This window comes from Lutra lutra, chromosome 8 (genome assembly GCF_902655055.1).
Source record: "Lutra lutra chromosome 8, mLutLut1.2, whole genome shotgun sequence".
In the NCBI taxonomy this organism is placed as follows: Eukaryota; Metazoa; Chordata; class Mammalia; order Carnivora; family Mustelidae; genus Lutra; species Lutra lutra.
In genome coordinates, this window is record NC_062285.1 from 140,219,451 (window position 1) to 140,361,237 (window position 141,787).

At 56.7% G+C, this 141,787-nt stretch overlaps 1 protein-coding gene and 1 long non-coding RNA gene across 2 annotated transcripts; one reads left to right on the forward strand and one right to left on the reverse strand.

The window, feature by feature from the left end:
• Positions 1-4,072: 4,072 nt before the first annotated feature.
• On the reverse strand, positions 4,073-90,250 carry PHF21B (PHD finger protein 21B). The gene is made up of 13 exons (XM_047742572.1): positions 89,767-90,250; positions 88,801-88,866; positions 27,738-27,830; positions 25,110-25,460; positions 22,912-23,052; positions 15,525-15,576; positions 14,310-14,386; positions 12,910-12,964; positions 12,141-12,163; positions 9,958-10,116; positions 8,464-8,539; positions 8,023-8,126; positions 4,073-5,355 (listed from the first exon to the last, which is right to left on the reverse strand). Exons 1-13 carry the CDS (start codon positions 89,818-89,820, stop codon positions 5,137-5,139), a joined length of 1,470 nt encoding a protein of 489 aa, XP_047598528.1. The 5' UTR covers positions 89,821-90,250; the 3' UTR covers positions 4,073-5,136.
• Positions 90,251-120,165: 29,915 nt separating this feature from the next.
• LOC125106025 (uncharacterized) lies at positions 120,166-125,958 on the forward strand. The gene is made up of 3 exons (XR_007129208.1): positions 120,166-120,229; positions 121,830-121,921; positions 125,540-125,958. It is a non-coding gene; the product is annotated as an uncharacterized LOC125106025 (long non-coding RNA).
• The last annotated feature ends 15,829 nt before the right edge of the window (positions 125,959-141,787 follow it).

The following is a 141,787-nucleotide window of genomic DNA, read 5'->3' on the forward strand; positions in this document are numbered from 1 at the left end:
CTGGGAGCGCGGGCACAGAGCCACAGACCATGCTGAAGCCACCTGCCGGCTGTGTGACCTTAAGCGCCATTCCAGGTCTCGGTGCCTCAGTGCCCGATGAGGGGCTGAGACATGTACCAGAGGGTCCAAGGAGGAAGCCAGGCAGGGCGGGGTGGGCCCAGAGCAGGCGGGCCAGGGAGGGGGCTATGCAGTGGGCCGGCTCCATGGTGTTCCCAGCCCGTGGACTGTGTCGGGGCAGAGGAGGCAAAGGGGGTGGCACTGAGCGTCCCGAGGGCGGGGCACATGCCAGAAGGAAGCAGCTTTCAGACACAACCCGCAGAAAGGCGTCCCTTTCGGGCTGAATCGCGTTCTACAAAAAGAGGTCGGAGTCCTAACCCCCAGGACCTGTGAACGGGACCTTATTTGGAAGCAGGATGACTAACTTTACGTGAAATCATGAGGGTGGCCTTAGTGTGTGTCCTTGCCCTTGTGAAGGAAGGAACTCTGCCTGAGACACACCACGGGGGGTGGTACAGGAAGAGGAGGCAGAGATGGGGCGATGGGTCTGCAGGCTGGAGAGCGCCACAGGTCGCCAGCAAGCTGCACGGACAGAAAGCAAGAGGACACGGGGAGAAGGGCCACCCCCACGCCAAGGCGTGCCTGAGTGGCTCCAGCCCCCGGCGGGGGACCGGCCCAGCTCATGCCTTGAACTGGCAGAAAAGTCCTTTTTGTGGTTTAAACCCATGGTCTGTGGTGCTTTGTTACAGCAGCTTCTGGAAGCTAAGTGCCCCCGGGGGAGCGCTCTGGGAAGTGGCGACTCCCCATCACCATAACCTTGGGGAGCAGAGGCCACCCAGGGGATGGCCATCTTGACTGCTGGCGCCCGCCGGGGAGTCACCCACCCCTGAGTTTGCTTGGGGTGCACTGCAGAGCTCTGATGGGCCCTGCTCCCCAGGGCCGGGTCAGATGGAGCCGGGGAATTGGAAGTTGCTGGAGACCCCATGGAACCCTGGGTTTCCCGGTACGTGGGCAAGGGTCCCCGGGGCGCTGGTGGTGGTGGTGGAGGGACAGGAGGGACCGCAGCTGTGCGCACACTCTGGGGCCCCTTTCTAATGGCGGCGCTCACCCTGGAGGGGCTTCCCCAGGAGGGAGGGAGCTCTCAGCGCGGATCAGGGGTCGTGGGGGCCCATCCGGACTTGTAGGGAACTCCTGCCCTGTTTTGGGGCGCTGGAGCCCCCCAGGCCCCCGCCTCTCTTGTCGGGAGCCAGGTGGGCTGTCCTGGAACCTCCGTAGGATTGGAGGACAAGGACCTCACAGAGTCTGGGTTCACCTCTGCAACTGCAGGTCCCTGGCGATCCCGCCCCTCCCCCAGCCTCAGCTTCCTCCTCCCCAGCCCCCACCCTCCCTGGACAAGTGGACCTGCAGCTGGACTGGGAGCAGGGCCCATGGGGGCAGGACCCTGAGCTGGGATGGAGGCAGCCCAGAGGCCCAGCAGCTCTGTCTCTCAAAAGCCTCCTTCCTTTATTCCATGACTCTTCACTGAGCCCCTGTGTCCTGGGTGCCAGGCCCTCTGCTGGATGCTGGGAACTGGTGAGTAAAACTGACCAGCTTCCCCGCCTCCGTGAAGCAGGGAGAAGCAAAAAGGTGAGTCACAGAAAGTTGTCAGTCTGAAGAATCAAACAAGAGGGGAGGAGAGGAAATGCTGTCCTCATGAGGGGGGCTGGGGACAGCTGCACCTCAAAGGGACTATGGTCCAGTTCCCAAGCAAGCGGGGAAGCCAGTCTAAGAGACGATGGGACACGCCTGGTGCAGACATGGCACATGCAAAGGCCCTGTGACAGGAGCATGCCCAAGTGGGCTCCAGCTAGAGCAGGGAGGCCATGTGGCTGGAACAGAGCGAGGAGAGTGGAGAGAGGCAGGAAGGGAAGCCAAAGGGCCAGAGAATGCGGTGACTGCGGCCTTGGAGGACCTGCTGCTGAGCAAGATGGGCAGGGACAGCAGGGGTCGGCAAAGGCATTGTCATGCTGGCACTGCTGGGCTGAGAACTGAGGTGGAGCACATGTTACGCCCACGGCTGCGCTGGCGGGCTGAGACCACAGTGATGTTGGTGTGGGCGGTGACACATGGCCACCACCCCTTATATTCCGAGCACAGTGCTAACGGCCAGGTGTCCGGGGTGAAACCACTGGGCTGCTGGCTCGTGTATTAGGAAGATGGAATCTTCTGGAAATGGGACAGGGGCAGGAGGGTGGGCCTGGCAGAGACAGATGCTTCCTGATGCCCAACGGGCAGGGGTGTGAGGCAGAGGCCCCGCCTGGAGATAACAGCCGGGAGCAGTCAGCTCAGAGACAGAGAAGAGACAAACTGGAAAAACCAGGTGTGGGGGTCCTGGAAGTCTCCTTCAGCGGGAGGCCATGGTCAGCACGTCCCCCACTAGATCTGGCCACAGGGAGGTCACGACTGACCTAGAATTGGGCAGCCCCAAGGGAATCCTGGGGCAAGGGACACCAAAGGGTGGGAAGAAAACAGGAGACTGAGAACAATGGGAACCATGAGTCCCCAGGATGGGGGGAGGGGCTCCTCATGGGCCCCAGGGGCTGAGACTGGGCCGGCTCTCAGGGAGGCAGTGGGGCACTGGGGTCAGGCAGAGGCGCCTTGAACTCTAGGCCCCACCCAAACTATGTGATTCTGGACCAGCTTGGAAACAGGACAGGACTGTCAGAGACCGCCGCAGGCTGGGCCCCGCAGCCCCGCCCACCCCTGCAGCCCTGCCCGTCCCTTCGTATTTGATCCCACCCTAGGCCACATCTGGTTGTCCAGAGGTGGGCTCCTCACCTGACTAGGCCAACTGGAGACCTTTGAAGGGCCTGGGGTCAGGATGCAGGGGTCTGGGCCCCCAGTTGGGCTGGTCTCTTGGAAGGCCAAGGACAAAGCCCCTGAGTGATTGTAGGGGCTCATGTGCAACAGAAAAAAGTGGGTGCTGTCGAGGGGCTACGACGAGGGAGAGGGAGGGAGCAGTGTCCACACCGCATAGCACTCGGCTGGGTGGTTTTCTGTTGCTTGTGACCACCACCAGGTCCCAACAGGTGCACCTGCCACCGGGAGGGGGAGGGGGGCGTGGGATCAGCACACAGAGGGTGCCCACGAGCTCTCTCATCCGTCCCTGCCTCCCATCAGGGCAGGACCCTGACTTTCCACCTCTCCAACGCCCCCCACCTCCGCCCCTCGTGCTCCTGGAGGTCTCTCTGCTGAAGACAAAGCAAACCACGCGGCTTTGAAATCATCAGTTGAGTTTAATACGTCGTACAGAAGGAAAACTACATCGGCATATTTAAGACAAACACTTTTTCTCTACCCTCACTATCCACTGGACGGTCCTCCTTGGTCCAAAAACACTAAGTCTCAAGACACGTTGGCAGCTACCCCTCCCGGGTCCAACCTTCCACATCCTCCCGTTACATTTTTTTTTTTTAATTTAATTCAATTCAATCCATCCAAGAAGAAAAACAAACCAACAAAAAGGATTCTGAAGACATTTACATCGCAAGCCACATGGGAATGCGTAATTGGCATCTAGAGTAACCAATATAGAAGACATGTGTCTCACAGTTCACTTTGTTCATCAATAAAAGAATATAAAAATCTTGTTCAACCCAGTGTTAAGTGTATTAAAATAGATCTGTATCGTACAGCACAGTTTCTCCCGGAGTCGAGAAAATGACGGGAGGGACCATGGCAGTCTGTGGGATCCCGGCCAGCCTCCCCACTCTGCACCTGTCGGCGTGCACATGTGCGTGTGTGTCTGGGGCTGTGTGTGCACACGCACACGTGTGTTCAATGCAATTGGGCACCGTGTGATATGCTGGGGTGGGAGCCCGGTGGCTTCCGGATGCTTATCCTGTTGTGCTATGTCCCTCAGGACTGGAGAAGCTGGGGGTGGACTCCCACCTTGGGAGGCGGGAGCCCTTCTATGACGCGCGTGCCCTCAGCTCTCAGGATCATGAGGAGACAGCAAGAAGAGGGACTCTTGCGTCTCCGAAGGCCAAACCCTCCCGAGGCCACTGCCCCCCTCCCTCCCTCCCCACCCTCGCCCTCCCCCCCCTTCTGAGAGGACCCTCCAGATCTCTCCGGTTGGGCCGTCCCCCAGGAGGGGTTTCCGCATTCACACCTTGCAGCAGAGACCACTGGAAGCAGGAAAAGAAGTCAGCAAGCGTCCCCCCTTCACATTAAATATCTTACAATAAAAACGCCATACAAAAATGTAAAGTTATTTTTTGGCATAAATGTCTGTACTGGCAAGAAAAGAGGAATGGAACACTTTATCGGCTCTTCGAAAGGAGAAAAGAAAAGGCTTCAGTCGTAAGTGGAGGGTTCAACCCCGGATAGAAAACCCGCCACAGGCCTCCCCTGCAGCCTGCAGCTCCGTCTTGCCCAGAAACTCCATGAGAAAAAGACCTCGATGGCAAAAGGAGTCCAGAAGCTCAGCAGAGGGCAGGAGGTGTACAGCGCGGGCGCTCCGGAGACCCGGGGTGCGGAGGCCCTGGTAGGTGGAGACCGCAGAGTCCCTCCCCAGAGGGACCCACCTCATAGTCTCTTTCAAGTTCGACAGCTGTGACTCTGAACGCTAATAATACTGACAGAGCGGGGCCCGCGTTCCAGGAAGGCGCTGGGGCGCCCCGGCCTCGAGCCCCGAGCCCCTGAGTGGGAGGGGCGCGGAGTCCTACCTAGATTCGCTACCCACTGCTCGTCCCAACTACTGCTACTACTTAGCTAGGTCTTCGGGTTCCTGGCTCCCCTCCTGACCTCTGCCCTTCTCTCTCCCGGGGGGCAGCCCGAAGCCGAGGAGACAGCTGTGCCTGGAAGCCAGAGGCCTGGGCAGCCCCCAAAGGGCTGGGGGCTGACTGCGTCCCCGGCCGTCCCGTGCCCACCTGGCTTCCTTGGCGTCCTGTCCGAACGCGGACAGGAGGGCTCCATCCCCTCCGGTCCTGGCTCTAGGACTTCCACCCGGTTCCTTCTCCCTTCTTTTCTCTCTCTCTCGGTTGGGTTTTATTTTCATCTGAAATTCATAGTGTTTATGAATTAAGGCGGACAGAAACCTCAGGTCTGCTGAGCGGGGTCCCAGGAACCTTCTGTGGGTGTGAAGCCGGTCCCGCGGGGTCAGTTGTGCCCCTGGGGGTGCTGGAGGGCAGAGTGCATGGCTGCGGCTGGGGGCTTGGTCCAGGGCCCGGCCAGCATCGGGGCAGGGCTGGTGGTTGCCATGGTGACCTGCAGCCTCTGCCCACCCTGTATCAGTCTCAGGAGGGCCCGCAGGCGGTCCAAGGACAACTGGGTGCCCCTCTGCTGGGCCAGCAGGCTCGTCTTAAGCTCTAGGCATTTCTGTCAGGGAGAGAAAAGGATTGGGGGGCGGTGTCTCAGAATCCCACCGTGCAGGCCACCTGGGGCTGCCACACTCTCAGCCCCTCTCCCACCGCTCCTCCCCTCTTGCGGCCAGAGACTGAAAGAAACCAGCCCGAGGGCCTTCCACAAACCAGGCAGCCGTGAGGAATGGAATTGCAGCCAGACACCCAGGAGAAGTTTGTTTCAGAGTTCAGGGCTAGAAATAGTGTGCCTGTGTGGGAGCGTGGAACGTTCTTCCTCCTGACTGTGATGCTACCTTGCTGACCAGGTCATTTCTCCTCCTGCTGAGGAAGCTGGGAGCCACTTCTGGCTCAACCACAGCAGTGGCAGGAGATCTGTAGATGGCCAGCCCACTCTCTGCTCTGCTCTGCTGCCTGCCGGGCTCTCGTCTTTTAGTTGGCTTTATATGTATCATGGCAGCGCAGACAGCAGCTGGGACAGGGCCCCAAGCTGGAGTGTAAGCTACTTGTTCCTCAGGGAAATCACTTCTACTCCCTGAGAGTGCACCCAAACTCTGAGACAGGAATAATCACAGAGCCTCCCCTTGGGTTATTCAGATTAAGTGAGACTAGGACCTGGCATTGCCCTTGGCATCATCATTACAACCACCATCACTACCATTATCACCATCACTACCATCACCACCAACATCATCATCACCATCACCACCATCATCACTATCATCACAACCATCATAACCATCACCACCACCACCACCACCATCATCATCAACCATTATCACCATCACCATCGTCACTACTACCATCACCATTACCCCTCAACACTATCATCATGACCATCACCATCACTACCATCACCACTGCCATCATCACTATCACTATCATCACTATCATCACCACCATAATCACCACCATTTTAATCACTACAATCATGACCATCACAACAATCATCACCATCATCACCATCATCAACCATTATTATCATCACCATCATCACCATCATCATCAACCATTATCACCATCACCATCGTCACTACTACCATCACCATTACCCCTCAACACTATCATCATGACCATCACCATCACTACCATCACCACTGCCATCATCACTATCACTATCATCACTATCATCACCACCATAATCACCACCATTTTAATCACTACAATCATGACCATCACAACAATCATCACCATCATCACCATCATCAACCATTATTATCATCACCATCATCACCACCCCATCATCACCATCATCACCACCATTATCACCATCATCAACCATTATTATCATCACCATCATTACCACCCCATCATCACTATCACCACCTCAACACTATTATGACCATCACCGTCACTACTGTCACCACTGCCATCATCACCATCACTATCATTACCACCACCACCAACCACCACCACTATTATCACAACCATCATGACCATCACCACTATCATCACTGACATCACTATTACCACCACTGTCACCATCACCATCACCACCATCATCACCATCATCACTACCATCACTATCATCACATCACCATCACCACTATCATCACAACCATCATAACCATCACTGTCATCATCATCATCAACCATTATCACCATCACCACCTCAACACTGTCATCATGACCATCACCACTGCCATCATCACTATCACTATCATCACCATCACCAACATCACCACCATTATAATCACTACAATCATGACCATCACAACCATCACCATCATCACCATCATACCATTATCACAACCACCATGACCATCACTACCATCATCACCAACACCATCATCACCACCATCATCACCATCATCATCATCACTATCATCACATCACCACCACTACCACTATCATCACAACCATAACCATCACCATCATCACCATCATCAACCATTATTACCATCACTGCCACCATCATCACCATCACCACCTCAACACTATCATCATGACCAATACCATCACTACCATCACCACTGCCATCATCACTATCACTACCACCATCATCACCACCATCACCATCATCACCATTATCACAACTATTATGACCATCACAACCATCATCACCATTATCACCATCAACCATTATTACCATCACCATCACCACCATCATCACTATTACCACCTCAACACTATCATCATGACCATCACCATCACTACCATCACCACTGCCATCATCACCATCATTAGCATTACCATCACCGCCAACCACCACCACTATTATCACAACCATTATGACCATCACCACTATCACCACTGACATCACTATTACCACCACCGTCACCATCACCATCACGACTATCATCACTATCATCATGACCATCATGACCATCACCATCATCAACCATCATCACCATCACCATCATCACCGCCCTCACCACCGTCTTGTTGACCACCACACTACAGAAGGGAAGTCATTATGTTCACTTTATGCAAGAAGAAACTGAGGTTCAGAGATGGGGCTTTGCCACCGACGAAGAGCTAGGTGGGAGCAGAGCTGGAGAGCCTCAGCTGTTTGACAGCTCTCTGCTGAGCAGGTCACAGAGCCGCACTGTCTACCTCCTGGCTTGCTGAGTGATGCTGGGGAGGCTGTCTTCTCCCGGGGCCTCAATAACAGAACAGCGAAGCTCTGGACTTAAATCTTGGGGCCCTAAGGTCCCCCGGCCTCCTGCCCCCTCGCCCAGCGAACCTTCACGGCCGCGGCCAGGCGCCGGTCCCGTTCCTCCAGCTGCTGGTGCTCGCTCTGTAGCTCACTGCCTCTCTGTAGCAGCTTCTGCTTCTCTTCTTCCTTGACTGGCGAAGAGAAGGCCAGGTGAGGACACAAGCCAGGTGAGCCAGAAGGCTGGGCCACGGGTGAGTGGGAAAAGCAGTAAGAACCCGAGGTCTACACCTCCAGGCCATTCTGCCATATCCTCCTGCAGAAGCCAGGGGCCTCGGCTGCACGCCCAGGGGCTGGGAGCACCATTCCCCACACGGGAGCTGCCCGGCACCCAGGACCACTCCCGGGGTCCCTCTTTGTGGGGCTCTGGCTCGGAACAGTTCGGATGGGCCCAGAGTGAGTCCAGAGGATGGGGCTGGGATTGGAGAGAAGGGAGGCGGTGCCCTTCTCCACTCCCCGAGGCCGTCTTACCCGTCTTGTGGGTGACGTAGGAGTGCACAATGGCCAGCATCCCGGTCCAGGGCACACCGTCGTCTTTCTTTAAGGCCTAGAGAGCAGACGGGGAGATGAGCAAGTGGACGGGCCAGAACCTGCCGCAGCCTGGCCGTGCCCCACTGGGGGAGCAGGGGTGCGGAACAACTCTCTGAGCAGCAGTTCCTCAACCATGTTGGGACGGGGCCGCCCTGCCTCATGGTCGGCTCACAGGGCTCCTCGAGGGCAGGAACCTGCCTCTTGCCAGGGCCCCCATGGCGCTGGAACGGAGGCCCCAATTCTTCCTGACCGAATGCATCCACGAATGGCCGCCTGCCTTCTTCCTATGTCCTGGGGACCTGAGAGCAGCCCCAGGCAAATGGGGGACACCTCGAGGGCCCAGTGAGGCCCCACCACCATGTCCAGGTGGGGAAGATAATCTTGTGTCCCTCAAAGAGCTGTGAGCCCCCAGGCAGTCACGACGCAGGGGCTGGTGGTCCCCACGGGAGACAGTGACATAGGCCCCACTGTACCCACCCTCTAAGTCCCCAGGGATGATGGGAACCCATAAGAATCAGTGTTTTCAGAAATAAAGGTGATTCCCCTATGATTTTGCAAGTAACACATCACACAAAAGCACAGGAAAGTTCCCACGTGCCTGTAACACTCGGAAGGCTGCACTCCCCCGTGTCTCATTCTACCTGCAGCTTTCTCGGGGAGGTGACAGAGCTAAGGAACCACTATAAAGCCTGGCACCTTCTTTCTTTAAAACTTAGGTCCACATAGAGAACATGCCTCAAAGGATCACAAACTCTTTATAACGACCATCTCCAGTGACTGTGTAACATGGCCCTGAGCGCACCTGCTGGAATGAAGTTCACTGTCTCCTAGTGCTGCGAGGCAGCTGTATCTCTTCCTTTATAGACAAGGGGCGAGGGGTTTCTTCGTGCACAGAATTTTATCTGTATTTGGATTCCTTCCTGGGACTACATTCCCCAAAGCTAGATTCTGCATTTAAAAGATATATATACATTTTTAAGGTTCTTGATAAAAGAGTGTCTACCTCCCCGCATCAGCACCAGAAGGGAGTGTTACTGTTTTTTCGAACCTGCTAGGTTTTCCTAAGTGTGGCAGCAGGGAGATGGAACGCGTTAAGTTAGCTAGCTCTGTTTTGCAGTTTGTGATGCTAGTTCAGGTTCTCTGTCAGGGGGAATCTGGAGCTCAGAGCTGGAGTCATTGGGTCAGATCGCTGCAGAGGGACACCTCTGCTCAGCCGTCCCCAGTGGGCCTCTGCTGGCAATGTCTGAGATGGCCACTATGGGGGTGTACTGGCATCTAGCAGGCAGAGCCTGGGGTCACTGAGACCCTACAGTGCACGGGCCAGCCCCACAGATTCCCCAGCCTCAGATGCTGTGCTGGGGGAGGGTCCTTTGGTGCAGGGAGAGTCGGTGGGGGGCGGGAGGGCCCACTGCCCAGCAGCACAGTCTCCCGTACCTTCTGCTGGCACTTGGGGCACCGCCACACGCCCTTGGGCGCTGTCTTGAGGGGCGGGTCCAGGCAGCTGAGGTGGTAGGCCCCCGGGCAGGTGCCGCAGGGCTGCAGGTCGGCCCCTCGCTTGCAGGCGGCACAGTGCTCATCACGGACGACCTCACTCTGGAAGAGAAGGGAGGGCAGGAGGCGGGTCGGTGGGGCTGGGAGAGAGCTGGGGGGGCCCCGGGCAGCTGCCACCCTGACCTGCTTGGGACCCAGTGTTTCTCAGCAGCTCTGGGAGAAAGACGAGCCCAGGAACTGGGAGGACAAGTGGCTGCCGGCGCGTGGACTCCAGGGCACCACCTGGGCCACGTTTCCTAGGGACACGGCCACTGAGTCAGAGTCAGTCAGGGTGTGGCACCCTAGCACCCTGATTCAGCCCAGCTGAAACCCGGACGCCAGGCATGGGTAGCAGGGCAGGTGATCCTGCTGGGGCTTAGGACACAGTCCGCCTGGGCCCCTAATGTCCCACTGTCCCATATCCTGGAGTAGGGGGGGCAGGCCAGTGCTCACAAAGCCTCCCTCCTGCCCACCGCCTTGGGGGATCTGCGGTCACAGCTTTCCAGTCCTTTTGATAGCACCTTGGTCTAACCTGGCATCTCCCAAAATCCCATATGGGTTCCTGCACTCCTCTGTGCCCACCTCTGTAACAGGGGCTAGTGCCACCTGCCCCACAGGATGCTGGGAAGACCCAACAGGACACACGGAACACACTCCACATAGGAGCCTGGTAAGGGGCAGCTTCCTCTTTCCCTGGGCTAAAGGAACTTCAGACATCCCTTCAGAGTCGTCAGCCTTGGTTGTTGGCCTCTGCTTACACACCTACAGGGACGGGGAGCTCACTATCTTACCAGCCAGCTCGTTGCACTGTGGACAGAGAGAGGAGCCTCTCATCACCCCGTGCCTCCCGTGACCTGCAGAGTCTGAACAATTTCCCACCACCCACTAGAAAACCTTCTCCATGCATGGGAGGTCTGCTCTCTGCCCGTCTGGCTGCAGCGCCTTCTGACTTCACGGTTGCAAAGGACCAGAGGGCTCTCATGGGGGTGACCCACACCACGAGGACCCTGGACCCCAGGCTGTCCTTGATGGAGGGAGCAGCAGACAGAGATGAGGCCTCGGAGGTCTGTTGCCAGCACTCACGTCAGTGCAGGAGCCCCGGGCCAGTGAGCCATGTGCCCAAGATTGCTCAGTGAGCCGGAGGTGGATGCCAGACCAGTGGCGGGGTCCCCTGCCCCGAAGCCACAGCCCCTCCAGGCCTGGGGGAGGCAGGGCTCAGGCTCGAGGCCCATCCTGTTCCCCTGCTGTTGGGCACAGGTGTCTGTGGACGAGCACGACAGGCCACCAGCACCAGTCTGTGACATTACACGGTTCTGCTGGCGAAAAGGCCAGGATCACCAGAGTTTAAGCCTGTCGCCTGCTGCTGCTCAGTAGCCTGACCGTTATAGGCATGTGGGGACTACCAATTCTTTTAGGATTTGATCCAAAACTTATTTAGAAAATGAGGTCACAGGGCGCCTGGGCAGCTCAGTGGGTAGAGCATCTGACTTTGGCTCAGGTCATGATCTCAGGGTCTTGGGATCAAGCCTTGCGTCGGGCTCCCTGCTCAGTGCTGAGTCTGCTTCTCCCTCTCTCTCTACTACTGCCCCTGTTTGTGCTCTCTCTCTCTCAGATAAATAAAATCTCAAAAAAAAAAAAAATGAGGTCACAACCAGCTTGTGTCCTGAGAAGCAGGGACACCAGTGTGCGTGGAGAGTCGGGGTCTCACAGGATCACTGAAACGGATTCCTGAGGGGTGACACCCTGAGGATTACGGGGTCTAGACCCTCGTGAGGTGGGCAATGATGACCCGAGAGAGCCAGCTCCCCCTGAGGTCACACAGCAGGGCCAAGCAGAGCCAGGTAGAGCCTGGCCGGCCCTGGCGTCAGCGGCCGCCTCCTGGGCCTTCTTGGCCCCCAGGGTCCCTGCGTCCTCAGCAGCGGGTGGAGAGAGGTCGTGTTCGAGCCGCCTGTGGGCTGACCCGGGTGGTCTTGCAAAGCTCTCGGTAGGGAGGACTGAGCCCAAAGGCCCTCCCCTCGGCTCACCCCTGCCAGGAGCGCCCCGCCTGTACCCGCCCCACCCCGACCTGCCATCGAGGGGACACCTACCTTCCAGCAGGGGTCCTCATTGGCTAGCACAGGGAAGAAGGGCGGAGAACACGTTAGCGGGCACTGGAGGGGCACCAACTGGGACCGGAGGCCACGAGGCCCGGTGAGGCAGGGCTTCCCACCTGGGGCAAGGCGGGAGCATTCCAGGCTCTGGTCCTCACCTGGGGTGGGACGGGAGCATCACGGGGCCCTGGGACACCCAGTTCTCACCTGGGGCATGGCGGAAGTCAGGGTCTCTGCCCTGGTTGTGGCCAGGACCCACCCTGGGACAGGCACCAGGCTGCCCTGCAGGCAAGCCATCCTTCCAGGGACCTCTCACAGGGACTCATTTTCAACTGTGTGTGTGGTTTTTTTGGTCCATAACCCACTCTCCTTCTAGTAAGTGAGGCCAAACCACATATTTAATGATCACAAAACATGGTTTTTCTCAGTTGCTGGCTCAGAGCCGTCCGCAGAGGACACTGTCCAGTGGGGAGCAGAGCTTCTGTGTGTAAGGAATATTCTACCGTTTACCACTGTCACATCCAGCCCTCACGTCATCATCCCGGCTCGGGGCCCCGGCTCTGGCATAGGCTCCGCCGGCCCTCCTCCTCCCCACAGAAGATGTCGGGGCAAAGGAGGCCACAGCAAGGAGGGCCCAGGAGCTAGAAAGCACCATGCACTGGAAAGCAGCTCTGTCCCCACACAGGCCTGGAGTCGGGGGTCACCCACGCCGCCTTGGCCCCGGGCCCGGGGCAGCCCTGGGGAGCCGCGGTCCGCGGGCACCTACCTCTTGCTGTGAGGAACAGGGGGGTGTTGAGATAGTTGGACGCCAGCCGTTTCCTCTGTAGGGGACGGAAAACAAAACAAAGGCATCTCACATGGAGCCCTCCTCGGGGACACGGCTCCTGCCCAGGACACATCCGGGACAGGCTCCCACCCACGGCTCCAGAGGTCACAACTAGGATGGACATGGGGCAGCAGGGTGGGGGAGTGGCGGGTGAGCCGGCTATGCCCCGTGGGAGGCACGGAATCTCCCCTGTTCCCTGGGATACAACCACCTCGCTCAGGAAGGACGCCCTAGAGACCCCACATCGGGTTTCTGGCACAATCCAAAAGGGGGCTTCAGCCACGGGCCAAGCCTGTTCAGACCCTGGTTTGGGGTGGCTTTGCTGTGGAGGGGAGATGGGTAAGTGGCGTCACTCCCTCCTCTCTCGATGTGGTCGGGCTGTGCTCACAGCTAAGGGCGAGGCCCGTGGAGGGCCGCTCCCGGAGCTACGGTGGGTCCTGGGCTCAAGGGTCAAAGCGTCGAGCTGACTCCTGACTTGCTAATCAGGTGGTTTCCCACCAGCCACCACAGACTTGGGACACGACGTATGGCTGGGCCGGCAGAGCGGTGGATGGCTTCATCGGTGAGCACAGCAGAGGGGACAGGGTCCTCGTCATACAGAGGGCACACGGCTTCCTCGAGTGCTGGTCAAGAAACAGCTCAGCGACAATCTTTCAGAAGGGGCCCAGTGCTTAGGACACCATCTCAGGGACAAAGCACACTCAGGAAAAGAGCGGGGAAGTGAGCGGTATGAAGACGGGCGTGTTCTCTATGCAGAAGCCGGGAGGACAGAAGCAGAGGCCAGGGGCAGGTGGGCTCCCCTGACTTGGGCAACCATCGCTCTGGCCAAGACCCCTGCCCCCTCCCCACCAAGTTCCAAGTCATTGACAGGGACTCAGGACAGCAGCCTGGACTGACCAACACCCTGGGGAGGTGAGAACAGCAGGACCTCGACCCTCCCACAGGCCCTCCTGGGACCTGTCCCCCTGGCAGGGACAGCCCGAGTCTGGAAGGTGCCGGGCGCCGGCCTCTGGGGACCTCGCTCGGCTTCAGAGAGCTGTCGCGACTGCCGGACCTCAGGCCCCAAGGAAACGGCTTCCCCGTTAGGGAGTGATTCTGAGGCTGCTCCCCGGGGCCTTGACAGGGCTCCACACCTGATCATTGGGGTGAAGAACCAGGAAACCTTGTAACCTGCACCCAAGCCACGCTCCCCAGTGCAGCCCGAGTGAGGACCCCGCTGTTCTGATCTCCTGCGCCTGTTTCTCAACAGATTCTGAGCTCAGGAGGGGAGGGACATCATTCATGGTCATGCCCCAAACGCAAGTCCCCGGAGGGGCAGGTGAGGGAGTGTAGGGCCTCACCTCTGTCTCCAGGAGGCCACTGTAAGCGGGATTTGCTGTGCTTCTTCTCTTCCGCTCTTGGCGTTTGCTCTGGATTTCTGGAAAGGCACAGACACAGCGGTTACTGGATCCTTCCTGACCTGGGAACCCCGAACTCTTTCTCTGCAAACCCCGGGCGTCCCGGTCCCCTCCCCTGCTCTGCAGCCTATCTGCCCAGCGTCCCTGCCCCAGAGTGGCTTCCGAATCACTCACTCTGGGGCAGACGGGTGGGCAGGTGCGCTCTCGGCGCGGGAACCCCCATGTGCCATCATCCAGCCCGGGGGCGTCTCTCGGGGGATGTCTGCCCGCCAGGCTAGTGCCTGCTCAGCTGCACAGGGAGGTTCAGGGCAGCCCCAGGAACCAGGTGCCCATGTGAAGCCTCCCACACGAATCCTTCCGAGAGGGCCCCTGGTGCGGTGTTTCCCGCAGTGACGGTGACCACCCCACACACATGGTCCCCCACTTTCCCGCCTTCTGCTTTGCCTGCCACATGGAACCTGGGATCGGTTTCTCTGAAAACAGCTGTTTTGACATGTTTTTCTAACTTGTCTTTTGGACTCAGTTTTTCCTTCTAAATCTTTGCAGTATCATTCATGTGTTTCTTGTAAGACACCCCAGACCAGGCTCCAAATAAATAAATACTTAGGGTCTCATGGGTGGGGAGAGAAGTTTTACGAGGAGAGCTACTTATAAAAAGCATAACCACAGTCAGGAGGTTTCAGGAAAGCTTTTTCATCCCGACCTCACGACGACACTGTAATATTTCAAGGTGCAGGCTTCCTCGTGTTGCGGGAAGAGGAGGCGGAGGTTCTGAGTGGAGGGAGCTTGCCCACGGTCCCCCAGGTCAAAGCAGCACGAGCAGGACTCAAACGCAGACCTTCGGACGTGACTGGAAGGGCCCAAGCCCGAGTGGCTAGCAAGTGGCAGGGCCAGGCGGTCGGGCTCCAGCGACCACCTCCTTGGGCTGCGTGCAACGGGGGAGCACGGGACGAGCACGGGACCCACACGGTCCCTTTGCCAAAACCAGGAGGCGGGCTCTGTGCAGACAGCCACGGAACTGGGGGGAGCAGGAAGGCTTTCTTGGTCTTTGCGCTGACGACCCTGGCACTTGGGACAGACCTCCCAGGAGGCGGGTCACTGGTGGGCACTGCCTTCCCACCAGCCAGCAGCCCAGCCTGCCGCCGCAGAGAGCCTTACCTTCCAAGTGCTCCGTTGTGACCAGGCCCAGAGCTACCATGAAGGCGATTTTCTGAGGGAAGGAAACAGAGAAACGTTAACACGGTCTCCAGTGTCCGTTGACTTAGTGAACACTGCGGAGCGCCTCCTTACGGGACTGGCTTCTGTTTCGGGTTTCCTTTGTTTTCACCTACTGTCCGTCCCAGGACCCCACCCACGACCCCACGCTGCGTTTGTTTGCTGTGTCCCCTTAGCTCCTCTGGGCTGTGCCAGATTCTCAGGTTGTCCTGGTCATTAGTGACCTTGACTTCTTAGAGCTTGGGCTGGGCAGGAAGGACGCCCCTCAGCTGGGACAGGTCTGATGGTTTCTCATGATGACACTGGGTTATGGGCTTGGGGGCGGGAGACCACAGAGGTGAACCCCTTCCCAGCCCACTGTATCTGGGAACGTGTCAGCCACGTGACTCCTCTGTCGCACGCTGCCCTTGATCATGGGGCTGGGGCGTCGCCTTCTCCATGACACATCCCCTCTCTGTCCCCCGTCCACACTGTCCTCGTTGGGAGGATCTGGCTGTGCACCACTCCTGTGCACCAGGAGGTGGGAACAGTGCTTTTTCTGGCCACGTAGATGGAAAAACTTGGGTGTAGTGGAATTTACCAGTATTCTCTTTTTCACTGTCTGGTTTTTTGAATCTTACGTACAGACTCGGGTTACAAAACAAGCTGCCTGTGTTTTATTGTAGTTATCTGTAACTTCACTGTTTACATTTATTTCATTATTACTATTTGTAAGTAGGCTCCCCGCCCAATGCGGGACTCAGACTCACGACCCTGAGACTGAGAGTCCCATGGCCACCAACCGAGTCTGCTGGAGGCCCTCATGGTTCACATTCAAATTTTTTGATCCGTTTGGAGTTGACCCTGGTGTCGACCGTGTGAAGGATGGATTCCTTTCATTCCATCGGCATTGGTTTTTTCCAATCCCACTTACTGAAAATTGCATCACCCCACTATTTGCTGGTTTAAGGAGCCCTTTTAAATCATATACTGAATTATCTCGAGTCTCTGTGGTGTCTTTCCGTGCCTCCTCTCCCGTTCCTAGCTATGCGGGAGCGACGGTGACACCTTTGGTTCCCAGGCGTCACGGGGTTCTGGCAGAATTCGAACCCCTCCCCTGTTCTTCCTGTTCAGCATTTCCTTGGGTCTTCTTTTGTATGTTTTCATGTGAAACTCAGAAACCATGAAGGACACTGAGGTGTGTTTACTGGGATGATGTGAAAATGATAATACATTAACTCGGGTCATGACGATAATTTTCGGACGTAAAATTCTCCTTCCCAGAACCACGATGCACCTCTCTGTTCTTCTGCCTTTGGGGGTTTCAAACATACCCTCCAGTGGCTGTCCACTGTTGTTAGTGTGTTGATTTTTTTAAAGATTTTTTTAGTTATTCATTTGAGAGAAAGAGAGAGTGAGAGCAGGGGGGAGGGGTAGAGGGAGGGGAGAAGCAGACTCAATGCTGAGCAGGGAGCCTGATGTAGGGCTGGATCCCAGGACCCCGGGATCATGACCTGAGCTGAAGGCAGATGCTCAACCCACTGAGCCACCCAGGCACCCCTAGAGTTTTTTTTTTTTCCTTTTCTTAAGGAAGGGAGAGAGAGAGATACCTCTAGAGAGAGGGGCAGAGGGAGAGGGAGAGAGAATCTCAAGGACCTCCCTGCTGAGCACAGAGCCAGACGTGGGGCTCGATCTCTTGACCTCGAGATCATGATCTGACCCGAAATCTAGAGTCTGGGTGTTCAACCAAATGAGCCCCCCAGATGCCCCAATCCCAGGTATTTCATCTTGTTGCTGCTAAGGCAAGGAGAGGGTACCTGTGAGGCTTCTAACACACTACTCTGCGTGTCTGTGACAATTATCGTTGGTTTGCATTAATAGTAACCCTGCCGTGCCCGATTCTGTTTGGAGTAGTTTTGTTTTTGTTTTTTAATTGATTCTCTCGGGTTTTCTATACCATTTCAAATAGTGACTGTCCACTGTTCCTTTGCCTTTTTTTTTTTTTTTCCCCACTTCTATGCTGTTGAAAATAGTTCTACTCCTCAATCTGTCTGCTTTCTGTGTTGGACGTTGCTGGAAGAACGTAGGATCTACACTCAGAATTTCAGCTCCACTCGGCTCCCCGAGGCAGGGTCCAGCGTGCTCCCTGCCTCTTGGATCGTAGCCAGGCCCACGGAGTCACATCTGAGTTCCTGGGCAGATTTAAACCCTGGCATGCCCAGCCTGTCAGCTGGAAGGCCAGCCGGGCTGGACATAAAGGCTCTCCTTTCTTCCTTCAGGAAGGGGTAGACACTGCTCTACCATAGTCTGGGCTTGAATGCTGCCAGCATTCTTCCCTGCAGAGTGACATGATCACTTTTGCCTGGATGCCTTCCAGAGGCTTCTGTGCTGGGTGACGGGGCAGTGTGGACCTTTCTCCCTTGGCGCACGCGTTCATTTTCCCTGGTGCCCAGTACCGGGGACAGAGTCCGTTAACACGTACATAGTCTTTCTTCTTTGATTTTCGTCAACTTTTCTTAAATAAGGTTAAAAAAATCGGGACGCACCACCACACCATGGAAAGGGGGGCCTGTAAATTCCCGGCAGGTGTGTGCTCACACGAATGCAAGACTAACAAAATTATTAATGTTTTTGCGGCCACAGGGCAGATTCTGGGCTCCAGCAGATTCGGCCGATGGCAGTCTGAGCTGCCATTTGGGGCCACCTGGCTTCAGTGCGGTTTCTGGGCCCCGGGGCTGACCACACGGTGGCAGGGACTCTAGGGGAGCCCTCCAGTACCGGTGCCTGCCTCGCTGACCCCACCAGGAAAGACTGGACTGAGCAAAGACCAGCAATGTGGAGACCATGCTCCCCGCTCCCGTCACCCCATCCTCCACAGGAGGTCACTTGAGTCCACACTGACTGGAGGACAGGAAATGGGAGAAAACTGCCTCCATGGAGAGAGCCAACCCCACGTCCCTGTGGGTGGTGGGAAGCGCCACTTTATCTCCTCCGCTCCGTAATTCTGGGCTCTGGTTCGGAAGCCTCCACTTATACGTCAGCTGGGTCCTCTTGGCTTAACTTCGTAGGGATCACTCTTGACTATTTAAAAACTCCTTCTTCCTTTTCTATTGTGTGTACTTTGCTCACTTGCTTCTGCCTCCTTCTTCCCTCACTGTGTCTTCTGCTGTGTCCAGGGACCCCTGAGCTTATCCACTCAGATTTATTTCCATGCATAATTCCAGCTCACACTTCATTCTCTCTGGTACGGTGACCACTCAGCCTTCTCCTCCTCGAACTCAGCCTTGTAACTTCTTCATTAGTGGTGATTCTTTTCTGTTCTCTTTCTTTGAATACACAGTAAGGTGTTGATTTTTTTTTTTTAATCTAACAAGTATCCTTTATCTTATGGTAAAAATGCTCTCTTTCCCCTATTTTTTCCTTCAAATGGCTTTGCAATGATGCTTTGCCCCATGCTTCCTTTTGTTAAAGGTCACTGAAGGAGGTGACGGTCCCTGGATCCGCTCTGAGCAGGGGACGGCGGGAAGCAATTTAAAAGCTCCTTCGAGTGAACTGACTTCATTTCATGTTTATTTCAAATTATCGCTTCTTTCTCTGTATCTCTGTGCTGTATCTGTGGTGGTGTATTCTTTTGCTTATTTGTTTTTTGTTTTTTTTGTAGGGTGGGTAGAACAGAGGAAGAGGGAAAGAGAAAATCTTAAGCAGGCTCCATGTCTAGCTCACAGCCTGATGTGGGACTCGATCTCACGACCGTGAGATCATGACCTGAGCTGAAATCAAGAGCTGGACGCTGAACCGACTGAGCCCCCCAGGTGCCCCTAAAGCACCCGTTATCCCTGTTCACTCTGTCCGTACCTTTTTAAATTTCAACGAATTACGTTTTTCCTTCTCAGATTTTTCAAGCCATTTTTATATTCACCCGATCTTACTTTGTTTTTCATGGTATTTTTTTTGCTTCATTATTCCTTACTGAATTCAAGTGCACACTATTCCTTTCTGAGAAAAATCTGCGTGAGTACCCTAAGAGTGCTTCTGTGTCAGGGGTTGCTAGAGTAGGCCGCAGACTGACTTCCTCCTGGATGAACTCAGGCTCCATACGCGGACTGTGCCTGCCGTCCTTGGCAGGGGTTGCTGCCCAGATTCCAGAATTTTGTCCACAGGGTCATTTTGGGTACAACTCCTTTTTCTCTTTCTTCTGCATTTCTGTCTTCTCTGCCTCTTGCTCACCCATCCCTTTGGGCAGGACTGCCGTCCCCCCTGGCCTTGCCTCCCTCCCCAGGGGCAGCTGTGGCCTCCGGCTCAGGTTGGCTCCTTTCTTTCTTGGAGAACTTTTGCGAACCTCTGTCCTGGTCACTCTCACCCAGCGGTGGCCCCGGACCCCGGGGGCCTGGCGTCGGTCCTGCTCACTGCTTGGGTTTCTGGGAAACAGCCATATACAGCTGCCTTTATGGGGTATCTTCCTGTCACCAGCCAGACCCCGCGATCTGACCTTGAATCCACCCACTTGTACTCGATAACCTCTCTTCTTCCCCAAGCTCTTCTTTTGGGATTACCTCTTAACTCTGGCAAATATGACCCGAAACTGCTCCTTGGTGGGATGGCCACTGCCCTGGACCATCTGAACCAAACTTGGCCCATGCTCACCCAGATGGGCCGTGGAGCGACAGTGCTCCATGAGAGAACCCAAACCATTACAGAGCTGACTGACATCTCTGCTCACGGAGGAGCCCCAGCCGCACGTACATAACATACAACGTACGTACAGACGTGTTCCTTCAACACGCGTGCATGACCTCATGTGCGCCTCTACAAACGATGACAAGGCTTCCCCATCTAAATATTCATCCTAACCCTAAACGAAAGGTACCCATTCACCCTGTCTTAGGGAGTCACTGCACTGGAAGTGACTCCCTGTGACCTCCTTATTTGCTACAAATAAAGTTGACTTTGTGCGATTACTCCGCCTGGCGTAGCTAATTTGTACATTCTAACATTTTATCTGCTGTTGCTGTCGTGTGCAGCGGAGTGCTATGTCAGGAGCCCGAGCCCCCCTTGATGGGTTTTAAGAAGGGAAGGGTGACTCGGTTATTTCTGAATTTTAGGAAAATCTTTCTAGCTGCCTGGAGAATACATGGGGGGGCGACCCCATCCGGGGGCAGGAACGGGGACTGTGGTAACAGGGATGGCGTGGCGGGAAGGAGCATGTGTGTGCACACGTCTTGCCCGGGGAGGTGGCTGGGCCCTTGTTCTGGCTGTCCCCCTGCACGGCACATGCCGGTCTGAGGGTGGCCACAGTCTCAGTCGGATGCTGCCTGAGGCCAGGATAAGGGGTGGCACAGAGAAGGCCGCATTTCTGTCCTAAAGGCCATGGACCTTGAAACAGGGAAGTGGGCAGAGCCTTGGCGCTGTCCTGGGCGCTGGTAAGCTTGAGGTTCCTTTCCACACCAGGCTGGCCTGCCACGGGCTTGCTCACACAGCCCCGGAAGCCACCGATGGTCACCAGCTACCTCAGGGCTCCGAGGGCTCCTCTGAGGAAGTTTCTGCGGCAGCTGCCGCTCGGGCCTCAAGGGCTCCTGACTTGGGCTCTTCATGAACAGGTTTCAAAGACGCCACCAAGCTCCGCGTCAGCACCACACAATGCTCCCAGACCTCTTTAAAAAGAAAGTTTAATAAGGATTTTTACGCCAGGACATGTTGTAATTACAAGTTCTATGTAAGTCATTACATGTATTTACACTAATTATGTTGTTAAATATAATTATGCTAATTGTATAAACGCACCATAGCTGGATTCCATGTACTTTGGGAGAGCGCAGAGGATCCACCCAGAAAACCTTCGACAGTGCAGTGGGCGCGAGGCAGCCCCGCGGGAGGACGGAGGGGGGCGCGGGGGAGCTTCGGGCTGCGAGCCGGCCCGGGGCTCACCGTGTAGATGACAGGTGCTCCCACGGCACCAAGGGATGGAACTGAGTGCCTTTGGAGATAAACGGGGCTGGGGCCGCAGACCAAACTTAGTTGCATCTCAGCCTCAGCGAGTGGTGGGCTCTGACTCCCTGCAGGCTTTTTGGACACTCTCCTGCTCCAAGACATTCCGTGGCTCCCCAGTGCCCAGGGACTAAAGTTGCACCTTGGCAGCCTGCATGCGGGTCCTCCAGGATGAGGCTCCGGCACCCCTCAAGCCGGTACTCAGAATTTCTCATGCGTTCGTGCTGCCTGGGCTCCGAGTAGACCAGCCGACTCCCCTGAGCCTGCCAAGGGCCTTCCCACCTTCCATGTGACCGCCTGGGGAGCGCCCTCTGCACCACACACCATCCCCCACGCCTCTGGCCCCTCTGTTGAAGCCCCACCTGCTCCCTGGGTCCTGCCGATCCTGCCTCTCCTCTGCAAAGCCTTCGCCAGTCCTCCCAGCTGCAAACACACTCCCCTTCTCCCTGCCCCTCCTCCCCCAGCTCTGGATTTGCAATTCTCTGAGGACACTTGAGTTTTTTTAGCCAAAGTTGAACTCCTAGTGGTCATACCAGGAGCAGCGAGGTTCCCTAGGGCCAGGACTCCATCCACCCCAGCTCAGCATCCCAACCCTCAGCACAGAACCTGGCACCCAGACAACCCTAGGACGTGTCTGATGAATGATGAAGGGATGAAAGACTGACTTCTTCTGATACCGACAGCATATTGATAAAAAGAATTCTTAGGAGCTCTAGGATCCCTGTGGGGCCTCTTCTGCCCACTGAGGAGAGGTGGTCAGGGAAGGCTGCCTGGAGGAGAGGACATCTGAAGTGAATCTTATAGGATGAATGAGAATTGGGTAGGGAAAGAAGGGGAGGGTCCAGGTGAGGCCAAATGCATGGAAAAAGGCCCAAAGCATTGACTGTGACCCAGTAGGACAGAGGATACAAGAGGAACATGAGAGGGGTCACCTGCTGGGACCAGAAGTTACCAAAGAGCTACTGGCCTCTTACACCCCCACAGAGCAGGGGCTTCTGTGCTAACCATGGATTAGGACAGCACCATGAGGGCCCACGTATCCCTCCTCCCTCTGGGGGTAGGTGGGGAGATGGCACTAATGCACAATTTCTGGAAAGTTCTACAGGTACTTTCAGGAGTCAGCTGCCTCTCCCGCGCCAGCCCTGGCTGCAGCTGACTTCCAAAGCATCTGCGGTCTCGCTCTGCCAGCCCTCAGATGCTCAAGAGTGGCCACAGGCAGGGAAAAGAGGCGGGGTCATGGCAGCGCCACGTGGTGTGAAGAGCCCTGCCTCCTGCCAGAGGAGACCCTGAGCCATGGATCCTCCCAGCTGTGCCCTGCCCTGTGTCCCTGCCTCCCACGGCGACACCCAGAGCCCAGCCACCCTACCTCGGGGTTCTCCTGGCTTGGGGGCCGGTCCTCCTCCTTCTTTTTGGTCGCCTGAGCTCCCTGAGATGGCTCCTCTGTGGGCGGCCGCGGCTCCGCCGTGCTCTCGGGCTGCGTCTGCACCTGAGGCTGGATGATGATGACCTGGAAGGCGGGGCAGGGGTGCGGGGTGAGGGGGGCAGCCACGGAGGGAGAGGGGAGCCGGGAGGGCCGGAGTGGCGCACCAGGTGGGTGCCTCCGGACAGCCCTTCACACAGCGAGGAGGGTCTGCCTGAGAACAGGCCTGGTTGCCTAGAACCCCGAGGGGACTGGGTTCAGTCCTGTGCTACTGCGTCACAGCTGTGTGACCTTGGGGAGGTCACTTTGCCTCTCTGAGCCTCAGCTTCCTTGCAACCCTCCCTCCAGGGCGGTGGTGAAGATTCAGGAAGCAAAGACTCAGAAGAGCTTGGTTTCTTCATTCCCAGCTCAAGTGCAGGGAAACTGAGGCCAAGAGGGTTCAGCTCTGCCACCTGAGGTCATCAGGGGTCTGTCCGAGTGCACTGCCCAGTCTGTCCCCTCCCCAGCCTGCCCTGTGTCTGAGGCTTTCAAACATGGCCTGGGGGGTAGGGATGGGGAAGGGGGAGGTGGGCTCCAGATCCTGCTCAGCACGGCCCAGAGTGGCCCTACGTTGTCAGCTGTCATCAGGGTTCACGGCCATAGTCTGGTTTGATGGAAGGTCTGAGGCTGAGAACCTGAAAACAACTTACACAGCCCAGCCGCTCCCTGCGGCAGATGCCCCTCCATGTGGGGCTCGGCGACTTTATTCATCTTTTGGACGGGAAACTGGGAAGGAACCATAATCTCTCATGGATCCAGGGGAAGGAATTCAACAGGAACAGTCAACCAGGGTCTCACCCAAGCCAAGAATAACCTGAATTTGTATTTTTTTCCCCTAAGAATGTGACCATCTTGTAAATTTGAGGCTTCTAATCAGGAAGGAAAAAAGGCACCCATTTTTCTGCTGGCTTACGGGAGACCCTTTGTTCTCCTTTTTATCACAATTTTAAATCCCTAGAATTCTCTGGATGGAAAAAAAAATGTCCCTCTTTATATTCATAGGAAGAAAACCATTAAGATCCCCAGTAGAAAATGGCAAAAAATATTCTCAAACGTGTCACCCAGAAGGAGACAGAATTCTTGAAAAGTATGGGGGAAACATCTGAGCTTCCTAATAACCCAAGGAATTCAACTTTGAACAGCAAGCATCTGTTTGCACCAATTAAATGAGCAAAATGTGTTTAAAATGACAGCACGGAATGCTGGTGAGCTTGCAGTGAAAAGGGCACATGCATCCCACAAAAGGCACCCCACAGACACCTGCTAAGTGCCCCCTGGGGACCAGGTATGGTCCCGAGGAGAGCACCTCCCCATCCTGTGATGACTGAGAATCCCCAGGGCTCCCGTCCATGGGTGGGAGGACCCAGAAGCATAGTGCACCCAGACACACACCGTGTGCCGTAAAATCCAGGCGCTCAGAAGTGGAGCACCAGCTTTCAGGCTGGGAATTAGGAAGGACACTGGCCCCAGACAAGAAGAGGGGGGCAGCCTGGCAGGCCCCAAACTGGGCACAGAGGAAAGGAGGCTAAAGAGAAGTGGTACCTTTCTCGCAGCCCCACAGCCCCGAAGGCCTGACCTTACAACCTCCATGGAGCTCAGGGGGGACAGGGAGAGGACCTCAGTTTCCTTTTAAATCTCGGCAAGAAATCACAGACTTTCCATTCGGGCCTGGGCTTCCCCCAAAGTCCTTGGCTACCTGACTACACTGGCCAGAGGCCCAGCACCAGCACAGGCTTCGTCCGGCCACATTTCCTACTGGTTAACTCATGATTCCAAAGAGGGAAGTAATTCACTCACGGACCAGTCCTTCTTTTCCCACCGGTGTTCACCATCCAGCCGTGTGTTCCCTCAATGACACGCATACTCACCTGCATTGTGGCACACACGTGACCCATTCCCTTCCCCACCTGCTCACACCACCCTCCGACCGCCAGGTCGCTCGCTCGCTCCATCACTCCTCCGCAGCCCAGCCCCGCCAGCGCGGACACCCTCGCGGGACTGCCCACTCACACCCCATTCATTCCAGGGCCTTCTGGGTCCTTCTGCCAACCACCCACTTGCTCTGCTCGGGCAGCCGCCTCCCGCGTGAGCGGGCACACACCCACCTTCTTGTCAGCGCTGATGAGGAGGGGCTGGACCTTGACGCTGTCGCTGACCACAGACACCGCGGTGCTGGGGGCAATGGCGGCGGCATTGCTGGGGGCGGTGGAGATGATGGCGTAAGCCACCCCGGCACTGCTCAGGGGAGAGGCGACGGCGGCGGGCTCAGCGAGGGCCTGGGGCTGGCTGCCGGGTGCTGGCACATGGCTCACGGTGTTGTTGGCGGTGGGGAGGGCTGGGCTGGGGTTCTTGATACTGACCACGGTGGCCTTCTGGAACGTCGGGGGCTGCTTGGGTGGCCGGTCCCGGCATGGGGTGATGGGGAGGCTGTCTGGAATCAGAGTCTTTGGCCTAACCTGGGGAGGGAGGGACAGGTGCACGGTCACAGACACACAAGCAGGCAGAGGGGGCGGCCCTGAACAGACCTGTCACTTGGGACAGATGCCCCCTCCCCGGGCACTGACACGGCCAGGCTCAGAGACCTCCCATGTTAGAGGGGAGGGAACAGCAGCGGAGAGCCCCTTCAGCTCAACTCAGACAAGACAGTGAAGAACAGGGGAGGGGGGATGGGAAAGCTGCCCATGGACCGGTCAGGGGCCCTCTGACTTCAGCTGCAAAGCAGCGAGCTCCCTCTGACGCCAGAAGCCCAGAGCGCTGTTGCTGGGATGGTGACCAGGAGGGGCCATGGGGGCTCCTGGCCCCGCTCGGTGGGCTCCTTGGTCTGGGTGAGGCATGCAGTGAGTTAAAGCCAGTGCAGGAGGCTAGGACGTGGTTAGGCCAGGGCTCCGGATGGCTCGATCTGGGCCGATTCCCCCTCCAGCGCCTGTGGTGTCGGGCATGCACCTCCTATGTGCGCCGGGGGGTTGGGGGAGCACACACAAAGTGTTGTGTGCGTCCCAGCATTCCTGCGACCAGAAATGAGCCTCACGCCGACCCCGTGAGATCTGTGCCAGGGCCACCTTCTTGGGGACGAGCAGGCCGAAGAGGACTTGCCCTGTCTTGCCTCATGTGAGCCCAGCTGTGACCGCACTGCCAAGCTGCCAGATGGCCTATTCTACAGATGAGCAAATGGAGGCCTGGAGAGGAAGTGACTTAGCCCCGGAGAAAAACGATGCCCCAGGCATCACTGTTGGGGTAGCGGGATGCGCACTCAGGACCTCCACAGGCCTGCCTTGTGTCCACAAGGGCTGGCAGTGTGCAATGTCGGCCACACCCATCACCCTCACCCATCACCAGTGACCTCCGTGGAGGGAGGGGTCAGGGTGGCTCCCCCGGGGCTCTCTGACCTGGCATAGGTCATGTCAGGTGCCCTGTGCCCCTCAGTCAAGTCAGCATCTGCCTGCTCCTCTCCAGGGTCCGCTGCAGAGCCGGCCTCGATGCAAGGGTTCCTCCCTTCCCCCTCCAGGTGGGGTCTCCACCACAAGGGCCTCCCACTATCAGGGGACCCGCCAAGTCGTATGATCCTGTCCTGCTCTGTCCTTGGTCTGTGGGGTCGGGATCAGAGCCTGACACCAACACTAATACAAACATGGGAACCTTGGACGCTGCCAGCTTGGGGACAGCTGTGCTGACTCTGCTGGGGACAGGTGGGGCAGATGGGAAGAGAGGTGGTTAAGGAGGATCACCCGCTGTGAGGTCAAGGGAGGCCGTTCTGTGCTGTCAGTCCCTCCTACCCCAGTCACTCCGGGTTCAACACCACGTGACCCCAACTCTGCATGTCGGGGAGCCGTGCCCAGGCTGCAGGGGCTGGGCTCCGAGCACGGGGGCCTCCAACCCAAAGAAAACCTATTCAGGGGACCCCAGAGCTCATGACTTTCAGCTGGTGCCACTTGGAGACGAGCTGGGTGCAGACTCAGGCCGGGCCTCCTCCCACGGGGGCCCCTGGGGGGGCCTTCCTTGCCCTCCATGCTCTCTTCCTTCTCTGGTCAGCACAGGTGGGTTCCTGGGAAAGGCTGCCCCTCGGACAAGAGCTGCCATGCATCACCCCCGAGCGTGGGGCGTCCATCAGGAACTGTCCTCACCTCCGAGCCGCCAGCGTATAGAGTACACAGCACGTGCTCAACAAGGCTGAGTGGGGGTTAACCGCCAGCAGGCGTGGTCGTACGGGCACCGGGCCACCTGATTCGGCTTCGTGGCCACCAAGGAGGCCCCTGTACCAGCCCCTCTGCAGGAGGGGAGACTCAGCCCAGGAAGGTTAAGAGGCCAGGAGACTTGGCCGAAGCGTGGACCCTGGTCAAGGATGCTGTGGACGGGACCCAGGGCGCCTGGCTCAGCATCTCGCTGCCTCCCCAGATGAACCATCTTGTGCAGGGTTTCCTGCACTGTCTAACCCCACTGAAGGTGCATCTTGATATTTTCTGTCGTACTCTAGTCTGGCTTTGTTTATTCCATTAAAGGAAAAAAAAAAATCCTGGGTCCTGACCCACTGAAATGATTTTGCAATTCCTCATGATAAAAACCGGGTTTCCCCGGAACGTGTCTCCTCCTCTGACGGGCCGATGAGGCAGGACGGTGAAGGGACACGCCCAAGCAGGTCCTTGCCCAGCGCAGTGGCCACCTCAAACCTCCGTGCTGGGAGGCTGGGGACAGACAGACAGACCACCCCCCCCGGGGCCCTCCCGTGAGCTGCTTACCTGAGGTAGCACCGCCGCTCCTTGCCCGGCCAGCCTCTGCAAGGAGCTGACCTGAGGACCCGTGACAGGCACTGCAGTGATGGCTCCCAAAGCCTGCAAGACAGGAGGGGGCACTGAGCCGGGACCGGGGACACTGTGCTGAGGCCACGGGGGCTGTCCGGCAGGTGCGTGACTCCCACCACCTGTCTATATGGGGGACAGCACCCCGGAGGCATAAACTGGGCTACATCAGGAGTTCACAACCACGGAAGTATGTTTTTGTCACACAGGACATTCTGGAACCAGAAAAAGAAACAGGATGGCACCGTCCCAAAGACACTTGGCCCTTGGCTTCCTTTTTACAAGTAAGGTTTTTTTATGTCAATACCTGGATACTAAAAACCAATGAAAATTAACATTAACCCATACCTTGCTCCATTATTTTTAAAAACAACAAAATGGAACAGAGACCTAAAGGTAGAACCTAGAAAACTAGAAAAATGACAAAACTAGAAAAAAGACACAGAAGAAAAATCCGTGGGAGTCTAGGTTAGGCAGAGAGTCTTAGCTGTGACCCCAATACCCAGACCATAGAAGACAAATCAACGACCTGGACGACAGGAGAATTTAGAAGCTCCTGAAGCTTACGTGTGAACAGAGTGAAAAGCCCCAGACGGGGAACACACACTTGCCAGTCACGTGTCTGATAGAGACTGGCACCTGGTCTGTACAGAGGAGCTCTCCAAATGCCATCCTCACAGGGGCGCCTGGGGGCTCAGTCTTTAAGCGTCTGCCTTCAGCTCAGGTCATGATCCCGGGGCCCTGGGATTGAGCCTCACGTTGGGCTCCCCGCTCTGCAGGAAGCCTGCTTCCTCTCCCTCTGCCCCTCCCTCCAGTTGTGCTCCCTCCCCACACCTCAAATGAATGCATTAAAAACAAAAACACAATCTTCAAAGAACAACCCGATTAAAACAACGAACACGAGATCTGAGCAGATACTTCATGAAGGAAGATGCGCACATGGTAAATGAGCACATGACAAGATGCCAAACAGCGTGAGTTATTAGGGAAACGCGAGTTAAAACCAGGGCGAGGGCCCACGACCGCCTCCTCGCCTCCTGGATGGCCGTATTCGGAAAGACGGCCGAATCAGAAGTTGGCGATCACGTGCGGCAGCTCGTCCACTGCTCTTGGGAACAGAGAATGGTACAACAATGCGGCAGAACAGCTCGGCCGTTTCTCATAAAATTCAACATATGTATACTGCTATGGGCTGAATGTTTGTATTTCCCCCTCAAAAATTCCTGTGCTGAAATTCTAAGGCCCCTGGGGGTGATGGATGTGGACAAGGAGCCTTGAGAGGGGATGGGTCATGCAGACTTGCTCCCCGCCCCCCTCTCTCTCTCTCTGGGCAGCGGGGAGATGGATCAAGGACTAGAGCACCTGCTATGCTCTCCGTGGGGGGTACAGGATGGGGCTTAAGCCAGGAGGGTGGAGTCTTACAAACGGAAGGGGATCAATGTCTTGTAAAAACAAGGCTCCAGGGGGACCAGGAGCCCCTGGCCCCATGCAGGGACGCGGTGAGAAGTCTGCAGCGCGAAGAGGGCCCTTGCCCGAGCACAGGTCTGGGCCCTGCAGCCTCCAGAACCGTGAGCTCCGAGCGTCCGTGGGGGACGTGCCATAGCAGACGGGCCCGCAGCCCGACAGCCAGTGCCATCTGCAGAGGACTGTCACTGGGCGACCCAAAGGAAGGAGCTGCTGATACCCCAGCCGCAAGGAGGAACCTCGGAATGATCCGGCTGGAGGGAAGGAGCGAGGCACGAAATTTTAAAAAAAAGGACAGGCTACAGGATGCCGTTTCTATACAATTCCAGAAGCAGCAAACGGATCTCTAGGACCCGGGAGACGGGTCAGGGGTTATGTGGAGGGGGGGATGGGAGGAACAGATGACGGAAGACCCTGGGCACCTGTTCACCATCTTGACCCCGGTGCCGGTTTCGTCCGTCCCCGGAGGACACGGCAGCGCGGCCACGAACCACGGGGCTGCTTCTCCGATTGTGGGACGGCGCCTCCCGCCTCTCGAATTGGCCACCTGCCCCACGGGGGCTCACGTCCTCCAAGCCCGCTGCCCGCCTCACCGCGCGGGGCCAAACCCCCACGAGTCACTGGGAATCGGCTGCGGACGTTTGTCAGAACAGAGCTTCACGTGCAAGGCGGAGAGCACTGAAGCAGACGTGGTCCCTCCGCGAGGACGCCTCTCGCTCCATCACGCTGTCCTCCGACGCTCGCCCACAGGGTCTGTGAAACGTGCTGGGAGAACATCCCAAGCGTGGCCCGATGCCCACATTTTTAAAGATTCTGCTCCACTTCGGCCAGGGGGCGAGTGTAGAAGGTTCTGCCGTCCCCAGAGCCCACCCAGGTGTGCCCGGGTGGAGGAGCCTCATCTGATTCCCAAGCTTCCAGGGCCTTCTGCCAACCTGGGCACCACAGGCTGAGAGGAAGCCGGCCTGTCCCCTCTTGCAGGTTCTGCATCAGAGTCCCACACGGGGTGCTAGATGTCACCAGGGAAAAATGCTGTATGGTCCCCGGGGAGCAAGGGACGCCTGCATAGATGGGGGCTGGACAGAAGATCCTGGGTGGCAGAACTAGGCAAACACACGTCCATCACCGACAGAAACCAGAGAACGGGCGCCCATCGACTTTCCCTGGGAATTCCGCCGGCTTGAATGTCCCCCCAAACAAGTCCCCCAGATGCCGCCTGCCTCTGAGGGGCGGGGCAGCCCTTGCAGATGACTGCTGAGCGCCACGTGTGTCTCTTCTGGGGGTGTCCCTGTGCACAGCCCTTCATTCTTCTGGGTGTCCACTCTGGTGCACATGTCTCTCTTCTGGGCACTCTTCCGGCTCTCTGCCCACACGCCCTGGGCTCCAAGCCTTCATTCCTGGTTGCCACTCAGCTCTCTCTCCGGTGCTGGGGACTTCCATCCGCGTGTGCCTTAGGAATTTACCATCAGGGAGCAGAAGGACGGGGACCCAGAGATACTCGAGTGGATGGAAGCTGCTGGATGGAGGCAGAGGCCCTGAGGTCGGGATGGGTAGGGACAGGGAGGGAAGGACAGGGGGAACTTTGCTGAACTCATTCTCCACACTCAGTTACCGAGAGACACAACGTGCCATGGACACCTGGGGGCCACCCACAGAACAAACGGCCTTCACCTGCGGACCCCATCAGTGTAAACACCGTCGGACTCCACTGCAACCTAGCCTGACGGCGGCAGGCATACCGCTGCTGGGGCCGAGCTGGGGTGCCTGACCATGCGATGGTATGTTGGGGTCCCTCTGTGCCAGGGCATCGGGAGGGGCCCTGAAGACGGGATGGCTCCCGGGTCGAAGCCCGAAGTCCCGGGCTCTTAGGAGGAGTCTGCTAACCGAGCAGGGTCCCTCCACTCCCCGCTTCCGGCAACGGCGGGTTTCATCTGGCAACACCGGAGTCACCTGCCGCCCGCCACCCCGCCCGAGGCAGGCTTTGGGGCCCCCTCTCGGTCCCACCTACTCGCTTCTCTCTGAGGTCTGGCCCCGGAGTGCGGTCTTCCACGTCCTTACAAAGCTTTAATTAACGAGCTGAAAGGACATTTTATCTGGCAGGGGCTGACCTTTCTGCTCCGCGTCTGAATTTATCGATACCAGCAGAAACAATCATCTCAGCGGCTCCTTCACGAGCCTCACGCAGTTTATGGCCACACTCGCGTCAAGATAAACGAGTTCCGATCACTACACTTACCGCTCTAAGCATCTTAATAGGAGAAAAAAGGGCCATAAAAGTCAAAGATAACTTCAAATTTCTCCTGCATCAGTGGAGTCCCTGGGGCAGCCTCGAAGAAGCTCCGACGCGGCCAGACAGGTATCGGGTGTCACCGCTGCCTGTCCGTGTGCTGGGGACAGGCCGGCTCTGACACCAACGGCATGTGGCCCCCAGGATCTCGTGGTCCCGGGAACTGAGTGGTGGGCCCAGCCTCGCAACGGCTGCTCCTGTCCCAGCCCCAGACCTGAAGGATCAGAACCGGCTTGTACCTCTCGGCTTCCCCGCGGCGATGGCAGCTTCTGGCAGGCCCAGAGCCCAGGTTCTGGCCCAAGCAGGAGCGTGGTGAAGGTGTGTGAGGTCTGTCATCAGACAGGGAGGGTCTCAGGCCTCCAGGGCCCAACCCGGTGACCCTGCCAGCCGCGCTCAGGTAGCTGCGCAGGGACGGGGCCTCTTCTTCACACCTGCAATCACGGCCACCCAGAGTCTCACTGACACAGTGGGCCTGCCACCCAGCACCCCCATGGGCAGCAGACCTGAGCCCACTCTCCATACACATGCAAACTTCTCCCTGCCCTCCAGGCCTTGGTTGTGGTTCCTGTGCCCAAAACGACTCCAGGCCTCACAGAGCTGCCCTCTCAGTGGGACCAACGGGGTTTCTGAGGTCACCCCGTCCCCGCCATGTAAATGTGTTCCCGAAGGAGACAGAAATTCAGCCGTGGGGGCTGCCCCACCTCCAGGACAGAAGAGGACAACCCACGTAGCTCCTCGAGCCAGGAATGGTGCAGGGGGCACGGGCACGGGGTCCCAGGGAGCCTCTTCCCCCACACCACTTCAGGGACAGGAGGGACAGGGAGGAGGAGGGACAACCAGCACAAGTACTGGCCAGGTGGCACGGCTGTGTGTGTACGGTGTGGCCAGTGACCAGAACGGAAAGTGACCCTGTGAAAGGGACCGAGACAAGGCCAGGTCACAGGTTGACCCTTAAGGGCCTCGGAATTCATCACAGGAGCAATGGCCTCGTGGAAGGAGGGTACATGGCCCAGAGACGGGCGTTTGTCAAGTGCGTGACTTGAACCTTATCTGAACTGATGTGTTCCAAAGGAGGAAACAGGCCCAGTGGGGCTATGGTTTGCTGGGCACCCGGGTCAGTGAACGGCAGAGCCAGGGTCCGGGTGGGGCCACCCCCACAGCCCTCTGCCCAGTGGTGGCTGGGATCCGGCCAGCACTGTGGACCCGGGGGTAGGAGCTGCCCCGGGGCCCCCCTGCCTGTGTCCACGCATGTCCCCTGTGACCTCCACTCACCTCAGCTGGGAGGGCACTGTCCAGGAGGGGACACAGGTCTGGAACACCCCATGCTGTGTCCTCAGACATAGCTCTGAGGACAGCAGGAGGGCATGCTCCTGCTTCCTGTACCCCACATGGCTCCCACCTCCCACAGCTGGGTGACAAAGTGGGGTGGTGGCCCTGGGCCTACAGAGTCACCCAAAAGCCCCCCAGAAAGTGGCCTGGACCCCCATCCCTCCACGCGAGCTGCGTGGTTGTGTCTTCTCTGGTTGTGATTTTCCTCTCTGTGATTTTCCTCCCATCTTCCGAGAGTGGCCGCGATGTGGGGCAAACAAAACAATGGACCGCCAATGTCGGGAAGCGCCAATACATACAAATACGACAGAGGCACCACTTTCACTGTGGGGGGAAAGCGGTTTATTACTCTCCAGCGAAATCTGCCGGCTGCCTTTACTGCTGCGGGGAAGGACTCGGGGAACTCCGCGTGCGGCGGGTGTGCCCCCGCTCAGTCTGGCTGTGACCACCCTCCCAGCCTGATGCCCCCATGCCAGCTCCCGCTGACCCCAAGCCTGTCCATGTGGGACCCTCAGGGGCCATGGGGGTTCATGTGAAAGCCCAGGGAAATGCACACCTCTTTTCGCTGCCCCATCCTGGGAGTCCCTGCTCCTCCCAGACCTCGTCGTCTGGGTCTACACCTGGGACTGGACATGCACCCTGGAGCCATGGGCACCCATCGGGGCCAGCCAGCCTGCATGCAAATTTCATTCCCCTGCTGGCCTGGGTGCTAACAAGTGTCCCTCTCGCCTCCTGTCTGAAGCAAGGGGAACGGGAGGAGGCTTGAATCATTCCAATGACTCCTCCGTTCACAGATGTGCACCAAGGGCCCCACTGAGGCAAGGAAGGAGAGGGAGAGGCTGGCGTGCAGACAGTGGCAGCGGGATTGCCTGATGATGGGAAGACATGCATGCCCAGCTCTGCAGTTCCCCTTCCAGACACACACCCCAGGGCTACGTGTGCCCATGTGCCAGGGACACAGATGGGAGTGGCTTCAGGACAGCATCTGCCTCGGGGAGAAAATGGACTGTCCATTGGCAGGGGATGGAGCAGCTCCGATGTCCTCATGGTGGAGAACATTCTCGGCTCCCAGCAACCAGAGAGATAAGCCAGAAGTATGCATGTCACCACAGAGCCTGGGGACATGCCCCGGGTGATACCCACAAGGGCTCCCCACCACCTCACACCATTCACGTCTAGCAAGCCCCACCCGACTGTGAGGTTTGCTGATAAACAGTAAACGCACAAAACCAATTCACGATCGATCGTAGCTGCCCTTGCCTGGGGGGGCGGTGGAGGGGGTGCGGGGAGGACACCTACTCCTTCTGTGTGTTTCACCTCTTCACAAAACGATCAGAGCAAACGTGACAAGATACCTGTTTATTCATTTGGGCAGAGACCATATGGAAATTCACTGCAGTTCCCCTTTGTGTATCCATAGTTTAAAAATAAGCATAGGGGCGCCTGGGTGGCTCAGTGGGTTGAGCCGCTGCCTTCGGCTCAGGTCATGATCTCGGAGTCCTGGGATCGAGTCCCGCATCAGGCTCTCTGCTCAGCAGGGAGCCTGCTTCCTCCTGTCTCTCTGCCTGCCTCTCTGCCTGCTTGTGATCTCTCTCTGTCAAATAAATAAATAAAATCTTTAAAAAAAAAAAAAAAAAGCATAAACAGGGGCGCCTGGGTGGCTCAGTGGGTTAAGCCGCTGCCTTCGGCTCAGGTCATGATCTCAGGGTCCTGGGATCGAGTCCCACATCGGGCTCTCTGCTCAGCAAGAAGCCTGCTTCCCTCTCTCTCTCTCTCTGCCTGCCTCTCCGTCTACTTGTGATCTCTGTCAAATAAATAAATAAAAAATCTTAAAAAAAAAAAATAAGCATAAACGGAGGCAGAGAGCGCTCTGCAGAGGGAAGTGGGAAGCCTTCCTAGAAGGTCTTAGCTGGGCCTTGAAGGATGGACCAGAATGTTCAGGTGGGCAGCCAGGTAAGTGTGTGGTAATCAGGAGGGACAGGTAGGTGGTAGGAGGGTGAGGGCACCAGAAGCAGGGGCATCGAGGGGCTCTAAGCACAGGGGGCTGGACCACAAAGCCAAAGGTGGGTAGTGAAGGAGTAGAGGGCCAGGCGGGGCCTTGAATGCCACACGCAGGAGCTCGGCCATCCCCAATGGGTGCCTGGGAGCCACTGGCCATTGTAGGCTCTTGGATGGTGTAGCCAGGGCAGGACGGGGACTTCTGGGTGGAGGTCAGACCGGAGGCCAGCTGGTAAGGTGCAGACCATAAGCCATGGCAGAGTCCTATGGGGAAGACAGGATGTGGTTCTCCTCTCTTCTCACGTGACGGATTGCTGGCGGGCCAAGCTTCCGAGCAGCTCAGAGCGGTGCAGAGGCCTGCCTAGCTCTCCCCCAGGACTGGCCGTGTTGGCAGGTTCTTGCCCAGGGGCACCCACACCTGCCACCCCTGCCCTGGGCATTCTGTTCTCTCCTGGGTTCTGGGAGGGGTCCATCCCCAATGCACAGCAGCTCCCGGGAGATGGGAGCTCTGCCCAATGGGGCTCTCGGGAGACTGAAACGCTGGGTCATTAAAACAAGAAAGCTCTTCCAAAACTGGCTTCTCCGCCCCCCACAGGGAGACATTTTCCGGAGCTCAGACCCAGAGATGTTGCACACAATGCCCCTCCGAGCAAACCCATTTACTGAGTGCGCCGTGGGGGAACCCGTAAGGCCCCACACGGGCGGCTCCCGCCTGGCTGGGTCCCGGTGGCCCTGACCGAGCCGGCTAGCTGCGGCAGGCTGCCCAGGGCCACTTAACCAATGCAGAGGTCCTTCCTGGGGAGGCCGTTCTTAATCGGAAAGTACCAGAAAACTCGAGCGGCTACTTGGCGCTGACATTTAAAACCCCCTCTCAGCAGTCTGCATTGCAAAGTGGTTTCATTAACTTGAAAGGGTGTAATTTTATGCTATTTAGTAGGGAATACACACTCTAAATGGCATCGTGGACTGATGACTGGGGGCTGTGATCTGGAGGGGAAGCCAAAAAAAGCCGGCCACCAGTCCCTGGCAACCACAGGTGGGGGTGGGGGTGGGGGCCGGGGTAGGGGACGTGCTGGAAACTTCCCCACGGCTGGCAGCCTCCAGAAGCCACGCCCATTGCTCCGCATGGGGGTTTCCATGGGACCAACCAAAGCAGCCGCATCACATCCCCCAAACTGGGAAAGAAATGCCATTTCTTACAGAGCACTGGACTCAGAGCAAAAGCCGATCAGGTCCAGGGGGCTGGTCCAGGGCCCCCGCTTGGCCCGCCAGGAAGCCCTGTTCCCTGAAGGGGGCTTGCCGGGATGGTAGCCCGGGATGGAAGGCCCCCAGAGCAGGCTGCCCCCCTCCCACTGCAGGGGTCCCCTCAGGGAGGAGCCCGGCCCCAGTGAAGATGTAGCCTCACAGACCTGGAGAGGGCCGGGGGAGGCCTGTGGCACAGGGGACCAAGGGACAGCGGCTGGAGCCTCGCACCTCCGGGAAGAGTCCAGGGCTCCTTCTCCTTCCTCTGTCCCCCAGACCCTGCCATGATGAAGACGGTGGAGAACATGCAGGAGGGAAGGCAGGGGCTGGGGTAGGGGCTTGTCTCCGAGGCTGCCAGGAGAGGGGCACAGGAGCCCAAGGCCAGAAGGAAACACGGAATGGGTGGTGCCTGCCCTGCCCCGGGCCTTGGTTCCCACAGACCGCCTGTCCCCGGCCTCAGGGCCCCGCCATCTGGGATGTGGAGTATTTGTATCTGCTCCTTGGCAGTGGGCCTGGGAGCAGCAGCCTGGACCCTCCCATCCAAAGGCCACCGTGTCCTCCAGCAAATCCCAGTGAACGCAGAATGCAGTCCACGGGGGTGCTTCCAATGGGGAACGCTCTCCCCACCGGCCTGCAGACCTCGGGGAAAATACACAGTTGGTCAGGAAATCTAATTTCCACATGTGATCAGGGAACACGTGCTCCCGCTGGCCTCAGCCTCCTCATCCCGCCACCTCCAATGCCCCAGAGTCTAATTTAAAAGACGCACATCGGCCCGGAGCCCCAGGAAGCACCCCCCATCCTTCTGGGAGCCTCCCCCGGCACTGGCCCAGACACTCTTGGCTTCCAAAAGGGGGCCCCAGTGCATCAAACAGAGATCCAGTCTACTCATGGGGATGGGTGCAGAGCTCAGCGCGCAACCTGAAGGACTGGGACAAACGTCTACACCCAAGTAACCGCCACCCAGACCGAGATACGGAACATTCCAGCAAGCCAGGGGCTCCTGAGAGACCCTCAAAGCAGGGCCATGCATTCCCACAAGTTGGGGGAGCAGTGTCCCATGTGGTCGGATATAAGCAAGACAAGGTTCCCATCCAGCATGTCGGGGTACAGGCCCTAAGCAAATGCTGGGTCAGGATGTGAATTCAGATCTGGAGGTCCCGGTCAGCGAGCCCGTCCCCACTCGGCCCCGACTCGGCCAGCACAGATGGCGGTGGGAAGGGTGTGGGGTGTGGTTTGATGTGGATACAGTAACTGTGTCTAGCTGGTCTCCACAATTCTGGGAGCTGAGTATCAGGACCCAGATGGAGGTGGGGACAATGAAAACATAAGGGGGTGAAGTGACCCTGCCCCAGGTGGCTGGTGAGAGATGGTTGGGCGGGGACTCTGGCCTTCAGGCTTCAAGTTCACAGTCCTCTTACCACCTGGTCCCTACCTCTCTCTTCCTCCTGACCCTGTCCTGCAGTATGACAACAGGCTGTGGGTGGGAGGGGGAGGAGTGGGTGGGAGAGGGAGGGAGGGTAGCTTCCCCAAGGGCTCAGTATGGCCATCTTGGACACATAGGAGGGGACTGGGGAAGACAGAGGAACACAGGGCCTGGAACCCAGGAGATGCTTAATAAGGCATAAGCCAAACGCCTTCCCCCTCAGAGGTATGTCCCAGCACCAGCCTGTCCAGGGCAGGGCAGAGGGGGAACTGTGACACTTGGTGGCCACGCTTGGGAACCTGGGAGGTGGCGGCCATGGTGGGGATTCTAGCACATGGCCCTGAGTAGCAGGAGGGGAAGGGTCCCAGGGTCTCTTGTACCAAATGGAAACAATCTCAGTGCTGCCTCCACCTCAGAGTAACCCGTGAGACCACTGCCTCCTCTCCTGACTCAGTTTCCCCATCTCCAGGATGGGGTCACCAGCGTCTATAGAGATGCTCAGGTAGAGCCCTAGAAGATCTCTTCTGAACTTGACATTGATGAGTCCAGCCTTGGGCAGGGCACACGTGCGTGCGAGAGGTGACAGTCTGGCCACAGAGCATTCCATGTGCCAGGACAGCCCCTGCGGCTCTGTGGCAAGGCCGCCCCTGGGCCAGCACATTCATTTTGCAGGAAAGAACCCCCCCCCCCATGTGATTCGCACTCCCAGAGGGGTCTCTGGATGCCAGACCCACTGGACGCTGACAGGCTCTACAAGGTCACGTCTGGGCAAGGTAAGGGCAAGTGCGCGGGAGGACGGCCGGCTGCAGCCCTCTCCGGCCTCCCCACCTGCCCAGAATGAAGCATCGGCTTAGGGGATGGGGTGGGTTTGTCAGGGGCCCCAGGCACGGGGCCACACAGACTCAGCACGGCTGTCCCCCCTCTCTGCAGGCTCAGGGGCCGAGGCTCTCTTACACCATTCCCTCTGGCTACCGCCCAGCCCCAGGAACTTTTCTCAGGAGCACGAGCACCCCCTGCGACGCTGCAGCCAACACAAGGGGCAAAGGCATCTCCGGGCACTTCTGTGCCACGCAGACGTGTAACCGCACCTCACACGACAGAGGCCTGGCAGCAGCTCTGACTTCGCTGGGCACATGCCTCAGACAAGAGGCTTTTCTGATACAAGAGTGAGAACCAACAGGGGTGCTCCGTGTCCCAGTGGGTGAAGCGGACTGTGACCCGATTTCAGCTCAGGTCATGATCTCAGGGTCGTGAGTTGGAGTCCCACGGTGGGGAGGGGGTCCGCGCTGGCCGTGGAGCCTGCTTGAGAGTCCCAGTCCCCCCGCCCCTCCCCTGCTGGCGCGTGCACACTCTCGCTCGCTCTCGCTCAAATACCAAAAATCTTAAAACGAAAACAAAAACCCAACCCAGGAGCCAGCCGTCGCGGAGCGTCTTCAGCCGGTCCCGCCGCACAGAACCGCTTCACACTTCCCGTTTCACACGCGGGGCGGCCGGGCACTGGAGGAAGTCGGTCTGGCGGCCCGTAGGAGCGAGAAGGGGCCACTGCGAACGCGTGCGGTCTCCAAGGCGCAGCCGACCCGCCCCGCCCCGCCCCGCTCGCTGCAGGAGGCCGCCGGCCCCGGCGTCTCACATCCGCCGTCTGGCTCCTGTGGACCGTCCTGGAGACGACGACGAGGCCAGAGACCCCGACCCCGACCCCGGAGGAGAGCTCCCGTCCGCGAGCGATCCCCGCAGCGCCCGCCCCCACCCGGGTCCCCAGGGAGTCTGCGTCGGACAGACCGGGGCATGCGCCAGCGGCCTGGGGACACGCCTCGAGCCTCCACGCCTTTGCACGCCCCAGTGTCGGCGCGCGCGCACACGCACGCACACACTGTGCCCCTGCCTGGAAGGCCCTTCCCAAGTCCCCTGCCAGGCCCTCAGCCCGTCTTCACCCGCACTCAAAGACGGTGGGTGACGCGACCCGCAGCCCCCGCGGCACAAGGAAGCCCACGACCCCCAAGGAACGCACTGCGTGGGTGGCGGGCTGGGACACATGACTCAACCTGGCCAATCACAGCCCTGGACTATCTGGGAATTATTATTGGTTAAGAGGGTGGGCACGTGACCCAGCAGACCAATCAGAGCCCTTTCCTGGGACCGCTTCTCTGACAAGGGAAGAGCACTGTCCGGTCCCTCGCTCTCGGACAGCAGGTCAGTACCTGCCCCCATAACCCTGGGCTGCCGGAGCATCACCGCTGGGCTGGCTCACGTTGCCACCTCGGGCTGTCACGCTCACCTCGTGAGTCGGGAGAGCACCGCCTGGGACGACGCAGCCTTACGCTGCGGACGTGAGGGCAGTGCCCGCTCCGCTTGGGCAAACTCCTGGGGTCTCGGACATCTGGTCCGGGTCACACACACACTCCGCACAACACGCCTGCTCCTCCTCTTCCAGAAATGCCGCGCCAACCTACTGTCCACACGTGTAAGCTGCCGGGGGTGGTCCCGAGGGGTCGTGGTGACCAGTCCCGCTGTCACTCCTGCCCCAGTCCCTGCTGCCCCCCACGCTCCCTGGTGCCTTCCCGGGAGCTGCAGAAAAGCCCAGAGACCTGGACTCAGATCCCAGCCCTGCCCCCCAACCAGCCGTAACCCCTGCAGAACTCACGCAAACTCCCTGGGCCTCCTTTTCTTGTAAAATAGGGACCCTTAACTGGTCCACACTGGTCTGCTCAGATAGTCCAAAGAGAAGCATACCCAGAGCCCAGGATCCCTGAGAAAAAGGGAGCTACCGCAGGAGGGAAGAAAACATGGCCTCAGGCAGCTGTGACTTTGGGGAGGCCACCCCAGCCTCAGCTGCTCGGCACACGGGGAGGCTGATACCCACAATATCCCACGGAAAGGTGAGACCAGGAACACAGGATGCTCCTCTCTAGAAGGGGAGTCTCTGCCCTCCGCGCGTCACCCAGGCCTCAAGCAGAGCCTGCTCTGAGCTGGACCCAGTGACATGCGGGGCTGTGTCTGGCCATGGTGTGACCATGGCCCGCGGCCCCCCGGAGACACTCAGCATTCTGTTCCCTCTGCTCCAGTATTTTTAGAAGAAATGGCATGTCTGGCTGGAAATGAATACTATGTTGAAAATAAGTTTTAGATTTTGAGTTAAATGTACTAAGGGAGGGGAGACAAATCCTTACATGCTAAATATAAGGGAGGACACCTCTCCGGAGTAAAGAAGCTTGCTGCCGTCTTCACTGCTGGGATGCATGAGCCAAAGTCTCCATTGGCACTCCCATCCCTCGTGCCCCTGGAGGGCTCCTAACCCTGCAGAGTCCCCGCTGGGAGCAGGGGCATTGCTGGGCTCTGGGGACAGGGAAGGTGCTAGCTGCCATCCTGGTCCAGGGCTGCTCCTTGCAGAGACCTCTGCTGTGCCCACCATACTCCAGGCCATGGCACCCCGCTTCTCAATACTCGGAGGGTCCCTTCTCCCCACACAACCCTTCCACCCAAGGTCCCTGACACATCCTGCCAAGAGGTAAGCCCCAAGAGGAGCAACGTTGGGGAGAAGCTCCACAGGCACGTCTTGTCCACCACAATCTAGAGCTGAATCCCATCTCACAGATGAGGAAACCAAGGCACGCAGAGGCCGAGTGGCTTGTTCAAATCACACAGCGAGGCAGAGGCAGAGCTGGGATCTGGACTCAGCTCTCCACAGCTCCAAAGCCACCTCCGAGTGCTGGACCGCCAGCCACCTGTTGCTGGTAAGCACGTGAAATGTGGCTGGTGTCACTGAAATCCACGTCTATGTAAAATACCCATGGGATTTCAAAGACTTGGGATGAAAAAGGTAAAACATCTCACTGATATTTGAAAAAATTAGTTACATGTCAAACAGTCATGTTTTAGATATCCTGGTTACTGGGCTTCTAGAAGATATGCGATCTCACCCATGTGGCTCCCATTATACTTCTAGTGGATAGAGGTGTTCTATGGGATCACTGAAGACAAAAGCCATGGATGTCCACTTCTAACAAGGAAGGGTGAATGACCTTGTGCTCCATGGTAACAAGACAACACACTCAGAATAAAAACCATACTTTTCCATGGGACTAGAGACAAGTGGTAGATACAGGAGAACCTTGAAAGACCAAGTTCCAGGATGGAAGGATGTGCATCGAGGGGAACTTCTGCACCTGCGGTGGGTGCCTGGTCTGAGCACAGGTGCACAGAGGGGCAAGGCTGCCAAGGACCAAGGCACGGAAGCACGGAGCTGGGAAGTCAGCTGAGCATGCCGGAGCAGCTGGGGAGTGGGAAGGGGGCGACCTACCCCTCCCCAGGGAAAGAGTTTGGTGATTTCTTAAGAAATTAAACACATCTGTGCCCTCGATGCTGGCAATTTCACTCCTAGGTATGGACACAAGAAATGAAACGTGCCCTCAGAACAACGTGCACACAAAGCTCACAGCAGCTTTGTTCATAATTGCCGGAACATGGGACCAACTCACATGTCCCTCAACTGGTGAATGGGCAAACCGGGGGCGGCAGACCCACATCATACGGGTCGTCACTCAGCCACGCCTGGGAGTCAAGGGCAGGTATACCTGCAGCGTGGAGGGCGCTTGAGCTGAGCGAACGGAGCAAGACCGGAGGGCCACTTACTGAACGGACACGATGCTTGGGAACGGGCAGACGCTCGGCGGGCAGGTACACGAGGGAACTTTCCGAGGTGCAGGGAATGTTGTGGATCTCGGGGTGTGAGTCACTCAGGTGGACCACTGTCAAAACTCGTGGCACAGCACAATTAAGGTTTGCATTTCAGTGTGTGTACATTATATTTCAAAGGAGAAAGCTGTATGCCTAAAACAGGGCATGGACTGCAGCTCCGACCCCCAAGACAGCAAAGAAAATGGGCGCAGCTGGGATGCTGGACCCCCCACCCCCCAACTCTGGAGGCTTCACAGCTGCGCTTGGAGAGGAATCCATGTTTGTGTTACGTCGGTGAGAGCCTAAAAAGCAAGGTGCTGTCTCAAGGAAGGAACCGCCCTAGGAATGGGATCAGTGGGACTAGGGTCGGAGGGAATCTCTAGGAGCCATTCACATAGATAAAATGCACACTGGCCTCACTGAGTACCGACAGGGCTTTGAAGACTTCTGATCCCACGTCTCTGATCATCGTGGGAAGCACCTGAAGCTGCAGAGACCAGGGGCTTCCCCCGACCCCACGTGGCTCTGGGCTGGGTGCACATGGCCCCTGCAGGAAGCAGACCCATAGGCCGGGCCCTGTCCCACGGTGGCGTCCCGCCTTCCCCCAGACCTCTGAGCGGCTCAGACAGAGCTGGACCACAGAATTCGGCGGACCCCAAGGGGAAGGTGATAGAGACACTGGGGCAGCATTTCACAGGTGGGGACATGGAGGGACACCCAGGAGACTAGGAGAGGACAGGGCCAGGGGATGGGTTGAGACACAGCAGGGGCTGAGGCTGGGGTGGGGTGAGGACCGACTCCTGTCACACCCTCCCTGCACACACCTGCGGACAGCATGTGGACAGAGGAAGCCTATCCCTTCGGTCCTTGGAGAAACCAGGGGGAAAGGGAAGGCTGCCCTTGGCCAGAGACTCCTGAGTGCAACCAGCCTGTCCTTGGTGCAGAAGGGAGGTGCCCTGGAGTCCCCAAAGTGCCAAAGGTAAAATGAGGACTGAGCAGCACTCAAGGAGGGAGAGGACTGGGTGGGAGGCCCGGGCAAGGACAGATGGACCCACACACACATCCTCGGGGCTAAGGGGGCACAGAGCAGCCTGGGACCCCTGCTGGAGGGGCTGGCCCAGCCCACCCATGGAGGCTTCCTTGCCTCGGTGTCCCAGGACTCCTTCCACCACCAGGATCTTCCCCTCTGGCTTGGCCAGGTGGGGCAGGCCTAACCAGAGCCGCCTCTCCCAGGGTTTGGGGCAGAGGTGGTGGACTTGAGGTCTGCCGTGGGCATTAGAAGGCAAACATGGGGCGGGGGGCAGGGACACCCCAACCCGGCCTGCAGAGCCCAGGCGGTGGCCAACTTATTGTGCTTTCATGGACTTTAATTTTGAATTACTATACCAACTTCAGAACATCCCAGCTTGTTCAAGTTTTAAAGCTCTGACAACTATTTGTTGAACAAATAGATCACAAAATGACGACAACATCCCCCCCTACGTACCAACCCCTGCTGCGGGGCACGCAGCCCCGACTGGACTCCATGTTTCGGGAACCCCGAGGCTCACCCGGCTCCCAGCCCCTCTGGGGTCCCCGCCGCCCGGCCACCCCACCTCCTGGGGACTGTGTGCCGCAGGGCATGGGCCGTGGGTCCGTGGGTGAGGTGGCCCCTCTGGGGCCCCTCAGGCCCTGCTCTGGCCCCTCCACCCCCTCAGCTCTGGTCTCACCTCCACTGCGGAGAAGAAGTGGGCACAGGAGAAGGGGCTGAGACCAGAGAATCACAGATGCCACCAAAGCGGAGAAGCCTCCTGGCTCCGACCCGGTTGGCCGGTGCGCACAGAACGTAACGCTGAAGCTCCGTTTTCCCACCGACTCGGCGAAGCGGGGAGAAGAGAGCCCGCCCCACCTGTTCCCCAACCACCTGCGCCCCCGCCGTGAGCCGGACGGGGGCTTCGGTGGGTCAGACACACCTGCTGATGGAGACAGGCCAAGGTGAGGCCAGTGAGGGCGGTGTCAGAGTGGCACGAGGGCAAGGAGCCCCCCCGCCCCCCCTGCACTTCGTTCCAGGCTCAGGGAAGCAGGGGTGAATCCGAGGCAGCCCCCGTCCTCCAGGGGTTCACATTTCAGTGGGGTACAGACCCACCCGCCCTCAGTCTGTGGGGGCAGAGGGAGGATGTCGCCCTCCCAGAGGAGGTGAGAGAACGGGACCAGGAACGAGGGCCCAGCAGCGGCAAAGGCCTGGCTAGGAGGGGCTGCCCTGGAGGACGGGGGCCCAGCAAGCTGGGGCCGGAAGGATCTCGGACGTGAGGCCCAGGACATGCATCTATGCCAGCAGCACCCGAGGGCACGTCCCCCTTTTCCCAGTGGGACTCAGGAAAAAGGCAGCCACTCCACGGCCTGGGTCATCTCAAACCCGGCCACGGGGGTCAGGGACAGAGTCAGGCCCCCAGGCGGTAGTCGATGGGCAGTATACAGACCCTGTAGGCTTCCTGAGCCATGGCAGGATCTGGGGGGCACCACTGGCCCCAGTACCGAAACACAGATCCCTAGGGACAAGAACACCAGGACACCAGGCACACTGGCGTAGGCCCCTCATGGGCACGGCTGATCTCATTCCCTGGACGAGCAGAAGAGATTACTCTTCTCATCCCCATGACACTTAAATGACCTGCCCGAGCCAGGAGGTGGGGGGAGCCGGGTCGGAACCAGGCAGCCTGGCCAGAGAGACCAAGCATGCTCTACCTGTTGTAAGAGGTGCAGGGCCCAGAGAACGAAGGACAAAGGCTCAGCGTCACAGCCGGGCACCTGCAGCTCCAGCGAGGCCCGAAGGACGCAGGGAAGCCACGCGAGGGCAGGACCACCCACGTGTCCCGGGAATCACAGCACATCTCTGGAGAACACCAGGAGGTAGGCGTGCAGGGGGTGCCCAGTTCGGGTCCAGCTGGACCTCAGTTTCCCCACTTGCACAACGGGGGTGTGGCTGATCCCCGAGGTCCAGCGTGGTGGGTCTGACTCAGAGAGGGAGGAAGCATCTGAGAACCTTAGGACACAAGCCGGAGGCAGACGCAGAGCTGGAAGGGCTGGGGCGGGGACCCAGGAGCCACAGCCCAGGCCTGCCAGACCCAGAGGAAAGATCTGGAGCGAGTTCCTGCTCAGTGAGGCCCTGACCACAAAGCAGCCAGGCCCTCACGCCCACCCCGTCCCTCCCCCTCTCCTTCCCCACAGGTGCAGGGCTCCCTCCCAGCATGCTCTCTGCCCGAAAGCCTGGAGACGGGGCCAAACCAGACAGGTCCCTGTGTCTGTCCCCCAGCAGCACACAGTGAGCGGGTGGGGGTCGCCTCCACCCAGAGGTCTATCTGGGTTGACTGCCACAGCAGCATGAGAATCCTTGGGACAGATTCAGCCCGGGCTCTTGAGCAGGACAGACAGATGTACGCTCTCCTTTTGTTTCACGCAGGGCCAGGTCTGTGCAAGGCCCCAGGATGTATTTGGGGAGGCTCAGGACCTGGAGGCTAAGAGGAAGTGTGTGGGGCTCTGGGAAAGGCGCCACTAGAGGTCAGGAGGCCTGGTTCTCCAGCAGGCTGATCTCTGCCTCTATTTCCCCCGCAGGACGCGGCCATCTCTGCAGTTCCCACAGACCCCCCCATGCCATCTGCAACCCCCGGCATGCACTGTGACCACTGTGCCCACTCCAAGCCCCCTTCTTTGGAAACCTAACATTCAATCAAGTGACAGAGTTCAGTCCCCATGTGCAGGGACACACGTGACAACTGCCACCCGGGGCGGAGGGAGGCTCGGCACCAGGTTCCGCATCCAGGCAGGCCACGCACCTGCTCCATGCAGGTTCCCCGGCACCAAGGACACCCCAACCCCCGCATTCCAGCCCACGTCTTGGCACCTGGGGGACCGACTGCATCCCTTGTGGAGGCACACCCTTGGTTCCTAGCGCACAGTGGGTGCTCAAGAAAATGTTTTCGGCCTTTTGGCCTTGACAGCTCCAGAAGACCGTACACTTGAACTCGAGCGAAGGAAGATCACTGGGCTTGGAGTCAGGAAACTTGGCTTCACCCAGGTGCCAGTCCTCTGCCTCCTCACTCGCCATTCACCCACGGTAACATGCTAAGCCCCGTGAGCCTCAGTTTCTCATCTGCGAAATGGGAATTCTATTGCTACCTGCTGGTCAGACTCAAGGGGACCCAGATTACAAGGTGCCTTGTAGACCGTGGACGGACTTGTCCTTTTGTAGCATGGGGCAGCTCCCACCAATCCCTTGCATAATTAGGCTGTTAAAGCTTTAAATAAATATTTTTGTGGGGGGTGCGTGGGTGGCTCAGTCATTAAGTGTCTGCCTTCAGCTCCGGTCATGATCCCAGGGTCCTGGGATTGAGCCCCGCATCCGGTTCTCTGCTCGGCAGGAAGCCTACTTCTCCCTCTCCCGCTCCCCCTGCTTGTGTTCTCTCTCTCACTGTCTCTCTGTCAGTTAAATAAGATCTTTAAAAAAATCTTTAAAGATTTTATTTATAAAATTTTTAAGAGATTTATTTGCGACAGAGATCACACACACAAGCTGGGGGAGGCGCGGAGGGAGAGGGAAACTCCAGCAGATTCCCTGCTGAACGTGGAGCCCGATGTGGGGCTCAATTTCATGTCCCTGAGATCATGACCTGAGCGGAAGAGTCGGGCGCTCTTCAACTGACTGAGGCCCCAGGCGCCCCCAGGCAGGTAGATGCGCTCTGTTGCGGACGCTGGAAGCCACATCCCGTCAGGAGCAGGTGAGTGAGGAAACAAGCTTCCTTCCCGTGCGTCCCATTTCCGGGCTTGGTGGCGTGAGGCATGGGCTCCTAGGGCCTGGACACTCACATCGGGAGAGCCACAGCTCCAGCCCACCTGCCACGTGCTTCTCACGTCCACTTCCTCCCTTCCTTACTCCCCCGTCCCTTAAAGGCTCTGACCAACGCGAGGCCACCAACTGCAGGTCTGGACAGGGACAAGCTGGGCACTCAAAGCAGGCAACAGCAGAGCTGGGAAGCGCGCTGACCATCCCGTAAGACGGACGCCCTGCCAAACCCAGCCCGCCAACCAGCAAGCTGACGCGACATGGGCTCGGCTGGCTCACCCTGGTTTGGCCATCCAGAGCCATGTGGCAGGGAATAAGACCTTGAATGGGGAAGTGTGCTTGGGGAGAGGGTCCCCAGGGCCCAGGAGCAAGACCGAGCTCCTGATGAGTGAGTGAGCAAATGACGCCAGAAACAACAAATGCCTCACATAGCCCACCTCACCGCATGCTCTAAAGTGAAAAATGGAGCTGGGGACATGGAAGGAGGGACGTAGGGGAAAGGGGGCGTCCAGGCTCTGCAGTCCAGCAGAGAGCAGGGCTCTGGAATGGCGCTCACTCGGTCAGAGGTCCTCCTGAGCCTCAGTCTTCTCCATCAACTGGGGAGGGAGACCCTTTCCTTGCAAGATCAGGAGACTCAGGCGCGAGGGGCCAACTGCCGGTCTAGATGGTGGTTACTATCAGCGTGCCCCTCCGTAATTCCTTGTAAATTGCTGGTGGTGACACAAAACATAAGGAGGGAAAGCACTCGTGCATGTGGGGTGCTGCAGAAAATACTGGGTTTTATCAAGCTCTAATTCATGTGCAAATTACTTTACAATTTTTTTTTATTTAAAGCAAGCTCCATGCCCAACATGGGCTCTGAACTCATGACCCAGAGATCTAGAGTCAAACGCTCTACTAACTGAGGCAGCCAGGCTCCTCCCTATTTTATACTGTCCCTCCAGGTCCTCTGTGAAATGCGGCAACTTATCTCTGGCTGAATGACATGAGGTCTGGGGGTTTCCCAGGCAGACCCAAGCCTCGAGTCTGAGCCCCTCCTAAGCCAAGTGGGGAGCCAGAGTTCTATGCCTCTAGGAGGAACGTGGCAGTCCCCAGGCCAGTGGCCAGCAGCCTGGGGCTTTGTCTCCCTGCTTCTGCCCCTGGGCCTCTGAGTTCAGTCAGACTGAGTTGGGGGGACAGGCAGAAATGGGGGTATCCCGGGATCCCCTCATCTCTAGCACCTGACAAGCTTCCTCCACATATCGACAGCAGGATGGGGGCGTGTCCCTGCCATCTCAGCCTCAGCAGGCAGCCGTGGGCAGACACCAGGGGGGGCGGGCGGGACACACTGGAGCCAGAGAAGGACCCCACTGACGCAGACACGAAGGACCCCAGCCAGGCCAGAGATGCTCTCGAGGACCTGATCCTGCACCTGGGACGGGAGGAACTTGCTAGCCTGAGTGTGGCTTCCCAGCTTGTTACGTTCAAGCAGAAGTTCAACCTATTTGGAAGGTCAAACTGGAAATGTAACCTGCAACCATCCCGAAGGTCTTGGCAGCTCCCGTGAGCACCCCGCCCCCCACCATCCTCAGTCTCGCACAAACCCAACAGGTCCCAGGCTCCACAGGGCTTTCCTGCTGTGATCACTTCTCATTCCCCATGTTCTCTTTCATTTTATTTTTCCTGTTCTAATTCATTAATTAGTCTCTCTGTCCACGACATCATCCCAGCCCTGGCGTGGCTCCTTTAACACAGCCAACATCTCTGAGTGTTTCCTCTTCCACGGCTCGTGGTGGGGGAGACAAGAGGGGGCTCCCTGTTAACATGGAGACCCCCTCCCACTGGGAGGCCCCCAGCCCTCCCTCTGAGACCCACAGCTTCCAGGTGTGTGGGTTTGGGGTCAGAAGCTTCAAGCCCCATTTGATTTGGAACCAAGTCTCGGAAGGTGCCCCCTCTTCCATCAGCTGGGGCTGCCCCTGGAGCCTTCCCCCCTGCATCCTCACTCCTCCCAGGGGTCAGGCTGAGTCCTCCAGCTCTCAGGAAGCCTTCTCCAGCTCAGGACCCCACTGCAGTAGGGTGTAACCTCCAGCGCTCCTCAGCCCATGAAGGGGTCCACGTGTATGGGTCACAGCCCACTGCAGCGGGGACCTGAGCTGGGGGAGGCCCCCTGAGTGCACTGAGCAGCTACAGCTTTTTTTTTTTTTTTTTTTTTGCAAATCCGCTCAGAAAATACTTCTGCAAGCACTCAGTGCTTGTTCTGTACTTTCCAGTCCCCTGAAGGAATCCAGGCCACCAGGACACAAGGCTCCCTTCCCCTTCTGGGCCCACACATCTCTGTCTCAGAGATGTTGGGTGTCTTTTGTCTGAGCCCCTATCTGAATTCTCTCTTGTCCGGGTGCCTGCATCGGGACGTGCTCAAAGCCACATCAGGAAGGCACAGGCCAGCCCGCTGCCCCTCCCCCAGCCCAGATTCTGTGGCCAGGACCACCCCCCCCCCCAAGCAAGCCCCCCTGAGCCTGGTGGGCTTAGATTTCTGCACAAAGTCCTGCCTCGACTTCACCATCTTCGCCCCACCTCCTCCTGCTTCTCCGTGAACATCCATCCGGCCTCCCTTGAGTGACGCGGGTCTATGGAGTAACTGACTGAGGTAAGAACCACGTCACACAAGTCGGCTCTGAAGGGGCAGATCCTGACGGATGGAGCAGGGCTCTCCCTGCCGCGGGGAGGAAAAGGGAAATCCAAGACAAGGAAGGGCGCCGAGCGCCTCAGCCCCAAGGCACCCAGCCGAGGCTCCCGGCCTCCAGTGGGCGATCCCGGCTTCCCCGGGGCCCGGGAAACGAAGTGAGGGCAGGTCTCCAGGGAGGAAGACAGACTTTCTCAGTTCTGCCTGGGGGAGGAGGTAAGGCTGCTAGGGGGCGGCCCCCGCCAATCGGGCTCCAGATTTACGGGGCAGAGGCCTGAGAGTCCGGACTTGTTCACCCAGACGAGTACATCTTTTCCTCATCACTCAGCCCTTAACGGGGATGACAGCCGGGATTAAATAGTAAGTCATCTCCAGCCCCATTACGGCCACAGCAAGATGGCTCCAAATTAAATCTAACAGTCAATGAAATCGTCAATATTTAATTTACTCGTTGCAGGTGGCAATTCAGCCCTCATGACGCTACTGTTTAATGGCAGAAATATTGGGATTTATCACACATTATGGCTCTCAGAATTGCTGGGCTTTCTCTATGAGGCGGCCACTGTCCCCGAGAGTGGGGGGAGGTGGAGACCTCGGGGGACCTCCCTGCACTGGTCTGGGAGCCCAGAGGCCCACGGGGAAACTTTCCCCCAGGGACCATGGCTGTGTCCACCCAAGGCGGGGGTTCCCATTCCTGGAATCCACCTGGCCCCTCTGGAAACTGGAAACAGGCAGAGGGAAGGGATGGGTGGTCCCTCCAGGTTCCCTGATCTCCCTCACCCAGTGTCACTAAGACCTGGGATGGGGCAGGGCTCTGGGAGAGCAGCATCCCACACACTCTGGGGCATTCAAGAGTGTCAGCACATACCCTCCTTCCACCACTCCTCCCACGCCGGTGCCACAGCCACAGCCATCTGGGCATGCCCCTCCTCTCTGAGATCACCACGGCCCCGTCCACACAACCTTCCGACCTCACTCCCTGCGACCCCACACGCCCACCGCCGAGGACGCGTCCTGCTGGCCATGGCCACCGCCTGGCCCGGCCCTTGACCTTCTGCAGAGGGACATTTCCCCTGCCAAGTTGAGCACAAGCCCTCTCACGGCTCGGGCACTGGTCCATGTACCTTACAAGGATTAATTGTCTTTGAAGTTTCTATTCCCTGATGCTGTGTGTGAAAACGTGAAGATCCGAGAGCAGATTCACCCGGTTGGCAGTTAGTCTGTGAAGGGCTGGTGCGATGTCCGGTGCCCAGGCTGATCCTCCTCCAGGGGGGTGGTTTCCAAGTTCACTGTATTCGTATTTAAGTAACACACTTCCCTAATCCGTCGTCCACCTTCTCGCAGAACTGCTTTCTCTCTCCGCTGTGACTTTTCAGTCACTCAGCTTGCTACAATCCTCTGCTCGCTTTTCTGGAATTCCCTGATTGAATTACAAGTCCTTTTTCTGTACAACCAACCTCGTGTCGGTTCCTTTTTTTTTCCCCGGAAGCTTCCATCTCCTGCTCCAACCTAAATGGGTCTCTCTCTAGACTACTGGACCCCTCTCCTGCACTTAGATCTCATTTTTCTGGGTTTACTTCCTTTATTTTGGTGGAGCACCAGACCTCAAGAGTTCAGTGAAAAAGGCAAGATGCCAGGCCCTGGCCTGTCTTTTGCAGAGCTCTAGCTTGGAGATCATGGCCCGTCGGCATTTAAGCTAACTGCCTAGCTGCCTTCTGGCCTCTGGGGCTGCTCTCGCCTTCCCAAATCTCTCCGTGACCACGTGGTCCAGCTCCTTGGGTTCAAACCCTGTGTCTGGCATCTCGTCATCATGTGCCACCATATGGACCCCTACTTGTGCTAAGAACTCTGAGGGCTGGAAAGGTGTGCCCTTTAACGATGGAGAACATGCGTATGTCTTTGACCTTCTGTCAAATTCCTGCTCTGCTTCATCTGGAAGGCACCGTGGTCTGATACAGGTTCCTCCGTTTCCTTCTCTTATCCATTTCTGTCCGTTTATCGCTTTATTCTACTTTTTGAGGGCGCTCTCCTCCCTCCTTTGATTATTTAATCCCACTGTCATATACCCGATTTCTGGCGGTTCCAGCTGTCCGGGGCTGTTCCTCTCCTTAGTGCCTGTTCTGAGCCCACAGATGCTCCCTACGGCCGGATTTCTTGGAGAACTTACTTACGCTTAAATGTAGTTGTGGAAGGTTCTGGAAGCTTCGAATCTGCTACGATCCCCAAATTCTAGGTTTTGGAAGGTTCTAGAAGCTTCAAATCTGCTATGATCCCTGACTCATGCTCCCACTTCAGGACAAGGCACCAAAGTCTCACGGGTCTACGCGGGGTCATGGAAATCTTCGACAAATGATGGCGTCTTGTCCTCCTCCATCTTCTCGCGCTCCTGCTTCATCTGCTGAACTTCTCCAAGTCTCTGGGCCCCTCAGTGCCTCTATGCCTGTGCTCCTGCCCGAGCCTTCTCCCTCTTCTAACTGTGGTCTAGAAGAGCGCTCCCACCCCTGAGCCCTCCGGCAAAGTGCTCCCTCGCTCAGCCGGCATCTCCAAAGCCCAGTCGTGGCCGGCTCTGGCCGAGAGGATGGTGGCCGGTGGGGACAGCGGGCAGGTCACGAGAGGCACGCAGGACAGTGGCCCAGGGCTGGAAGAGGTCCGTTGAGGATGCTGTGGAAGCGTCGAGTCAGGAAAGCCAGTGCCTCCCCGGGGCAGGGAGAGCCCGGGTCTTCCCAGAAGAGCCAAGGGACCCCCTTCCCAGATGCAGTTTTCCATTTCCCGCTGTTTATTCGTAGTTAACCCGGCCCTGCAGAGACACCCCCTCCCTCTGTGGCTTCCTAAGTTCACAGTCAAATGTTGGCTTTAAAAGATAACGTCGAGGCACCTTTTCATTCTCACTGCCCTACCAACTGGACATTCGCTGGTACAGGGCAGCTCTGCGTTATGTGTCCACGGGCCCGAGGCCCTCCCGCGGCCGCCCTGTCCTCCCTCCGCCAGGCGTCACCCCCAGCTCCCTCCCGCTTCCGGGCTGCCTTAGGGACTGTGCCCGCGCTGCCTGGAGCTGCCACGTCTCCCGACGTCTGGTCTCCGGGAGGGCAAGTGATGGGTCAGCCCCCGTGTCAGCTGGATGGCCGCCCAGACATTCGGCGCAGCACTATCCTGGGTGTGCCGGGGGGGCTGCTTCCGGGTGACAGGAACATTCAGGTCACCGGCTGAGTCACGCACGTGGCCCTCTCTGATGGGGGGCCTCATGCAATCTGCTGGAGGCCTGAAGACAACGGAAAGGCTGCCTACGAAGGAGACAGCGGTCTTACCCGGCCTTCCAACTCCGAGTGAAACAGTGGCCCTTCTAGCGTCCCAGGCCTGCTGGCTTTGGGGCCGAACCCTCTACCTTTGGCTTTCCTGGGCCTCCAGCCTGCAAACTGTAGGTCTTCAGACTCGAGCCAATTCCTTGTAGCAAATCTCTTGTATACACACCCTTGTGTGTATGGACACACATATGTGCATACACACACGTGTGTTCACCACGTGTAAATGCATCATATAAATACAAACACACAACACACACACGTGCACACATTAAGAGCTCCGTCCTATTGGTCCTGCTTCTCTGAGGAACCCTAGTACGATCTGGGTCCCAGGCACCGTGTCTTGCTCGCGGGGATACCTGTATCGACGACACACGAATGGGGGAAGGGCCCTCTGTTCCCCCCAGAACAGTGGTGGGAGTGGGGCACGGAGGAAGCCCTCCCCTGCTCTCCACGTGGCCAGAGGACACAGGCCCCCGCAAGACCTCACTTAGTGCTGCCACTTTGTTCCAAGCACCGAGGTGATGACGCTAAAACTAGTCACGACAGCCCAGAGCCGCGGTGTGCGTGGCAGCCACAATGATCGACTCGTCCATTCTCACTGGGTCCTCGGCAACCCTGAAGCAGACATTTTGCAGGGGAGGACCCTGAGTTGTCTGGGGGCACAGGGGTTCACCCCGGCTCTCCTTATAACAGAATAAGGTCTTGGCTCCAAGCCGAGCACGCCCTGCCAGGGGGACACTACCAGCGAGACATGGGCAGCCGGCCCCCTCATCCTGAGTGAGCGAGAAGGGAACCCTCCCGTGACCCCGGGCACAGGGACTGTTTCCAGGGCAGCTGGCAGTGGCGCAGGGAGCAAGGCCATGCACTGACGAGCAGAGGGTGGGCGTCATGCTGGCCTACCCCACAGGACACATATGCACCACGGACAGAGCCACTCCGGCTGCTCCAGGGCCAACACACCTGCTTTGCTTTTACCCAGAAAGTGGCTGCTACGGGGACTTCTCCAGAGAGCTGGGTCCTAAGGATCCAAGGTGGCCCAACCCACGCGGTGTCGCCACACCTCTGCGGGCCATCGGTATCCCTGTCACGGTCATTGCCACCATCATCCTGAGTGGAAAGTGCTACTTACTTAGCCTCAGAATGAAGAGAATGAAGGTGCTTCCTAGACCGCAAGGAGGCATCCAGACATGAACCAAAGACTTCATTTTAACTCCAAGAACCTCCGAGAACCTTTCCTTGACTAAACTCGGCGGGGCGTGCCTGCCGAAGCCTCTGCAGGCCTGGCCCCCGGGGCAGAGCCAGAAAACACTGGGGCAAACACCCCCAGGTGTTTCAGTGGGCCAGGAGGCATTTTTAAATACCAATTTTGGGGACATAAACCACTGAATTCCTCATGATGGAAGAAAGCCTGGAGGACAGGGGACACTCAGAAGGTATCCTTTGGAAGGGCATCAGCTCCAGAGCCAGACGACACCCCAGCCCTGTCCAGCCTGCGGTGGGGGAAGCGGTCCCACTGCCCCAGCTTCTCTTCCACACAAGCGGACCCACGAGAAGGAGCCAACACCTTCCTTACCGTTACTACCAACCTGGGTGCCACCTCTGTTCCCACCGCGCGGAGGTTTACCATTAGAACTCCAGACGCCGAGCCCAGAGCACGCGAGACAGACTGGTCACTCTTCTGACGGAGAGCCCCAGCCCCGAGAGAGAGCAGGAGCTCGTGCAGTTTACCTGGGTCCCCCACTCCCGGCCCACCTCACCCTGGACCCGCCCCTCCCACCGGGAGCTCAGGCCTGACCCCTGGGCAGTCCCTTCGCACTGACCTCCAGCAGGAAGACGATGCCCGTCCCCCCCACTCTACAGGGGGAGTCTCACCCACTGAGCTCTGCATTTAAGCAAATGGATTATGCTAATGTCGGCTACAGTGATTAATAACTACATTTTAAAAGGAGATACCTCCCAGGGTGAGATCTTTGGGGGAAAGCTCTCGCCTGCAGCAAATGGTCTAATGTGACTTTAGACAAGAAACAGTTCTCCTCGGTTTAGTTATTTGGCTGAGTGGATAAAGGCCTGAGCCCCCTACAGCCCATCGGGAAAGACCCGCTTCCTGGGCCTCCTGGAGACTCCGCTGGGCTTGGAACTGCCTCTCTGGTGGGTCCTCGGAGTGGAGGGTGTGGCCCAAACCTGCCCTCACTGCTCCCTGCTGTGTGAGCCTGGGCAGGCACCCTAACCTCTCTGGTCCTTAGCTTCCCGTCCACGTGCTGGAGAGGAGGTGGCTGGGAAGCAGAGCAGCCTGCGGGGCGGGCAACCCGGCCACTCTGAGTCTCAGCCTTGTGCTCCATCAGCCTGGGGATGGGCTGTCCCCACCCAGGCCACCACCGTCCAGAGCAGCTGCTCTCCGTCCCACGGCCCTGCCCAGCCTCAGGCTCACTGCTATCCCCACAAGACTGGCCACTGTCCTCCTCTCTTGAGATGCCCTCTCATTGGGACCTGTGGCCTGGCACACGGCCACGGACAGCACAGCCCCTTGCATGCCCCCGCCCCCACCACGGTAACCATCTCTGTCTGGATCTCCAGTGCAGGCGTCCCTGCCCTTCTGGGGGTGGGGGAGGCGCCCGTTCCAGCCAAGACCTCAGTGCCCCCCACCCACTGCCTCTTCTTCACCCCACGGGTCCTGCTGCTTCTGGCTTTTTCCACTCTCTGTGGTCCTGCTTGGTCTTGGCCTGACGAGTCCTCATCTATCCTTAAAGACACGTTACAGCGTCTCTTCCACAACTCCCTTCCCCGCACCCTGAGCCCGGTCCGTCCTCGACTCCAGGCTCCCCTCCCTCTCAGAGCCACACGGCCAGCAGCGAGTACGGCTCCTTCTCCCTCCAGACAAGAGCCTGAGCGCTGCTGCCCGCCCAGGGAGCTGGCAGGCAGAGGGGGACAGGGAATACTTTGGAGCCACTGCGCGCGCCAGCGGAAATGCAGCAGGGCGGTGAAGGCAGCTTCTGGGCCCTGGAGTGGTGTGGCCCTGGCCAGCCTCCTGGAGGCGGACCCTCTGTCACAGCCCTGCTCAGCTCTGACTTGGCCCCGAGGGAGCTGAGGGCCACCTGCCCGCCTGCTGCCATTGGGGGACTAGCCGCCCCAGGAGCCTGGGGACAAACACCAGCCATTTACCCACAGGTGCCCTGAGCCAAATGGCAAGGCTCACCTTCATTCTGACACCCACCCCCCACCCCCACCCAGGGGGCGGCCCCGTCCAAAACTCCAAATCCCAAAGGCCTCGCCTCCACATGCCTGCTCAGCCACCCAGCATGAAGGCAGGGCTCTGTGCCCACATGCCGGAAGGCAGAGGGCTGGCTCCGGATGGTTCTAGATGTGGCTGATCATAGCCTTCCTGCTGTCCCTTCAGCCTGGGCAGCCCTCTCCTCGCACCAGCCGCATCAAAGACCCAACTCACCCCACTCCCTCCGAAGCCTGCCAGTCACCCCAGGCTTCCCTGTGCTCCTTTACCCACTGAGGGCACGAGTGCGGGCCTCCTCCTGCTGGGGTCAGGAGCTGCCAGGACAGGACTCAGTGCTGGAAACCTGCCTGCCCAGTACGCACACTTCTGGAAAAACAATGTGCAATAAAGTCCCAGCCCGTGTGTCCGACCTGCGCTCCCCGCTGGTGTCCCTGGGCCCTAGGGAGTACCCTCACCGGCCTCCCTGCACAGGCAGAAAGGTGAGTTGAAGAGCAGGCCCAGAGCCCCGAGCGCGCCCAGCTCGGCCCTTGGCAGCCCTCACGTGGCCTCAGAGAAACCTCAGACACCTGATGCTTCAGCCCCTTTCACGGGAAAGCCTGAGCCTAGGGGAGAGGCTATCACTCGCCCACGGCCTTGCAGAGGGAGCAGCAGGCCCACTTGGCCCCAAGCCCGGCTCCTGCACCTCGGAAGTCAGCCTTGCGGGAAGCTCTGGGTCATGCGGGAAGGGCTGGCCTGGGCACCGAAGACGAGCAGGGGTTGGGGCCAGCCACGGTCCACAGGGAGTCCCCAGGCAGGTGGCGGGGACAAGAGGTCCAAGGCCATTCTGTCCTGGGGGCCCCAAGCTGAGATCCGTGGGAAGCAACTGACTGTGCCAGCCTCCGAGTGAGGGGACATTCCCCCTGTAGCCACAGCAAGGTGGCCACGGAGGCCACTTGGAATCAGTGAGGTGCGGGCTGTGAGGGCCTGCGAGGGGCACCCCCTCTCAAATCCGCGCTTGAAGGAGGGACGCCACAATCTCAACGGACTCCGCGGGGCCCAGCGTCTTCACCTCCCCGGACCGCACTCACTGCACTTGCGCACTCCCCTGTGCGCACGCGAGAGAGCCCCAGGCCAGAGGCAGAGCGTCCCAGTGCGCTCCCCAGAACACGCGATTCCCCCACCGCCTCCCCCTGGGGGGCACATGCGACTGAATTGGGAACTTATTCTGGCCAGTCCCTGTGATGGGAGCGTCCCCTTGCTCGGCTGGTGGGGGGGGCAGCCATCGACACCCCTGCACTGGGACCAGCAGGGCAGGGGGCTGGGGCCACCACCCAAGGAGCACAAGGGCCTGCTCCTGAATGCTCTTTTTAATTCTAATTAAAAAAAAATAATAACCTTTTAATTTTAGAGTAGTTTCCGATATACAGAAAATTTGCCAAGACAGTACGAAGTCCCAGTCGAGTTATATTCCTGGACTGGGGTCGCAGGGCTGGGAGGGAGCCCACAGGCGGCAGCGCCCTCTCCTCTGGCCTCACTGACCGCCACAGTGTCAACCGCGGTTGGGGCGGGGCGTGTGCATCAGGCTTCTCCTCCGCGAAGCTCCCCTCTCCTCCATTCACACTGCCCTCCGGGGGGAGTCCGTGTGCACAGCCCCCACACTGGAGGCAGGGGGTGGGAGGGTCCTGCCCCAGCCCCTCCAGGGCCGAGTTTTTCCCTACTTTACTTGGAATTCTTCCATGCGGGAGACTTGTCTCTTCTCTGTTTAACTGCTTATCTCTATCCGTACGAACTAGCTGATGCTTACTTTATACTTGGGATTATAACCCAACACTACGTTTTGGGGCTCCAACAGTCCCAGCTGTGGCCATGGGAGCTCCGAGTTGGCTCCAGCACCCCTTGGTCACAGCCCCATAGTTGTGATCTTGTCAGTTTCTTTCCAGCACAGCAAGATGCTCAGCCCTGGGTCCCCTTTGTTCATCGCTGTGGACGACGCAGACACTTCTGATGGCCACAGCCACCCTGGCTTCGTGAAGCTGACACAGGGGCAGTGACGTGGTCTCCACGTGGCGCCAAGGCTGCAGGGTCCCGGTCACATCAGTTAGCAGGATGTCCCCCTGACAAGGGCTGTTTCCGCAGGCAGCGGCACGAACTACCAACCACTAGGGGTTCCTGCCCCTCGAGGTCCCCCTGCCTGCAGTGCCCGCTCCCGGTCAGAGGCCAGACAAGCCACAGCAGCTGTGAGTCAGGAGGACCTGGGGCTCAACAGAAAGACGGAGCTGCTTGAGGATAATAGATTAGATGTGAGAGGTTGAAACCCAGCTCGTGCTTAGTAAGAATGAAGTCTACCCTCTGTCTGGCATGGCCACAAGTGCAGAATTTCCACTGTTTCTTTCTTTCTTTCTTTTTTTCTTTTTATTTGACAGAAAGAGAGACCACAAGTAGGCAGAGAAGCAGGCAGAGAGAGAGGAGGAAGCAGGCTCCCCGCTGAGTGGAGAGCCCGATGCAGGGCTCAATCCCAGGACCCTGAGATCATGACCTGAGCCGAAGGCAGAGGCTTAACCCACTGAGCCACCCAGGCACCCCTCTACTGTTTCACTCAATCCTTGCCACAGTCCCACAGGAACCTTTACCGTGCCCATTTTACAGATGAGGAAATGGGAGGCACACAGAGGTTAAGTAACCAGCCCAAGGACACCCAGCTAGTACATGTTGGAGCCTGGAAAGCCTTCAGTCACTGCTCCGTTGTCCTCATGCCATCGGGCAGCACCGTCCTCTCGTGAAACCACTGGCGGTGAGCTCTGGAAAGGCCCAGAGATCACAACCCCACCCCAGTGTTTGCTAAGTCGGGGCACCAGAGCCCAGAGAGGCTGTGCGGCCAGCCCAAGGCCACACAGCTGGCTCACCAGAGAGCTGGGAGGACATCCCTGCCTCCCAGCCCAGGATGCCTACTTCTAGAAAGATTACAACCACCTCAGAGGGCAAGCATGCTGGCAAGTCCTGGCCCTCCCCCGTCCAAGCCCACGGGCAGTGTGACTCGGTGGTGTTGCCCCCTCCCTTCCGGCTGGCCGGCCACGCAGCCTGCTGGGCAGGAAGGGCAGGGACATCCTCTCCTGCACGCACGCTGTTTCTGCAGGAGAGACTCCAGCAACTGTGCATTCGTTCTGCAATGCTGCAGGGCAGACACTGGGCGGTGAGTGAGCAGCAGGTAGGGGTGGGAGTGGGGCTGCCGCTCATGCCCTCCTTGCACAGCCAGCCCTCGGAGCCGGAGCCGAGGAGCAGCAACCGCACCCCCTCCCTGCTGATCTGCGGCTGCACAGCCCCCTCTAGCCCACTCAGACCAGCTCTGAGGAATGAGGGCCTCGGCACACGTCCAAGTAGCATGTTCTGGAACTTGAGGCCTCTGCATCTGGCCTTGGCAACCCCTTCCTGCCCCCAGGGCGTGACGGGGCACAGGGGGTTCTGACACACCCCAGGGCATCTCCACATTCATTGCTAGATGCACGCAGCAAGTCACCATAGGGGACCCTCACCCCTGCCACTAGGTGCCGAAAAAGCCTGTTCAGTGGGGACGCCCCTGACGTCCTCACCAGTACTGCTCACCTGACGAGATGGCTCTGTCCCCCCTCAAGTCTTCCAGCCTGTTCCAGAGGAGGACAGAAGGCCCTCATGCTGGTAAGCAGCCCCCTTCTGCAGGCTGTCGGGCTCTCTCAGGAGCCCATTGGGGCCGGTGGGAGAGGTGGCGTGCCGGGCACAGTATGCACACAGGGCTGACGTTCCGGAGTCGGGAGCACGAGGAGAAGCGGCTTCCCTTTTCCGCTCAGAGCTTGGCTGACCTTGGTAGACGTGGAGTCAATTATGTGCATCCACCCACTGTGTCCCTGGGTCCCTGCAGACATCTATAGGCCCCAGTGCAGCTCTGATGAACTCTGGGATGTGCAGTGACTCCATGCAGTGGGGACAGGGTCTGGCCCTTAGGTAGCTCTGCCTTCCAGATGCTGTCCCGTCCCCTGGAGAACGCACACCTGCTAGGACCTCCACATCAGGATCCCTACCCCCTAGCCCAGAGGCTCCCGGCAGACACCATCCTCCGCGTCACTGCATGTCCTTCCTAGAGTCTGTGCTCACCATTCCGGGGCAGGCTGGGGATGTCTCTCCACTGGGCGGAGAGCCCCCCAGGAGCATGTTCCCTCTGCACCCCTCCTGGCTCCCTGCAGAGTGGGGCATGCAACAGGTGCCCACGACTTCTGACAACAAGTGAGACTAAGGAAGCCATTTCGGGAGGCCACGCAGCTCTGCCTCCGAGTCCCTGGGTGGGGGTGGGGAGTAGGGTGGTCACGTGGGCCTGGAAGTGGGGCTACCCACACTGTCGGCCCCAAATGCTTTAAAATGAGCGAAGATTCCCCATTTGCACAAATTCACTAGCTCCCCTAATGGATGACAAGGCTGGGTCTTGGGGGAGCCCTCACAGCGGAAAGCATTAATGAGAGATAAAGGCTTGGCTTTGAAATTCAAATTCCTTGGCATTCTTCATCCACTTCTTCCAAGATGACTATGATTCAGACTGGTTTTCGCAGAGCTAATCGCTTTGATGTTGTTAATGAAAATATGAAAGGTGATTAAGGGGGACTCTTTTTCTTTCTTTCTTTTTTTATTTTTTTAACTTTGGGAGAATGTACAATAAGTTACGGATTTGGGCATTTCAGTCGAATGTGCCGTTTTCATACTGCGGTATAGGTGTGGGTGCGAGGAAGCCCGGAAGTCTTGGCTGAGGCAGCTTCCCGAGGGGACCAGGTGCGTGGAGGAGCCTGGTGGGCGCGCCGGTGGCACAGAGTGCCGAGTCGGGGCTCCACTGTGAGGGTCAGCGCAGGGGTGCTCCAGCAGAGCGAGGCACAGAGGCAGCACCTCAAACCCTCAGCCAGTCAGCAAACACTGACAGAGTGCTCCTCCGTGCCTGGGCCTGGCAGTGACCTTGTCCTGGAACCAGTTTGATTCCAGCCCTTTTTGTCCCCAAAGAAGTGAGCACCAGAGCCGCATGTGTCGGTCCCCGGACAGGGACCTCCTCCCACGCAGGGGCTGTGTTTCTGCTGCCAGACTCCACCCTGGCACAGACCTGGCATCCGGCAAGCTAAGAGAGGGAGGCAGGAGGCTGCCTGAAGACGGGCAGCTACGGATACTCACAGCCAGCTGCGAGCAGAAGCCGCTGGCCAGGAACTGGTAGAACATTCAGAAGGTGAGTTCAGAGAACCACCGGGGACTGACGTGGACAAGCTCGAGAGTTACAGTCTCCTAAGGGCTCAGTCTAAAGGGGCCCTCGTATCCGTGTGGGTTTACCTCCAGGAACCCCATCAGGTTCTCACAGTAAATACTGGAGAGAAATCCTCTTGTGCTTGATGGAGAAGAGGGGGAAAGTAACCATTCTGAAATATAATGAACATATATTGGTCACTTACTGTTTTCCCAGCTTTGGCAAGGCATGATGGGAGGAGACTGTGTGGTCCCTGCTCCCAGAGCTGTGCAACCAGCTGAGGAAGACCAAGCCCAGCACTGTGAAGTCAGGGAAGACTTCTTGGAGGAGGAGGTACCAAATCAATTTTTAAAGGATTAGCAGCAATAAGCCAGGAGAAGAGGTAAGAAAAAACAACACAGAATTAGCAAAAACAATACTAACTCCGTACGTTTTGGACACTGGTGACCCATCCAAGTCTACAGCCTGGGGGGAGGAGGGGTGGGATTGCGTCCCAAGACCCCTGGACTAGGTTAAACCCGCCTCCTTGCTCAGGACCACAGACAGCGCTGGGCGGGGGCCAGAGCAGTTATGACAACAGATAGGAGTGAAACACCAGCGCCACTCTCAGCCCTGGAGTGTTGGTGTGTGAGGTCGTAATGGGCTTAAGGACAGAACAGTCTGCATGAGAATGTCCCAGTGTGTGATTCATGCTTACATTTTCACATACACAACCCATGTACTCGAACAAGCTGTGGCTCCACAGCACAGGGTCCTATGTCCATGCAAGTTATGGCGAGTTTTTGCACGAGACAAACGCACTGTGCCAACAGCAGATCACTTCTGGGACCTGCCACCGCCCCATGCGCGCTCACGGCATTGCTGATGCTGCACCGCGTATGTCGAATCAAGCCAAAAATTGGAGGAGAAAGAAGATCGCTCCTCAAACAGCAGGTATCCCCTACCATGCTGGGCTTACAGTTCAAATCAGAGCTACCGAGTGCTGAGTGACTTAGACTTAGTAAGACCAAGGTGGTATACGGAGAAACACACGCCAACCAATTCGTTCCAATTAATGGTGAAACATTCTTGCTGTTACTGAAAGTTTAGATCCTAGAACACTGCTTGGTGCCCAATCACTGAACAAATAAATCAAAAAGAAATGTGATTTTACAAACGAGTGGTGTTGTGTTGGAAACAAATGGCCTAGAATTTAAAGCTGAGAGAATCCCGAGATCTTCCCTCACCTTTGCCTTTCCTGCAGCACAGAGCCTTTTGCTCCCTGCTCACCCTCTCCTCCACCTGCTCCCCCATCCACCCTGCAGCCCAACGCTCGGCTGAGGGCCTTGCTTCTCATTTCACTAAGAAAAGAGAGCAGAGCAAATGACTTTCCAGAAGCCACCGCCACCACCATCTCACTACCCTCCCCAAGTCCATCAGACCACATCCTCTCCAGGGACTGAGCACCAAGGGTCCAAGCTCCTGGCCAAGATCCCTCTGCCTCACCACTAAGACAACCCCAAGGCAATGCCTGCACCTGCCTGGCCTCACTCCTCCTCTGGCCACCCTAAGGTTAAAGTGCAGGGGGTGGAGGGACAGGTCCCACAGAGCCACGGTGGAGCTCCTGTCCACTCCCCATCCACTACCAGCCAGCCTAGAAGCATGTGCAGAGCTTGGTCACACGAGTCACCACTCATGGTGGTGACAAAGAAGTCCCTCACAAGTCACGTGGTTCCAACCAGCAGGACTGATCTGGTGCCATATGCCCTGGCCTGCCCATCCCAGCGCCTTGACCACACTTCACCCCTTCCCATTCAACAGCACAAAGGGTTCTCTAACTAGGATGACCTTTTCTGGAGCACAGAGCCTGTGCCGGGTGACATGGCAGTAGCTTCCTTCGTTTGATGTTCCCCGACAAGGCTCCTAAGAGACTCGCCCAAGGACGCACAACTCACAACTGCAAGAAGCCGATTCCAAACCGTCATCTGCGGGCTTGTCGTGGAGCCCCGCGGGCTAGGCGAGCCGGTGTGGCGTGGGACCAAAGGTGCTGGTGTTGTCCGTGGTGCTGAAGCAACAGGGGCCCAGCCGTCCCACCCCCCGGGACACCGGGGTTCCACCAGGCCTTGCCCAGGAGAGGGCGCTAAGCGGTTTTGCTGCATTCACAGAATTTATTCTAATTAAAAACAAAACTTTTAAAATATGGCCTTTACGGGACGCCTGGGTGGCTCAGCTGGTTAAGCCGCTGCCTTCGGCTTAGGTCATGATCCCACGGTGCTAGGATCAAGTCCCGCATGGGGCTCCTTGCTCAGCGGGGAGCCTGCTTCTCCCTCTGCCTGCTTTGCCGGTCGCTCCCCCTGCTTGTGCTCTTTCTCTAACAAATAAATAGATAAAATCTTAAAAAAAAATGTGGCCTTGAATCCACCCCTGGAGGGAAAAAAAAGCTGATTTAGGACTTACATTTCACAGTTTACACATATGGAATCATGCCATTTTGACCATTCGGTCTTCCAAAACTTACACAGCTCTCTTCTGGGAAGCTGGAAATGCCCTGTCCCTGGAGGCTCTATGGCCAAGGACAGCCCTGCCCCCCGTCTGCCTGCTCTAAAGCACACCTCACCGTGCCTCTGAGGCAGGACCTTCCACACTTGCAGGCTCACTACTGAAATGTACACGTGTTATTACTTGGCGCTGAAGATACACCAGAAATGATAAAACACACGTATTGTTTAAAGCATAGCAAAGCATCTATGTACCCGGTACCCAGCTTCACAAAGTAAAAGGAATACTAGCTTTGAAACACCCCCGGTGCCCTCCCCACTCTCGCCCACGTACAGGTAACTGTGATTTTGTATTTCTCACTCTGTGAATTTTCCATTTTTGTATCGAAATAGTTGTATCAAAAGATACAGCTTTGTTCCACATGTTTTTAAACTTTACATAGATGGATTCCGACCAGAGTGCTCTGCAACACCCACTCCGGACGCAAGTCCACATTCCTAAGACACGCGGCCGCTGCATGTGGCCCAGCTGGCCCTCCTTGCTTCCCTACGGCCCACGCGTGCACTTACTGACCCATTCACTGTCAGCACCCGTTTGTTTGCTTGGTTTGGGCTGCTGGGAACGTGCTGACGTCCTGGGTCGCCAGCATCAGACTTTCTCTGAGCCGTGCACCCAGAAGTAGGACTTCTGCTTACAGGATACGGGTGTCCCACTTTACCTTTACTGGATGACTCAATTGTATTCCAAATCCCCCAATTTCTGGCCCTTCAGCACACGTAGGAGGTTGGGCTGGTCTGTGCGCTCACCAGCACCATCAGCGTCTTTGGGGGAAGAAGCTCACTGCGGTGCTTGCAAGCGCTATCTCCTGGACACGGGCAGGCCTGAGCATCTTTTCGGCGCCCCTGGGTACTGGGTTCAAGCTTCTGTCAAAAGGCTGTGGACCGCAGGTGCATTTGGAGGGGCCAAATACATGTCCTTTAAGGGACTGGACAGGCTGGTGTGCTGTGCAGGGTCTGCCCAGAGCCCCCGAATGAGGCCCCCAAGTGAGGCAGGCCCAGGGTTCCTCACCTCACAGGAGAGCCCATGTTCCCACTACGTAGCTCAATGCTTTCTAGCTGCCTCCTCACCAATAACAATAGTCCCTAAACTCTACTCACACTTTAAGTTCAGAAAGCATTTCCTCGAGCTGTATGCCTTGCCGGCTCCCCCAGACACCCCACCACGCAGACTTGGGCGGCTCTAGGCTGACAGCCCCCGTGGGCAGACCACACCTGTCTCACCCTGCTGCACCTGTCGTGCCCACATCAGGCCTGGCACAGATCTGGAACTCAGAGGATCCTCCTGACCATGGGGGGGGCATGGGGGATGGGACGGAGCTGCCGTCTGGGGCCACCTCTCCGAGCAGGCCTGGCAGATGCCACTGCTGAGGCCAAGTCCACCTTGAGGCCAGGGAAAGGACAAGCACACTCAAGAGGCTGCTGGGGTCTCTAACAGGCACAAGAGACACTGGTGACGACCAAGCAGGCGGGGCTGCATCCCCCGCATGACGGAGGCTCACGCCGCCCTTCCTGCAGCCCCTGGAGAGCAGCCAGAGGCGGAAACTTAACATGGTCGCACGTGGGCTCACTCCTCTTCCTCCTCTTCCTCACTCTTGCCCAAAGGATCGCACCTTCTGCACTGGGTCTTCCCCATGTCCCTGGGGCCTTGGGCGGGGAGTTTTCCCTCCTCACCCCTGCGCTCCCTCCATCCTGGAGGCGACTCCATATCCATGATCATTTCCAGTACCAGCTCTGTGTTTTCAGAAACTTCATCTCCCTAAAGCCTCTGAGATGTGCTCAGTTTACAGGGTTTGGGCTTCTAAGACATACGTCTTAGCAATTTGTGGCTTCAAAAAATTCAGGTGAAATTCACATAACCCAGAAAGAACTATTTTAAAGTGAACAATTCAGCGGCCTTCAATACACTCACACCCACCTATGTCCAGAACGTTCTCTTTACCCCACAAGCAGCGCTTGGCTTTTCCTGCAGGATGCCGTCAGGTCTGAGGCCCCCACCGGGAGTCGGGGAACTCCTGCCCCACCCCACAGCCTGGTCCAAGTCACTGACAACACAGGGTGGAGGATAAACTAATTTGTCAACACACGGGCACACGGGCCAGCGTCTCAAGTCCACGCCCAGCACCTTCCCTGTGTCCCCACGCACCCACCATGCACATCAAATGTAACCATGGGCGTCTTCTGCAGCCCGGGCCGGGCCTGGGACACTGCCTGGGCCTTGCTCTCGGGGAGAAAGCCCACAGGGAAACCCAAGTGAATGGGGTATGCGGGGCCAGGCCACGATAAGGTCATGTAGAGAGAGGAGTAGGGTACTAAGGAATTCGCTGCTGTTGTCACCGACGGCGCCAAAGCGAAACAGCCTGGAAGGTTCTGGTTCCCCCAAAGTCAGGCCCACTGCCCCCCCACAAACACCAAGAAGTCACAACGCAAGTGGGCCCAGCACACCTGTCTCTGTGAAGTGACTAATTAGCTGTGACTCAGATGTGCCGACGACGGGGCCGGGGTCCCATGTCTCCAGGGAGCCGAGTCCCTTCGCAAGGGTAAGGCGTCCTCCCAGTCTAAACCGGGACCAGGAAGCAACAACTGTCACCCCACACTGCCACCCAGAGTCACAGCACCGCTAATTACCACTAATTGTAATATCGTTTCTGTCTTGCTGCTAATACATTTAGACTTGCTAATCAAATCAGACTATCCACCTTGCCAAGCTGCCTCCAAATACACATTTTTTGCAGAGCGAGAAATAAATAAATGACTCCCGAGCTCTGTTCTGTGTTCTCTGCAGCTGCCGTCTGCGGGGACATGGCGGGGGGCGTCCATTTATCTGTCTCCGGGACCCAAGGCATAGAAGAAATCTGAGGAGGAACTGGCCGTTTTGACCAAAAGCTTCCAAAAAGCCGGGGAGAGAGGGGCTAAGAGATACCAGGAGCTGGGAGAGAAGGAGGGGGGCGGGCAGGAGGAGAAGGAGCGAGGGAGGCGAGACACTGTCCTAACAGCCTGCACGACCCATGAAGACCATTTCCTCCAACACCTCCACCCTCTAAGGGATGCTGTCTCCTGCGGCCCTTGGCTGGGACCCCTCAGACCTGAGCTCCCCCCTTAACTCCCCAAGATGAGGTACCCTGACGTGTCTCCAGACCTGGCTATGAGCCTGTAGAGGGCAGGGGCCCCGTGCTGTTGGTCTGTTTTCCTAGCCCTCGCCTGAGGTCAGGCACATAGTAGGTGCTCAGGAAACGCCAACCCCTCCCTGATTAAGATGTGAACAAACAGAACAGCCAGGTTTGTGTTACTCTCCTGCCTGCAGATGAGGAAACCAAGGTGCTGAAGGACATGGAGTCAATGCCCTTCGTCCGTTACCAGCACAACAGTTCCTAAGTACCAGTCCTGGGCAGGTCTGGCCCTGCACCTGTGCTCCTTCAGGAAGCAGGTCGGGGAGGTGGCCCTGCCTCCCCCGTGGCCCTAGACGAGAGCCACCCAGGGACCAATAAGGAACTGGGAAGGGCTGGGGGCTCTGGGCTCAAGGACACGCTGGAGTGATTCTGAGAATTCTGGAATGGAAACTGATAGAAGGTTGGCCACGAATGCAAGTGACAGAAACGCTCCTGTTACTACAGCAATGCCGCTGGACTCACCCCCGCACATCCCCTTGACTGCTGAGAAAGGGGATTGTGTTACCCCAGGGGTGGGGCGGGCAGGGGAATCGCAGAGCTGGGGCCCTCGGCTGGCTCCTTCTGCCCTGGCCTTGGCCGACTCCCGAAGACCCCGCCAACCTCCCAAGGCCAGCAGTGTGGGAGCGTGGAAGGTTCACACATGGTCCGGCCAGGCCTGGCCTCGATCAAGTCGCTTCCCCACCCTCAGCACTGGAGTTTACGTCCAGAGGACAGGATCTCTGCCTGCCCGGTGCCCCTGCATGCCTATCCATCAGCTTCCGTTTATCTCACGGCACAAGTGAGTGAGGGAATGAGCCAACGATACGACCCCAACAACTGATGCGTGGGGTAACCTTCCCAGGGCTGGTCAGGGGCAGGGAAAGTGGGGAGGACAGAAGGCTGAGACTAAGCAGGAACCACAGCCTCTGAGCGGGCACCGGCTCACCGTCCCCCTCCACCAGACATCTGGGAAGCCGGCATTAGTAAACCCATTTCACGGATGTGGAACTGGAGGCGTGGAAAGTCAGCCAGCTGCTCTGAAGAGAGAGAGGCCAGCAAGCCGGGACCGGATAAACCCAGACCCGGGAAAGGGCAGCTCAGCTGCTCCTCCAGCAAACCCCCCCACCCACCCCACTGCCTTCCCAAGCAATAGCCATGTGGCTCACATACATAACTAAAAAATGAGAAGCACATCCTGCGTCAAATGAGCTGTCGATTTTAATTAGTTTCAGACTTTGTGTGTTTCTGGCAATTATTTGTAACAAGGTTTACAGAGGGCATTTAAAATTAATTGTGATTTTTATCTAGAAATCTATGCTTATTTTTTAAGTAGCTCATTAGGGGTAAGTGTGTATTACGGGAGCAGCAGGGCCCGTGTCAGGAAGGAGGCACCTGGGGCTAAGACGGAAAGTCAGCGAGGGAAGAGGTCTAAACTGTGACGACGAGATCAAAGCCAGCAGAATTATGAAACGAAGCCCCAGCAGATAAAACAAAATCTGATTTGGACCGAGCAAAGGCAAAGTCACCTACCACGGGGAAAGAGAGATTCTCAGCCTCGGCCGGGAGCTCTCCGGAAGTCCAGCCGTCCAAGTCACTCGGCGTGGGCAGCTCACCGACGAGGGCAGAGGCTGCGGCGGCAACACGGTGCCCAGCAGAGGTGCCGCCGGGGGGGGGGGGGAAACCCCTCCCTCTTCCCAACACCACACCAAGAGGCAGGCATTGGAGGCTGGGCTGCCGATCCTTTGTACTTTGTGTTTTTTTTTTTTAAACAAATTTTTAAGGAAACAGGTTTTAAAATCCATCCTAAGAAAGACGAACGCAGGCACAAATGTCTAAATACCAATGGCATAAAATATAAGTGAAAACAGTCTAACATCACAAACCATTCTCACAACAGTCCTCTTTCCTCCTCTACCCCTTTACGTAAAATTGAGTGCAATCCTCTAATTATAATAAAACCATGAATATTTGAGCAGGCTTCGACAGGTTAAAAAGATATGGCTACTTCCATTTTATAAGCAGGGAAACTGACATTCAGGAAGTTTCCGTACCCTAAGAGTGCAAGGAGAGTACTGGGCCCCTCTTCCATGCCCCAAACGCCCCAGCCTTTTCCTGAGGCGAGCAAGGCAGGACCCCCATCACCACCACCATCTTGACAAAAGTCCCCATCACCCCCCACCCCCGTGACCACCCTCGCCCACATTATCACAATAGTCGCCACCCTCATCTTCATCATCTTCGTCACCACCACACCGTCACCGCTATTACAAAATCATGGTCATCGTCACCACACCATCACCACCACGGCCACCAGCACCGCCGTCCGCTCCACCACCATTACCACCACCACCAGCATCGCCAAAGAGGAAAAGGACGGACACAGCACGCCGTCCACACTTTTCCACCTGTCAGGCAGCCAGGGGAAGGCAATTCTCACTCAGAGGCCTGGTTCTCACACTTCAGAGGTTCCGGAATCTCGTGGCGGGGGCGGGGGGGGGGCATGTCGCCCACACCTCTGGGCTCCGTGTGGAGCTTCTGTTTCTGCAAGCAGAGAAGAGCGCCAGGCGCCTACTGGCCGATGGGGCTCCCCAGAGATCCAGACGCAAACGGACGGTCACGGGGCCAGGATCCAGCGGACCCTGAACAACGGTCCAGTCAGGGCCCGAGTTTTTGCAAAGCGTGAAAACACTGTAGTGGAGAGGAAAAGAGTCGTCCGAGAGTTAAAAACCTCTGTTAAGTGTGATAAGTAGCAAATGTTGTCAGTGAAGGGCACGTATGTTTGTGTTTATTTCAATCTCTCGCCATAATCCATCAATTAAATTCGTAGGGTGGTAGGATTACTTACCTTGTTCTTTTTAAGCTTTAATTTTCGAGGGGCACTGGGCCGGCTCAGTCGGGGGAGTGTGCGACTCTTGATCTCGGGGTTGCAGGTGTGGGCCCCACACTGGGTGTAGAAAAGACTTAAATACGTAAATCTTTTTTTTTTTTCTTTTAAGTTGTAGCTTCCAAGAAAAATCACGTTATTTTCTGTTCCTGGAACTTCCTTCCAGAACCTCAGCATTACCCACTGGCAGCCGTCGGAACCGCAGGCTTGGTCAGAAGAGGGACAGACAGTTACAAAGAGACCTACTAAGTGCCGTGTCAGCCGCAGACAGCGCCCCGCACGACATTCATTTTACTGAGCAGTCTGATCGCCTGGAAGGAGCAAAGCCAAGACGGGGCCGCACGGGCCCCTGACGCCAGCAGTGTTTCCTGCAGTGCAGGGTGGAGACAAGACTTCTCCGCCGGGACGTGGGGTGATGACAGGTCAGGTAGCTCGGAAAACACTCCCACCCGCACAGTAGTGGCTCCGTCATCCCTGAGTCATCCTCGGCACCGTCACCGTCCACGGTGACCCTGTGTCCCCATCTCCCACATCCCCGGTATCAGCGTGGCCATCACCAGCCCCACGCTCCAATCCAAGTGAATCCAGAGGTGCCTTCCTCGGGAGCGGGGAGATGATGTTGACCCTGGGGGGATCTTGTCGGATCTTGCTAAGGAGAAAAGGGCAATCCGCAGGCATTTCATGTGTCTGAGACATGATCAGCAGCTCCGTAGGGGGAGATGAGGCTGAAGACGTGATCTGAGGTCAGACGAGACGCCCGCCATCAGAGAATTTCTGAGTCTTCTTCCCCAAGTCACTGGCCTCCACACTGTGCTCCCTGGAATCCCATGTGGCCCCCACTCGCTATGGCCCTGCAGCTGGGGTAGAAGGCCCGCTGCATGGGGGTCCGGCCCCAGCCCCACTCCAGGGACTGACACCTGCGTGAGCTCTGGAGCTCTGTCATGGGCCGTAAATGGAGGTGTCCAGATGGCCAGTTCCTTGCTCGAGGTCACAAGACTTACATGGTCAGAGACAGGACCTGAGGGTTGAACCCATGGAGAGCTGTTCAGGGTCAGGGTCCAGAGCCACAAGCGTCCCCCTCCTCCAATGGCCCGGAGCTGCTGTCCCTGGCTGCCATGCCGCACCCTGGGCTGTTCTACGCCTGTGTTGGGGCGAGGCAGAGCTCCTGGGGGGCAGCTGTCTCCTAATTCCACGAGGGCCGCCCCCAGGACTTCATCATCGCTCACCACAGTCTCCCCCAGGGGGTGGATGGAGGGATGGGAGAACGGGACCCAGAGGACCCTGAACCAATTACAGGAGGCCCAGACCTGGAACAGAAACCAAACCCTCCCCCATCAAATCCCTCTTTTTGTCCTCAGACCGCACATGCGTGGTGAGTATGAGCCAGGGGTTGTCAGGGAAGAGCTCAGCCCTCTACAAGTGCATTCCACATCCTTCCACCCCCATGTCTCTGGGAGCCACACAGCCCGGGGACGAGAGATGGGGCTGCGGACCTGAGCACCACCATCTAGGAGGTGGGTGACTTGGGAGAGTCGGGGCTCTCGGGGCTCAGTTTCTTCATCTGTAAAATGGGGATACGAGTGCTTCCTGGGGTCAAGTAGATGTTTCCGGAATCCTGGCACAGCCCCTCACTCACCACGGGCCTCTGGCAGGTTGCTCATCTCTCTGCCCTTAGTTTCCTCATCTGCACAATGGGGAGGATGACATCGCGATGCTTCCAGAGAGAACTGAGTGCTGCTTCCTGGAGTGGCCACCGTCCCTGGGAGGCTGAAGCACATCCTCTTGCGTCGCTCTGTCTCCCCCTCGGAGGCCGAGTCTTGTTAACAGCCACAGGCCGACCTCTGTCACGTGGCCGGGACCCAGTGAACTGGGAGGGACAGACTGGGCGGGAGCGGGTGGCAAAGGCCACACGAGCACTTCCAGGGTGAAGACTTCTAGGGACGATGCCCACGACACCAATCCCAGCCACCCCTGCCCCTGCCCCGGCCAAAGCACACACGGTTCACACGAGATTCACACGAGCCCCGACGGAACAGCAGACGTTTACCACGGGCCCAGATGAAAAATTTAATTAAGGAAGAGCTTCAAAGGCTCGCCACCCCTAGGGTGCACAAGGATTCCCTTACACACGACGGGGAGCTGTGCCCCTGCCGGCCCGGCCACCCTGCCTCCCACAGCCCCCGCTCCACCAGTAATCCCAGAGCCGCCGGTGCGAAATAGGGTCCCAGGCACTGGGGGGTCACGGAGCCACGGCCGTAAGGACACACAGTTACACCTGGACCGACAGATGAGCCGGATTTGGGAGCGGGGAGAGCACACGTGTGCATGGGCGCAGGGAGCAAGGCTGGGATGGTTTCCATAGGACAGACAGCTTGTCGCGGCAGGGGCAGGACACAGACCCACGTCTGTGGGCTCCAGAGGCCACGCTCTCCCAGCCCCTCCCACCGCCTCTTATTGTAGGCTCCACGACCCCAGATGGGTGCTGGGAAGTGGGTGTGCGAGGGGCCACGTGAGCAGGTGGCAGACAGCTGCCCGACTGGGCGGGATGATCCCTTGTCCCCTGTCCTGTTCTCTCAGGGCCTCTCTGCTGGCAAGTGTGGCCACGCAGCAGGCTTTGGCCAATGGAACGGGGGCTAGAGTGACACGGGACACAGCCCAAGGGCTGGAGGCCCCAGAGGAAAGTGCTGAGCAAGGGCAGAGACCGGACGCCTGACTGCCACAGTCTCACAGCAACCACGCCTCCTCGGAGCACAGCCCGCGCAGCATGGGGCGGCTGGAGCGTGTGGGACGCTGTGGGAACACAGCATGGAAGACCAGCCCCTTCCGGACCCACTCAGTGGGGGGACAATTCCGGATTCTGTTACCTACCAACTAGCCACGCACACGCTAGCCTTGCAGAATTTTCCGACACAGCGTATGGTACCAACAGGGTTGGAACAAAAGGACCAGAACCACGGTCTGCAGAGTTTCTTCCTTTGCTTCTTTGTGGCCTCAGGCGGCAGGATCTGGAGTCACGAGCAGGCTCCCCGCCAAACCCGAGAGCGCCCCGCGGCCTGGTCTTAGAGGCTGCCAGACCTCAGCCCCCAGCCGGCCCTCGGGAGCCGGGGAGACGGCCACCCCTCAGCTTTGGCCGCCAGTCACGTCTCCCAGTCCTGCTCCACTGCGGGCGGCTGCAAAGGAAGGGTGATGACGGGCCACGCCCCCGCGGAGCCCCAGAAACCTCTGGCGGCCCAGGGATCGCTGCTGAGTGTCTCTCGCGCACCAGGAACGAAGCCGCCTGTGGAGGTGCGGGAGGGTTGCAGGGTTCACACCAGCTCCATCTGAGCCTGGCCCAGTGCCGCCCTCCACACCCCTACGGAAGGACTCTGGTGTCACTTCCTGTCGCCGTAAATAGGGACCACAGGGAGTAACAGCACTACAGCGTGGAAGAGACCTGGCATACAGTAGGTGCAAACTAAATGGTGGGGGGGTGGGGAAGACAGCGGGCACTGCAGCCCACCCTCGTGGCCCCAGCAGCCCCACGCCCAGCCCTCCAAGTCCCTGGATCTCCCCTCGAGTCCCCACTTCGCTTTTGCAATGACCCTGCAGCGCACACACTGATCTCTCGTCCTCACTTCACAGACGCAGAAAATGACGCGGAATGATCAACGCCTGACCCAGCAGGGCCCTGGGGGACTTCAGTTCCTCACTCAGTCCCCTGGGACACCCCCTTCTCCCGCCACTCCCACCACAGGGCACCAGGTACAGGGAAGACCTGTATGAACCCCAAGTGCCACACCCATGTGCAGCGTCCCCAGCCCCTGGGACAGGTGACGGCCAGTGTGACACACAGACCGTGCAGGCGCTCAAGTTCGCACCTGGAGGCCGAATGGGTTCACACCACAGCTCCAGAGCTCAGTCTGTGGCTGGGTCCCCGCGCCCTCACCGCGGCGCCCTCGCCTGGCAGACCAGAGTGCGAGCGGGAGTGACAGTCGCTGGAGGAAGGCCAGGGAGCAGGCGGCCAGTCACAGGGAAATACTGGCTCCATCGTCTTGCCGGTGACAATGGTCCTAGAGCGGCCCAGAGAGGATGTGGCCTCCTGATCGTCCAAGAAAGCAGACCACAGCCTCAGGGCAGCAAGTCCCAAGCAACCCCCACACGTGGCAGGTCGCGGTTTACAGTGAGCTTCCGCGTAGTGAATATCATTCCCACCAGGGGCTCAGACGCAGGGTCCCTCATCACAGCCATTTCACAGATGGGGAGGTTGAGGCCCGTGGAGACGTATGCCTGCCACAAGGTCCTAGAGCTCCTGGGAGGTGGGAGCCCACAGGAGGACAGCCTCGGGCTCCAGCTGGGGACCCGTACCTTCCTACAGAACAAGTGGGGGCTCCCGTGCCGCCGGGCAGGCGCGCGTTCCCGCTCACTGTCCACTGTGCTCTAGAGCGCCCTCGCCCTGCGACCGAGTGAGAACCGATCAGGGTGAAACCACCAGCTGGCTGGTTTTCGAGCCGGAGTTTCACGTCCAACTCTCCACTTCTGCTGAGCCGCCAGCCATGATAAAGGACACACCTAGGTTTTCCGGGGATGGTCCCGATGTCCAGAGTTCACACCCACTGCCGGGTGACACACTGAGGAAACACGGCCACTTTCTCACGACGAGAGCGGTTTCGGCAGCTCCCCTCTCAGCTCCCGACTGCAGGGAAGGGTGGGGGGGTGGCTCAGGGCATTCATGGTGTTGGGCCAGCACCAAGAGGCCACCATCGACTCTAGTCCCCCAGCCCTCACCTGAGGTCAGTGTGATTACCTCAAGTGGCAGGTGCACTGGGTTGAACGATCTCCCCCAAATTCATGTCAACCCAAAATCTCAGGGTGACCTTATGTGGAACAAGGATGTTTGCAGATGTGATCGGTTAAGTCAAGGTCACACTGGATTAGGGCAGGCCCTAAATCCAACGGCTGGGTCCTTATGGGAAGAGAAGAGAGACACACAGGGATGATGGCCACACGAAGCTGGAGGCGAGAGCCTGGGGAGAAGCAGCCACAAGCCCAAGAGCGTCCAAGAGCCCCCAGGCGCTGGAAGAGGAGGAAGGACAGTGCTCCGGAGCCTCAGGAGGGAGCTCAGCCTGCCCACACCGGGGTCTCAGTGCGCTGGCTCCACATGGGGAGAGAGTGAATGTCTGTGGCTGTGAGCCCCTCGGTTCATGGTCATCTGCCCCAGGACACGCACACAGCTGACAATGAGGGTAAGCTCGGGAAGGTCAGGAACGGGCTGGGCTCCCTGGGCTTCCGAGCCGTGGACCCAGGCCCCGTGTCTCAGTCCTCCTTCCACCCCTGCGGAGCCCTCCCAACCGTGTCCACTTCATCTAGAGCTTTCCCTCATCCCCGCTCACAGGCTGCTGATGACCACTAAAGATCTGCAAACATCCCCACTCCTACCACATCCAAATTAGTGTCATTACAGGGAAGGAGTCCAGATAAAATACCCAAACCCGGGAAGCACCCGGGAGAGGCTGGGCACCTCTACGAGCAGCCCGCAGCACCAGCATCTGGCCCGGGAGCAGCCCAGCTGCGAGAGGACCGCCCACCTTCCAGACCAGGCCAGGCTCCCCTCCGTGGCAGCTCCAGCCGCCTGCAAGGTGCCCACTCCCGGGGCCGTGTTTGCCTTTCTCATCAACCAAACAAAGCAGAAGAGATGCACACGGAGCCTCGGGAAAGCAGGTCGGGACATTCCTCCCTCCGTCGCCCGAGAGCGCCGGCGCGGGGGCCGCCAGGGGAGGGGGATGAATTACCGCGCGCGCGTCCAGCTGCACCAGGATGTAATAAAATGTGTTGCTAAGAGACAAGTGCCAAAGAAGTTCATTAAAGGACACTTTAAACCAAGCTGCCAGACTCTTCTCCCTTTAAAGGCTACTTATTTGGTCCTGTCCCTCGTGTTTGTAATTAGATCGACAATATGAGGGCGGCAGTCCCCATCCGAGCCCACTCAGCAGAACCTGTTAATAAAATAACTTGAACAAGGCACCGACTTCGGCCGGGGCGCGCGAGGCTGCAGGCCCGTTTTATTTGCAGGAATAGACTTGAGTTCCACTTACTTACCTAAAGGAGAGCTGAATGTTCCTGAAGAACTTCAACGGCCCTCCAGCTGGGCAACTGACTGCTTTCCCCTAATGGGGGCTGGGTCGGGGGTGGGGGAGTCTCTAGGGTCCAGAATCCAGAACTGCCGACTCTCGGGGCTCGCTGTCCTAGACCCTGAAGGTTACAGAAGCTGAGCGCTCAGTCCGTGGACACCACGTGAGACGGTGACCGAGGGAGAGGGAGGCAGGACACTACTAGATCACGAACCAGTGCGACGGAGCTGTGAAGGGGCACCAGCCCTGAGGAGGGACACCAGCCCACCTCAGCTAGGCCTGGGTGATGAACGATGAAGAAGGAAGCGGGGCTCAGGGAGGGAGCTCGGAAAGGCGATCAGAGGACGCAGGGCAGAGGACGCGGCTCGGAGCCGGCTGCAGGAGTGCCCCTCTGGGCCAGCAGCATTTAGAAAAGGCCTTAATGCATGCACGACCCACATCCACCCCTCATGAGATCTCACAGATGCAGGCTTTCTGGTTTCTCCTGAAGTGTCAAAGGAGAAGGCTGCACGGGGCACAGGCCATGGGGTGATGGGGTGGTGCCAGGCCACAGTGTTTCCCCCCACCAAATGGCAGGCCACGGTCTGCGCAGGGGTCCCAGCCCTCAGCAGCACCACGCACTGCCTGCGGGTCAAAGTTTGTGATTCTGGCCAGTGAGCGTCTCTGATTGGAATGAGGCAGTTTCGGAATCCGTGATGAGCCTTAGCATTTCCAAACAGGATCTCAGCGTAGGGAGAACCGGCTTGGTCTCCCATCCGATGGCCGTTGGTTGCTGCTTCCCCTTGGCTGATTAGATGCTGGTTTGGTGGACAAAGGACACAGAACCACCAATTCTATCCTAGAACAGGGCATCAGGCAAGTTCTCCACACTTGGGAGTTAAAATTGCCCGTCTGGTAACTTGCAGTCTCTATTCAAAATTCTGCCCCAATGGAAGGGCTGCTCCCTCTTTTATTTATTTATTTTTCAAATTTATTTAAGAGAGAGAGATCACAAGTAGGCAGAGAGGCAGGCAGACGGAGAGAGGGGGAAGCAGGCTCCCTGCCAAGCAGAGAGCCCGATGCGGGGTTCGATCCCAGGATCCTGAGATCATGACCCGGGCCGAAGGCAGAGGCTTAACCCACTGAGCCACCCAGGCGCCCCAGGGCGGCTCCCTCTTACACATTACAGCCAGTAGATGATTTAAGGGCAGGGGTCAGTGGTGCTGGAGAGGAGAGGCTCCCCCCACCCTGTCCCATCAGCTCCCTGACCTCCTCATGCTTACCTGTCACTCTCTCCCAGCCACACCAGCCTCCGCTGGAAAAGTCAGGCACACCCCACCTCAGAGCGTTTGCACAGGCTGTGACTTCTGCCTGGAACACTCTTGCTGCAGATAACCACGAGGCTCCAGCTTCTGCAGGCCCTTGCCCCACAGTTGCCTTCTCAATGAAGGCCTTAAGTCACGGAGAACTCTGTCACCCTGTTCCCTTCAAGCCCCCTCCCTAAGCTGAACACCCCAGTGCCCCCCCCCCGCCACCACATCCCAGCTCCGGCTTTAGATAGGTGACTCCTTGTAACCTCCCTGTGACATGCCCACTGGCTGGAGCCGCAGCTGTGACCACGCTCAGGACGTGGTCTGATCTCTGACCTCTGATCTCCGCCCGCAGTGATACCCACAACTCTCATGTCTCCTCTCCCATCAAGCCGGGACACGCCCCTGGAGAGGCCTTCCTGAGTACCTGTCCCCTCGGCAGTGGCAGCTGGAAGGGGGCTGGCGACGTGGGCAATGAAAACTCTGCATTCGGGGAGACTGTCAGACTATAGTCAAAGTGAGAACTCTGGTATTTAACCGTGGCGTGTTTATTACCGCCCAGACGAGACGCATTAATCACAGAGAAGAGTTGGTATCGCTGATTGTAGGAGATGCGGCTCGTCACTTTGTAACTTGCATCTCACGTTAAATTCTGGATCACAGTCTCTAATATGTATATATTTTTAATTACATTTTCAAGTTCATTTACATGCGCAGATTGGCTTTCCGCCTGAATGACATCAAAGAGAAACACATCTCCCTCTTCTCCCTCTTCTCTCTCTCTCTCTCCCCCCGGCCCCATCCTGCCTTTTTCTCTTTTGTGGGGCAAAAAGCCTCTCCCCAGATCCATTATAGTATCGCCTGGGGCAGCCTGCTGGCGCCCCCAGGGAGACCCCAACAGACCTCTCCCAGACCTCTCCCAACCGCTGTTTCAAGAAACTTTTTGCTGCTTCCACACAAGAGATGAAAAGGCAGTCATGACTTCCCTTAAAGATGACTGCTCCCCTCACATCACAATTTCTTAGCACCTTTTCCGTTTGGGAGACTCTCCCCACGTAAGCCACCATGAGTCTCTGAAGGCGGGAGTGCGGGCAGCAGCCTGGGTCACAGACAGCCCTGCAGGGACTCGTCCTGAACCAGCGTTGTGAAACCCACCCGCACTAGAGCTGCGATCAGGCTCAGTGGGTTTCACAAAATGGAAGTCCTGGAATGGGCTGGGTCCTGCCAGCGTTGCCTGTCCCCTACTTGTGCCAAATGGGGGTCACCTGCTCTTAAAGTCTAAGGACGGCTCTGAAACCCCCCCCCAGGTGTTGCCCCGGGGTCTTTCCTTGGCGGTCCTGTTGTCAGAAAGGACATCTTGTGCAAGACTCCAGCATGTTACACAGCGGACCCCCACCAGGATGCTTCCCCGAAAAACCCTCCAATGAATGAAATGAGACTGTTTGAACAAAAACAACACACAATTCTTGCGTGAATGTGTTGTGTGGTTGGGAAGACCGCCATCCTCTGGGGCTTGTCCTGGTTCCTGGGTGCCATCCCCAACTCCCCGTTCAGGGCCTCAGTTTCCCACGTGTGACACACACCCTAACTTTCCACGAAATCCCAAATCCATGACCCAGTCCCAGCTGTGGCCACACCAATCCATGGAGACAACAGCAACCCAGAGGTCTCCGTCCCGACAAAAAGCCCCCTACTTCTCCATGGCAGGAGCATCTTCGGGGTGCCGCCAGCCTTCGGCTTCGCACATTATGGTCGATCGAGTGATACCTCGAAGAGCTCCGTCTAACTCCACTGCCCTGCTGCGTGCTGGGAGTTACACCACACACCTGGGACGCGCATCCTCAGGACAACCTTGCCTGGGAAGCAGCATTGGCCCCACTTTGAGATAAGGACTCAGCCACCTGCCCCTCCTATTGTCATCACTTGGAGGCTCAGGACCCACTCAGCCTTGGACAAAAAAACCCTAAAGTCCCCCGGGGAAGCACGTCTTTCTGCTGTTTTGACAAGACCGACACAGGTGCCAAGCGAAAAGGAAAAAAAAGTGAAGTGTGGCCCACCTGAGCCCACACAGGACGCCTGCTGTTGGCCGTCAGACACTGAAACCAGGACGGAGCTGGATGAGCTATTTCTCACGGCGCTCTGGAAACCGCTACCACCAAACAATAAGCCACAGTAAAAAAAAAAACAAAAACAAAAACAAAACCCAACTTAAGGAAGCAAGTCTCTTCCTTTGGAAAACAGAGGCTGTTTCAAAATGAGAAGATGCCTCTCATGTCAGTGTGGACTAACCCTGAAAACAAGGATCCCAGCAGCCAAGCCAGAGGGGGCCAAGGTGGTGCCAAGAAAGTGGAGGGCACGGACCCGGGGACTTGCCACCGAAAGGTAGGGAAGACAGTGTGGTTTGGGGGCCAGCCCGAACCTCAGCTTCCACGCTGCAGAGACCCCTCCCTGCACCCAGCCTGCCACCCACTCCCTATCCTGGTGCCCCAGGCAGAGACTAGATGCAGAGCCAGGGTCCTACCAAAGTTCTATGACCTTGTACTCCAGAGTAAATGTCCCGCTCATCATCATGGACCGGCCACCTCAAATTCACCAGCGCTTGTCTCTGATGTGCTAACTCCACTCACCTTTCATCTGAATGCATGCCCTGGCCACGTTTCCAAGTCGTGGCATGAAGTGCGGTCATCCCTCTCCCCACCACTCCAGCGGAGACGTGAGGACCATGAGGCCCAGGCTGGACAGCAGCCCCTCCACTCACCGCCCGTGTGATGTCAACAAGCCAAAGACTCTCTCCGGGCTTCAGCCTGTCCTCAATAAAATGGAAATTAGGAGCAGGCCTTTCCCAAAGAGCTATGTGAATGGGGAATGGGTTGGTCCAAGAGAGCCCTCGGAGGGACTTGGCTCAGGCTAGCCTCGAATAGGGAAGCTGGGACTCAAGATGGAAAACAGAAGATGACAGCCAGGTCCCACCTGCTGAGGACCCAGGGCTTAACGCATCGTCCTGCTGAACCCTCCAAGTGCCTCTCCCAGGTCGCTTCTTATGCACTTACCTTGTGCCACGCTCTGCTACCTCATTTGCAAGGGGCTGTGCTCCCCACGTCACACCCACTGAACGTGGAGCGGCCACAGGAGGGTGGTGTGGGGTCTACAGCTCCTGTCCGTCCAGTTGTAAAGCTCGTGCTTTTTAACGTCTTTGTTACGTGCCTCTCAGAGACAGAAGTTAACAGCCTTCTTGGCGGCCCTCTTCTGGAAGGGAAATCAAACCCAGACTCCTAGTTCCATCAACAACATACATTCTGAGCTGCATGGCCACGCTGCATCGCCTGCAGAAACCCGCCTCTTCCCCTAAAGTCCCCCGTGTCTGGGTGGGGTGAGGGCCTTGGAGGCTGAGCAAACGGATACCCCCCCCCCCAAAACAGGCCTCCTTGCCCCCAGGCTGTCGGGGAAGGCAGGCGCTTGCTCGGGCCCAGCGCGAGCTCCGGCGGGCGACCAGGCAGCGGCACCTTCAGTGTGGGCTCATCCAAGTGATGTGAAAGCAGCAGCAAGCCCATGACGCGGGTCCTGGACAAAGGTGTCAGAGGAAAAACTTGCTAAATCACAGGGCTAATCATCATAGCCAGCAGCTCTAATGAGGCATCGTGGGATTACCAAAGTTATTATCAGAGTCATCTCATTGAAAAAATTCAAAGCTAATTGAAATCAATTGTACAGCCCCGTCAGCAGCTGTTTTAAGAGGCTGAATATCAAAGCGAAACTTGGACTGGCTGGAGAAAAAGGCACAGCCGATGTCCAGCTCTACCGGGAGTCACGGGGCAACAGGACGCCCTCGCTTGAAGAACGTGGGGATCGGGGAACAGTCGTGAGCAGCACTGCAAAGGTGGCGGCCCCTGAGGCACAGGGCAGGGCTCAGTAGGTGTCTCCTGTGGTCTCCGATGCAAGGACCACAATTCCCTTCCATCAACCCCTTTGCTTCCTGGTTGGGATGGGTCCTGTTACTACACCCACTTTACGGACAGGAAGCTCAAGGCAGCAAAATGACTCGTCCAGAGCAACTCAGCCAGATGCAGGGAGCTGGGTTATGAACTGTGGTGGGCGACTTTAGGGTTTCTGCTCTCGTGGCGACGGGATATTTGACTCTACAAAGCAGGGGCCCGTCGGAGATGAGGCAGCGGCTACAACAGAAGGCCCTGTCTCGGTGGTCCCAAGCTGTCTGACCTTGGGAAGCTGCCCTTCTCCAATCAGTCCAGCAGGAAAGATCCCCCTGCCCGGCCTGCCCCAACTCATGGGGTTATCCTGACGATCAAATAAAAAGACAGCATCAGAGAGGTGATGGGCCAGACAGACCCGCTGCAGAGTATGGTGCGGCAGACAGCCGTCTCTATGCAGTTTGTCTCTCTGCTTCCCTACAGGTAGAAATGTCACCTCCTTGGAATGATCCCCAAGCACCCATCAGAGCACACCCCCCGCCTGCCACGGCGTTGGTCCAGTGGTTGAATATCTCAAGCAGATGCCTCACCGGGCTTCAAGGAATAGGAAACCCTAGGGACACCTGTCTCCCCAGGGATATGTGGAAATGTTTGCAGACAATGAAAGCACTTTCTAAGTGTAAGAAGCCTTACAAAATGAGACGTCCCTGTTGCTAATAACAGCGCCCCACCCACCATCACCTCCACATCCCCAGCACTTGGTGGCTGCTCATTCAAGGCTCATGGAATTCAACCGAGTTCTTCCCAAGACAGACATGCGCTGTATGATGCCGAGTGTAGGAAGCAAGTGGAGGCACGGTGAGCGCGGTGCCCGCACCGCGCGTGTGTACGCAGGTTTTGGGCGTCTGTGCGCACAGACCACGTCCTGCTCTCAGCCGCAATCGAGCACAGGGCAGAAAGATGGGGCCGGGGTGGAGAGACCTTCAGATTCGTACTGTAAGCCTTTTTCCAAGCAAGCATGTGTTGCTCTCACAGTAAAACCTTTTCTGAAAGCGGAATTCTTATCTTCTCACTGTTAAGAGAGCTAATGATAAGAACAACGATCACCACCTTCCTTTGTTAAGGTTTTACTGCAGGAGAATGGTAATCGTTTTCTTAGCTCGAAAATGAATCCCGTCATCTTCAGTGCGTAATCCCGAAAAGTTAGTAACTGACTTACGTCACATACGAGTTAGGTACGCTTCATGTATGTATTTATTAGTAACTGACTTATGTCATATACGTGTTACGTACGCTTTGTGTATGTATTTATTGGTTCAAATTAACATACTCATTACTTACTTCACTTATCATATGCTCCGTAGCCAAAATAAAAGCAGTAACACAGACAGAACCAACAGATACATGCATATGTACATGTACGTACACACATATATTTGTTTTGAAATCAACTGGCCAGACTTGCCAACTAGGTTTCCAGAAGCTCCATGGCTCCCAACGAATTTCTCAGCTCGAAGAAACTCTGGTGAAGGCAGGAGGAAGAGGACCCCAGAGGCCCCCAGCCCTAGCAGCCTGTTAGGTGCTGGTTGCCCAGGGCTATGGGGCAGCAGGTTCCCAGCTTCCTCCCCCATGTCATGCCCGGGCCCCCATCATCCACGTGAGATCCTCCCTGTGCAGGTGACAAATACCTAAAGAGCTCATATGGCCTGGCCGGGCCAAGCAGGGAGGCAGGTCAGGCCTCCTTTTCCCTCCTCCCTTCCCATGTGCCCCAGCACCATTCCTGGGGCTTCTGGCTCCATCTAAGCCTACAGTGTAAAATCCAGGCCCTTCATCCAGGCAAGTGATGCCTTCCTTGCTCTGGTCCCAGCTCGCCTTCTCTGATGTTCCTCATCCGCTGTCTGCCATGGTCTTACTGCCAGAAAGCTCACAGCATCTGCAGGTTTCTTCAAGCCATTGTCCCTTAGCAGGCTTGGCCACCAGCTTCTCCTGTCCACAACCCCAGGTGTCCTCGAGGACCCCTCTCACAACCCCCTCTAGAAAGCTATCCTCGGTCTCCAGGCCAGGAACGAGGAGCAGGTACTCCCACAGCGGGACTTCCCCAGAACTCTTCTGGTCTCTTCTGGAAACACAGTTATCTACGCCTTCCTCTTTGGTGCGGTCTCCAAGGGCAGGGAACTGTGCATCTTACTCGTTTCTGTCCGCTCATCTCGAACATACAATAACCTGCCCTTTATTGCATACCCACTACAGGCTGGGAAGTCGGTGAGGACCATTCGGTAAATCACTACTAATCCTGGTGCCCGTCTTTTTACAAGGTCTTCCGCTCGCTCAGCAAGTGTGCAATCAATCCCTACAAGGCACTGCCTTGAGAATACAGGGGCAGAGGAGAGCAGACGGGCTACCACCCTTCACAGAGCTTACAGTCCAGCACAGAGCAGATAGGAAAAGATAGAGACAATACCCAGCACTCTCTAGAGGCAAGGAAATGCTCACAGTGCCAGAGAAGCTGCTGGAAAGCAACCACGGAGACGCGCCGCATGTGCAGGAGGGAGATGGGAGAATGCCCTGAGTGGAGACCAAGCAGAACATACCAGAAGGGGCAAGAGGAGATACAGTATGTTATTCATGTGGCCAAGGGAAGGAAACAGCCCAAACGCCCATCAGCTGGTAAACAGCCAAGCAGACTGGCCCCTCCGCACAATGGAATATTATTCAGACACGAAAAGGAATGAAGGGCCTCTACCTGCTATGGCTTGGATAAGCCTGGACAACGCTACGCTCAGGGAAAGAAGCTGGTCACACACACCGCACGTCGTGTGATTCCATTCACAGGAAACGCCAAAATAGGCAACTCTCTAGAGACAGAAGGCCGATCAGTGGCTGCTTAGGGCTGGGCAGGGGTGGACAGCCAGTGACAGCGGTCTTTTTGAAAGATGAAAACGTTCTAAAATTGATGGTGATGACAATTGCAAATCTCTGGGAATATATTAAAAAAAAAAAAACAACAAACACTTAATTGTGCACCTTAAACAGGTGAGTGATACACTAGGTGCATTATACTTCAATAACCTGTTTTGGGTTTTGTTGGCGGTGGGTTTTTCTCTTTGTTTTTCAGTTTGTTTATTTATTTATTTTTTGGTTTTTATAGGGGATGTACTATATAATCTTCCAATTAAGAGATGATTGGGGAGGGGCCTGGGTGGTGGAGGGGGGGAGGGGGTAGCAGAAGAGTGGCTCCAGGAACAGGGCTCGGGTGAGTGTGGGAGGGACATGGGCTGCTGAGGGGAAGGGTGGTGGCAGGCCAAGCCAGGGTGGGGGCTGCCACCCTAGTCCATACTCTTCCCTACAGAGGACAGAATGTGGAGCTTTGGGACATTTTCTCTTTAGCATGTGATGATGCTATATCAGAAGCGTGACAACTTCCAATCAAAGTCAGGAAGCCAATAATTTACCCTCCTGGATAGGGACGGACTTGAAGGAACGCTTGGAAAACAGCTCTGTCCTTTTACCGAGGGACTGCAAACAATCGGGAGCTTTCGGAATAAAACCCAGCCTGCAATTCTGTCCAGCGCAGTCCCTCCGGTGTCCACCGTGGCTAGTGAATCACAGTGAGGACACGATTCAGCGCCCGGGGTGCATGCCACATACATAATACCTTTCAAGAAGACATATTTTTATTGCTGCACTTAAGGACAGCTCCTCAGAATCCAGAGTCCATCAAACCGATGGATCGAACGGCGCGAAAGGCCCCCAGTTCACCTCCGGGCGGGTCCCTCTCTCACAAGGCCACACCTGCCCAGGCTGCAGTTAATACACGGGGCTCTTCTCGGTCTGGTGAAGATGAACTTCATGAAGTTGAAGTCTGGAGACGCCCGGTACACGTGGCACCCAAATGTCATGCTGAGAGCTCCAAAGAGGGAAGGAAAAGAAACAAACCCAGTACTTATGATGGGTCTGTTATTTACACGGAAGTGCTGGTTGCTTGACAATTTAGATAAAAATGTTCCTTCCTCTCTGCGTGTGCTGCAAATTCATGGCGTAAAACCACTGGAGCAACTAATGGAGTCTTCACACATCATATCTCCTTAAAGACGAGGGGTCCGTCCTCCACTGGAATTCAAAACCTTGGCAGCCAGCTGTGGCCACACCTGGGAATGCGGCCTGGACAAATGCAGCTCTGACCAACTCCCCACACCTCCTTTTTTTTTTTTTTTTTTAAAGCAAAAAATATGAACTCCGTTTTCAAACAGCAAGGTCCTATGGAAGCTGGTTTCCTGTTTATCCCCTCGTCCACCGATGGTGGGAGACACACTGGAGAGTTATACAGGATTTGTATCTCTCTACTTCTGACCAACAACCAACCTATTTACTTCTGAGTCCTTGATAAACATCTTTAAACACTTGTCCATGTTTCTAGAAATCACCGAAACAATTCCAGTGTCAAGGCATGAATGGGAAATTGATGGCTGGGCGCCAAAAGATATTACTCAGAGGCTATCGTGTTTCTAACAGATGTGGGTAACGGGGTCCTCGGTTCCCTTTACTACCTAGCTGGTGACCCGCATATGCACTTTTAATTGAAACTTAACTGTTACAGCCCACGTTCCAGCCATTCTAGGCGGGAGCAGCACAAAAACACGTCTTCGTAAGTATAAACGGTCTGAGTTTCTTCCTGAGCGAATCCATAAATGAGCACTACCTTTCATTTTATGTTGAGTCAAAAACAAACTCGAAAAGACGGGCCTTTTCCTACCTGCTCCCACATTTCTGCTTTTCCCGGGGAAGCTTCCGAAGTCACCAAGCAGAGCCCCGCTGCTCCTCTTCCAGACCCTGGGTGCAGCCCAGAATCACCTCCAAGGGCTTGTGCATGGACCTTTCCCCAGCCGAGCTGCCAATCACCACCAAACTCTCCCAAGGAGGGAGAGACGAGTAAATGTTAAGTCTACCCAACTCATTTCATAGGTGACCTCTGAAAGATTTCACCTCCGAGCTCGGGAGAGACAAGGCAGCTTTATTAGCATGCCGCACCACGGCCTCAGCCCCCTCCCCTCCCTCTTTTATGAGCCCTTGTTATATAAAATGCCACAAAGGGAAAAAGGAAAAACAACAGACAGTTCCAAACACAAGTTTCGATGGCCAGGCCCAATGCTGGCTGCTTACCAGATGTTATATTTAGTCATTTAAAAAAGAAACATTTTTAAAAGGCCAGAGAACAAAAGTTTTCCTTGTTTCCTTTCTTTTTGAACACACACTTCACACACACAAAAAGATGGAGGTGCAGTCCTTTCGCAAGCATCTTTCCTTCCCCGAGTTCAGATTTAAAGGCAAAGGCAGCCTGGAGTCGGACAGCTCCTTCCCCGAAGCTGCACCGGAGCCTCGGAGCAGAATTTTCAAATGTTTCCCTCAGCCTCATCTAAATTCCGGCATGACAGATAATAAATAGCTACTCATTTACTATCATCATAAAATTTTAAACAGCCTTGAAACACTTGCTACAATACAGACGAAATGATCAAACCCAAGCTCTGAAAAGCCACTCCAAATAGTGAAACTATTGCCATGCAGAAGCACACATAAAGACATTGTTGCCATAAAAGCTGCGGGATTACTGGATTCTCTCTCCCTCTCCCTCCCTCCCTCCCTCCCTCTCTCTCTTAAATCTTCCACTCAGAGCCTAAGAGTCAACAACTTGCCGTTTTACCCAGTGAAAAAAGGGCTTAGCAACCCTCAGCTATCACACCGTATGGGATTTGATGATGGGGTTTTTTTCTTTAAAAAAAAAAAATAAAGTATCTGATTTGATTCTGCACAGTGATTAAACATCTTTGTGCTCAGCGAAGGGTCTTCCAACCCCTCCCCCTCCAAAAATGGCATCAAAGCAATCAAAATGGTAATGCCGGGCCTGGGTCCCCTCCCCCCGCGAACTCCCCGACTTCGCCGGGGCCGCGCGCCGGACCCCCCTCCGGCGGGAATGGAAGCTTCCACGCCCGGACGGGGGCGCGGGCCAGGCGGGCGGGCGGGCGCGCGCGCGGCCGGGGAAGGGGGGGGCGCGGCACCGACAGAAAGGGGTTAATGCATTCGTCCCAACCCTCCGGTCCAGCCGGGCGCCCCCGACCAGGCGCGGACCCGCGGGGACAGCCATCTTTCTTTCCGCAGCCCCCGGCCCCCTCCTCTCCGCACGCCCCCTCCCATCACTTTTCAACTTTAAAGACTCGAAATTTACACCCGGCTTCCGAGTTCTCCCGCTCCGCGGTCGCCGCCACCCCCGCCGATCTCGTCCACGTCTCTCCCTCCACCGAAAACCCCTCCGGGGAGGGGCCATCGGATCCGCGGCCGGGAGTTGGGAGAGGACGGAGGGGGCCACATCAGAGGCCGCGGCGGGGGCGGGGGCGGGGGCGACGCTGTCCAAGTTTGGCGCTGACGGCTGCGGCCGGCATTCCGAAGGAAGCGCGATCGATGGGCAGCGGGTGCGGCGGGGCGGGGGCGGGCCCGCGGAGGGGAGGGGCCGCGGGGAGGGGCGCCGGCGCCCCCGCCCCCGCCCGCCTCGGAGCCCCAGGAGCGCCATTGGCTGCGCCGCTCAAAGTTCTCGGCTCCGGGCGGCGCGGAGAAGGGGCGGGAGCGCGTGTGCCGGGTGCCGGGCGCGGAGGGGGAGGAGCGGAGGGGGAGGGGCGCGAGCGGCGGGGAGGGAGGGAGGGAGGGGGCGGGGGCGCGCGGCCGGCCGCGCTCTGGCGGCGGCATCTGTTCGTGGTGCTGAAACCCCGAGCGCTGAGCTCAGCGCAACTAAGTCACAATGGACAACTTTTCCTCCCCGGAGGGGCCGGGAGGGGGGTCGGCGGCCGTGCCCCACGCCGCGAGGCGCTCCTCGGGTGTCCCAATCTACGCCTGGAGGCCAGAGGCCAAAGTTGGAGCAGAACTGGGGGGTCCTGGGGGCGCCTTTCTTTTGTTCCCCGCGAGCTGGCGTCAGGTTCCGAGAATAAAAAGTGATGCTGGAGAAGTGGAGGGGAGGGGGAGCCCGGAGGAACGACGCTTTAAATCAGGTTTGCAATGGAATCCAGAAATCGCTTCCAAGGAGTTTGGTATCCAGGCCTGAAATAGCGACCCCCGCCACCCCTACCCTCACAGCGGCGTGAAGTGGGGGACACCCAGCCGGGAGAAACTGCCACATTCCAAAAACATGTCCACCAACTCAAAATGGACGCCGGGCTGCTCGCCGCCTTTTGAGTGCAGCTTCTCTCTTTCGGCCACTGCCGGAGCCTTGCTCTCCCCCCCTCGGCCTCCAAGAGCCCGGCTCTTTCTTTCCAGAAAAGAGGGGGCGGGTAACTTTGAGGGCTGCAGACAGACTCCTTTGGGAGTCTGAGCGTGCGGCGCCGAGGCCGGCACTTTTTAGGGTGCTGCCAAAGTGTCGGGCGACCCCTCCTCCCCACCGCGGGCGGAGTTTGGGGGCGCAGGCTCCGGCTCGCTTACTTGTTTGTCGCTGAGCGAGGCGATCCGCGGTTGCCTTTCGTGGAGCTGCTTCTTGAGGTCGCCGTTCTGCGGAAACACGGAGGAACGGGCTCAGGCCGGCCACCCCGGGGGGTCGAGTGCGCCCGGGGCCCCGCGGGCCGCAGCCCCCCGCCCGACAGCTCGCGGACCGGGTTGTCCGCAGCGCGCCCCAAGTTCCCCGGGCCGCGTCCTGCACGCGCGGCGGCCGGGCAGTGCCGCGCGGGGCCGCTTACCTGTGGCTGCCGCCTCATCGGGGCAGCTCGCGGGGCGGGGCGGGGGCCGCGGCCACCCGGCGGCGCGCCCCGAGCCGTGCAAGTTTGCAGGCAGGGGTGCGTGTGCGAGTGAGTGTGAGTGTGACTGGTTGCCGGGGGAGGGGGGAGGAACAAAGAGCCAAGTAAACACGGCGAGTCCGTGTCGAGCAAAGCTCATAAATATTCAAGTCGCGTCCTAATCTCCCCAACACACACACGCGCACGCCGCAATTCCGCTCGGGCTCCGGCCGCCACACCGCCGCTAGCCCGAGCAACAATCGCCAAAACTACTTTTGCAAACTGTGCCAGGTTGCACGGGGGTGGGGGCCGGGTGGGGGTCGGTCCACGCTCCCACACAAACACCCCGGGGCAGGCTCACGGAGGGGCCCCTTCTTGGCACCCTCAGTCCTGCAGACCCTGCGTGGAGAAAGAGAAAAAGCGGGGCTCGGGTCCCACGGGGTTCGGACCCCACAACCCCCAAACTATGCAAGATTGCGAGAGAGGAGGGAGAAGGAGGAGGAGCTCGGGGGGCGGGGGGCCGGGCGCGTAAAAACTCCCCCCGGCCCCGGGGCAGGCTGGAGGAGGAGCAGTCGCCGGGCACCTTCGGCCGTGGAGACCCTGCCACGACGAGGAAGAGGACGCCGGGCTCGGGTCCCTGAAGCCCCCCACTCCTGGCCCGGGGCCCCCGGCCGCCTACCTGGTGGCGCGCGAGTTCCACGGCGAGCGCCTCGGGCCGACTCTGCAGCTCCATCCCGGCAACTTGGGCAGCACTTTGCGCTCACTTTGGCCCCGGCTCCCGGGAAGTTGCGCGATTCCGCGGGGGCGGGAGCCGGCGGGGGCAGACCGGGCCTCCGCGGAGGGGGGGTGCACACGAGCCCCCTCCCCCAAGGCCGAACCGGAGGGAGCCGGGGGGGGGCGTCTTGCGAGGGGGAAGAAAGGCGGCCGGGCGCCGCGGCGCTGAGCTCGCGGCCGCTCCAACTCCTCAGGCCGGCCGGCAAGTTGCGCCGGGTCCCCGGGCCCCCCGCGCTGGCCGGCGCATGGCCCCCAGGCGCCCGGGAGCCCCGCGCAGCCCCGCGCGCGCTCGCCCCGCCGCCGCCACCGCCCGCGCCAGCCGCCGGCCGGCAGGGACTATATTTCCTCCGGCGCGCGCCTGGATCTCGCAGGGCCTCGGCAAAGTTGTGCCTCGGCACGATGCTAATTCGGCAGTGCCCGGATGGAGCGGGCCGGGGCGGCGGGGGGGCGGGGCCGGAGCCCGCCGCCCGCCCCGCCCCCGCCCCGCCCGCGCGTGCGCACTGCGGCCCCGCCGCGGCCCGGCTCCCCGACCCGAGAACAAAAGTGGCGGCTCGGCGGGGCGCGAACTCGCCGGCCCGCGGCGGGGGGCTTCGGGCCCCGGGGCCGCTCGGGCCGGACGCTCCGCCGTCTCTCCGCCCCCGCGCCCAGCCGCCTGCGGGCAGAACGGGCGGCGCAGCCCGAGGCCGGGTAGTTGGTACTTTCCGGTGGGAGGATAAAATGTCCGTTTTTTCGTTTCTTTCCTGCTCCGGCGCTCGGGGCCCTTCTCTGTCCGCTCTCCCTGCCTCGGGCAGCTCCGTCGCCGACTTCACTCAAGTCGCCTGCAGGCCCTCCCGCCGCCCTGCACACCCCGCGGCTCCCGGGGAGGTGGCGCTCGTGCGGCGGCCGGGGTCCCCCTGCGCCCCAGGGCCGCCGCGGTGTCTGGACGGGACGAAGACGGGTCTCCTGACTGTCCCTATAGTGGTTTTTTCACACTCACAGTTAAACTCTCAACAGATGTCATCGGACTTTTTAAGGCTGTTGTTAAAAATCGTAAACGCGCCCGGTCGATGTGACATTGTACGAGCAGCCGCCGAGGTCGTATCCCCAAACTCCCAGCCCACGGCCCGGAGGGGACTGTCCCCGAGCCGATGTCTCCGCATCGTGAACGTCCCAGCGCTCTGTGCCCTGCCCCGGCATCCCGGTACCTTTGGAAGACGCTGGGGGTTGGGGGACTGAGCAGTCCTCTCTCAAAGGAAACGTTTAAACTGATAAATCATTATAACTTCATATTCCTGCACAGCCCAAGAAATACCTCGGTTCACACAATCCCCCAAAGCCCCATTCGACATATGTCCCCCGTCCCATGTCACTTGTACCATCAGAAGTTGATGGAGTGTTTTTTCAGGTCAGGACCCCAGCGTGGCTCTGGCCTCTGTTCAGGCTTTTGCCAAAAATGACTTACGTGTTGGTGCCTTGGGCCCCAGACACCAGGGGCCTCTCATCTCTGACCCCAGCACTAACCTTTAGGAAAAACTAAGTAATGGATCGCGGGTGAGTCTGTGAGCTTCGTCATGCAACGCCAAACTAACGCGTGTTCTAAGTGTCATGATCCTTTCGGTCTAGCACGAACCAGGGACAAGCACGGTTCACCGAATGCAAAAGGTCTGATGCTGGGAAGAAGTTCTGGCTCCTTCCGCTCTGGGTTCAGCCCAGCTCAGGATGGCATCCTCCCGCTTCAGGGCTTTCATTGGCCCCAGGCGCCAGTTGGCCCCAGCCTGGTAAAGCGGAGGGCCCCGGGGAGCCTGTGTTGCGAGAGAGAGCCCGGGGCAGCTGGCCAGTGTGAGCGCATTCCTACTGTAATCTCTGTAAATGTCACTGGCTTTTTGGTAAAAATTCATAATAATCTCATTGGCCATGTATGTAATTAAATCAGCAGACAGGGTTCTCAGGTCGTCCATGACCCATGCGCTCGCTCCGGCAGGTGCCGGCTAGAGGAGAGTGCTTTCTGCTGTGGAGCATTTGGAATGCTGTCCGCAAGTTTCTGTTAATTAATTCAGGGCGCAGTAATGATGTCTGCTTGGCCCTCTGTTGTTTTCCTAGCTACCTAATTCCTGAGCAAGCAACGGAGGCCCAGGGCTGGAGCGCTCTCCGACGATGAGGGAGTTGAAGCTGAAGTGCTTGTGAGCAAACGTGCAGAGTCTGGTGCTGTCACCGTGAAAACACCGCTCTCTGACTCTGTCCTGCTCTCCCGGCCGCCCTCCCTTTGCCCATGCTGTGCCCTCCGTGTGGAGTGCCCTTTCCCTCATATCCTACCTTTTAAAAAGCCTCTTCATCCTCCCATGTTCACCTCAAATGCCCCATTTCCCGGGAAACTTACTCTGGTTTCTACACATGAGTTCTTCACTCCTCCCTGGGGACACCTGCCAAGCGGAGCGCCTTAGCGTGAGGCGCATTCTGTCCCGTAAGGAAGGGGATTGCTTTTGTCCCCACAGGCGCCCAAGCCAACTCCAAGTCTGGTCTGTGAGCAGAGCTCGGCATCTGTGTGTTGACGGATGACCCCATGTGCCCGGAGCCAAGCAGGCACTGGTGCAGGGGACTCAGGTTTCAAGGGGGCGAGCCCTAGGAGAGCCTCAGCATCACAGACTGTTACTCTGCTCCCTGAACATGGGTGGTCAGGGTCTGTCCCATGGCTTGCCCACAAACTCAGAGCCTGGCCGGAGAATCTGAGAGACATCTGCCAGACACGACAGGCTCAAGCCTGGACCCTGCTGTCCCCAAGCATCTCCTGGGATGTCACTGGGCACCTGCTCTAACCAAGCCCTGCTCTAAGCTCACCGGCCCCAGGGGTAGCAACACCGCCCATTGACCCTGGAGTCACCCTCTCCTCTGATGTCCCAAGTCACACGCACTTCAGGTAATTAGTCCAGTTCAGATCATACTGGATTAGGGTGGACCAGATCTCCCATATGACTGGCGTCCTTATCAGAAGAGGAGAGGAGGGGGCGCCTGGGTGGCTCAGTGGGTTAAGCCACTGCCTTTGGCTCAGGTCATGATCTCAGGGTCCTGGGATCGAGTCCTGCATCAGGCTCTCTGTTCAGTGGGAAGCCTGCTTCCCCCTCTCTCTCTGCCTGCCTCTCTGCCTACGTGTGATCCTTCTCTCTCTGTCAAATAAGTAAATAAAATCTCTTTAAAAAAAAAAAAAAAAAGAGGAGAGGAGGGACCCAGACACACACGGGTCAATGCTGTGTGATGACAGAGACAGAGATTGGGGTCTCTAAGTCAAGGAACACCAAGGATTGTCAGAGCCACCAGAAGCTGAGAGAGAGGAGGCCTGGGAAGGATTCTCCTCTTCTGGAAGGACCAGCCAACACCAGGATTTAGGGTTTCTGGCCTCCAGGCTGTGGAAGGATACATTTCTGTTCCTTTAAGCTCCCAGTGTGTGGTACCTCATTATGACAGCCCGGGAAACCCACACTCAGTCGGAGCCTCCTTTCTGATGAGCAGAAAGGCTCTGGTCCCCGTCCCACTGCCCCCCCCCCCAGTCCTGCAGTCTCGCAGACCCTCACTCCTGCATCTCCCAGGGAGAAGAGAGGAGCACAGGGCTGGTCGTATTCAGGTCTACAGTGGTCCAGAACCTGTCAGGTTTTAGAAGTCATAGGATGCACTTGTCAGACAGCCCCTGTGGACCAGTGCATCACCCAGCAATCACAGCCCTCGGTGTGGATTCAGGGCCACTGTCATGACTTCACTTTAACTTGGTGACTGTGTGGGAACACGGTCCAACACAACAGCTTATCGGGAGATTTCTCTCTGGGGAACACTGAGTTTCCGTTCATTCCCCCACGCATCTATGAAGCACGGATGCTGTGAGTTCTTAGTCCTTGCTCCTGATTTGCGTATCTAATCCCACCTAGCAGGCGTGCACAGGGACTCTGGCGGGACTTTAGCTTGGACGTTTTGCTAATTTGGGAGGGAGTCACTCCTTTCCTTCCCACCCCACCTCCCTGTCCTCCCCTCTGGAGCCACGCATCCCACCTGGTTTGTGATGGAAAAGATGGGATGCCTGTCCATGTGCTCTGGGGCCCTTTACCGGACAGAGGAGAGGTGGAACCGAGGCTGGTGGGGAGACCTTGGCTGACATCACGATCATGACCTGAGCTGAAGGCAGAGGCTTAACTGAGCCACCAGGTGCCCCAAGATTTTATTTTTAAGTAATCTCTACACCCAACATGAGGCTGGAACCCATGACCCTGAGATCAAGAGTCACGAGCTCTACCAACTAAGCCAGCAGGGCGCCCCTACAGTTTGACCTTTTTTTTTTTTTTTTCCCAAATAGTTATTCCCAGAAGTCTCAAAGGTTATGTGGATTCACAGGGTATTTCTAAACTATATACCTATTGCTACGTCAGCTAGAGTGGAAAGACAAGTCCTCCATGTACAGATTATATGTTGACAATGAACTGGAGAACGGCTAGGTCCTGTCGTCCAAAATCCCTTCAAACACGAATGGAATGGCCTGGAGGCTGAGCGAATGCCCCCAGAGCACCGTGGTGCCCCTTCCCAGATTGGGGAAGGTTCCGTGGGTCTGGTCCAGGGCTGAGGCTCCCTGTGTACCTGGAGAGGTAGAGGATGAGGCAGGAGCTGGCATGGACGGGTCACCTATCACTATGTGTGCCTATCCCAGGCTAACTGAGCTGTTTCACCTCACCGTCATTCCCATCAACCTTGGGCCCTGCCCCCCTGCATGGCAGATGTAATTGCCCCATGTTTGAAAGGCGAGGCCAGGGAAGCTAAATAGTGGCCCCAGATCTTGGCCCATGTGGGCTGGGGTCAGGATTCAAACTCAGAGCTGTCTGGTTCCAAACCCAGGATGGTTCCCCCACCCCGACCACCTCCCCTGCTAGCTGGGTCTCCATCCTGGTGCCGTTACAAGCTCAGGGTCAAAAAGCCACCTGGGGGATTGTTTTTTCTCTCCCACAATGTATTTTCTTACCTCTCCGGCCAACAACAGTACAGTTTTCAAAGGCAGAAGTCAAAACCCTGAAAAACCCTGTTACTGAGGCAAGACCAACCCACAGACAGCTGTATGTCCTCAACATGCACGGCCTGGTGAGCTGGGGGGTAAGTGTGCACCCATGAGGCCATCACCGCAGTCAAGACCATGAACTTGTCCTTCATCTCCAAACGTTTCCTGCTGCCCTTTTTATTTAAGACATTTTTTTCAAAGATTTTATTATTTGACAGAGAGAGACAGAGAGACAGAAGGAACACAAGCAGGGGGAGTGGGAGAGGGAGAAGCAGGCTTCCTGCTGAGCAGGGAGCCCAATGCGGGGCTCGATCCCAGGACCCTGAGATCATGACCCAAGCTGAAGGCAGACGCTTGAGGACTGAGCCACCCAGGCACCTCATATTTAAGACTTTTAAAATTTTTCCTTTTTTTCCTTTCGTGGTAAGGGCATGTAAGATCTAGCATCTCTATGGAATTTCGAGTACTCAGCCCGGCACCACTAACTACAGGTCTGTGGGGGACAGTGGCCCCCCAGCTCCCTTCCTCTGCCTCAGCCCCTGTGAATGTCTCTATTCCCTCGTGCAATCAGCCCTAAAACGGGGAGCAGAGATGTGGACTGGGCTGAGAGAGACGTTCAGAGCTGGCGACGTGGCCGCTAGATGAGACTTAGCCAGTGCAGAGAACTTTCCAGGGGCAGCATTAAGCCTGTCCACACGTGCTCTTTGATTGATGATCCCATAAGAGCCCCATTCACAGAGGAGAGAACCAAGCAACCAGAGTCACCCAGCCTAAAGGTTGGGCGGGAGCCCTACATTTCAATCCGAGTCTGCCGGATCCCAAAATGGTGGCCGTCGAGTCAAGAGGAGCACCGGCCAAAGGGAAACCAAAGGGAAGCTCTCTGGGCCCCCAGGCTGGGAGTGGCAGCGGCGGATAAGGGGACTGGAGGAGCCCGGTGTTTGAAATGTTCAGCCTTTCTTCTGGGAGATGTGGCCACCATGCTGACAGCCTCGGGGTGAGGGGGTAGTTTGGGCTCCTCCTGGTGAAAGTGGTTGATGTGGACATTGAGTGAGAAAATGGCCAGGGAAGGACGGTGTTTCCAGCTGCAGCCGGACTGCCTGGCACCCACGGCAGGAGCCGCAGAGACAGAAGCCATCCCCCAAAGGAGCCAAGCTCCAGTGCCACCTAGAATGCTTCTGTCCCAAAGCTTCTATTATTAGCAGAACCATCCTAATTAATACTTTTACGCCCACATCCTAGACTCCAAGTTAGAGGTTCAATTCTCTTCTGAGAGTGAGTCAATGTGTTGCACATACATGTAGGATGCCCTTTACAAGGAGGAGGATTCCTCCAGTACATGCGGTGGGCTAAGCCTTATTTCTCTCTCACCTTTACGCCCGGAAGCCTGGGGGCCCAGAGAGCTTCCCTTTGGTTTCCCTTTGGCCGGTGCTCCAGAAGTCACAAGAGTGGAATTGCTTCTCTGATTTTCGTTCTCACATTTGGTGATGTTTTTTACCTCCAGGCTTCTGACCATGCAGGGACTCTGACCCTGGGACCTCTTGGCAGAGTCATCGCGAAAGTGACCCCAAGCCTGGTTCTTCTCTCTACAGACAAAGCCAAAGCGGGGAGTAAGTGTTGGGAAATAGAGTGAGGGAAAGTGGGATTTCATTCCAGGGCATCGTGTGTGGGTCCTACTATGTGTCAGCCGTCATGCCAGAGGCTATGGGGACATGGGATCCCTCTAGGAGCTCCCAATCTGATGGGGGTAACAGGTTCCTTCCCACCACCTCACAGGGGGGCCCAAAGTAGATGCTGGTAAGAGGTACGAACAGGGGCTGGAAAGCACCCAGGAGGAAGTGCCCATTCTCGCTGGCAGGCTTCACACGCATCGTTCCGCTGGCCCCTGCGACACGAGGGGAAGGAGGTGGGGTGTTGCTGTCACCTCCACTGTTCCTGGTTGAAACTAGTCACCTCGTTGGTGGGTGTCAGCGAGGATTTAGAGGCACAGATGCGAATGCTGAGGTAGGTTTGGGCACAGGCGGTGGCTTGGCTCAGATGTGAGCCCGAAGCTGGTCCCGAGTAGGATTTGAGGGGAGGAGTCCAGCTGGGAGGTGATCGTGGAAGCACCTGCAAGTACGGAAAGTGGCCTGGTGGGAGGATGGAAGCCCAGGTGAGGTGAGCTAAGGAGCAAGTCACAAGGGTGGGCCCCAGAGCTCTAGCCGAGAGAACACGTGGACCTCACTTCTGCCTTGTCCTACTCAAGGGGAGAGAGCTGGGGGAGTTCTTCCCCAACACTCTGCCCATCGTTGGTCAAGGGCCACTCTGGGGGGAGAGTCTCCTCATACCTGCTCCCAAGGCCACAGAGTTGGAGATGTGCACAGTAGAAGCTTCGGGGCACACGGAAGGAAGGCGGGAGAGTGGGAGGCATGGGGCAGGGCGTGGCAGCATCTGCCCAGCAAGAGAGGGTTAGAGACACGCCGGGAATGGAGACAGAAGCCGAAAGCCCCGGAAAGCAGTTAGGACAGTCTATAGACACGGCGGAGTGGGGAAGGGCTCTGACTGTGTTTTTGTCTCCGAAATTCAAACGTGGGGTGGGGTGGGAGGCGGTCTAAACTGGCCTCGCTCTGGTGGTGTGGACAGGACAGGGTGAGGAGCTGCAGAGTGAAGTCCGAGTAGACACGAGCACAGAGACAAGAGGTTCCAAAATGCATCTGCCTGTCGGGCCTGTGAAACCAAGTGGCTGATGAGGTCGTCCTGCACCAGCTCGGGGGCAGGCTGAGGGGCCAGTCTGGGAGGGGCTGTGGCCGCAGGCAGGCGCTGACGGCTAGGGCATCTGGGTGGGAGGCGGAGCGGACGGCTGCAAGCTTAGTCTGGAGCACCAAGGGACGAGCTTGGTGGCTCTCAGTTGTCCCCGCCGTGCTCCCTGTTTCTTCCCTGGACGTTGGCCTCTCCGAGGGCTGATGCTGCTGCTCCCGTGATGTCCCTCGGGGTCCTGCACTTGGCCTTTCTGAGAGGTAAAAGAGCCGGACAGCCGGGGGGCTGAGGTTGGGGGGAGGTGTCCGGCTGAATGGCCTGCAGGCAGCTGGTTGGCTCTGAGTGTCCATCTCTCTCCCGATTCGGTGGGGGTCATCCATGCTGGAGATGGTGGCAGAGGGCACATCACGTGCCAGAGCGAATGTAAGTCAATGGAGAGCCTCACCCTTGGCGACAAGACCGCAGGTACAGGGCTCGGCTGGCTCCCAGAGTGCAGGTAATGCACCTGGGAGGCCACCACCTGGCAGAGGGCCTGGCATCAGAAGCCGGGAGGATGGGCCTTGAAGGTCTAGGGCCGGGACCTGCCAGTCCTGTGCTGTCTTCATGAAGGGGTGGTGGTCCCCGACCCCGGTGGCTGGGATGGGACAGTATCCACGACAGAAGGAAGCAGTGGGACCATGAGGTAGGATGGGTGACGGTGACACAGGTGGGCAGCCGAGGTGAGGGAACAAGGGAGAGGAGGGTACCCAGGAGGAGGGTAAACAGCACCCGGTTTCTGGCGTGGGTGACTAGACGGTGGAGTGGGATTGGGTTTGGGGTGGGGAGGGGAGGCTGGAGAGATGATGAGGTTGGGTGTTAAGGCCCTGCCCTCCCCCAGGCTTGTCTGGGGGACATGTGTTGACCCATAAAGGGCCAAGTTCCAGTGCTGGGGTAAGCAGGCAGCGGGAAGTGAGGTTTGTGGTTCTTTTCCCCCGTGTATGGAGTTGGACGGGTCTTTACAAAATTCACATCCTCCCAGAACCCCAGAATGTGGCCTGATTTGGAAATAGGGTCTTTGAAGATGTGCCCAAGCTCAGATGAGGTCATTCTGGGGGAGGGTGGGCCCAAGTCCAATGTCCGGTGTCCTTACTATTGCTATTATTAGTATTATTTTAAAAAGAGTTATTAAAAAGTGTCCTACAGGTGCGCCTGGGTGGCTCAGTGGGTTAAAGCCTCTGCCTTCAGCTCGGGTCATGATCTCAGGTTCCTGGGATCGAGCCCCGCATCGGGCTCTCTGCTCAGCGGGGAACCTTCTCCCTGACCCTCGCCTGTCTCTCTGCCTACTTGTGATCTCTCTCTGTCAAATAAATAAATAAAATCTTCAAAAAAAAAAAGTGTCCTGCAGCTCTGTGCCCACAGCTCAGATGGCCCTGGAGAGACAGGGCCAGGCCAGCCTGGCAGCCCCCTTCACCTCAGCAAAGCTCACTGCTCATGTCTGACTGCACCCCGAGCAGGCATCCTCCTGAGAGTGTGGGGGCGGGCAGAGCACCTGGGGAAGGGGGCACTGCTCTCTCCGGAATCACAGAACACGGCAGAGCCACCTGACAACATGGCAGTAAATCCTCGACACAGCTTTGTTTCCTTTAAAAAACAAAAACAAAAACAAAAACGCAACCCAGGAAAGTTCAAGTCCAAGAGCCATGGAGTCCCGGAATGCAAAGGTCAGGGGCCCCAGCCGTGGCCTCCTGGGACCTGCCCTGTTCAAGCTCTGCCTTGATCCTGTCACCTGGGAAGGTAGGGGTTCCACGGTGGAGCAAATGGGACAGAGATGCACCCAGCGAGGAGAAGGCCACGCGGTGACAGATGTGGGGAACGGCAAGGACGGCCAGCAACCCCAGAAGCCAAGAGAGGCAGGAACAGATTCCATCCTAGAGCCTGTGGGGGAAGCACCGTGCTGCTCACACGCGGGTTTTGGACTCCAGAGGTGCTGTCGTCTGCGCCGCCGCTGGACCTTGGTGTTCCATTGCCCTGTGACCCCGCCCGTTCCTGCTTTCGCGGCCTGTGTTCGCAGCCCTAGAAAGTCAAGTTTAATTATTCATGCACACAGTCAGCATATTTTCCCAGTTCAGTGAAAACTTCTAAGGACTTTCCAAAAAACCCCCACAAAACCCTCTTTTATTCTCTCCGCATTTTAGTTAGCCAAATGCCAAAACAGCAGAACAGAACGGCATCCGGCTTCCTGCCCCCCCCCACCTCCCTGCCTCTCATCTGAGCTTGCAGATTCCGAATCAAAGAGCATTTATGAAGCACCCGTCATGTGTCAGGTAGCATAGTAGATGCTGTACGTTATAATAATAGTAGGAAAGTTTATTGAAAGTGTGCGTGTTTAAATGTCCAGCAGTACGCGGAGGGCTTTCGCATGTTCCTATTTTTTTAATCGTCTTCATCCTTCACCCAGACGCTATGAGGCTGGTATTATTAACCCCATTGTATAGATGTGGAAACTGAGGCCAGCATATGAGTGACTCAGCTAAGGAAGCACAGCTGGTAAGTCAGTTTCCGCCCGAAACTGCGCCGGGGCCAAGCCAGGGAACTCCCCATACCTTGCAACGATGTTGGGCTTATGAGGGTCGTGCAGCAAACAGTGGCTGGCAGGCTGACCGCTGTGGCCCACGGACAGCACAGCCTGGGGAAACTGCATTACAGGCTTCTAGCTTCAGCTTTTCACCCTCTGGGGAGGACATAGGTGAAAATCTTTCAACAGCCACGTGGCAGTCACTGGTGAGGATGGTAGGTAAGGAGTTACGAGTTATTAGTAACATTTATAACAACAAAATGAAGACCATTATTAAAACCATGAGAGGTGCCATGAACTAACGTTAATTGCAATAATTACTCACTTATTGGGGACTTAGAAGATGAGCCGAGGTTTGTAAATCAGGGAAGAATGAGAAAGGAAGGATGCGGGAGAATGTGTGCACTGGGAAGTTCTGGAGGTCTGCTGGACCGCGGTCAGAGAAGAATTCCAAAAGTGTTGCTTATCCAAGCATATGCCCCCCAGGTTGGCTGCTGATATATCACAGCTCCTAAAAGTGTAAAAAGCAAAGCAAAGCAAAGCAAAGCAAAGAAAAGAAAAGAAAAGAAAAGAAAAGAAAAAAAGACGGTGACCTTGGACCCCTGGATCATTCCATCCCAGCTAAGATGGCAGGTAAACCGTGGGGCATACAGGGCCCGTGGAGGGTCAGGGGCATCATGCTCCCCTACCCCCCACCTACCTCCAGTACCAACCCAGAGCCCACATCGGGGCAGGCGATCACCGACGTCGTGGTGACTGTGATTTCTATGAGTCATGCCGTCGTGAACGGGACCAAGTTGGGGGCATTTCATGCAGCTGACCACCGGCTCAGTCCCCAGTTGCCTTGGGTATGTCAGTGCGGGCTTCAGATTGTACACTCGCAGGTGTGAGTGCGAGTGTCTGTGTGTGCATTTATTTGTGTGCCTCTGTGTCCCCATAGGAATCCAACTTGGTGCTAAATAAATACGTTAAACACTGGAAAGTGGTGTAAACTTGGGATTGGTCGTTAAATTTCCCAGTGGAATCCAGGCACTAGGAGAGAGTCAAGTTGGAAAATCTCGGAGATTGTCCTAACCGCTGGGTCCTGTGTTTGTGACCTTATTTGAAAGTAGGGTCTTTGCAGGTGTGACGAGGAGAAGTGAGGGTGCGTTGGATTAAGGTCCGAGGGGAATGTAGACTCATGTGGCGGGAAGGTCGCGTAGAGATAGGATGGAGACTGGAGGGGATGCCAGGGGTCGCCAGCAATGCTAGGATAGAGGCATGGGTTGGATGGAGGTTCCAGAAGGAACCAGCCCTGCCAACCTTTATCTCAGACCCCGTGGGCAGGGCAGGGGTCTTGGTTTAGCTGGTGCCTGTGTCCCAGGAGCCCATGGTGCCTCCCACACCTTCCTCCTAGAAAGAGTTTCAAAGGAGACCAATGGGAACTCTGTACTAAGCCCTGGGCGTTCAGATCTGGGGTTGCCAAGGGCATCGGTTCGAGGCTAAAGGCTTCAACATTGGAGTCATAAAATGAATAATGTAATGTCTCCTAATCAACCAATTTAGCAAGAAGTTGGAATGAGAAGCTGCTGGGTGAGGTTTCCTGATGAGAGGTCCCAGATGGGTTGATGAAGCCCGCCGGGGGTTTGTCTTGCTGGCATCTGTGACCTTCAGCCATACAGAACAGCAGGCAGAGGCCCAGCCTGGCCACCGAGCCCTTGGCCCTGCTGGAAGCCCCTAGGGGTTCCCTGCAGCCCTGGGCTACTCCATCCAGATGCTCCCTGGTTAGTCCCTGCCAGCCCCTGGGCATGGGCCCAGCCCCTCCACCCCAGTGCAGGCCAGCTAGCCTGTCCCCAGGATGGGCTCTGCATTCCCATCACCCCTTTCCCCTGGGAAAGCTCAGCCCCTCTCTCCCCTCCAGATCCTTGCAGGGGGGTGGAGCAGGGGAGGGCTGTTTGCAGGGTTCTGGCCTGGCCTTTCAGTGGCCTGGCCTGGCCCTCTTCAGTGAAGCGGCTGGTCATAGCTCCCCCATTCCTCCTAGCGTGGATGGACAGGGAGGATATCCATATACTTGACTGACTGATGAATCAGTTGATTTTTTATATAAATCGATTAATCAATCAATCAATTAATTTTCAGTGCCTCGCATGAGCCATGCCGGGCACTGTCCTGGGGGCTGGACATACAGCTATCCACGAGGGAAGCAAGACAGAGAGAGAGAGAGAGAGAGAGAGACTCTTCTTCTTAGAAGGCCACCAACCCTATGTGATTAGGAACCCACCCTCATGCCTACAGTTAAACTTACTTACCTCCTAAAAGCTCCATCTCCAGATAGTCACGCCGGGTGGCAGGGCTTTGACATACGAAACTGGAGGGAATGCAGGTCAGTCTACAGCCAGCTCTATGCAAGAGAACACAGCTGGGACAGGGAAGGGCGTGGAGATGACAGCAGGGGCCATTTCTGCTTTGTTGGTCAGAGGCTTTTTGAAGAGCTGACATTGGAACAGAGGCCTAGCTGGTGGGAGGAAAGCAGGGAGGTAAAGAATGGGGGCAGGGCAGTATAGTTGGAGGGATAATCTGTGCAAAGGCCCTGGGGCAGGTACCATAGGGAGGCCAGTGTCACAGGTGAGTGAGTAGGATAGGAGGGAGAGGTAGGGGATTAGGTCAGAGAGGACACCAAGCCTAAATTGGTCAGTCCTGGTGGCTCTATGGAAGACCCTGGGTTTGATTGTGCAGGTGACAGGGGCTGTGCAGGGGATGCCATGCTCCGGTGGGCTAGGCAGAGAGGTTGGGGTTCAAGGAGGGGGCCCAGATGGATGGTCAAACGGTCTAAGAAAAAGAGGACTGGTCTTGGCTGGGAGATGGTGAGACCCAGATCCAGGAGAGAGTGGGGAGGTGGTGTGGGGGCTGCTGGGACCGCTTCTACGGCAGAACCCCATGCACTGGCCTGGGCCCCAGGATCTCTGGGTTTTTCTTGAGTGCAGCTGGGTAGATGCCTGCCAGTCCCGCCCTTGAGGGCATCCTGCTTCTGTCCACTTAGTGCAAAGGCCTATTGAAATCTATTCCTCTCCTACCTGTAGCCCAGGCCTCCTTTCTACCTGCTGTTTTACAATGGACAAAACCCTGTTCCTAACCTGAGCTCTCCATGGTCCTGTCTGAGGGGATATTTTGGATTCTGCAATGTTGAATTTTTGGTCATAACAATTAGAAGGATTATCGATTATTTATTATCTGTGTCTCTGTGTTGGGATAAGCACTTGCTGAAGAAAGTCATGTCATCGTCCCTGCAATACTGCGGGCAAGGGACTGCCTGACCCAGTTCCGTGGGCTGCACAGTGCCGTGGGCTGTCCCCCCACGTTCATGGGTGGGAGCCCTATCCCCAAGTGTGGCTGGAACTGGAGGGGGCCTTTAAGGAGAACGTTAAGGTTAAATGAGGTCATGAAGCTGTGGCCCTGATCCCACAGGACTGGTGCCCTCATAAGGAGAGGGAGAGACACCAGAGCCCTCACTCACTTCATTCCTCCCTCCCCCCTTTCTCCCTCCCTCCTTCCCTCTCTCTTTCCCTTTCCCCTCCCCCCTCCTTCTCTTCCCCTTCCTCTCTCCCTTTCCTTCTCTTCTCCTCTCTCTCTCTCCCCCTCCCTCCTCAATCCTCCCCTGTCTACCTCCCTGCACACACAAAAAGGAAGGGCCATGTGAGGACACAGTGAGAAGGGGCTGTCTACACCAGGGAAGACAGGCCTTGCCAACTGTGGTACCTTGCTGGCCCAGCAAGTCGATGGCTCAACCCAATTTTGGATAGGGAAACTGAGGCACAGAGCAGTGTTCTGCCTTCTCGGATATGAGAGAAGCCCTCCCAAGTCCCCCGTGTGGCTTCCTGAACCCCGTGTACCCCCCACCACTGCCGGGCTATCTGCTGGGTTGTGGGGCCACCCTCAGCGGCCTCTCTAATGGCCCAGGCCCCCCATTCAGTGCTTGTTGGACTGGCCGCCCCCAGAGTAATGAGCCTCCCTCTCCCCTCCTCTGGGCCCCCCAGCGGTTGGGTTTCCCTTCCCTGCCTTGTGCTCCCATCATGTGGGGGCATGTCTGTCTGTCTGTCCCAGCACAGAAAGCTCCAGGGCATCAAGGATGGTGTCCTGCCCATGCCTGTCAGGAGCTCAGCCCAGGTCCCTGCCTGCTGATGGGGCAGCGGTGCAAGGAGGGTGGGGGGAGCTCGGTGTGGGTGCGTTGGCAGCTCTGGGCCCAGAACTAGCACCTGGCCGTTATAAATAGAGTCTGAGGGGTAAAAATAGACCTGAGAAGAACACGAGGCCCACGGAATATATAGGCAGTTTATTTTCCCTTGTTGGGGTGACAGGGGGTGACGGACCTGAACTACGTCACTGGGCCACCTGGGCATGTGAGCCCAATTCCACTGGAGCAAACTACCCTGGCCTCGACCACACCCGCGCCCATTCCAGACCTTGTCTGCTCCGTGGTCTTCCACGGGGGCTCGGCAAGTCACTTGGGCAGGGGTATTAAGCAGGTATCCCAGGTATACAGTAGGCATTCAATAAGTGCTGGTCTGGAGTTGACAGTGGGGAGCTCTGAGGAGACGCACAGTGGGGAGTGTGGAGCCTGCCCTCCCTGGGAGCTCCTGATCACGGTGTCCCCTGCCTGCAGCTTCCTGCCACCAAGCCTAAGGAGGCCGTCCACCATGTCCGGAGCAGTGGGACCCTATTCCCGGTCCCCTGGGGCTGCATGTGTGCGCTCATGTGTGTGCACACACACACAGTCACACAGACACACAGTCACACACATACTGACACACACAGTCACACACACAGTCATATAGACACAGACACACGCACAATCACACACACAGAGTCACACCACACACATGGACGCACACAGAGAGTCACACAGAGACTTAGTCACACACAGAGACACAGTCACACAGACACGCACACACAGTCATACAGACGCACACACACAGTCACACACAGAGTCACACACACAGAGTCACAGACACACACAGAGTCACACACACAGAGTCACACAGTAACTTAGTCACACACAGAGACTCAGTCACACAGACACGCACACACACTCATACAGACACACAAACACACAGTCACACGGAGACATAGTCACACCACACACAGACACACACAGACATAGTCACATAGTCACACCACACACAGACACACACAGAGTCACACAGAGATACAGTCGCACCACACACACAGAGCCACACAGAGAGAGTCATACCATACACAGACACATACACAGTTTCACACAGACACACAGGGACAGTCACACCATACAGAGTCATACAGACACATACACACAGAAACACAGTCACATCACACACAGACAATCACATAGACACACACAGTCACACACGCAGTCATACATACACACGGTCACACAGATACACAGTCACATACATACAGAGACACACGCAGTCACATTACACACAGACATAATTACACACACATACATACACACAAGTACATACACACAGTCACATAGAGATACAGACCTACACACAGTTACATCACAGTCACACCACACACACACAATCACATAGACATACACACATACAGTCACAGAAACACGGCCACACAGAGACACAGTCACATCACAAACCAAATCACATAGACACACACACACAGTCACACACACACAGACACAGTCACATACATACAGACACACACAGTCACATTACACACAGACACAACCACACACACGCAGACATACATACACACATACACATACACAAAGTCCCAGAGACACAGACACAGACCTACACATAGTCACATCACAGTCACACCCACACAGACATAATCACAGACACACAGAGACCCAGACCCAGACACATACTCACACACACACACCCAGACATACCTCCTGACTCTACACAGGGACACAGAGCTGCCTATTTAATCCAAGTCAAAGTGAAAAGACACTTGCAAGCTCATCTTCACAAACAGGCTTTGCGGCTGCCATCAAGTCCCAATGAGGCCACATTGCACCGGGGCGGGCCCGAGTCCCTTGCCTGGTTTCCCTCCCCTCCTGACTTCCCTTCTCTCTCCACACCCACCAGAAACTTCAGCAGAACAAGCCCTAAGACGGCAGCCTTCTCTCCTGGCCCTGGTGTCCCCACAGGTCCCTGTGTCACGTGTTCATGCCTGAGCTCATCCCTTCGCTCCGGCTTTGGTCTGAGTTAGGAAATGGTTGGCTGTTCTCAACTCTACCTGCCTTGCCCCCGAGTTCCGGGCCTCGGCCCCCCCCCATCTGAGGCCACCTCGGAGATGATTCTCAGAGCTGTCCTCATCCGCGATGCCCAGGGCCTCTGACTCAGATGGGTCACACGGGCTCTCCAGGTCATCACAGCCTCTCACAGCTGGCCGGCCACCCCCGGCTGGTGGAGCCCTGATCTGTCTTCCAGCTGCAGCCAGTGATATCCCCGGAACCCAGCTCCAGGGGTGACAGTCCTCAAGTGACCACAAAAGCCCTTGCTCTCTGCCACCAATGGAGCCTTTCCTGACTCATCCCTCTGGCAACCCAGGCCACACAACATGACCTCCCAGGGTCCCCATCCGTCCCTGGAGCCCCCGCTCTTAAGGCTTCCTGCCGGGCAAGCCCCATCTCCCTGCTTGGAGAAAACATCCCCCTACTCCCCAGGCTCTGGGGACACTGCCCTGGGCTCTGCGCCCACTGGCCTTCTTGCTCACAGCAAGGCGGGTGACCGCTTCCCAGGTGACACTCCTCTGGGAGGACCCACGTTTCCAGAGTGCGATCCCTCCAGGCAGGAGCTTGGCATGTGGGGACTGGGGGGGACAGACCTGAGAAGACAGCATGTAAATAATTTCTAATATGTCAAAGCACATTAAAAATGCATTGGGAAGGCTGGCTGTTTAAAGGAATGCCGGAGGGAATCATTTCCTAAAAATGAGAGCCTCTCCTTCATGGAAATAATCACCCTAATTCATACGGTGCCCATGTTGGAATCTTCATCGACCACACTGCCTCTCTTAATAAGAAGAATTTCTTAGAAGGACAGACTTTGTTGCCAGAAACTTTATTCCCAGGGGCAGTCATAACGCCCATGAACGGCTGGGCCGGAAAACACAATGAAATGTTAACTAAAATGATGTCACTTGTCCCAAGAGCTCTGAGGTCCATCTGTGGGCGTCTTTGCTGGAGGTGAGGGGGTTACAGCCGGGCCAGAACAGGCTCAGGGCAAAATGAAAATGCAGACCCTTGTTCAAAAATGACGAAGAATTTCAAGACAGTGACAGCAGAGCGTCAAGCCAAGTGCGGGACCTTCCAAGCCCCAGAAGCGGAGCCACTTCCCCGGGGGGCACGTTCTCCGAGCCAGCCCTCCACAGGGAGCAAAGCCACGCTCCAGGGCCCCGCAGAGGGGAGTCCTGGCTTGGCTGGGAGGCGGCCCAGGGCAGGATTCGGCTGCTCTCAGCGCTGGACTATGAAACAGTTGATGAGTGTCACTGGCATTGGGATGAGAGAGAGGTCCGAGGGGACCCAAGCCCTTGGAGGAGGTTTTGTGACGGCTCTCAGTCCATCCTCCTAAATACAGCTTGAATGTCACTGCCCCGGGTGTGGCATTGGTCACCCCCTCCATGGCCCACACCGTCACCTGTACCCCCACCATCCACAGGGTTCCCACACAGGGCGGTGTCCTTGACGTGGGGCCCGGTGCCCCAGAGCTCGGTGGTCCTGGAGGAATAAGCGGACAGAGCATGTACATGTGAGCACAGGGGACTTGGGGGGCCCTCTTTCTCACCTCCTCACCCCACCTCCTCACCCCACCTTTCTTCCTGCACTACCCTGAGCCTTTTGGACTCCTCCCCACCTCGCCGGGGGGGGGGGGGCTCTGGTCCCCTCCACTGGTGTCCCCTTGCTCCTCCGTGTTGGCCTCGGTCCGGATGGCTTGCAGTGGGTCTGGAGGAGCCCCACTCTTTGCGTCCAGCTCTCCTGCCCGCAGGTGGTGGAGGGGTTGGGAAGGCTTGGGTCCCCTTGTGCTGGTGGGGCAGCACGTCACAGAGACAACAGGGCCCTCCTTCCCTGCTCACTCAGGCCTGCGCCTTCCTTCCCAGACCAGGGCGAACAAGGGGCGGGGGAGTCCTCTCTGGGACCCTCCAAGGGGCTGGCAGGGTGCGCACGGGGGCTCCCTCTTTTCCGGCCCGGGTCCCTGAGCCAGTGCCCTCAGCAAGGACAGGGGACATCAGCATGGAACGTGCCCTGTCTGTCCCCTGATAGAACAGGAATGGAGGAAGGATGGAAGCCTGTGGAAGCCCAGGGAGCTCTGCAGAAGGGTCTGCTCTACGACTCCCAGCTCTCCTGATGAGGCTCGAGGGCAGCCAAGAATGGGAGCTCCTCTCCCCCCCAGCACTTGCCAAGACACACAGAAGTTCAGGCGGGGTCAGAGCGCCCTGCCCTGGGGAGATGTGTGACTCTACGGCCCACGCTCATCTAGAGGGAGAGTGGCTTGGACCACCCCCTCCCCGAATCCTAGACCTTTGCCAGCCTAGGGCCAGGAAGAACTCTGGGGCTAGGACCCAGAGGGATGTGGGTCCAGGGCCACTCTGTCCTGCTTCTTCCAAAGAGCATTCCCTCTGCCCTCAAGAGTGGTTGACCAGACATGGGCTCAAAGGGGCTTGGATGGGAGTGGGGTGTCCCCTCCCAAGAGGTCGGGGCACTTGGAAACTCCCTGCCAGGTTCCTGTGTGGCCCGCCTGCTCCAAGCATCTAGATCTTTCCAACTAGGGAGTGGGTAGGTGAGCCCAGGAAGCAGAGCCCTGACAGCGCCCCCAAAGCCTACTTCCGGGGGTCCCACTCGACTCCTCTCAGAGGGACAAGCCTGCGGGTGGTCGACCTAGGGTAGGTGAGGGACTTACCCAGCATGGGGGTGCTGCCCCTTCGTCCACCTGGCTGGGCTGAGCCCTGGGGTGTCTGTCCTGTGCTTCAGTGATCCTGCTCTCCTTGGGCATTTTCCATCACAGATGATGGCCGTCAGGTGGTCCCAGGCCCCCCAGGAGAGCCGAGAGGCTGCCGCTTGCGGAGATGCTGCTGAGCACGTCCTTGGCAGCTCTGCCCCGGGCTCCAGAGGGCTCCCCTTGTCCCCCGTCACTCCGGCAGTGAACAAACCCACCCCCATTCTGCCACGAAAACTCCCGGAAAGAGCTTCGAGGAAATTTGGTGCAGTCCCCAGCAAACCCGAAGAAAGAAATTGTAGGATTCTAGGAAAGAGTCCTTGCCACTTGTCACTACGTGTCCATGCTTATCAGAAGAGCCGTTGAGTTGCCTTTTTTGTTGTTGTTTTTTCGTTACTCCGTGTTGTCCTACTGATTTTCCAGAACCGATGTTCACATCCCTTTGTGGGTACAAATGGAAACACCATCTCCTAGCCAGGGCATCTCCTGTGGAGAGCGGGCCTGAGTGGTGGTGGGCGGTCTGGCATTCGGAATCGTAGCTGCCCTGCTCAGTGACACAGTCCGGTGGGTATGATCATTCCCAGCTGACAGATGACGGAATGGAGGCTCGGGGTCCGTGCTGGGCGCCCTTAGTCCTTTGGGCAAATGGGGCCCCTGTCTCGGGGGGAGACTGCTCTTCTTGGGGTTCACCCTCTACATTTTTAATGCCTGGGACTGACCGTGCCAGCTGTGCCATTTGGCCAGGGCATCCCATCCCAGACAGGGTCCCATGTGGGCAGGGTGGCGCTCCCTCTGAAGGCTCTGAGGGGTCCTTCCTTGTTCTTCCCTCCTCATGCTCGTCTCTGCCCCAGCCGCCCCACCTCTCCCCCCTCTTCTCCCCCTCCCCCATACGTCTCTCCTCTGTGTCCCTTCTAAGGGCTCCCTGTCATTGCCTCTAGGGCCCCCTCAGCCAATCCCATGTCGAGATCATTACTTAGTTACATCTGCAAAGATTCTTCCCAAATAAGGTCCCATTCACAGGTTCTGGGGTTTGGCAGGGGCTTGGGGGGGCACTTGGTCCAGGGCAACCTGGAATGAAAGCCCAAAGCTGACAGGAGGAGAGCTGGGGAGCTGAATCAGCGAAGGATCTTGCCCGTTGGAAGAGCTACGAGCACCTCCAACATCAAGGCCAGGGAGTCCAGCAGGAATCCGAAAGGGGCGCTGTACGGGGGCAGAAGCTGTTGGGACAGTGCCTGGGGCCCCCGCCAGCCTACTCTTTCTGCTGCTCTGAGCCTGGCAGCAGCCTGTCCCCTCCCAGGCATGCCCCTTTTCCTTGACATCCCTGCACGTGAGTCTCTGGCCCATCTGGGTCTAGCCTGACCCCAGCTGGCCATCCCCTCTCCCTCCTCTCTGCCCCCACCCTCCAAGCACAGACATCCCCATTCCCCTCAGTCACCTGCACAGCCTGGGAGGGAAAAGGAACCCCATCTTCCCTTCCTAGAACTCTGCAGCGGTCCCCATCCTCCCTCGGAGGGCTTGCGTGCTCACCTACAAAACCAGAGGGGTGGGGGACAAGGTTAAGGTCTTCCCTGGCTCCTGTGTCCTTGAATCGGAGCTTCCCTGGGCAATGAAGGAAGCGTGGTCAGACAGGCCTGGTTCGAATCTTAGGTCAGATCTGACCGGCTGTGCAAACTTGAGTAAGTTACTTAACCTCTCTGAGATGTACTTCCCTAATGAAGATCTCTCTTTCCCCGCCCCTGCTCAATGAGGCTCATAATTCCTGGCTTGCAGAGGTTTTCTGAGTAGGAGACAGGAATGATGTGAAAAGTCCAGAACATAATTAGTACACACCAAACAGCTGCATAATTAGAATTAGAATTAGAATTTAGCAGCTCCGCAGCTAAAGGGGCACGTTGTAAAAGCTTGAAGTCATTTAAGGTAACTCAGGTATAGCTCACGCTGCCACTGACTCCCAGCGCGAACTATTTGCCCTGAAAAGGGCGATCAATCGAGATTAACTTGCAGCGGGAAGTAAGTTTCAAAGGACGGCAAAAGCACATCTAATCTCAATTAGGTGCCCTTTTTCTTCCCATGGAGAGAACGGGTTTCTGGGTGTGCAGGAGCAGGGTCCAGGGCAAGGTGGAAACTGTCTAGAGGCTTCCTGCAGGTTAGGATCGCAGGGAAACTGTGTGTGGGGTTGTGGGGGTGGGGAGACTCCCTGAGAAGATGCGGCTCTGTCCCGAGGCGGGAACGTGCGGGCTGAGCCAGCTCCTCCCTCCCTAGGCCCCCTGTGCAAAGTCTCCTCCCCGCCGGACAGCAGCGTGTGGCGGGCGCCGTGAAAGCCTCGGTTCACAGGGTGCACAGTGGACAAGCCCGCGTGTCGCCTGTCGCCTGGCACCCTGAGATGATGGGCTGCCGTACGGGCCCAGCACGAGCTGATGAGGCCCCTCGGGCACCCCCTGGCCTGCGCTGCGGCCGAGCAGTGGCTGGGGAAACAGGTCCGGACTCAGAAGACCTTTCCTCTGTGTTCCAGTCCTACTGTGGCTTTGGGACCGCCCCCCAGCTTTTTGATGACTCGGTTTCGTCATCCGTGAGACGGTCCACGGAGCGTATTTGCACACCTGCCTCTGAGAGGCTGTCGGGGGATGCGGGGAGGGGGGTGGATAGCAGTCAGGACAGTGCAGGGAATAGATACGATTAGTCATCACTGCTGTCCCCTCGTGTGGATGGGTCCCTGCCCACCCCCCAAAAACCCCTTCCTGTCCAGGAATGTATTGAGGGAAAGTTGATGTCAGGGAAGATCCCGGAACCGTGACATTGCAGAAGATAAACATGTTTCCAGGCCGTCAGGGCCCTCGTCCCCATTCCTCTCCCACCCGGCTCTGGGCCCCCAGTCTCCCTGGTGCCGCGGCTCCCCTGCCCCCTGCTCAGCTCCATGGCTGGGACTCCCTCTGCCCGCCCAGCCCAAGCCTCTGCTCTCTGCTAGACGGGCCAGACTGTGGCCTCCCCGTGGCTCCAACAACCTGCAGCCCTGGAATGGTCCCAGAGGTCTGCGCAGTCACAACCTGCTACGGCCAGCCCCCACCCCCAGCAGCCCTTCAGGCTCCCATCACAGTCCCAGTTCCTTCCCTCCAAGCCGCCGCTTCATAGGCCACCGAGGCCTGGTTGTTTAAGGCAAAGTCCCAGGGGGCAGGACCCTGGCTCCTCCCCAGCCCCCACAGGCAGCCCATCCCGCCGTCTCCAGCAGGACCGTCTCGAGGTTTCTGGGCGCCCGCTCATCCTCCAGCCTCCTGGGGGAGGTCTCCCCAGCTCCCTGCACCAGCGGGCCGGTCTCCCCTCCCTCGACGGGCATCTCCCTGCGGGGACCCCAGGGACGCTGTCTGCCCTCTGCTCACACCTGCACCCTCAGGAGGGGCGGCTGACCCGGGCAGGAGCCTGGTGCATCAAAGGCTCTCCGTGATGCCTTATTGAATGAACCCTGGTCCCATTACACCCACCCAGCCCTCCGCCATCTCCCCCTTCTCCCCACCAAGCACCCTGAGACCAGCCCCTAAACTGAGAGTCTCCTTGTGTACAGTCTGCTTACCTTCTGCCCTCTCTCTGCCTCTAACATTCTCTTTCCTGTTCAGTTGACTCAGAGCTGCTCTTTGGGCACCAGCCCCCATGTCCACCTCCTCGGGCCACCTTTGAGGTCTCAGCACTCGCTGACGCCCTGTGCCTCTTTGCCATCACCCCACCAGGGCACAGCTGGCCACACCAGGCCGTGGACCCCTGGAGGCTCTGTAACCCCGGCTGGGGTCGGGGGTGGGGGGGCCCACTCTCACCCAGGGATCAGGGAGGGGCTTCCCATGGAAGCATCATTTAAATTGAGATTGGAAATATGAGAAGATGGGGAGAGTAGTTCTGAGCAAAAGGAGGAAAAGGCGCCCAGGCCATCGGAACGGGGCTTGGCGTTCGGGAGCTCAGCCCAGAATACATCGGATCAGGGCTATAGGAGTCGGGGCGGGGGGGGGCAATGCTGGAAAGTGAGATCCTGGGTTCTGGTCTTCAGCGTGGTGGACAGCCAGGGGTGCTGGGGAAAAGGTGCACTCAGAGTGTCCGTGGAGGGGGTAAGCCCAGATCTTGGTATCACAAGAACCTATAAGGCTTTGCCGAGGGCTGGCATTCAAGCGGGCATGAGACACGATGGGCTCTGACTTCTGAGCCCAGGATTCAAAGATCCCGAGAGTCCAGATCATTTCATGCACCTGGCTGTGACCCAGACTCCATCCCGGCCCCATCCCACTGTGTAGTAAGGAGTAGAGGAGCCCCAGGGAGCATTTGCTGGATTGGGAACGTGTAGACAGGGATCCTGCAATAATTCCCAGGAATTCCACAGCCCGTACACCCCGCCGCACGGCTCTGGCCCAGTGGGGGGCTTTGCTCAAAGGGAACATCAGAAATGGTTCCTTAACTTGAGACTAACCTTGGAACCCCTCAGAACTCCCCCCTACCCACCAGGGGTCTCCCTGTGCGTCTAGACACCCAAATGCATTTTCCTTTTCCTTTTCCTTTCCCTCCCCACAACCCATCTGTTATACCAAACCTTAGAGGCCAGAGTCCTTGAATTAAGACCAGTGACTTTGTCATGTTTAAAAGGAAATGAAATTGGTTTTTAAATAACGCAGTTAGGGTTTTTATGAAGATCGCCCACTAAAGTACATAGCACTCATTAGTTCTCTCGGCTTCCAGGAAAATAAAAACACCCCAGGGGCCTCCGCTTTGCCAACTCCCGAGAGAAAGAGAGATACAAAGAGAGAGCAAAGGACACACATTCAGTGTAAAATGCAGGGAGACATAGAGCTGACTGCAGCTCTCTGGACGCTGGAGAGGTGGGTGCGCGGTGGGGGGCGGGGCCTCCCGAATTCGGACCTGACTGTGGTCCCCTTGAGCTGTTTCGTTGCTCAGGGAGCAAAGGGCGTCGGTCAGTGGCTGGATGAGATGCTGCTGGTCTCGGGGGATGTCAGACTCCACCGTACACTGAGCCCACTAACAGGGGCCCTGATTTCTGGGTTTGGCAACTCTCCAACCTCTTGGTCCCCGAATATGCCTCCTGGCTTTCTGCAACTGCCCCTAATCTGCCAGGTCTCTGCACTTTCTCCCCAGTGCCTCATGGTGTTTGTTCCTTTTTCCTTCCCCTTCTTCTGCCCAAACAACCTCTACCTGCCTTTAAGGCCCGGGGCAGATATCACAACTCAGTGGCAGGGCCCCCTCTTCCAGGGGGTGGGGGAGGGGGGGACAGTGGTGACCATGTAATCCTGCTAGCCCCGGAGAGAAGGGAGGTAACTGGGGCAAGTGGTCGCCCTGCGGATGGCGAGGGAGGCAGGTCACAGAACACACTTCCAGGCCCGGGGCCCGTCGCTGTGTGTCAGGGCTGTGGCAAGAAGGTAGTCCCTGTGAGCCTGGAAGGCCACGCAGTCGACCAACATACACACAGGCGAAGCCATCACCCAGCCACGGGCCTGGGTTAGCCCCCGTATTGGCTCGTTCCCGGCCTCTTTGCCCAAAGGCACCTAGAGCTGCCCGTGGAGCAGGTGGGGTCTCTGTGTGCTTGTACACATTTCCCATCTCGGCCTCAATTTTCCAGCACACCTTAAGCACACAGCAAGAAGGGATAGGGCTGCTGATCTATTCTCTGCAAACAGTTTCAGCCTTCACCTTTGCAGCCGGTGACCGGAACCTTGCAATGGTTTGAACACCTGGGATTTCCTTCAGCAGACCTTGGTGTTGGTAGATGCGCGGGTATCGATCCAGAAGGGAGGACTCCCGCTCTGCAGGCCTACGAGGGTTCGACCTCAGGGCTGGTGTGCGCCTGGCTGGAGCCACTTGTTCATGTCGCATAGAATGACTCCCGGTGACCTACCGGGCAGGCTGACAATCCAATGGAGGAGGCTCACTCGAAGTCTAGTCTCTCTGGGTCGAGGGCTGGTTCACGACTATTCACAACAATTGTCCAGCGGCCGTCCTCTGTAAAGTCTTCGTCTATCCCAGGGACGCCCACGTGGCTGGGTTTGTGAAGCATCTGACTCTTGATTTCGGCTCAGGTCATGATCTCAGGGTGGTGGGATCGAGCCCTGCGTCAGGCTCTGGGCTCGCAGAGTCTGCTTGAGATTCTCTCTCTCCTCTGCCCCTCCTCCCCTCCCCCTGCTTGCACACTCACTGTTTCTCTCTCAAATAAATAAATAAATCTTTAAAAAAAAAAGATTTCATCTATCCCAGCAGCGCTGTGCAGATGTAGACATGATCCCACTGACAGTGAGGAATGTCAGCATCAGAGAGTTTAGCAGCCACCCAAGGACACACAGCTAACGAGAGTGGCAAATCCAGGAGTGTCTCTGGACCCTGGACCCCTCTGCTCTGCTGACCTTGTAATCATTACTCAAGATGCCCCACCACAGGAAGTGGAAGGGAGCGAGAAGAGGAATAAAATGAAGATAACATAGGTGGGGGTGGGGACGCTGGAAGGAGGATTCTTCGTTGTTGGGAAACGCATGAAACAGTGGAAACATTCCGCAGGTGTATCTGGGCACGAGAGTGACACTAGGAGCACAGGTCTCCTGTCTCCTAAAGATGCTGTTTGGAGAGCTGTCTCCTCAGGAAAATCAGACCAAAAAAAAAAAAAAAAAAAAAAAAAAAAAAAAACCAGAGACAGAGAAGAAAAAACATGAAGGCATAAGCTGTGGATTTTATCACGGTCTCACCCTGCCATCTTCATATGCCTGATTTATAAACCGTGGTTTTTATTAACCAAAGAAAAACACACTGAGATCAGAAATGGTGCCTATGAGAAAATCCTTGCATATGGCCCTCCAAAAATAATATAATGACATATAGAAACTTGAGAGCCTGCTGACGAAACCCATCTCCTATATGTAAACAGGGTTAGAAACGTCTCCATCTTCATGGGATACGTAAAGTCCTTTTTAAAGAACATTTTTTTTTTTAACCAAAGGAGGATTTTCCATTGGAATTTTCAATCAAGGAGACTCAGGAATGGTGAAGGGGACAGGAGCAGGTGCTAAGGCACAGAAGGTCAATTATAAAGGTCAAGGCAGGGGCGCCTGGGTGGCTCCATGGGTGAAGCCTCTGCCTTCGGCTCAGGTCATGATCTCAGAGTCCTGGAATCAAGCCCCGCGTCAGTCGGGCTCTCTGCTCAGCAGGGAACCTGCTTCCCTTCCTCTCTCTGCCTGCCTCTCTGCCTACTTGTGATCTCTGTCTGTCAAATAAATAAATAAAACCTTAAAAAAAAAAGTAAAGATTGAGGCAACAAGTGTCCAGAACGTAAAGGAGCCTCCTCCCAGCCTGACTGTTGGGCGTTAACGACAGGTTCTAATGTCTGGAGTCTGCAGAGCGCTGATGGGGGATTAGCCAGTGCCCCCGGCGTGGCGGGTGAGGCTCCCGCCATGCCACATCCCCAGCCCCCGGGGCGGCTCCTGACCTTCCAGCAACAACAGCAGCTTTCTGGGCACCTCCAGCTTCGCTGCCCATGAGACCCGGCCGATGGGGGCTGAGCAGGGAAGGGTTCAGGCCCGGAACCCCACGGGCTCACCCGCATCCCAGCTCTGGGGGATTCTGTGAGCCCAAGTACACTAAGCATGTAAGTGTATGGGCCTCAGTTTTCCTGTCTGTCCAACGCAAGGGATAGCTGTCCCCACCTCCCACAGGGAGGAGTGGCAAGGGCTAACCAAGTTATTTCATACACGGTGCCTAAAATAGTCCCCAGTAACTGTTAGCTGTCCCTGACGGTCACTTTCTGAGTGGGGTTCCACATTTGTATGTTTCAAAACCACAGAGCGAGCCGAGGTACAGGGACAGAGCCCCGGCAGCCGCTGGCCCTCGCTCACAGCTGGACCCTCTCACCGGCTTCCTGTGTGTCCTCCAGGAGTCTCCACGGACACAGACTTAGAGAAGGGTATTGGTTCCCCCTGGTATAATGCAGCGAAGCCCTCACACCAGCTTTCTCTTGCTGTGTATCGGATCCCCACAACCTCAGCAGGAATAACACTGGCCTTCGGCTCACGGCTTCTCTGGGTCAGGAGTCGGTGGCTCAGGGCCCTCTGCTCAGGCTTCACTGGCCACCATCAGCCTGTCCACCAGGCTGCGGTCTCATCGGACCCCGGGGTCCCCTTCCAGGCTTGTTCAGTGCTTTGCACTTACAGGACTGGGGCGATCGGCTTTCTTGCTGGGTGTCAGCTGGGAGGCCACTTTGAGCTCCCAGAGGTCCCCACAGTTCTGACCACAGGCCCCTTGCACGTCCCTATCCCTCAAAACCAGGGTCTCTTGCTGCCATCTGCCATGGGGGATGCAAATGTCAAATGACATAACCCAACCACAGGAGTGACACCTGTCACCACTGCTATGTTCTGTTGGTGAGAAGCAAGACACAGGGCGTGTGACACCCAAGGAGACGGAATTACACAGACGAGGCCCATGGGGGTCATCCTGGGTGTGTCGGTCTGCCCTGACACTGCTTTACACATTGAGGCTTTTCTCATCTACATTTTTTTGGTTGTTGCCCAGATCACACCTCCCTCCAAAGGAAAAGTTTACAATGGCTGAGGAAAGCCACCGAATAAGCTGTATCCCACGTGTGGTCACCTCAAGAGAGATCGGTGTGTGTGTGCGCGCGTGTTTGGGGGGAAGTTCAACAGTTCCTGAACTTCCAACTAAAAAATCCAGGACTCCAAATTGCTGGTTCCTGGTCTGGGTTGTAAACACCAGGCCCTTGGCCCACCTTCTCCCTCCCCACTTGCAGAGCGTTTTTTAATGCCCTGCTTTGTGTTCTAAAGATACTGACGGATTTAAGTAGAAGCGATGAATCACTGCATGGAAGACATCAGCAACCTATAAATAGTGCAAGCTGTTGACAGCGAGAGTCCCACACGGGAGCATCACTCCCCCAAACCCAAGCCCTGGTCACCTGTCCGTCCGAGTGCTCATCCCGCAGCCACCCAGCAGGCCTGGGTCACCGGCCCCTGGAAGACTGGACGGGTGGCGGCCACAAAGGAGGAGCCAGCCAGGCCCCCTTGGGAGCATACCAGAGGGGTCTTCCTGCTGTCATCAGGCCGTGTCTTGGAAGCAGGCACTGGGTTCCCCTTCATGGGACACGTTTACACAGAGAGGAGGGGTCCCTAGAGCTGTTCATCCTTATCTTTTAAGTACAAGTTATCAACAGGCAGTGAAAGACACAGACTATGAGAGTACAGGTCTCTGAGTTTTGACAGGTGTATGCACCAGGTAAGCAATAAAGATCCAGAACATTCCCAGCAGCCCAGAAAATTCCCTCCTGCTTCTTCCGTCCTCCCACCACCCCACCCCTGCAGAGCCAACCACTGCTCTGGTTTCTATCCCTGAGCACTAGTTTGCTGGGGGCGCCTGGACGGCTCAGGCCGTTAAGCGTCCGGCTCTTGATCTCAGCTCAGGTCATGATCTCGGGGATCAGCCCCGTGTGGGGTTCCATGCTGGGCGTGGAGCTTATTTAAAAAAAAAAAAAAGATTACTTTCTTTCTGTTCTGGGAACTTTACATCAATGACATATTACAGTCCAGACTCGTTTGCGCCTGGTTTTTTTCACTTGACATCATTTCTGGGGGATTCATCTGTGGTGTCGTGAGTATATTTAGGTCTCCTTGGAATTACATGAAGATTTCATCACCGGTTGCGTATAAAGTTCTAGCTTCTCCTGGCTCTGTAGGTCTACCACCACCAGAGACTTTGGAATCTGAGATTTGAAAACCTCCAGAATGCTACACCAGCGGTCAACAGAAAATCTCAAGCCGCGGTGCCCGCAGACCTTCAAAATCCAGGTGCCCAGATGGAATCTGTCCTTGCGAAAAAGTCCTGCACCCAAGAATGGGGGTGCCACCCACCCACCTGGCTCTCAGAGACCTGCGCCTGGGTGGCCCCCGCCTCTCCATCTCCCCCATCCACGTGTGAGCCAAGCCCCTGGATGGGGTGGTAGGGGGTGGTGGGCAGGGAGTCAGAGTTCTAAAATCTCTCTCTGTATTTCCTGTCATCCCCAGGACCCTGACCAGGAGCAGGGACAGAGACAGCCCAGAGGATGGACCTAAAATCCCAGCCTAGTGGGGACATTTCTAGCGAGGCTTGGGGAACTCTCCCAGCTCGGAGAGGTGCATGGACTGGAGGGGAGCACAGAGAGGCAGATGCTGCTGGAGGACGCGGTGGGAGGGCAGAGGAGGGGCAAAGAGGAGAGAGAGGAGAGTGGAGCGTGATGCTGGGGTTCCATCAAGGGCAATCAGGTCATCGGTGGGTCACATGGGAGCCACAGGATGAAGGGACACTTTGGTGCCGGGGGGAGTCACCTGTTTGTGTGGGGCTGGAGCCCAGGGGGCGACTTCAGGAGGGTCTCTCCCATGAGTGCATGGAGAGGTATGAGTGGATGGATTGGGGGTAAGTTTAGGCATCATCAGCAATGGACCAGACAGCAGTTTCTACAGAGGAGGGGAAGGTCAGCTGTGAGGGGTGCGAGAGGGGCAGTGGGCGGTCCCCAGAGGTCACAGAAGAGCTGCCGGGGGCTCTGGCTCTGGCTGGGCCACGGGTTGGCCTTGCCAGCTCCCCTCGTTCCTGTTGGTCTCCCCAGCTTCCCAAGCTGCAAGTAAGGGAGCACTGGGCAAGATGGTCTCCCAAGCCCCTGCCCCGGGTGACCCTGTATCTGTGTAGGATCCCTGGATCTCTAGGGCTGGATGTGGGGTTTTTTGTTTTGTTTTGTTTTGTTTTATGCATCCAATAACTATGAAGCAAAGTACGGCAACACGACAGTCAGAAGAACCGGAGATCGGGAGTCGTTTATTGATCAGACATGTAAATCCAAAAGAAATACATGCATTTTCCCATCAGTTATGTCATGCAGACTGCGGTTGTCGAGGGGAAGGACATCAAGAAGTGGTGACGGGCTCTCGGTCACGCGTGCGCACACGCGCGGTCACACCCCCAGCCCCACTCTTACACGACTCCGCCGCCCACTAGCAGAAACGGCCCTGGACTGTACGTGTCACATCCCTGAGCTTCAGCTTCCGGGTCGACGGAAGGGGGATCACGGCAGATACGGAGATCACGGGGTCGTCGTTAATCAGACTGAGCGAGCCCAGGGAGGCACCTGGAGCCTGCACACAGTAGGAGCTAAGTAAGTACCAGCAATCACCAGCCTCACGGTCCTCGCTCTGACCGGAGAGCCCCGGCTGCGTCCTTAACCCCAGATCCGCCCCCTCCCCTCTCCTGTCCCCCTTCCTGTCCAGTCAAGAGCCATATTGTTTTCTCACCGGACAGTATCCGCCTCCTTGGGGATCATTCCTGTTCCAAGTAGGACTGGTCTTAAAGGCTTATAACTAATGACCAGAACCGCAGTGTTTGCGACCCAGCCCACACCTTCTGGTTTTCCCCGGGAGGGAGCTTAGGTGGCCGGGTGCAGTCGGGGTGACTGTGAGGGACTCAGCGGACTCATCTCTGCCCTGGGGGTGGGGGGGGCGGGGGGCGGGGAGGGCAAGGATCTCTGTCCTCCTTCCCCGTGCATCGCGGTGGAGCCAACAGCAGCTGACCCTGCTTCCCGCTCTGAATCAGTGACAACGTCTCGGTGCTTGACCCTGACTAAGATCCGTGCTGGTCAGGATGCCCTGCCCTGCGGAGAGCCGCGGCTGTGGCTGTCAGGAGGCAGTGTTTTGGTCTCCGTGAGGGTCGTAAGTGATGCTGCCGGCAGACCAAAGGGAGCGAGTGCCAGTAAGTTCCCATTGGGGGGTGGGGAACAAAGGACAACTGCCAGCGCCCCATGAGGGATGGCGTGGTCCCCCATTCCCCTTCATCAGATAAGACCCCAAGAAGGTCAGGACAACCTGTGATCGGGGGGTGCCGTCCAGGCGAGCGGGCGGAAACTGATGGACACTTTGCTCCTTACAAAATCTCACATCCGCACTGGAAGGCGGGAATTATCTCCTCTGGATAATTTACCCTCTGGATAAACGAGGGCTCGAGTGTTGCTGGGCTGTGCGTGGCTCATTTTATTTATACGGTTGACCTGCCTGTAACTTGTGCCAGAGCTCCCCCCGCCCTGCCCCCGCCTGGCAAAGTGGAACTGACAGGACTCAATTCACAGAGATCCCGCTAGGGATCTGTTTGTCGGGGGACAACACACACAGCCACCAGCGACATCCATTCCAAGGGAAGCCTCACTTCTGGCCACAGATAAACTGTTGCTTCTTCATTTGGCTCACAGACCGCCTTCCCCTGGGCCAATGGCTCGTTTTTTTCTTGGAGAGGTGGGAGGTGGGTGTGACATTTTTGACTGCTATTTTCACGCGTCTTAGTCACTGCGGGCAGCTCACAAGCCGGCAAAAGCCTTCCCACTGCCTGGTGCTGGTTATTCCTGACTCGACGGCGGGCTGACTCCCCGACCAGCTGAAGACAGTGACAAGCGCTTGTCCCTTCTCCAGGGCCCGGTGAGGACGGGGGCCATAACTCTTTGCAAGGTGAAGAAAGACAAACCTGGGCTCAGGGACCAAGCCAACCCCATGGGCATCTGGCCTCTTTGGAGATCCATTACCAGCTCGCTCGCTCTTCTGGAACATTCTCTAGCACTGGAAACAGTGAAGACCAGACCCTGACTATTGAAAACAGATGCCCAGAATCCCTGAGGTTCGTGCTTAAAACTTGTGAGAGGCCCCCCAGGTTCCTACTCTGAGGCATTGACTTTTATTTTGGATACAATTTAACAGCCTTGATCTTCTCGCTAGGGCGGATTCAAAGCAAGGAATTCCTCGCTGCACCGCCTGCTGGGGAAGAGATTAAAGCATTGAGCTGTCGATTACACTAGATGCATCTTAAGGTACCTTCCAACCCCACACATGCGAATTTCCATAATCCTTAGTATAAACCATTATGAAAGAAATTTATATAATGGACACAGTTTTACAATTCACTTCTCAGCACCAAGCAAAGCAAACATTTCCTCCCAATTTTTTTTTTTTTTTAAATTTTGGGAGCGTATGCACTCCCTCATGTTCCTTCTCCCTGCTCTTTTTTCCTTTTTTGTCTTTTTTGGGAAGCAGTTCGGTTCCATGAAGGAAGCCCTGGCACCAGGTCCCAAACCCGATATTAAGAGTGTGGCTTGGGATATGTCATTTAACCACTCTGGGCTTGTCCGCTTTTCAATAGAACAGAGATCTGCGTGTTTACTGACGTTTATTGAGCAACAACTATATGCCAGGAGCACCTCTAGGTCCTGAGGAACTGGTGAGAAGAGGTTTGATGGGGTTTCGCTGCATCCTAGGGAGCATGGGGGCAGGGAGAAGACACAGAGCCGCCAAGCAAGGCCATGAGTGTGCCGGGTTCAGATCACAGCACGTGTCGTGAAGGGAATAAGCAGGTCGGTGGGGAGGAAGCTAACTAAGATGCTGTGGTCTGGGAGGCTGGGCCTCTTGGAACTGTCAGAATGGTCAGTGCGTGTCCACTGCAAGAAGAGTTAGAAAGCCCACACTCCAAGCAGACGTCGGCAAGCTGAGTGGGAGTGCAGGGCGTTCGAGGAAGAAAAAGGAGGGGAGGGGTTAACAATCCCTCCTACCTCAAATGGGAGCCCCCATGAGGGAACGAGCCTGCACGACCTCCAGGACCAAGGGATTCCGCAGCTCAGTGATGCCGTCAAGGACCCAGGCTCTTTCCCATCCTTTGCTCTGCCATCCAATGTGCCATTCATTCATTCATTCATTCAATAAATATATCTCAAACCCCTATTGGGGTAGAACGATGAACACAACAAATTGCTCAGTCATAGAAACTCACTCCTGGGAAGAGAGCAGATCACAAACAAATATAGGGTGTCTCGGGGAGACGTGTACTTTGAAGAACAAGAAGGCAGGAAGGGTGTTCATGGCGACGGGGAAGGCAGGTGTTCTAGAGTAGTCATGAGCAGTCTTGGGATGCCTGAGCAGGGGCCCCCAGGAGGAAGGAAGGATCCACGTAGGTGGTTGGGGTAGTCATTCCCAGGCAGAGGGGACAGCTTGGGATGTTGGAAAATCCCACAGGTCAGTGTGGCTGGAATATGGGAAGCAACTCTTCCAAAAGGCGATTCCTCAAGGAAAAAGGAACCATCTGTTTTCCTTTCTACACGAGGGTCTGAGCTCAGGCTGCTCTAACAAAATGCTACAGACTTGGGGAGCTGAACCCGCAGATGTCTATTTTCTCCAGTTCTGGGGGCTGAGAGTCAGAGAGCAGGGGTCCAGCATCCCCTCTGATGCACGACTTTGGGTGGCACATGACGTCACTTTGTCTGACTTCCGGTGGGACTTCGATCCCACATGCTACAACCTTCACCACCTCCCAGGTGTCTCATGCACTCTTCTCTTAGGTTTTTCATTCTATTTTCTCTTTTCTCTCCTGGATATATTATGCAAAGATGTCTTCCAGCTCATCAATCTTCAGTTACTAACAATTAGCTACTAAAGCCATCTACTGAGTTCTTAGTTTTATGTATTGAGTTTTTCAGTTCTAGAATATTCATTTCATCCATTTTTATAAATTCTTGCTCTCTCTTAAAGATTCTCCACCATCACCTCTAGTCTTGGAAATATGAATCACTTATATTGTGATTTTCATGTCTGATGACTCTAGTTTTGGGTCATCTGTGGGTCTGTTTCTATTGCCACTTTTTTCTTCTGCTTTTGTTTCTTGGTAGACCTGATGATTTTTTTTAAAAGATTTTATTTATTTATTTATTTGACAGAAAGAGATACAGCGAGAGAGGGAACACAAGCAGGAAGAGTGGGAGATGGAGAAGCAGGCCCCCCACCGAGCAGGGAGCCCGATGTGGGGCTCGATCCCCATGACCTGAGCTGAAGGCAGACGCTTAATGACTGAGCCACCCAGGTGCCCGACCTGGTGATTTCTTACTGAATGCCAGACGTGTAAAAACTTCAAGGACTCTGGATGATGTTCATCTTCCTCCAGACAGAAATTGCCTTAGATCTTAGCAGGTGCTTAGCTAGGGATGGAACGGACTCGAGGCTGTATTTCAGTTTCTGTAAGGCTTGGTCTATTTCAGGTTTGCACTTTCCCTCGGGTGGACCATGTAGGGTTGTTTCCCAGGAAAGAGTCTCAGTTGTTCATCAGACCGCTCCTCCCTGGGGGTGCTGAACACCAGTTCTTGTCTTCCAGCACTGAGAAACGGCCAAATACCTGATTGCCTTCCCAGGCTCTTGGCAGCCACTTTCTGCTCAGTTTCTCATCCTCGGAGCACAGGTGGTTTACAAATTAGTAAATCACTTGAGAAGCACAGCTGCTGTGTGTCTCTCTGCCTCTCTTCTTTCCCAAATTGTGGACCCTCAAGTCCTGGTTGCCCTAGTCGCCCTGATTTCTTTTGTCTCCCCAGTTCTGTGAGAAAGCCGAGAGCTGTTAACCGTCACTGCCTACTGGCTTCTCAGCTTCTTGCTTTATGCTTCTTAGGGATCCGCAGATGTCTCGAGGGAAGGAGGTATAGAACATGAGTCCCCTTCTCTCTGGGGTCTTGATCTCTCATGTTCTACTTGACTTGGTATATTATATTATACCATATTATTATTATTATTTTATAATATTATATCATGTTACTTTATATTATGTCTCATATCCTTGCTCCAGACATGAAAAGCTTAGGTGTGCTGTGACTTCTGTAATCTTGTCTCAGGGCATCCTGACTTACAATGTCTCTCTCTCCCTCCCCACTTAGCTGGTGCCACAGGCAAGTGCCTCATGCTGGGCTTTTCTATGGCTGGAGGAGCATCAGAAGCTCATGGGTACAGTGTGGATAGTAGGGAAAGTAGGAGCCTCGGTCTGTGCAACAGGACGGGAATGAATAAGGAAGCACTTTCTCTCCCAGACCAAAAACATCTTCCAGCTTCCCAGTCCCCAAAATTCCATCTTTGGAGAATACCCCTTTGTCCCCATTAAATTGCAAATGCTTCCTGATAAAAGCCACTAACTGTCATCAGTTTCTGGATATGGCTTATTACCTCTTTTCAGCCAGACTGCTCATTTTGAAACTAGGTTTTCAAAAGGAGGGGCATGGAGGGACAACACAGGCATGGGGGTGCCATCACGAAGGGGGCAGCCTTGCCTGGGCTCAGGCTTTCAGCATTCCTGCTGAAACTTACAGGACCTCCTGAATGGACCCCTCCTTCCTCCAGGCCTCCAGTCTCTCCCCAACAAATCTGTTTTCTAGGCTATCTCCAGATTATTCCAAAGTGTGAATTTGTTCATTTTCTTATTATAAAAGTTAAGGCATGCTCATTAAAACAAATAGGGACAATATAAAGAAGAAATTATTCCAAACTCAACCATCCAGACTTCCATATTTTTAAATATGCATATAGATAGGATACCAGTCAGCTATTGCCACAAAAGTACACTTTGTAACAAACCATCCCAGAACGTAGTGGCCTGAAACAACAATCATTTATTTTGTGAACTGTAGGTTGTCTAAGGTCTGTTGATCCAGGCTGTGCTCAGCTGAGAGGCTCTGCTGATCTTGGCTGGAGAGTTTGATCTGGCATCACTCCTTCTCCTCCCGGGACCAGTGGCAAACCTGAGAATTCCCTTCTCGTGGCTCGAGCATAGGCAGCAGACATCAAGTGGAAGCACTGTCTGGATTGAGTCACCATCTCTTCCATCTTATTCTGTAGGCAGAATAAATCACGTGCCCAAACTCAGTCCACAGACACGCAGGTGTGCTCCACCCATGCTGGGAGGGCACTGTGAAATTGCAAGGACAAGGGCATGGCTAGGAGGGGCACGGAACTGGGCCGGTAATGCTATCTACTGTCTGGGTGATAAACACTGCTGGGCAAGCTGCATTTTCTTTTTCACTTAATAGACTGTAGCCATCTTTTCAGGTCAAAAACTACTACTCTGCCTTGTTATGCTTAATGATTGAAGAATGTTTCCATACCTGGGTATGCTTTAATTTATTTAAATTAAATTATATTTATTTTAATTTATAGTAACATATATAATACATATATAGTATATATATAAATACAGTAATATCCAGAACTGTAACTATATAGTTTCAAAATTCAGTCCTGGCCATATAACTCTTTAACTTGTAACTTTTCAAGATCCCCGTCTTAGTCCAGGCTGCTAGGACAAAATACCATAGACAGGGGGCTTAAACAACACACGCTCCTTGCTCGTGGCTCCGGAGGCTGGGAAGTCCGAGATCAAGGTGCCGTCCGACTTGGTGCCTGGTGAGAGCTCTTTTGAAGACATCTCTTGTGGGCACTGCCTCCTTGCTGGGCCCTCACACGGCAGAGAGAGAGGTCATCTCTCATGTGTCTTCTTACAAGGGTGCTGATCTCATTCAGGAGGATACCACCATCATGACCTCACCCCCCACCCCAAAGGCCCTGCCTCCTAGTACCATCATACTGTTGATGAGGACTGCGACATATGAATTTTGGAGTAACACAAACATACAGCCAGTAGCAGGTTCCATGTCAGGCAAAATCCAAAGTCCAAAGGTGCTATCTGAGATCCATGGTCCTCCACTGCCCGGTTCAGACAACAGCTCCCATCCCATCTCCTCTGCACCATGTTCTCCTCACCCCTCAGACCCTGCACAGTAGTCACTGTGTCCCTTCATTTCCCCCGACCCCTGTACTGTAACAGGGAATCCCCAAATCAGCGGCTGAACCCAGAGGGCTGGCGCTCACTTGTGCTCCCATAGCCGCCATCTGTGGTTCTGGGGGTGTCCTTTTCCAGGCATCACTCAGTCCCTATGAACCTTCACGGAGGGCACCCTGGGTCCCAACATCAAGCCAGCAGTCGGGGAAAGAGAGTGGAAAGGACTCAGGGGTCAGGCTCAGAAGTGGTGGAATCGCCTTTGCCCACCTTCCCAGGCATGTGTCCTTCCTGCGAGGAAGCTGGCAGAGGTCACCCGGCCATGTGCCCCGGAAGCAGCAGGGCATGCTTCACCCGGAAGCGTGTGACCTGGGCATGACGGACCATGATCTGGCGCCTTAGGTGTATCTGACCTTCCTCCTGGGATACCTCATCCCCACCGGGCTTGCTCATCACACATTCAGGCCACTCAGAGCTCTCCCCAAGGAGCCCCTTCTCGCTCCAGGCTGAGTCACACCCTCTCCAGACCCCCGGGCCGGCTGGGGAGGTGTTTCACTGGAGCATCTGCTCAGAATCATGGAAGGACACCGAGTCTGTGCCCACCATGCCCAAGCCCAGGGCCGAGACTGCTCAGCAGGAGAAGGGACATTGGAACTGGGTCTGGAGGAAGAGCAAGGGTGACACAGAGTCATTCCATCTGCTGGGGGGTAGCTGTTAACTGAGTTATCCTCAGCCAGTGGCATGGGGAGAGCAGGGGTGAGTACGTCTTTCTTTAGCATATACACCCCCATCCCCGACAGCCTTCTGGGCTTCTCTGAGCCCCCACCTCTGCCCTCTGTCACCGCGGCCATGAGAGGCGCTCCACATGCCACGTGTTAGATGGAGAATCGCAGGGAAGCGCGGGGTGGAGGAGGCCCCCCTTGGCCATAGAGGCCCCCCAGGTGCCTGGTGGGTGAGGGCAGGTGGACAGGCAGGGGTGCTGAGGGGCGGGAGCCTCTGTCCCATCCCAGGCTTCACCACCTCCCTCCATGCCCGGGCCTGGTTCCCTCTGTACCTGGACTTCCAGGAGCAAACTCGATGGACAGATCCCTCCATCAGAGGGAGGAGAGAGCGCGAAGAAGGGCAGGACCCCCAGGGCCTCAGGCTCCCTGCGGTTGCGCCCACACTCTCAGCCCCTCCTTGGAATTTTCCATTCCCTCGGAGCAGTAACCGCTATTCCACAGCCCACCTGCTTTCCTGGCGGGGCTGCTCCTTCCCTGCAGCTTCTCTTGCCCAGACCTCACCACCCCCCCACCCCTCTCCATGCTGCCCACTCACCTCCCCTCTACCACCACCACCCAGGGAGCAAATTCAAAAGGGCATTAGCTCCCAGGTCATGGCCCTTCCAGCTGCCACCGCCTTCCATCCTGCCTTGTCTGCTCCCTCCTCCCGGGCGGGCTCCACAGCCTCCCGCCCCCACTCTCTACGTGCATTTGTCTACCCACTCCCGAAAGGCCTTTGTGATCACGTTCCTGCCTCCGTTACACCCTGTTAGTGCGGACCCGTCGTCACATCCTTACCTGCCTGCTTTCCCCCACCGGCCTCCCAGCTCCCCGCTTTCTGGGTGCTGGGTGTCTCCCTCCAGACCCACAGAGTCCCTCTGCCCGGCTCCCACCCCATCATTGGACCAAGTTCCTTTTCACCCTCCTGGCCACAGCAGGTCTAGCAGACTTTCATTTCCCCCAGTGACTCCTGCCCGCGCCCCCCACCCCGCAAGGGCTCTCATCCTCTGTACTCCCCTCTAGACTGTCAGCCCCTTGGGGACAGCGTACCTCCCGGTGTTGCTGCAGCGGGTGGGGTACCTGCCATGTTGGGGCTTCGTGGCCATGTGAGCAAGCGGGTGGGAAGCCAGGGGATGAAGTCGGTGGGAGAAGAGAAGGGAAGGGAGGAGGGGACGCAGAGAGGGAGCGGGGCCGAGAGGCCCCTCGGGAAGGGGAAGGAAACCACAGCAGCAGAGTCAAGGGGGAGCAGAAGAGGAAAGGGGGGGAGCGGAGGGGGCGCACAAACTGCCTGAAGACCCCGTGGCCTGGAGACCTCTGACCACGCACTCCGGCACCCCCACACCCGGGGAAGGGGCCTTTTGGCGGAGAAGCAAGGACAGGTGGCGGCGGCAGCTGCAGAAGGTCCTACTGTAGGGCTTTTGGTGTCCTTGAAGTAGCAGAAAAGGAGAGAGAGGAAAAGCCACCCCTGCACCGGGGGTATCCTTGGGTTATCTCAGGGCAATGGGGGAGGGGCCTGAGGTGTGAAACCCGGCAGCTGCCGGGTTCCCAGAGGGCCGACCACACCACCTCTGCAGGGCCTCGGGGAAGGAAGCCTCTGCTCTCGGACCCATTTCCAACCAGACAGTTCTTCTGGACCCTTCCACGGTTCTGGGGGATCTGCACCCTCAAAAAAGTTCGAGACTGTCCCCAACACACAGCTGTCCCTGCCTCCTTCCCAAGGCTTCTCGTGGACGGCTAACCCTGCTCCTTTCTTCTGGCCGCATCGAGACACAGTCTTATTTAGGTCTTCCTCTCCTTAACATGTCACAGCCCCCCCCCCCGAATGTGGAGGACTTCGATGCCCCGAAGGTGGCATCTCGTCCTCCCCTCCCACCCCGTCCCATACACTTGTGGGGGCCGAGGACTGACGCCTTAAGCCATGGATCCGGGAAGCGCTAGAGCCCCCCAGCCTCTCATTGTCTTTTCATTCTTTTCCAAGAACCTCATCTCCAAAACTGCCCAGAACCAAGCTCTTGATGTTTTCCCCCTGGTTCTGCTCCCCTCCCATTCTCCCCACGTTGGTAAATGAAGTGCCGCCCACCAGTTACTCACACGGCATTCATCCCTGACAAAGGCTCCTTCCCCTCCATCTCCACCAATTTCAGGACAAATCTGGGATCCACCTGCTTCCCTCCGTCCCCATGACTGCCCTTACCCCCGTGAGTGCCACCTTCTTGTTGTCCAGTCTTGTCCTCCGCAGCCAGAATGGTCTTGTTGAAAGCCCAGCAGGACCTTGGAAGAAGCCTGTGCCGATGAGGTCATGCTTTAGAGCTTAGACCTCCTATGAACTCCCAAGGGAGCCCCAACGCCCCCCACCCCCGCACACACTCTGGGGCCGTCACTCAGACCTCCACAAACACCATTCCTTCTGCCCAACCCTACTCAGCTCTTGTCTCTCCATGCAATCATGTGTTCTGCAAATGATTTTCTATATTTTCTTTCTTTCTTTTTTTTTTTTTTCCTAATTAATCCTTATAGTAACCCTGGGCTGGGAGGCAGGCCCTGTGATCATCCCCATTTTGTGGATGAGGACACAAGTCTGAGTAGTAAAAACACTCAGCCAGGCCCAGGCTAGTAAGTGGTTGAGATGAGATTCAGAAGCCTGACTCTCCGTCCTCTGGCTCCGAGGCCCCGTGACGGAGCCCCCGTGTGCTAGTCTGTCATGGGCACATCACCACCTGCCAGCCCGCTGGCCCCAGCCTGTTTTGTTTTCCAAACCGTCTTTGAGGCCCTACTGTGTGCCCGCCACGGTGACAGACACTGGAAAACTTGAATGCCAAACACTCCAATGGACTCTCCCTGACCCCCTGACGGAAACTGGGTTCTCCTTCTGCATAGGACTCTACGTGCTTGCCCCGTAGCCTTGTCGATTTGTACCTCTCGTTGATTTCTGTGATGGGCTGTCTGTCTCCCTTCTAGACAGGAAGACCCAGGAGGACGGATTTTGGACAGACCACCCACAGACAGATGTCCCGACGCCTGCTACCCAGCAACGAATAAATGAATGGATGGTCCCAGGCACGTGACCTTGCAGAAACCCTCAGCACTTGGAATAGACACATTTCAGCTAAAGGGTGGCTTCCAAATTATTTTTGGTAAGATATTTATTTTATCTTATTTTCCATTGAACTGTTGGAAAATCTGAGATCTCTTGGCCGATCTCATGGCTGAGATCTCAGGACAGAAACTTCTGGAGGCCTTAGACATGGACTGCCCCCAGTGAGCCGTTCTCAAGTCCCGCATCTGTCCCCAGACCCCTGAGTTACTCCTGGAGGGCCGGAGCCCAGGGCACGTTCTCCGGGTCGCAGGCCCAGCCAGGGCCGAGAGCGCCTCCCCTAGCCCAGCGGTCCACACCTTCGGGCTGTGAACAAGCATCAGTGGACATGAGGGGGAGGGGGCGGGGGCTCGGAGTCCAGCAGCCCAGAGAGACCTGTGGACAATCACTGCTCACTCGGGGCTGTCTGCCCCATGGACACCATGAGCTCAGGCCGGCTCCCTGCGCCCTGTCCGTTGGGCCACACACGGTCGTGTAGCTGTGTGAGATTCCTGTCGCTGCTGTGACAAGTTACGCAGACGTGGAGGCTTTCCCCAACACCATCTTCTTACTTTGTAGCCCTGAAGGTCTCAAGTCTACCATCCAGGGTCGTCAGGGCTGTGCTCCTTCTGGGGGCTCCAGGGGATAGTCTTTTCCCTGAGACAAGAAGCCTCCTGCATTCCTGGCTCACAGCAGCTCCTCTTAAAGCCGCCGCGCAGAATCCTCCCCCGTCTGGTCAGTCTGGTCAGTCTCTCTCCCACCACATATCCTTCTCTGGCTCCGACTGTCCCTCCTCCCTTCTCCCTTCTAAGGACCCCTGTGATGGCCTTGGGTCTACCAAGATGAGCAAGAAGGTTTCCTCGTCCCAAGAGCCTTGACTGAATCCCACCCGCCAAGTCCCTTTTGCCTGGTTAGCCAACACCTTCCTGGGTGGCAGGGACCAGGGTGTGGCTATCCTCAGGAGGGGCACAACGCTTCACACCCTAGTGACGTCGTCAGAGAACTGGCCCCTCTATGACTTGCTGCTACCTCAGGAAGCAGGGGAATTAGTAATAGTAATTAGTAATAGAATTAGTAATCGTAATAAGGCCTACCCTCTGGAGGACTGAATTTCTCTACAAGCACACAGAACATCGGACGAGCAGAGGCTCCATAAATGATGATTTCAGGATTTTAAGCAGTACGATGAGCCCCGTGCCAAAAGTTTGAGATTGAAAACAATGCACAGATGCCAGCATATTTTTAAAATGACAGAATCAAAGTAAGAATTGAATCCATTGAGAAAATGTGCAGCTCCAGAAAAGACAGCAACCCTTCAGAAAACCAGCATGAATTTAGAAACGAGGAAGCCCAAGATGTCCCCAGCAGAGGAAAAACCTCAAAAGCATTTGCAGCCCCCAAACCACAAGTTAAAATAACAAAAAGGGGTCACTTTATGCCTTGAGACCAGCAGAAATCGGAGAATGCCAGGGCTGGGGGTGGGGAACGGAAGCAGAGACCTCCCCACCCACTGGTGGCAGGGACTGGCCAGCCCCCAGGAAGGGTTCCACTCCTGCACCAGCAGCCGCCCCTGAGGACATCTGTCCCCTAGGAATTGTCCCACGAAGCCACAACCGCTCATCTGCCTGGAAGTGGCCGCCCACCCACCCACCCCCCACAACTGGGAGGGCGATATTGGCAGACGCACACCTTGGGGGTGACTGGTGTCTGGAAGAAAGTCGGCTGAGGTGTATTTGTAGGAACGTGGGTGGATGTAAAGAATCACCGGGGTTGGTGGCAAAGTGAAAAGAGAATGAGGTACAGAACACACGGAAGCTTCAAGCTCCCAAGTGGCCATACTCATGTCCCTGGAGCACAAAGACTGAACACCAAGCATTAACAAAGGGGGAGCAAGAGAATGAAGGAATGAGGGAATGAATGAATGAGTGAATGGAAGAGAAATACCGGCATCCGCTGTGGGAGGTGGGCATGTTATCGTAGGTCAACGGGCGTAGGGAGGGAGAGTACGAGGCGGGCCTGAGTAACCTTGGCAGGCGCCGAGGAAGGATGCCATAGGACTGTCAGCCCCGGGGCAGGGAGAAGAGGTCAGAAGCAGATGGTTTGGAAGGACTGGAGTTGAGAGGAGGGGATGCAGCCATTCCAGTCTTAGGGAACAGCTTAGCAAAGTCCAAAGAGAGAAAGCACGAGATGTGCCCAGAATTGATCTAACATTTCAGGGACACCCGACAGGAGTGAAAACCCTGGGACGGGCTCGTCATTCCTTACCCCAACAACCCTCCGAGGAAGCGGAGATTAACTTCCCCTTCACGCCAGAGCAGAGAGAGAAAAGGGAGGATCAGAGAATTAAGGAGCTCGCCAAGGGGCCGGGCTGGGAGGGGAAGAGCCAGGGACCGGGCAGGCGTGCCTCATTCTAGAACCCGCACAGGGCTGCTCCTTGTATCTGCCAGACTGTCTAGCCAATGACTTGGAGTGAAGGACAAACAGCAAAGGAGAATTGTTCTTGTGCTGCTTTAAAGCCCATGTGGGTTTCTCCCTGTGGACCCAGCAGCAGATGTGGACCCCTCCCCAGTGACCCCATAAGGCGAGAAAAGGAGCCAAAGCCGACTCTGATGTCTGATCTAGGACCCAGCGACAGTCAGCAACGCACACGATAGGCCACGGACACTGTGTGGGCTGGGAAGGCAGGACACAGTGGAAGAGGAGGACAGACCGCAGGACACACTGTGTGGGACAGGGAGGATGGACGATGGGACAGCACGTGGGACGAGGGATGGACCACGGGACACTGATGACGAAGAGTGAGCTCATAGTTGGGAACGGAACGGGCTTCCATAGGTGGCCTTTGAGCATCATCTCCTCCCTTTTCCTTTCTATGCTGTCTCAGAAAGTCACGTGGGTTTGGAGTCCGGCCACCTGGGACAGAGAGATGACGGTGTTGGAGCTCTAAGACCCAGGGAGCATCTTGGTGGATCTGAGTCCCGTTGAGGGTCCTGGAGGACAAGCCTCCTTGTAACATAGTCCCTGTCCCGGGCTGCGATGTCACGGGCCCCAGGTGAGCTTTCCGTCACACCGTCTTCTCACCCCCACAGCCACCTTGAAATCGGCTCAGCTCCCACGTGTCACGCTGTTCTTTGCTTGGCCCAGCTTGCGCGGGAACCTGACGGCGCCACCTAACCTGTCTTCCTGCACACGAGTGGGGATTAACAATTGCTGTGGTGTCATTTCCTGCTGGGGACAGAGCGTGGCGGAGAGGCTGGGAGAAGCCGCCTGCGGGCATCACTGCGGGAAGCTGGGAGGGAGTCCTGGCTCCAAGGAGGCCCCCTCCCTCCCCTACCCCTACTAGCTCCCGGGAGCCCTCCTCCAGCCCCTGGGTCTTGCTCATTCAGTTCGAGGCCACAAGCATCCACCATGCACAGGTGTATCTGGGACCAAAGCTCCACCCCTGACTTCGAGGGCTCCTGCTCTGGGGCTCCTGCCCACCCCCGCTCTGTCCCGGACCAGCGGGCTACATTTGGGCAAAATGAGTTACGCCTCCAGCGCAGTTTCCTGCTGTGAAAACGAGGAGCAGTCATCCAAAATGGGACTGGGGGCCGGGGCCAGGGCGGGACGAGGAGGCAGATGGTACCAGCAGAGGCTGGGTCGAGTGAGGACCAACAAGGAAGCCTGAGACAGGGGGGCTGAGGCCGTGGCAGGAGTCCAGCCTCCAGACGGCCATCCCACAGGCCATACCCCCCTGCTTATCTGAACCTAGGGACCCCAGGGGCTCTAACCCATCCCCACCTCCCAGTTCCTTCCAAGCACAGAGCGGGGTTGGGTGGAGCTGGCAGGAGTGGGTCTAACAGGTGTCCCCGCCCCACAGCCGTGCTCCGTAACCGCCTCAGGGGCTGCACGAAGCTCCTACTCCAGGGTTCCCTCCCCCACCCCCCAGCTACAGAGCAGAATCTCCCCAGGATCCCTTGGGCATCTGCCACGTCCAGGCAGCAGGGCCCTAATCGTGGTGGGAGAAGCATCCACAGGTCTCCAGTACCCTGCAAACAGAGTCCCTGGCGAGGCTGTCAGCAGAGCCCAAGGCGTCACCCTCAAGCCTGACCTCAGTGTGGGCCACCACTGCCTCTCTCCACTTCTACCTGGTCCAGAGTATGTCCCCAGATCAGCTCCCGGGACTCCAGCTGTCACCCCTAGAACTCCCACACACGCTGGGGTGAGAGTCCAGGGCTCGGCACCTCAGAGAACAAGTGCAAGTGTCCCCTGAAGGCAAACGTGTGCCTCCCCAGGACCCACCATCCCACTATCAGGTTCCTGTTCAGAAGCCGGCACGCGTGTCCCCAACCCACACGCAGGTGTGTTGGTGGCACTTTACTCACAAGAGCCGAAGCAGGAAGCCGCCTAAAGGAGTACCGACAGGATGAGGGACAGAGAATGGTGCGTGCGTATGGGGGAGCGCTGCATGGGAGTCCAACGGAATGAGCGGCTGCTCCGGGCAAGACACTGGGTCGGTCTCACAGGCATTACGAGGAGAGAGAGAAGTCAACTGGAAAGGCTGCACGATTCCATTTACAGAAAATACAAACAGGTCAAACGTCACAGTGACTGGTCAGAACAGCAGTGCCTTTGTGGGAAGGGTGGTGACCAGGAGGGGGGTGAGCGGTCTCTCCGGGCGCTGGGGATGCTCTCGGTCTTAACCCTGATGCTGATAGAAGGGTGTATTCAGGGGCGCCTGGGTGGCTCAGTCAGTTAAGTGTCCGACTCTTGATTTCGGCTCAGGTCACGATCACAGTCAGGTCCCAGGATCCAGCCCCACATCGGGCTCCACAATCGGCTTGTCCCTCTCCCTCTGCTCCTCCTTCCCCTCTCACCACACTCTCTCTCTCTCTTTCTCAAATAAATAAATAAAATCTTTCTAAAAAGAAGGGTGTATTCCCGTGTAAAAATCCATCAACCTCTAGACTGAAGGATGATGCATTCTACGCACCTCCCAGGACGTATGTTACACCTCACTTCTCAAAACCTGGAGTGCTCCCCTTGCCAACGGAGTCAGGTCCAAACTGTGCACCTCGTACCCCACGGTCCAACTTCTGCCCGTCTTTCCAACCTCATGTCCACTCCCTCCCCTGCGGGTGTGATGCCGCAGCCACGCCGACTCCACGGACACCTTCTGCTCATCCATACCTGCCTGGCCTTGAGCACATTGCCCCCGGCCTGGAATCCTTCCCCATTTCCAGCTGGAAGTGTCTCTCTTCCTCCTCCCCTCCCTCTCCTCCCTCCATCTCTCTCCGTCCCTCTCCGTGGACACACATCCACGCACACAAACCAAGTGCTGTACTAGTTGTCTTCATGGTCATTACCTGACCTTACTCTCAAGTCCATCTGGGAGACAGAGGCCACTATGACCGTTTACAGATGAAGAAACAGCCTCAGAGAGAGGAGTGATGTGTGCAAGGCCACAAAGCTGAGATGCGGGTCAAGGGGAGACACAGGCCCAGGTCAGTCCAACACGTAGGCTGGAGTGCATGTTCGTGCTGGGTGTGCAGACAATGACGAGTGTCCCTCCTTGTCCTCTGAGAGCTTCCAGGCTGGAGGGGAGGCAAACCACCAAACAGAAAATGCTCATGCACGGAAAGTGCCTTAGCTCTGAACTCGTCTCCGTCCTACCATTGGACAAATCCCTTCAATGCTCCAAGTCTGGTGATTTATCTGCGAAATGGTGATAATACCTCTATGGGTCTCATTACCAGGTGGTGGGCATGTGACAAATGTCAACAGCATCACTATCCAACTGTCTTTCTTTTTTAAAAAAATTTGCTTATTTTTACTAACATATAATGTATTATTGGTTTCAGGGGTACAGGTCTGTGATTCATCAGTCTTACACACTTCACAGCGCTCACCATAGCCCATACCCTCCCCAATGTCCATCCCACAGCCACCCCAACCATCCTCCCCACCCCCAGCAACCATCAGTTTGTTTCCTGAGATTAAGAGTATCTTATGGTTTGGGGAGCCTGGGTGGCTCAGTGGGTTAAGCCTCTGTCTTCAGCTCAGGTCATGATCTTGGGGTCCTGGGATCGAGTCCCGCATTGGGCTCTCTGCTCAGCCGGGAGCCTGCTTCCCTCTCTCTCTCTGCCTGCCTCTCTACTTGTGATCTCTGTCAAATAAATAAGTAAAATCTTAAAAAGAAAAAAGAAAGAGTATCTTAATGTTTGTCTCCCCCTCTGGTTTCATCTCGTTTCATTTTATCCTCCCTTCCCCTATGATCCTCTGCCTTGTTTCTCAAATTCCTCATATCAGTGAGATCATGTGATAATTCTCTCTCTGGCTGACTGATTTCGCTCAGCATAATACCCTCTAGTTCCATCCAGGTTGTTGCAAATGCCAAGATTTCATATTTTGATGGCTGCATAATGTTCCATTGTGTATATATATACACCACATCTTCTTTATCCATTCATCTGTCGATGGACATCTAGGCTCTTTCCATTGCCTCACTGTCCATCTTTTGACAGTAAATATCCTCCAGATCCATCAAATTGTTCAAGGCCAAGGTCACATACCACCTCCTCTCTGAAGACATCTTTAACTTCCCTCCCTTCCTAGACCCCGAATGTCACCCTTCTCCTCATCACGATAATAGTGAAATAATAAGGCCATCCTGGATGGAGAATTTACTATGTGTGAAGGGTGATGCAAAGCATTTATACATATTCTCACGCTGAATCCCCATCATGACCCTCTAAGGTAGGAACTGCTATCCCTACTTTTTAGCTGGGAAACTGAGGCTTAGTGCTATTACATACACGGCAAGCCCAGGGTCATATGTTTGGGAGGGGGAGGCCAAGGTTCAGCCCCGAACTGTGGGCTCAGAATCTCAGCCACGAGCCGCACCGTCCCGTGCACCTCTCTTCTAGGATCCAGCAGCCCTGCGCGCGGCCTGCCATTCAGCCACGTCAATACACGTCGCATGGAGCTTTACTGTTTATGACATGCGCCCTTCATCCTACAGATGAGAAAACTGAGGTTACTGACTTCTCCTTTCAATGAGTAATCCTTGTGTGCCTACAAGTGTCAGGATGTGGCAGGGAACAGCATCAGATGGAGGCCCGCTGTCCTGGAGCTTAGAGTATCATGGGGAGCTGGAGGTCCCTATGACAAGCCAACAAACACCACCGGCCTGGTGAGGTCTGGGGAAGAATGTCCAACAGGTGAGAGACCATGTGTGCACCTCGGGCAGCTTTAGCTGGGAGCCTCTGAGAGGAGCATTAGTGCGGAGCTGAGGGACCAGAGGGAGGACCTCAAGGAAGGGCATGCCGGGGGGAGGGAACAGCAAGTGCGAAAGCCTAAGGAAGGGGGCAATGTGGCCTGTTTGAGGGACGGACAGACGATAGACACTTGGACTTGGGAGCACCTTCCTGGAGGAGAACAGTGGAGAGGGGTGAGTTCCAGGAGCAGGGCCTGAGGCTTCGTGGGCATGATAGGGAATCTGGATATTATCTTAAGTTAGAAGCGAAGAACTAGGAGGTTTCAAACAGTAGTGACAGGATCATATTTATGCTTCAGTGAAGACCTTTCAAGGGCATCCCTTGAGCCCGGGACACAGGCCTGGCCCAAGCAAGAGATGGGGGCAATCTGGACAAGGATGGTGGCAGGTGTTGGGTACAGAAGGGGACGGAGTCAGGAATGGGGTGGAGGTAACTGATTCAATTTCCGGGTCAAGAGGAAAGAAGGAATCCAGGAGGATGCTGGGTTTTGGCTTGTGCTCCTGGATGGATGGGGGCGCCGTTTACAATGACCGGAAAAGCAAGGATAGGGCAAGACTGGGAGCCGGCAAAGTCCCGAGAGGGAACAGCCAGGTGGTATTAGGAAAACAGGGAGTGCCTGGCCCTGCTTTACATACTTTCCCCCACTGGCAACATCGGTCCTCTGGCTGACTTGCTGCCCCAAGGTCAACCTCAGACCCCGCTCACACATTACTTCTCAGCGCGGTCTTCCCAGCCTGCCCAATCACCCCAGGAGGGCTCTGTCCCAAGACCTAGTTGCTTTTCCTATACAGTATAGATCAGCATCTCCACTTGTTTGTCCGAGTATTTCTTTTCTTCCCCACAAATAGGACGTTGCCTTCTAGAAGGTACGTCCTGCCCCAAGCGCTTGCTTTCTCCAGCACCTACAATTGCACTGGTTGGCACCCAATTCTATTAACTGGCTCACTGACTTGATCTATTCTGGGCAAACAGATGCATTCTTTCCAACTCCGAGTTGGCCGGGGCGTCCCATGGAGATCAAGGGATCTTGGCTTTGGAGCAGGCATGAGTTTCTGCCCAGGCTCACCACATTCTACCTGTGCCTTTGGACAAGTCCCCTGACCTCTCTGAGCCTCGGAGGGAATAAGGAATAAATGAAGGCCCTTCTCACGAGCTTGTGTAGGAGTAAATGAGATAATGTTTCTAAAGAGCCCAGCCTTGCCTAGGACACAGAACTCCTAAAGCAAGCTGAGGCCATCAATAGTGATAACCAGATTGAGGCTTTAAAAAAAGTTTGGAAGCTCTGTGTCGCTCTTCATTCCCTATAATTGTCGCATTGAGAACTTAGGAATCATTAGTCACATTGGCAGCAATCTCCCTGCCAGCCCACTGGCACATCGGAAGCGTGTGACGGCACACGTCTGTGCGCGTTTCAAGGGGGCGAAGCCAAACACATGCCCAGCTCCCGGGTCACGTGAGCCATTCTCTCCCATCTCCAGACCGAGCCAGCGCTGACTCAGTCAGGAATCAGCAGCGGCTGTGAACACTTCTTCCCAGAAAGGATGACCATCCTTTGTTCTAGGAGTCGACTCACGAGCCCTACAGTGTTACCCTCCATAATCCTTAGTGATGACTGTGCGAAGACTTGGAAGAAGTAGCGGTTTGCTGCTCAGCTTGCTCTGGGCCTGCAGGAACCCCGCTGCTCCCAGGAACCTCGCAGGGCTAGCCTGACGGAGACACTCCGCTCCCCCGAGGAAGCCTCCAGGGTCGGTCCCGTGTCTCTTAAGTGCAGCCCCAGCTCAGGGCGGGACAGGCCAAGGGCCGAGCTGGGAGGGCTGCGGGCACCTTGCAGACGAACGTGGTGCTGTGTTCCCTGCAGAGGAGGAGACTGCGCAGTTAAGAACCTTCCTTCTAGCACGGGGAGTGACAGACTTGTGGTCCGGAGTCTAGCTGAGAGGTGGTTGGACGGGGCTAAGCCGGACTTGAGGGGTCCTTACAGATCACGAGGATCCTATACCAAGACACAAACAGCGGGAGGGAAGGATGGGGAAAGGCAGAGGTCCCCAAGTGGTCACAGAGCTTGGGGACAGAATGGCCGGGGGAGGGTTTGGGGACCTTTGGGCCAGGGTGTATGGAGAGGCCCAGACAGGGTCTACCTCCAGGAGGAACAACCAGGGGGGACGACCCGCCATCTCAAGTGGGACCCTCAGTCCTGGGAGTCTGCGTGGTTCACCATCGTGTCCCCTTCCCCAGCTACAGCAGAGTCTGTCTCTAAGAAGATGCTGTTCATTTGCCCGAGACATACTAATTGGTATTTAAAAGCAATTATTTTGGGCCAGGCACGTTCTACTGCTTTATATATATTTACTCATTTCTGTCCTCAAATGAACCGTCTCAGGATTGTATTGTCGTTGTCCCCATTTTACAAACAAGGAGAACCGGGGCACAGAGGTTGGAAACATTTCCCGCTGTTCCAAATCGAGGAAGGGCCGGAGCTAGGATTCAGCCCGGAGCAGGTCTCCTCCCCTTGGTGCTGACCTCCACTGTGGCGTGGTCCGGAGCACGGCAGGACGAGGAGTGACATCCCTGGCCTCCACCCGCCCTGTGCCTGCGGCGATAACCAGGACCGTCTCCAGACAGGCCTCCGGGGGCGGAAAGGCAGAATGGCCCTCGGGGGGTCCCACTCCAGAGTCTCATCTTGGTTTTACTTTCTCCAATCCTCCTCCTTGGCACAGAAGAGAGAGAGGCCCAAGAAGCTCTTCCGCCTTAAGGGCACCCACGACGGGGGGCGTGCGCCTGGAAGACGTCGGAAGAGGGGCCGAGAAACCAGCCAAACGCTCACGCGACTCCAAAATCAAGGTTTCCATGCACACTGCGTTCCCCAAGGCCACGACGTCCTGAGGAAGACAACCGGTCGGAATCAGACCTTAAGGGAACTTGCCCAGGATGTAACAAGGACCTTGGAAGGTCAGTTTCTTGGAGATATTTGCAAGCACGGTTTACGGTAGAGAGAGCTCCTTCCCCACTGCAGATGCGGGAAGACGGACCCCTTTCTCCTTAGGTGGCCGAGGTTTCTCCAGCAAGTAGGAGCCGTCCGTCTCCACGCCAAGGACTGCAACTCTCTTAGCACTGACACGACAGGGAAGGAGACACGGCCGAGAGGCTCCAAGCCCCGGTAAGGAAAGGAGACGCAGGGAGGGAGGACAGCTGACGGATGGCGTGGGACTCGTGTGATGCTTTCCAGGGGCAGCTGATAAATACGGACAAGTGAACAAGACAGGAATTCGGGGACATTGGTTCACCGAGGTCTGCGCCGGACCTGCGGGACCGTTCACCCCGCCACACCTCTGAGCCACACACGAGGCTCATCTCACTCATTGTCTGGGGACAGGGGTGCCTGGAGTCAGAGCTGGGGGTGGCCTTAGGAGTCGGTGAGTGGCCTGGTCACGAAGGGTGGGAGGTGACTGTCTTAAAGGACTGCCGCCTCCGTGTCCCCGCTTCCCACCTAGTAACAGCTTTGCCATCTCTGTCACTGCCGTGTCGCAGGACTGACGAGGATGACAAAGAGAATGCAAAAGACTTTGTCAGCGATTTCTGCGCGGATGACATGGTGAACAGATAGTATTTTCGATGTGTGGCTTTAAATAAGGTACAGATTACAACGAACTCTACCCGGTTCCTTTTCTTTTTTGACAAGGCCACCACACAGTTTTTGACAACTGACAGGGCTCAAATGACCTTTTCCCAGGGGACCGTGCAAGGGTAGAGGGTAAACCCTGTTCTTGCCTGAAATTTAGCACCAGAAGATAAAACCTTTCCCCCCACAATTAAGGCCGAGGGGCCACCCTGGCCAGGGGAGAGGGCTACGCAGCAAGTCTGCAAGCCCAAGAGTTGGAATTTCATCTCCATTCCTGCGCTTGATTCACGCAGTTTGTACGCTCCTGTCCCGGGTTCCTGAGAAGCCCCGGGCTGGTTGGCCGGAGGGTTAGCATTTCCAGAGCCTGTGAAGTTCTGCCCCCAGCTCTGGGAGGGGC

What these genes read in the sequence shown, in the direction of transcription:
- PHF21B (XM_047742572.1), bottom strand. Translation starts at nt 89,820, where the DNA reads ATGGAGCTGCAGAGTCGGCCCGAGGCGCTCGCCGTGGAACTCGCGCGC. An exon ending in GAGCGGCGGTGCTACCTCAG is followed by an intron (nt 25,461 to 27,737) that starts GTAAGCAGCTCA and finishes CTCCCTCCCCAG; the next exon opens with GTTAGGCCAAAGACTCTGAT. An exon ending in CACAACGGAGCACTTGGAAG is followed by an intron (nt 14,387 to 15,524) that starts GTAAGGCTCTCT and finishes GTGCCTTTCCAG; the next exon opens with AAATCCAGAGCAAACGCCAA.